This window comes from Lissotriton helveticus, chromosome 5_1 (genome assembly GCF_964261635.1).
Source record: "Lissotriton helveticus chromosome 5_1, aLisHel1.1, whole genome shotgun sequence".
Lineage (NCBI taxonomy): Eukaryota > Metazoa > Chordata > Amphibia > Caudata > Salamandridae > Lissotriton > Lissotriton helveticus.
The window spans coordinates 1,538,709,812-1,538,853,990 of NC_136065.1; the positions used below are offsets into that span (position 1 = coordinate 1,538,709,812).

At 48.0% G+C, this 144,179-nt stretch overlaps 1 protein-coding gene across 2 annotated transcripts; it reads left to right on the forward strand.

The window, feature by feature from the left end:
* The first annotated feature begins 209 nt into the window (after positions 1–209).
* On the forward strand, positions 210–75,064 carry NUCKS1 (nuclear casein kinase and cyclin dependent kinase substrate 1). 2 transcript variants are annotated; one of them, XM_078644599.1, is made up of 8 exons: positions 210–478; positions 34,281–34,324; positions 38,197–38,290; positions 38,428–38,486; positions 39,170–39,322; positions 39,512–39,658; positions 39,896–40,045; positions 72,150–75,064. In XM_078644599.1, the coding sequence occupies exons 1-8, from the start codon at positions 462–464 to the stop codon at positions 72,419–72,421; spliced, it is 936 nt and encodes a 311-aa protein (XP_078500725.1). In that variant the 5' UTR covers positions 210–461; the 3' UTR covers positions 72,422–75,064. The 2 variants fall into 2 exon arrangements, with proteins under 2 accessions (XP_078500725.1, XP_078500726.1); XM_078644600.1 differs by having other exon boundaries at positions 237–478; positions 39,515–39,658.
* Positions 75,065–144,179: the final 69,115 nt, after the last annotated feature.

A 144,179-nucleotide genomic window follows, 5' to 3' on the forward strand; every position in this document is an offset into this window, starting at 1 on the left:
CCCGTGACCCTCCATGTTGGTGTTTCAGTAGCGCTTTCTCAACTTAACTTAGTGTCTATCCGCGCGCTTCTCTGGCCTGCTCCATGGAAAGCGGGAACAACGCGCCCCCTCCTTTCCCACTGATAGACAGCCGGCCGCCCGATCGGAAATTCGAAGCCGCCAATAAGGCGCGGCGCATCTTACTAGACGGCCCAATGATAACTGAGCGCGAGCACTCTGAGGGGCGGGAGTACTGGATGTAGTAGCAAGGTTAGGCTGAGAAGCTGCAGTTTTCTGTTTGTTTTATTTCCTTCCATTTTACCTACGGGGGCTTGTAAGAACAAGAGAAGAGGAAACGCCATCGCCCCCGGTCCTTTCCCAAGGACCCTCCGTCTTATTGGAAACCTTCGAGTTTTGATCAGAGGCCGACCGTCCGTCCAAGGACCAGCAGTATCCGAAACACCGTGAAACAAGCGTGCGCCATGGCGAGGCCCGTCAGGTGAGTCTTCCTCGGGAGTGGAGCCTTTTCCGAGTGCTCCGGTACCAGAAGGCCTGGATGCGCCTGAAACTGTGATGAAGTCAGGGCGTGTGTGCGGTCGAGTCCTTGTAAGACGGTTACTTGTGAGAGATAGAAGCCCTAACATTTGAGGCGCTGAAACCTGTTCGTGTATGTCAGTGTGGTTTGGGGTGCAACTTTGAGAAGGGTCAGGCTGGAGCATGCCATATTGACCTGCTTGAAAGCTTAGCGCATACTTTCTGCAGGAGCCTAGGTGATACATTTGGGTCAAGGTACCTACCTGGATGCGTTTGTAAGATCCGTAAACGCGTGATTGGCAGGTACGCTGTCTATTGCGCAAAGTTCGGGCGCTGCGAAAGGTTGTTCTCTCGCCTTTAAAGCTATGGCTGGATCTTGGAGGGACGCGACACCCTTCCCATTGCATAAGGCTCGTATACCTGCCTTAAAACGTTTTTATCCCCGCATGTTTCACGATGTGTGCAATCGCCTTATCCTAAGCTTACGTCTGCATTACCCTGTCGTGCAATCTGGCCTTTCCGCACCCGCCTGGTGGTGTCTGTATAGCTCACAATCGCACCCGTGTTATCCAGATTGTCCCCCTCAATTGAGAGACATTTTGTAAAGGCCAGGCAGGTCCTTGACCTGAAGACATTTTCTCAATTGCAAATAACAGCGTGAACCAGGGTGGGCGTGGCCATATTAAACCAAAGAGGCGGTACTCCTTTAGTTAGAAGGCGGACGCTTCTGGTAGGCTATCACCATTCGAAAATTTAGGGGCTTATTTACAAGCCCCCATGCGCTGTCACACTGGTCACCTTGTATCACGTAAACAGTGACGCACCGATGGCCCAAGGGGCTTATAAACCAAAATATTTGTAACTGTTATGTAGACTTACCAGTTGAATGTAAAATTATTTCCCATTTAAAATTGTGGTCCATGTACCATTGTTTAGGTGTGTGAAGCAGTTTGTGGTTTTATTCATTTTTTAATTCTATTTTGAAGCTCACCTTCACCCGAAGGCACCTCGGCGATAAATATAGTTCAACTAACAGTTATGACTTGGCTTTAGGCGGAACGGGGTGTGCTGTTCTTCTGTGAGTGGTCTAAATCAGCCAATTAGCTGTTGGTGTACAGTGTCCCATTCATCTTAAGCAAACAGCAGCCTGAGCCACTCGCTGCCTCCAGTCAGTGGGAGGGAAGTTAGAGCTTGGCAACCTCCTTTAAAGGTTTACTCTACATCTGTGCTGCATTTTCTTTGTGTCCACAACACAAGCTACGTGTTTCCATTATTTTGGTACCGCTGTGGAGTTTCAACCTGGATATTCGCAGTTTGGCATGCCATTTATTTGGTACACCCAGCATCACCTTACTGCTTGTCTTTTTCTTAGGGACAAGCATGTACAAGTTTGCCCTTCCACTTGTTCCTCCACGCCATGCTCAATGCAAGATCATAGTGGACACCATTTCCACTTTCCAAAGACTCTCCTGAAAAATCCTATGAAGTCTCTATTCTATTATCCTTATGCCAGAGGAAGCATTTGGCCTTCCAATACCAGTTAGGTCAAGCTAATTCTAGATGACCCCTATGACTACAGCTCCTGCCTATTGACCACATTCCATGCCCCGGTTCATTTACCTACGGTAGCCTCAACAATTCAATCACCCCAAAATTTACCTCCTGGCAATTTGGCTCCAGCACCCTTGATCGTGCCAAGAGAGAACGCCAATCCCAATAAATTTAGCACAAATGGTGACTGGGACTACTCGATAACTGAGTTCTAGATCAAATAAATTTAGCACAAATAGTGACTGGGACTACTCGATAACTGAGTTCTAGATCAATAACAGTTTTGTTATTTTACCAAAGTCTCAAAGTAAACAATACCGGGTCTATATTACGAAAGAGAGGATCTGAGGACCATGGCAGAAATGTGTGATTGCTTATGTAAGAGCATAAGAAGGGACAAGTGGTACTATTTGGCTGCACATGGATGGGAGCGGGAAGAGGGGGTGTATGAGAAGCAGACTTTAAGTTTGGGTGATTTCAAATCTGGTCAAATGTCGAGATGAACTGACGTTGTATGGACTTGTTGCAAATTAAAATATAACAAGATGGAAATTTCAGAAGAATACAATTGCCATGTAGGCACAGATGCAGAGTACAAAGTCAGAGAATGTAGTTTTTTCACAGCCATGGTGGGTTAAAAATCTGGATTTTATAAAAAGAGACACAGGCTATTATTATGTAGTAAATCCTTTGTTGCCACCACTCAGCAAGCAGAACCTATAAAGTCAATAGAATTCATGAACGTTCCAATGTTAATAAAGCTCCTCTGTGACCAGTCCCCTTCCTTTATAAAACCTGAGAAATCCAACTTAAGCATAATGTCCATTAAAACAGTCATAGAATACATTATGAAACCTCTCCAAAACAAAATCTTCTTTCTTTGTCAATGCCATAGCAAAACCAGAACCTTAAACTTGAACTGATAAAGAAACAATCAAATAAGTAGGGATTGGTCCTAACTGGAAGGGGTAATATTAGCCTGTGTGCCATAAATAAGATCTACATTTTCAGCCTACCATAGCTTTGGAAAATGTGTATGTCAAGACGGAGAGGCCCATATTATGCAGGTATAAATCTTAACAACCAAACCACTTTCTGCACTCCCATCAGGTTTAAAATAGGAATGTCTGGACATAGAATCAGAAGACTAATCAGCGCAACACAAAATTTTTGCTAACTACCGCCCATCATATAAGCCTTAAAGGCAGCAGCTCTCCTTACAGAGTGAGATCAAACAAATTTACATCCACACAAGATCTTTGCATTATCTCTTTCACCCATCTTGCTAAAGCTTTTGGAGAAACAGGTTTATGATGGTGTCTTAAAGAAATCTGCAATTGGCCTACCTCAGAAGGTCTACGTAAAGCTGTTCATCCCTCATACTCCTACACACACCGAACCACACAAAGGTTTTCTTTCTTCAAAATAAGGATAGCAAAACAGGGTCTGATTTGATTTCAAGACAAGTAAGGGGTACTAAAGAAGGAGCTGCTCCAAAACGGAAAATATTCAGACAATCTAAGGGGGTGAAAAGGGCAAGAACTGACAAAGCGCCTAACAATCTAGCAGTAACTCCTGATTCAATGGAACGATCCCCTCATTTAACTGCCAATGTTTCTATGTCCCCACTATGTCATACCCAAGTGTCGCTATCAGGGACAGGGGTCCCATTTGTCTTCGGTGAAAACTCAAGGGCAGAAGGGGATCCCTCTATATCACTTATTACTAATGTAATGGAGAGACTTTTAGAACCTCTGAATAGGAGACTTGATTGTATTGATAATCGGCTATTAGCAATTGAGATAATTATTGGGGATATGAAGGATGATTTAAAAGCTCAGGGGACTGACTAGTTCCTGTGTATCAGATCCCCTAGCAATTTCAGTGGCAAACCCTGGGGCCACTCTAGTAATAGGCCCTTCTATCGCACCCACATCAATAACTGCTCCCCCAGCCCATCCCCCCTCCATTCCTATTCATCCTACCTCTGTACCAATCCCACTACCAAGACAAACCCCCCCTGTACCACAAGTGCGGAAATCTAAATTGCCACCACCTCCCCAAGGCGAGGAAGAACTCCGAGCAAGGCAAATGTCCCAAATGTACAAAATGTTCCGCCCCCGATTAGATCACACACAGTTAACCTCCCGCCTGAAGCTGCTGCCTACACTGCAATTCTGGCTGGAGTTCCAGAACTTACCACCAACACGACGGAACCATTTGATTCCCTCAGAAATAAGGGGATTAGTTGGCTGAACATTCATAGACCATTGCCACCAAATCTGAGGGGGGACATCTTAATGGTCAGACGGATGGGGCAAGCTAGCAAGGAGATTAAGGGGGATTGCATCTTGGTTACTTTTAAGAGCTCCCAGATCGTCCAACATATCAACGATTGGCTAGGGGGCTCGGGAACTACTAGTATCCAACTGCTACTGCTTTCCTTTTTCTACCCGCCAAGAAAGAGCAATAATGGGCATTGGGGGGTTGATGAAGGTTGGACCATGGTGGGTTTTGCCATTGATGGGACAAGGTATAGGCCCCCAAGACACCAACTCCTAATGCAAATAAATTACATGCACCCCAATAGGTACACTTGTCTTGAAGAGGTAGACTGACTGAATCAAGACCATGGAAAGGTGAGGGGTTCCGGGGCAGCCCATTCTAATTCTAAAACAATTTTAGAGTCTGAACTGGAGGTGATAAGCACTATAGACCCTCTAGTCATCCCTGTGCCTAACAGTCAGGAGAATACCTTTATACTTCATTCCCCTAAGCCCTTACGTAGGGCGTCAACTGACTGTAAGTTACTTAAAATCCTTTCATGGAACATAGCAGGTCTCTGTAATAAACTAGTTTGCCCAGACTGGGGCGCTTTCATCGACCAGGCCGACATATGTATGTTCCAAGAAACATGGTCGCGGGAGGAGCAACATCGTATGGGATTTGCGTCATTTTCAGTTGCCGCTAAATGGGCAGGAAAAGGCCGCCCTTCGGGGGGGTTAACAATTTGGGTGGCAACGCACTTGGGTTGCAGTGTTAAATCCCTGGAGACACTTTCAGAAGACGTCCAGTGCCTGGTTTTAGAGTGGCCGAATGGTTTTAGACTGGGAGTTATAAATGTTTATTCTAGGCCAGTTAGTGTTTCGGTTAATTCGAAAACAATCGATGAACTGTCCACCTTCTTAACCCACTTTCCGGAGAGAGTTATGTATGTGGTGGGAGGTGACCTCAATTCCCAGTTTGAACCTCTGGCTGGTTTGCTAGACGCAGTAAACCAGGAAGAGGACGATGTCTGGGGAATCCCTCAAGTAGCTGGACCTGTTGCGAGAGTATGGTCCCCATTAGCCCTACAAATCACAACTTTAACATTGACCCACTCGATAAGGGCATGCAATGGGCGTGTGAAGTCAGATGTGCCACCCGCCTTTACTTTTTCCCAGTTAGGAAGGAGGGCACGCCTAGACTACATGTTTATTGAATGTAGGGAGTGGAAAAGAATTGAAGACTTTAAGATCATACAGAGGGAGGAGAGCGATCATGACCCATTGACGTTAGTTCTTAGGATCCCCGGTGCTGGTGAGGTGTTTCTACCTGAACGTGACAATTTAAACACAGCTACACTGTCCAGTAACAGACGCAGGATTAGATGGGACAAGCTGGCCAAAAACTCAATCGAAATGGCCAAAATGTATACCCAAATATTACCAGTACTTGAGGATGTTGCCGCACTTGCCCCGGAGCACCCCCCGGGTGACTTCCATTTAAAACTAGGCAACTTACATAAAGCATTAGTTAGTGCTATAAAAGAAACCCTAAATCCCGTTGGTGTAATAAAGGTTGGGCACTACAGGAAGTCATCCTGGTACAATAAGGCGTGCAGACAGGCAAAAAGGGAGCTCCTGGAGGCGTTAAAACAAAACACTAGCAGGCCCCTAATAAAAATAAGGAGGCAAATATACAGGGACCTTACACGACATGCCAGGGAGGAATGGGAAGCTGACAAATGGGCCGATCTAACTTCAGCTTTGGCGGTCAAAGATGCCCGCAAGTTTTGGCAAATAGTGACACCGAACATCTCACCCGAGGTTTGGGAAGAACATTTTGCCAACCTTTATAAGGAAGCACCCAACGATCACTCGAGGTTTATACCTCCTGAGGCACATTCCCTGGAATGTGATCGGCCTGAGCTCACCTTCTCCTTGATTGAGGTAAGAACAGCTATAGTAAATCTCCCTACGGGCAAGGCGGCAGGCTTGGATAAGGTACCGGGGGATTTATACAAACAGGAACCCGAGATATGGGCCCCCTACCTTCAAAACATTTTTAACCGCATGCGTGCGGCATGATTTCTGCCCGCACGCTGAGAATTTGTAAATCCCTTTATTCAAGACGAGCTGGGCTCGTCATGAGCGTGCGCGGAGGCTACCTCATGACGAGCCCAGCTCGTCATGAACGTCGAAGGGGTTAATGCAATTCTAGGGGGAATGGCTCCTCCCATTACTTGGCTGGGGGCCGACTTGGTGCCAATATTTAAGAAGGGCTCACCTCTCTTACCACTGAATTACAGGCCTATCAGCCTTATAGATGTTTCGCAGAAACTCTTTTCAAGGCTGATCTTGGATCACCTTTTAGAATGGGTAGAAGATTCAAAAATCCTGAGTGTCTACCAGGCAAATTTCCGAAAGAAGGTATCCACCATCGACCAGATCTTCAGACTAAAGATGCTGTTCTGGAAAACGGTCAAAATAAAGGGGGGCTCACTGCATACTGTTTTTGTTGACCTCCGTGCGGCCTTCGACCTGGTCCCACGGGGGAAACTTTGGAGCGTATTAAGGGATTTAGGCATACCCTCACCTCTCTTGAATATCCTAATTCGCCTCCACTCACAGAACTTTGCAAGGGTAAGATGTGGGAGGCAAGGGACCCTGTCGGCAGCCTTCCCCGTTTGCAGAGGGGTAAGGCAGGGTTGTGTGTTAGCACCGACCCTGTTTTGCCTCTTTGTAAACGGGGTGATTGACTGCCTGAACAGGGTCCCAAATAGGGACGCTCCTAGGCTGGCGGGAACAGGTATCTCTGCGATCATGTTCGCAGATGATACCTTGTTGCTCGCAAAGACACCAATGGGTATACAGAGAGTCCTGGACGCCTTTGTTGCCTTCTGCCATGACAGGGGCCTGGAAATAAACAAATCTAAAACAAAGTACATGATTTTCAACCCACCGAGAACGTCTCGTCCTAACCCTATTATAGAAGGTGTCCGCTTGGAGAGAGTCTCAACATTTGAGTACCTGGGCCTTACTCTGAACGAGGACATGACCTGGGCACACCACCAGACCAAATCCCAACTAAAGTTCTCCCAAAAAATAGGTGGGATTTTTAAACTCCTTAAACAAACCACCTTTAAACCAGTATCTCCTCCTCTTGAAATTTTTAAGCTGCAGGCACGGGGTGCGGTGATCTACTGGGGCGAGTTATGGGGACACTGCTGCCACCCAGACATTATCGCCACCGAAAACAGGTTTATTAGGCAGCTGCTATCTCTACCACCTGGCACGCCCCTTCTCCCCATTAGATTAGATTTGGGCCTTAGATCAATAAAGGAGGAACTAGGCCTAAAACCTCTTGCCTTTTGGAGACTACTATGGCCGACTCCCGAATTGGCCAGTTATAGGAGTGAATTGACTGAACTCCTACAGCTGCCAAACATATGGAATATCCCATGGTTCAAACATATTAGGCAAGAGTTCGACAGATTGGGTTATCCCCAAGTTTGGAGGAACCCCGCAGAAGCGTGTAGTGGGCTACCCCGGCGGGAATTGGTGAAAAAATATTACCATAAAAATTTGTCTGATTGCCAATCTAACCCCAAAACAGGGCCATTAACTATGTCATTTCTCGACCAAAAGGATAACTACAAATTTGAGCCTGTCTTGGACATAATTAGCCCGAGCGCATATAGGAAGCTATACCTTCTATGGAGATATGACTCCCTACCGCTCAGAGGTCTAACAACACGATGGTACCATGACGCCCCTGCAAACTGCCCAGTGTGCAATGCTGAAATAGGGTCGGACGTACACGTGGTCTTCTTCTGCCCCTCCTACATGACTCCTAGGAAGAAGTGGATAATTCCCATCTGCAAAAATCTGGGCATCAAATTTCTGGCTTCAATGTGGAATATCAGGAGGAAAAGTCTGGAATAATGAATTACTATGAACGGTGTAACCTGGTAGGGGGTAACTGGTTTATGTTGTATTAAAGGGGTAGTTTACGGGACACGCCTGTTTCAGGATGTTGGAAAATGTGTGTCTTATTTCCTTTTTTAAACTTTTCATAGTAATTGATGTTTTAATATTTTTAAAGCTGTATTTTACTGTGCTTCTTTTATGACATTCATATGTCAAAATAAAGATAATAATTGAAATTGATAACAAAATTGAAGAAGCAGTCGGTTTAGTTCTTTGCTTTAAAGAAAACATACGCCTTCCGGTGTTTATAATCTAAAAGGCACCTCCAGAGCACGCACATCTGACACTCAACAAAAAGATACCGGGCATAACAACATGAGCAACTTGAAGAACAAATCTTTCAAACTAATATTTTGATTTCTGTCCCAACTTTCTAAGAATCTCAAATGCTTTGAAACGTCCGATAAGGAAGTATATCCAGAACCTGGACATTTAGTCATCCTGATGCTCCTCAGCAGCCTTCTCACCATCACATCCTGACCCACAGATAAACCATTCACCAGAACTTGCCCAGTTGCAATAGACAACCTATAAATATTTACAGTCCTGTAAGCCATTCTTTTTGCAAATAATTCTTACAAAAAATTATTCACTTGTACTACATCAACTGAAACAAGATCATGGACCCTTTCCATACACCAGCATACCCATTTACTCCATGCCAATTTAAATGCTTTCCATGTCCCTAGAGCACACTACTCCTCAATAAGTCTAGAAGCCTCTGATGAAAGCCCAGGCTTTCTCCAAACCCACCTGAAAGTTTCCATGCCACTAATATTAACTGATCTGCACTGATCAGATTACGTTTCTCCCTGAGGGCTTTGCAGTATTTCTGGAAAAGTTGGCAGCAACCCTGGAAAGTCTAAAGCCATTTTCAGCATGATTGGATACCACGCCTGAGATCTTCATAACCGAGTTACTATTACCACTTATACCTTCAATCTCTGAATCATTCCTGTCACCCTTCCAATTATTGCAAAAAGGGGAAAGGCATAAGGGTGAAGTACACTCCAATCCTGGAGAAAAGTATCTATCTCTGCAGCTTCCGGGTTCGGACGCCAGCTGAAAAACTTCTGCACACGAGCTTTCAGCCGGTTCGCACGATATTCACCAGAAACTGACCCCATAACCTGTTCCGTTCCCTGAAAACATCTCTGTCCAACATCCATTCGCTCTAACTGGAAATTCGTTGAAAACCAGTCTGTTTGTCAACCCTGAGATATGTTCTGCTTGTACACTCTGACGCCTTTCCATACAATATTCCCAAAATATTTTTGCCAAATCTGACGGTCACTTCAATTGTGGACCGCCCAACCTGTTTACATGCCTCACGGCTGACACATTGTCCATCCTTAACATAACCAAACTTTTTACAGTTTGATCCCCAAAATACTTTATTGCAAAAGATCCCGCTAATTAACTCCAAACAATTTTATATGCAGCACCTCTTCCTGATCCGTCCAGCGACCACCAGTCCTTGACGATCCACATCTTGCACCCCAACCTGCCAAGCTCGCATCTGATTCCACAAGCAAATCTGTATTTTCTCCCAAAATTTCACTCCCATTCCAAATTTTTGTATTTCTCAACCACCATGTCCACTCCTCACTTGCCTCCTGCATAAGACAAACTGACTCGGAGTACTTTAATTTATCTTTTAAGTGTTTCACTTTTAACCTCTGTAAGGCTCAATAATATAATATAATGGTCCTGGGAAAATTGCCTGAATAGTAGAGGACAAAGGACAACTATACGCGCTAACAGTCTCAGAGACCTCGTTCATTATCAGCGTATTCCTTATCTCCTTTCTTAATCTCTTCAACTTCTCCTTTGGTAAGTGCAGCAACCCATCCACTGTATCTATAACAAACCCTGGAAACTGCATTTGCTGTGCTGGTAATACATCTGATGACTTCTTGTTCACTAAACCCCCCAATTCTCCAATAGACTCACTGCCAGTTCTATATGCAACACCAACTGCTCCCTGTCCTGATCCATTATCAAGATGTCATCTAAGTAGATTCATACCTGAACACCTCTCTCTATCGGATACTGTTGGAAAGTGGGTTATTGGTAGGGGCAAATGTAGGTCTGCACTGGCAATAAGGCCACTAACACATGATAGGACTCAGCATAGGTCTTGGAAAATTATTCCTTTGCTCAACCCTTGGTAACGTGGCTGCAAGCAGACCGGCTTAACTTCAAAGACAGGTATGTAAAGCATTTAAAAACACCATTTCAGTAAATAATTAAGACACCACACAAAATAACCAACACCAATTTATAAAAATAGGTAATATTTTTATCTTTTAAATGACACCAAAACGAAAATAATCCACTGTAGGGAACCAGAGATATGAATTTTTAAAGATTAGTCACTTTCTAGTGCTTAGAAACCAACGACGCCCCTTTTAGTCATTTTGTTTTCTCTGTCAGGGACACACCTTTATAAATTGTTCGAAGAAATCTCACCACTGTAGTGGGACACCTTCGGCAAGCGGGGTCCAATTAGAACACCTTCCTGGCGTTCTGCTTGCGGCTCCCAAAGTATCCAACACACAATCCAAGGTTCTGGAATCTCCAAGAGGGTCCTTGAAAGTGTGAAACTTCAATACCACAATCCACTTGAACAAAACCCCTTACAAATCCACTGGTACGCCAGGCTTTGAATTCTTTGTGGGGCTGTCCACGTGAGCTCTGTTAACCTGTAGCTTGCAGGGAGTCTACTCTTAGTCCTTTGGCAGCAAGGTAATCCACAGGACTGTAGTTTCAGATGGTGCAGTCTTCACAGGTCCGGCCTTAGAGTTCCTTGCACAGCAAAAAAACTTTCCAGCAGGGCACTTCTTGCTTCATTCAGTTTCAAGCAGCAGATCTGGAGGGCTCTGCCCCTCTCAGATACGTATTCAAAATTCTCTGGGTGAAGCACCAGGTCACTGCTGACCAATGAGAGCAGGGCAACTCCTCATAGTTATGACCACATCCTGTAGAGTGTGGCATCATTCTTCCAAATCCATAATGGCTGATTTTACAGCAAGGAAGTAAGAACTGACTAAACACATCCCCTGGGATTGCTTATTTCCATGGACTCTTCCCCCTACCATCTGCACATACCTTCCTTAAGCCTAGCCCTGACTCTGGGTCAAGACTGTCCGAGTGGACTGAAACCCAGGCCTCCTCTCTTCCTTTGAAGCGGATGGTTTACGACTCCACCCCCTGGCCTGGCATTCCTATAGACTAGCACACTGCCCTCCCAGCAGAGTCATCAACCCGAGGGGTTCCTTATCAACTCTTCAAATCAGCCTGGCTGATCCACCTAACTCTGACCAATCAGGGCAGACCACTGGAAGGCTGAATTTGGACTTACAAACAAGAAAGTCTTATAACTTCTTGTATGTACACTTTAGGAGAAATTCAACAATATAATATTGTTGGATTTACTACTACCATTCTGGGAAGTCTTTGAATGGTCCAACTAGTCCTCCCCTATTAATATTTATTAATCGATAACTTCCTACCATGTTAATCTATGGGCCACGGGGTTTGCAATGGGGAAAATGACTGGGGCCACTTTTGTAGCGCCAGGGCTTATAAAACCATATTTTGTAAGTATTTCCCTAATTTCTACAGGACCCCCACACCCTGTGCACCTAGGGGAGACTTCAGGGATTCTGAATCTGCAGAAATCATGCAGATTATCCATACCCAATTCTTCTAGCATCAAAGTCGAATTTGAGCAGCTCTTTAAAACAATGTGGGGAGTGAAATGTAAAATTTCACTTTACCAGGAATATAAAAACTCATTTTATAAGGGCGCTCCTTATAGATAACTGACCCCCCACCCAGGGGATACCTAGGGGTGACCCTGGGGGTCCCTAATATGCAAAAACATGGTAGGTTTTTCATTTTTACGGGCTCCTACCCCCAAAGTTTAATTTGGGCACAATTTAAGGTTTAAAAGCTGTCCTGGCCACCAGGGATGCTTTTAAACTGACCCCAGGCTTCAGCACTGCACACATGCTAGTGCAGAAAATCTGCTGGCCTCTAAACTGCCATGCCCCAGGATACTGGAGACTTCTAGGTAGTTTCAATACCCTGCCCTATTGCATACTAGGGGCTTATGGGGTAGGTCATGCCAATTACAAGGGTACCCCACCATACCATAGTGTACCCTAGTGTATGTTGGGTGTCTTAACTGTATTCTAATGTGTTCCTTTTAGCTTGGCACTGGCCCTCGGCCTGTTTAAACAGAGCCCAGGGTCAGTCAGTCAGATAACACCAGTTCAAGTCAGCAAAAAGTTTTGGGGTGCCTAGGGCACAGAATGACTTTGCAACATATACGAAGCCAAGGGCAGAAGGACCTTTGCAAAGCACCAAGATGTTGACAAAAGGCTGAACGGAAGGCACACAAACTTACACAATTTCCTCTTCCAAAGGAACCTCAAATATCTCTGGTGCCCTTCACATATTGGAACTGTTAGATGAGCATCTTCCACCCTAACCTGGCTCTCAAGGCGGCCAACGTGTTTGGCAGGGCTCTGTCAGCACGGTTGTGCGCTTTAGAAGCTGCTGCCATTTTTAATTGTCGTGAATTTTAAAAGAGTTGTCCGTGTTTTTACATTTATGCTTGTTGCTAATATTGCTACCTGCTGCTAAACTTGCTAGTTTGCACTGCCTTACCTCGTGGTGGACCGGAGTGGTCTCCTGGGTGCCTTCCCTGGTCGGGTCCGTCTGTGCGAGCGGACCCGCCATCTTGGGGGTAGTTGAGCCACACTCTAGTGGTCGGGGATGCACGCTCTGGGCTCCACAAAAAGACTGCTGGAGCAAGCGTGCAAACCCTAACCTGGCTCTCAAGGCGGCCGACGTGTTTGGCAGGGCTCTGTCAGCACGGTTGTGCGCTTTAGAAGCTGCTGCCGTTTTTAATTGTTGTGAATTTTAACAGAGTTGTCCGTGTTTTTACATTTACGCTTGCTGCTAATATTGCTACCTGCTGCTAAACTTGCTAGTTTGCACTGCCTTACCTCGTGGTGGACCGGAGTGGTCTCCAGAGGCTCCTGGGTGCCTTCCCCTGGTCGGGTGCGTCCGTGCGAGCGGACCCGCCATCTTGGGGGTAGTTTGGCCACGCTCTAGTGGTCGGGGATGCACGCTCTGGGCTCCATAAAAACAACACTGGAGCGAACGCACAGTGGGCGAGCGCATCGGGCGCGCCGAAGGCAAGCCCGTCTGTGCCAAGGAAGCGCCCAGTGCCAGGTATGCTGCCCGTTTTGACCACATGGAGGATTGTCGACGCCTATCAGGCCCATCATACTCTAGAGAGACTCTTACATATTGGTAAGCTTCATGCAGACAAGGGGACATTCAGGTTACTGCACTCAGCCCACCCTCGTGCAGATTTCCTTGCCGATAATCTTTTGAAGTGCGGGCTTCTAAATGTGAGGTCCCTGCCTAGGCACAGCGTTGAAATTCAGCTGATGATAGAGACATGAGCTCGATGTCCTGTTTATGACGGAAACATGGACTCGTCATGATTGCCTGGTTGACCCCAGCTGGGCGTGCCCGTCTGGGTTCAAATTTTTACATCTCCCTAGGTCTAATGGGAGGGGTGGGGGGGTAGGGGTCATCTATAAAGCAACTTGTAAGATTGGCACCATTGACATGGACCCGGCAGATGGAACGGAGCTGCTGGGTCTATCTATTCTGAGCTGTTCCGGGACCACCTTCACCGGTGTTCTATGTTATAGACCTCCAGGGGCTTTTAGCATTCAGCAGCAACAATCGCTATTAGCTACCCTGACTAATATGGCAGCTTCCCACCATAAGCTGATGATTCTAGAGGATTTCAACCTTTGGTTTAATGGTTCCCTAGACTTGGGTTTATTAAATTTGCTTCACTCTTGTGAAAGCTTTGGCCTTTATCAGCTAGTCACAGAAGCTACTCATAAGGCGGGGCACCTCCTTGATTTGGTGTTCACTGTTTCTGACCTGTTGGTTATGGGGGAAATCCTGCCTATGGACTGGACAGACCATTCCCTTGTCAAATTGTATGTTAATATTAAGGTTTCTCAGACAAAGGATCCACAGGCTACCAAGGAGTTTGTGTGCAGAGACTGGAAGGCTCTTGCACGATTGAAGACCTCCGACTTGGTGTTTAAGGTGGAAGAGTGGTTTGCTTTGGATAAGCAAGTTGAGGAGAACTATGCCTCACTTTGCACAGGGATTACGGCTGTGCTGGATTCTCATGCCCCCCTTAAAACTCGCAGCTGCAAGAGAAAGATTTCTGCCCCTTGGTTTAACGACACACTGAAAAATTTGAAGCGGGGTTGTAAACAAGCGGAGTGAAGTTGGAGGCGCGAATATGAGGAAGCTAGTAGGGTGCAGTGGAAGCGAAAAATCTTGGAATATAAGAGTTTGATTAGAAAATCTAAGGTGGACTATTACTCTTCCCTGATTTGTACTGCTACTAATAGTTCTAGAAGTATTTTCAATATACTAAATAGTCTTACTAGCCCTGAGTGTGCTAACACCATTGTCACGTCTCAGGAACTCTGTGAGAATCTTGCCAAGTTCTACAAGGAGAAAATCGAGCTAATTATTGAGGATTTGGAGGATTCTCCGGAGACCGGCTGTCCCCCGGCCACTGAACATGGGTTTCCGGTGGATGGGATTAACGATCAAGCTTGGTCGCTGGGTGAACCTTTGTTAGAGTTCCCACTTCTTACGGAAGAAGCCTTTAGTGGGCTGGCAGGGGGATCTCTTCGGTTCTCCTTTGAACCCCGTGCCACACAAGATCTGGAAGGAGTATGAGGAGGAATTATTTCCTACTCTCCACCTGGTCTGTAATCAATCTTTAGCCACGGGTACTGTTCCAGCCCAGTGGAAGCAGTCTGTGATATCTCCCCTGTTGAAAAAGCCTTCTTTGGACCCAGAATGTTCCAAGAACTATAGACCCATCTCCCTGCTGCCCTTTCCGGCCAAAATTGTCGAGCGTTTGGTCAGTGTAACCCTCTCCAAACATCTGGAACAGCATCACTTATTAGAGGACCATCAATTTGGCTTTCGCCCGGCTCATGGGACCGATACGGCCTTGGTCACCGCCGTGGAGGAGCTTCAAAGGGGTGCAGACAGGGGACAGGCAGCGTTTTTGATTCTGCTTGACATGTCTGCCGCCTTTGATACGGTTAACCAGGAGATCCTACTGGGCCGTCTAAGTGATGCTGGGGTGAGAGGAAGCGCTCTGATGTGGTTTCTGTCATTTCTGCGGGACAGACAGCAGGCGGTGTCCTTGCCCCCCCTTCAATCAGCGTTCTCTCATGTCCCACACTGGGTGCCACAGGGATCAGCTATCAGCCCCATCCTTTTTAATCTATATCTAAGACCTCTGGTATCGCTCATTAAAGTCTATAAAATAAAGATAATAAATTACGATGATACGCAGTTGATCCTCTCCTTTGAGGGAGAGGAATCGACACCTGTGGAGATATTCCACAATTGTCTGCGGGATATGTCACGGTGGCTAAAAAACAATTCTCTTCATTTTAATGCGGGGAGACGGAGATGCTTTTTAGCACCGGGAATAAGATCTCCCGTCCATTTCCAGAGAATTTTTGGCCTCCTGAGACAGCGACTACAGTGAGGCCAGTGGAATCAGTCCGTAACCATGGGGTTATGCTTGATCAGAAGCTTAGCATGGAAACTCATGTTAAAAAACGACCGCCTGTTGTTTTTCTATTCTGCGGTCTCTGCGGAAGATCCTCCCACTTCTACCATTCCAGGCACGTGCACAAGTGGCAATGTGTACGATCCTTAGTAGGTTGGACTATTGTAATGCCCTACTGCTGGAGTCCCCAGGCTTTTTGCTGGACCGACTCCAAAGAATGCAATCAGCGGCCGATAGGTTGGTCCTGGGGCTTCCTAGGAGAGCACATGGGCCGGCTGCTTTGGCGAAACTGCATTGGCTCCCTCTGAGACAGAGGGTACAATTTAATGCACTTTGTCTCGTTTTTAAGGCCCTCCATGGAACAGGCCCCCTCCCCTTGCAATCGAAATTCGCTTGGTATACACCAACCAGGCTACTCCGTTCTTCAGCGGCTAGGCTAGTGAGGGTGCCTAGATTTAGAAAGGTTAGATCAGGGGGCCAAACTTTGGAATCTGCTCCCGTGCGAGATAAGGCAAACCAGGGAGTTTCTCCTCTTTAGGAAAAAGATTAAAACCTGGTTGTTTCCAAAATAACTAACTTGCTCTCTCCGTCTTGACCTGCCTGACACTCTCCCGCCCTTCTGAGCCACCAGCGCCAGGATGCCTGCAAGGTGATAGTGCGCTTTATAAGTCAAATAAATACATTTTCCAAATGAGTCATCCAATCTCCTTTCTGCAAAACATAGTTTAGTAAATAAATCCCCTCCATTTTGAAATGATGGTAAACCACCCAATCGTTTAACTCACTCAAATTTTATAACGTCTCGAAAAATGTTGCTTATGAATGAGTCTGAATAGTCTTCCAACAGGGGTCGTCAAACTGGGGGCTGGATCCCCCCTAGTGGGGCCTCAAGTGATCCTGGGGGGCAGGCGCTGTCCAAAAGAAGCAGCATGCTGATAACGGTGCTTTGTTTTCAGTAACAAAAAAATTTGCGTCAATAAGCCGCTCTGTAATGTACTATAACAAATGTTGTCATTTATAATCTGGCTGGCAGAAGGTGTCAAAAGGAAAGGGACTCCAAATATTCCAAACCGCCACCCCCATTTCTAATAATCACAATGTGGATACTTTTACACGTCTGAAAGGCCTACCTGACCAGAATGGTATGTTTGACAATCCTAAATTTAATTGGGTTTGTAAAACGGTAACCGCTTAACTGCAATGTTAAAAATAAGTCTAGATGTATTTAAGCATTGACAGTTAAATAGAATAATTGTGAAAAATTAAGAGGGTCCAGTGATTACTCCCCTGGAGGGGCACAGCATAAAGTTTGAAGACCACTGCTCTAATACCACAGCCCCTTTCGAAATTAATTATTGTATTTCCATATCTATCAATCTGATGCATGGAGAAAATTAACCTTCTAGGCATACCTCTCTGTATTGGATTTTCCACAAACTCTCTATGTGAAACCCTATTACTGTCCCCAAAACCCACGGTTCCCCTGTTATCTTCACCGTCTTTGGATAAAACTGAGCAAGTCTGCTGCCCAACTTTAAGGTGATAACCGAAGGGTCTACTCTTACCTGAAGAAAATCTGGGCCTTTGTCACCCTGGGTACTCCTTCCCATGTGCCCTCTGTCTTAGAGGTTAAAATTTGTCACTGTGGTAGGACTGGTGTCCTTGGTAATTCCTGTAATCTTGTGCAAAGGAGCCCCTGGTAATGTCCTGTCCACGGCGGAGGAACCAACTCCTTGTTCTCCCAGCCTTCACAAAGACACTCTCCTGTGAGACCTTTCTTGTATCTTTCTGGGACTTCTGAAGAGAGCACAAAACCCCTACAAATTTCGAAATATCTTTAATGAAAGCATCACCAAAGAGCAGACCATTTGCTGATGGCTCCTCTTCTTTATGCACCAGATCCACTAATTTTGGATCGATTTTTAATAAGATGCGTCTTATCATTAGAGATTGCAGTATTTGCATTGGCTAACAGGCAAGCCGCCCTTTGTGTTCACTGACACAACCCATCTATCTTCTTATGATAATCCTAGGGTTCCTCAGCCATACCAAATATTTTTGTGAGAGGTCCCACAACAGCTAACACTGTCTTAACAAGACTTAATGGCCTTGTCCAAACCCTTCCTAGGGTGTTGATCACCTTTCCCCACAATATACAAATCTTCACATCTAAATCTGGTGTTACTAATAGTCTTTTATCAACCGAGGGTCTGGGGCACTCAGACCTCCGAGTTACTTGTACATCTTTTGGGATCTCTCTTCTCATCCAAAACTGAACATATTCAGCGACATGCTCCAAGGGTGTCCACTATGGTGATAATGTAAGCCTAATGAACAAGGGATCAAATGTATGCAGACCGAAAGGTTGCATAAGAGCCTCCTCCATTTTACCTCTATTACAATATGATGAGATCTCTTCAAAACATCCCTGCTCCATGTCCTCTGAATCAAAATCAGAAGAACTGCTAATCTCCACCTCTGCGCTCCCAGAGGACTAATTACAAGCATTTACAATGCAATGGTCTCGGCAATATTATAGGTAGAGCTATTAGAATTGCTCATTATTTTTTTATCTTTTTTTGTATCACTAAATAAATGGCATTGTCATTTGTATTGGCATTAGCTTTGTTTTTTGCATATGTGATACCTATTGCATTAGCAGAGAGAGAGTGAGGTAGTGAGATAGAGAGAGCGAGTGAGGTATTGAAATAGAGAGAGAGTGAGTTAGTGAGAGAGAGTGAGGTAGTGAGATAGAGAGTGAGGTAGTAAAGAGTGAGGGAGAGGGATGTTGTGAGGTAGTGAGATATAAGCATAGAGTGATGTTGTGATGTAGTGAGATAGAGAAAGAGGTAGTGAAAGAGAGAGTGAAAGTGAGTTAGTGAGATAGAAAGAGTGAGGTAGTGAGATAGAGTGATTGACGTAGTGAGTTAGAGAAAGAGAGTGAGGTTGTGAGCTAGAGAGTGAGGTAGTGAGAGAGTGAGGTAGTGATGTTTTGAGAGAGAGAAGTTGTGAGGTAGTGAGATAGAGTGGAGTAGTGAGGTAGAGAGTTATGTAGTGAGAGATAGGTAGATAGAGAGTGAGGTAGTGAGAGACAGAAAGTGAGGTAGTGAAAGAGTGAGGTAGAGGGATGTTCTGAGGTAGTGAGATAGAAACAGTGAGTGAGTTTGTGAGGTAGTGAAAGAGAGTGAAAGTGACTTAGTGAGATAGAAATAGAGAGAGTGAGGTAGTGAGAGAGAGAGTGAGGTAGTAAAAGAGTGAGTTAGTGATGGAGTGATTTTTGGTGGTAGTGAGATAGAAACAATGAGTGATGTTGTGACATAGTGAGAGAGAAGGATTGAGGTAGTTTAAGAGAGAGTGAAAGTGACTTAGTGAGATAGAAAGAGAGTGAGTTAGTGAGATACAGAGTGACGTAGTGAGTTGGGGAGAGAGAGAGTGAACTTGTGAGCTAGTGAGATAGTGAGTCAGCGAGAGAGTGTTGTAGTTATTTTTTGAGTGAGTGACTTGTGTTATAGTTAGGTAGTGAGAGTGATATCGAAATAGAGTGATGTTATGGAGAGAGTTAGTGAGAGAGAGAGTGAGAGTGTTATAGATTTAACTTGAGTAGTGATGTAGTTATTTTTGTTTAGTGGGAGAGTGAAGTAGATATAGAGTGAGGTAGTGAGAGAGAGTGAGGTAGTGAAAGAATGAGGTAGTGAGGGTGAGAGTTGTTGTGCTGTATTGAGATAGAAACAGAGCGATGTTGTGAAGTAGTGAGGTAGTGTATGGAGAGTAAAAGTGAGTTAGTGTATTTGAGAGAGAGAGAGAGTGCTGTAGTGAGAGAGAGAGAGAGTGAAGTTGTGGGGTAGTGAGAGAGTGATGTAGTGAACTTTAGAGAGAGTGTGTCGTGATATAGTGAGAGAGAGTGAGATAGAAATAGAGTGAGGTAGTATATAGAGAGAGTGTGAGGTAGTGAGAGAGAGTGAAGCAGTGAGTTAGAGAGAGAGAGTGAAGTTGTGAGGTAGTGAGAGAGTGTTGTGAATTTTTGAGAGAGTGTCGTGATATAGTGAGGCAGTGAGAATGAGATAGTGAGATAGTAATAGAGTTAGGTAGTGATGTAGAGAGAGTGAGGTAGTGAGATAGAGAGAGTTAAGTTGTGAAGTAGTGTGTTAGAGAAATAGTTCCTGTGGTAGTGATATTGTGATGCTGTGAGAGAGAGAGTTGAGTAGTGAGGTAGAGATTGAGGTAGAGAGAGAGTGAATGAGAGATAGTGTAGTAGTGTGAGAGATAGTGAGGTAGTGAGAGAGATATTGAGTTAGTGAAAGAGAGAGTGAGGTAGTGAGAGAGAGAGTTCGAAGGGACGGTATAGTGGAGCTGAGGAGAGAGTGAAGGGATGGTGCAGTGAGAGGCTGAGGAGAGTGCATCAGTGAAGGGACGGTCCCATAAGAGGCTGAGGAGAAAGTGCAGCAGTGAGTGAGGGTGCAGTGGAGGAGTGAGGGCTGCAGCCTGGATGGGGGGCGGGGCTGAGCAGAGAGTGCAGCAGTGAAGGGACGATGCAATGGGGGGCTGAGCAGAGAGTGCATCAGTGAAGGGACGGTGCAAGGAGAGGCTGAGGAGAGTGCAGCAGTGAAGGGACAGTGCAGGGAGAGGCTGAGCAGAGAGTGCAGCAGTGAAGGGACGGTGCAGGGAGAAGCTGAGGAGAGTGCAGCAGTGAAGGGACGGTGCAGTGGGACTGAGGAGAGAGTGTAGCAGTGAAGGGATAATGCAGTGAGAGGCTGAGGAGAGTGCAGCAGTGAAGGGACGGTGCAGTGGGGAGGAGGAGTGAGTGCAGCAGTGAAGTGACGGTGCAGTGAGAGGCTGAGGAGAGTGCAGCAGTGAAGGGACGGTGCAAGGAGAGGCTAAGGAGAGAGTGCAGCAATAAAGGGACGGTGCAGGGAGAGGCTGAGGAGAGAGTGCATCAGTAAAGGGATGGTGCAGGGAGAGGCTGAGGAGAGAGTGCAGCAGTGAAGGGATGGTGCAGTGAGAGACTGAGGAGAGTGCACCAGTGAAGGGACGGTGCAGGGAGAGGCTGAAGAGAGTGCAGCAGTGAAGGGACGATGCAATGGGAGGCTGAGCAGAGAGTGCATCAGTGAATGGACGGTGCAGGGAGAGGCTGAGCAGAGAGTGCAGCAGTGAAGGGACGGTGCAGGGAGCGGCTGTGGAGAGAGTGCATCAGTGAAGCGACGGTGCAGGGAGAGGCTGAGGAGAGAGTGCAGCAGTGAAGGGATGGTGCAGTGAGAGACTGGAGAGAGTGCAGCAGTGAAGGGATGGTGCAGTGAGAGGCTGAGGAGAGTGCAGCAGTGAAGGGACAGTACCGTGAGAGGCTCAGAGAGAGTGCAGCAGTGAGTGATGGTGCAGTGGAGGAGTGAGGGCTGCAGCCTGGATGGGGGGGCTGAGCAGAGAGTGAAGCGATGGCGCCGGGAGAGGCTGAGAAAAGTGCAGCAGTGAAGGGACGATGCAATGGGGGGCTGAACAGAGAGTGCATCAGTGAAGGGACGGTGCAGGGAGAGGCTGAGGAGAGTGCAGCAGTGAAGGGACGATGCAATGGGGAGCTGAGCAGAGAGTGCATCAGTGAAGGGACGGTGCAGGGAGAGGCTGAGGAGAGTGCATCAGTGAAGGGACAGTGCAGGGAGAGGCTGAGGAGAGAGTGCAGCAGTTAAAGGATGGTGCAGTGAGAGACTGAGGAGTGCAACAGGGAAGAGACGGTATAGTGGAGCTGAGGAGAGAGTGAAGGGATGGTGCAGTAAGAGGCTGAGGAGAGTGCATCAGTGAAGCGATGCTACCGTGAGAGGCTGAGGAGAGAGTGCAGCAGTGAGTGATGGTGCAGTGGAGGAGTGAGGGCTGCAGCCTGGATGGGGGGGCTGAGCAGAGAGTGCAGCAGTGAAGCGATGTAAATGTAAATGTACAGGAATTTATATAGCGCAAATCACCAAGCGGTTTCTAAGCGCTTTCTTAGGGAACCCGTCCTGGTGTTCCCCTGTGAGATAACCCCGGCAGGGTATCCGCAAGGTGAAAGCCAGGCATCCCGCCGCGAGGGGCCGTTGTGGAGATTAAGCAAGCTATTGCCCAGAGTCGCAGAGTGTGAACCCGTGAATCGAGTAGGCACCGGAGCGAGAATTGTCAAGTCCATGGACATTTTTTTTAGGACTCAAGACCCCGCCGAGCCGGGAATTGAACCCTGGTCCCGGGCTGACCTCTGCTTCCAGGTCTCCCTCCTCTAACCAGTGAGCCACACTTCTCCACAATGCAATGGCGCAGGGAGAGGCTGAGGAGAGAGTGCAGCAGTAAAAGGACAGTGCAGTATAAAAATATGCCTTACCTCTAACATAAACTAAAATCAACATACATACCTGTCTGAACAACTCCGTGCACAGCGGTGCACATCGCTGAAGGGAAACGCCACGGGCCATGTTGAACCTAGAAAAGAGAGAATAAACTTAAGATTAGCAAAAAAAAAATGGCTTACCTCTGAACGAAAATAGAGACAGAGAGTGAGGTAGTGAAAGAGAGTGAAAGTGACTTAGTGAGATAGAAATAGAGAGAGTGAGGTAGTGAGAGAGTGAGGTAGATAGAGTGAGACAGAGAGTGAGGTAGTGAAAGAGTGAGTTAGTGATGGAGAGTGATTTTGGTGGTAGTGAGAGAGAAACAATGAGTGATGTGACATAGTGAGATGGAGAAGGACTGAGGTAGTGTAAGAGAGTGAAAGTGACTTAGTGAGAGAGAAAGAGAGAGAGTGAGTTAGTGAGATAGTGACGTAGTGAGTTGGAGAGAGAGAGTGAACTTGTGAGCTAGTGAGATAGTGAGTCAGCGAGAGAGTGTTGTAGTTATTTTTTGAGTGAGTGACTTGTGTTATAGTTAGGTAGTGAGAGTGATATGGAAATAGATAGTGATGTTATGGAGAGAGTTAGTGAGAGAGAGAGTGAGATAGTGTTATAGATATAATTTGAATAGTGATGTAGTTATTTTTGTTTTGTGGGAGAGTGAAGTAGATATAGAGTGAGGTAGTGAGAGAGAGTGAGGTAGTGAAAGAATGAGGTAGTGAGGGTGAGAGTTGTTGTGCTGTATTGAGATAGAAACAGAGCTGTTGTGAAGTAGTGAGCTAGAGAGAGAGTGAGGTAGTGTATGAGAGAGTGAAAGTGAGTTAGTGTATTTGAGAGAGAGAGAGAGAGAGTGCGGTAGTTAGAGAGGGAGTGAAGTAGTGAGTTAGAGAGGGAGTGAAGTAGTGAGTTAGAGAGGGAGTGAAGTGTGGTAGTGAGAGAGTGATGTAGTGAACTTTAGAGAGAGTGTTGTGATATAGTGAGAGAGAGATAGTGAGATAGAAATAGAGTGAGGTAGTATATAGAGAGAGTGTGAGGTAGTGAGAGAGAGAGTGAAGCAGTGAGTTAGAGAGAGAGTGAAGTTGTGAGGTAGTGAGAGAGTGTTGTAGTGAATTTTTGAGAGTGTCATGATATAGTGAGGCAGTGAGATAGTGAGATAGTAATAGATAGAGTGAGGTAGTGATGTAGAGAGGGTGAGGTAGTGAGATAGAGAGAGTGAAGTTGTGAAGTAGTGTGTTAGAGAGATAGTTACTGTGGTAGTGATATTGTGATGCTGTGAGAAAAGAGAGTTAAGTAGTGAGGTAGAGATTGAGGTAGAGAGAGAGTGAATGACAGATAGTGTAGTAGTGTGAGAGATAGTGAGGCAGTGAGTGAGTTAGTGAAAGAGAGAGTGGGGTAGTGAGAGTGAGGTAGTGAGAGAGAGACTTTGAAGGGACGGTATAGTGGAGCTGAGGAGAGAGTGAAGGGACGGTACCGTAAGAGGCTGAGGTGAGAGTGCAGCAGAGAGTGATGGTGCAGTGGAGGAGTGAGGGCTGCAGCCTGGATGGGGGGCGGGGCTGAGCAGAGAGTGCAGCAATGAAGGGACAATGCAATGGGGGGCTGAGCATGGAGTGCATCAGTGAAGGGACGGTGCAAGGAGAGGCTGAGGAGAGTGCAGCAGTGAAGGGACGGTGCAAGGAGAGGCTAAGGAGAGAGTGCAGCAATAAAGGGACGGTGCAGGGAGAGGCTGAGGAGAGAGTGCATCAGTGAAGGGCCGGTGCAGGGAGAGGCTGAGAGAGTGCATCAGTGAAGGAATGGTGCAGGGAGAGGCTGAGGAGAGAGTGCATCAGTGAAGGGCCGGTGCAGGGAGAGGCTGAGAGAGTGCATCAGTGAAGGAATGGTGCAGGGAGAGGCTGAGAGAGTGCATCAGTGAAGGAATGGTGCAGTGAGAGACTGAGGAGAGTGCTCCAGTGAAGGGACGGTGCAGGGAGAGGCTGAGCAGAGAGTGCAGCAGTGAAGGGAGGGTGCAGAGTGCAACAGTGAAGAGACGGTATAGTGGAGCTGAGGAGAGAGTGAAGGGATGGTGCAGTGAGAGACTGAGGAGAGTGCTCCAGTGAAGGGACGGTGAAGGGAGAGGCTGAGCAGAGAGTGCAGCAGTGAAGGGATGATGCAATGGGAGGCTGAGCAGAGAGTGCATCAGTGAATGGACGGTGCAGGGAGAGGCTGAGCAGAGAGTGCAGCAGTGAAGGGAGGGTGCAGAGTGCAACAGTGAAGGGACGGTATAGTGGAGCTGAGGAGAGAGTGAAGGGATGGTGCATCAGTGAGAGGCTGAGGAGAGTGCATCAGTGAAGGGACGGTACCGTAAGAGGCTGAGGAGAGAGTGCTGCAGTGAGTGATGGTGCAGTGGAGGAGTGAGGGCTGCAGCCTGGATGGGGGGGCTGAGCAGAGAGTGCAGCAATGAAGGGACGATGTAATGGGGGGCTGAGCAGAGCGTGCGTCAGTGAAGGGATGGTGCAGGGAGAGACTGAGGAGAGTGCAACAGTGAAGAGACGGTATAGTGGAGCTGAGGAGAGAGTGAAGGGATGGTGCAGTGAGAGACTGAGGAGAGTGCTCCAGTGAAGGGACGGTGAAGGGAGAGGCTGAGCAGAGAGTGCAGCAGTGAAGGGATGATGCAATGGGAGGCTGAGCAGAGAGTGCATCAGTGAATGGACGGTGCAGGGAGAGGCTGAGCAGAGAGTGCAGCAGTGAAGGGAGGGTGCAGAGTGCAACAGTGAAGGGACGGTATAGTGGAGCTGAGGAGAGAGTGAAGGGATGGTGCATCAGTGAGAGGCTGAGGAGAGTGCATCAGTGAAGGGACGGTACCGTAAGAGGCTGAGGAGAGAGTGCTGCAGTGAGTGATGGTGCAGTGGAGGAGTGAGGGCTGCAGCCTGGATGGGGGGGCTGAGCAGAGAGTGCAGCAATGAAGGGACGATGTAATGGGGGGCTGAGCAGAGCGTGCGTCAGTGAAGGGATGGTGCAGGGAGAGGCTGAGGAGAGTGCAGCAGTGAAGGGACGATGCAATGGGGGCTGAGCAGAGAGTGCATCAGTGAAGGGACGGTGCAAGGAGAGGCTGAGGAGAGTGCAGCAGTGAAGGGACAGTGCAGGGAGAGGCTGAGGAGAGAGTGCATCAGTGAAGGGACAGTGCAGGGAGAGGCTGAGCAGAGAGTGCAGCAGTGAAGGGACGGTGCAGGGAGAGGCTGAGGAGAGTGCAGCATTAAAAGGACGGTGCAGTGGGGGGCTGAGCAGAGAGTGCAGCAGTGAAGGGACTGTACAGTGGGACTGAGGAGAGAGCGTAGCAGTGAAGGGATAATGCAGTGAGAGGCTGAGGAGAGTGCACCAGTGAAGGGACGGTGCAGGGAGAGGCTGAGGAGAGTGCACCAGTGAAGGGAAGATGCAATGGGGGGCTGAGCAGAGAGTGCATGAGTGAAGGGACGGTGCAGGGAGAGGCTGAAGGGAGTGCAGCAGTGAAGGGACGATGCAATGGGAGGCTGAGCAGAGAGTGCGTCAGTGAAGGGACGGTGCAGGGAGAGGCTGAGCAGAGAGTGCATCAGTGAATGGACGGTGCAGGTAGAGGCTGAGCAGAGAGTGCATCAGTGAATGGACGGTGCAGGGAGAGGCTGTGGAGAGAGTGCATCAGTGAAGGGACGGTGCAGGGAGAGGCTGAGGAGAGAGTGCAGCAGTGAAGGGATGGTGCAGTGAGAGACTGAAGAGAGTGCAGCAGTGAAGGGATAGTACCGTGAGAGGCTGAGAGAGAGTGCAGCAGTGAGTGATGGTGCAGTGGAGGAGTGAGGGCTGCAGCCTGGATGGGGGGCTGAGCAGAGAGTGCAGCAGTGAAGCGATGGCGCAGGAAGAGGCTGAGGAGAGAGTGCTGCAGTGAAGGGATGGTGCAGTGAGAGGTTGAGGAGAGTGCAGCAGTGAAGGGATGGTGCAGTGAGAGGCTGAGGAAAGTGCATCAGTGAAGGGACGATGCAATGGGGGGCTGAACAGAGTGCATCAGTGAAGGGACGGTGCAGGGAGAGGCTGAGGAGAGTGCAGCAGTTAAGGCGACAATGCAATGGGGGGCTGAGCAGAGAGTGCATCAGTGAAGGGACGGTGCAGGGAGAGGCTGAGGAGAGTGCATCAGTGAAGGGACAGTGGAGGGAGAGGCTGAGGAGAGAGTGCATAAGTGAAAGGATGGTGCAGGGAGAGGCTGAGGAGAGAGTGCAGCAGTGAAGGGACGGTGCAGGGAGAGGCTGAGGAGAGTGCAGCATTAAAAGGACGGTGCAGTGGGGGGCTGAGCAGAGAGTGCAGCAGTGAAGGGACTGTACAGTGGGACTGAGGAGAGAGCGTAGCAGTGAAGGGATAATGCAGTGAGAGGCTGAGGAGAGTGCACCAGTGAAGGGACGGTGCAGGGAGAGGCTGAGGAGAGTGCACCAGTGAAGGGAAGATGCAATGGGGGGCTGAGCAGAGAGTGCATGAGTGAAGGGACGGTGCAGGGAGAGGCTGAAGGGAGTGCAGCAGTGAAGGGACGATGCAATGGGAGGCTGAGCAGAGAGTGCGTCAGTGAAGGGACGGTGCAGGGAGAGGCTGAGCAGAGAGTGCATCAGTGAATGGACGGTGCAGGTAGAGGCTGAGCAGAGAGTGCATCAGTGAATGGACGGTGCAGGGAGAGGCTGTGGAGAGAGTGCATCAGTGAAGGGACGGTGCAGGGAGAGGCTGAGGAGAGAGTGCAGCAGTGAAGGGATGGTGCAGTGAGAGACTGAAGAGAGTGCAGCAGTGAAGGGATAGTACCGTGAGAGGCTGAGAGAGAGTGCAGCAGTGAGTGATGGTGCAGTGGAGGAGTGAGGGCTGCAGCCTGGATGGGGGGCTGAGCAGAGAGTGCAGCAGTGAAGCGATGGCGCAGGAAGAGGCTGAGGAGAGAGTGCTGCAGTGAAGGGATGGTGCAGTGAGAGGTTGAGGAGAGTGCAGCAGTGAAGGGATGGTGCAGTGAGAGGCTGAGGAAAGTGCATCAGTGAAGGGACGATGCAATGGGGGGCTGAACAGAGTGCATCAGTGAAGGGACGGTGCAGGGAGAGGCTGAGGAGAGTGCAGCAGTTAAGGCGACAATGCAATGGGGGGCTGAGCAGAGAGTGCATCAGTGAAGGGACGGTGCAGGGAGAGGCTGAGGAGAGTGCATCAGTGAAGGGACAGTGGAGGGAGAGGCTGAGGAGAGAGTGCATAAGTGAAAGGATGGTGCAGGGAGAGGCTGAGGAGAGAGTGCAGCAGTGAAAGGATGGTGCAGTGAGAGACTAAGGAGAGTGCAACAGTGAAGAGACGGTATAGTGGAGCTGAGGAGAGAGTGAAGGGACGGTGCAGTAAGAGGCTGAGGAGAGAGTGCAGCAGTGAGTGATAGAAATAAACATAAGATTAGCAAAATAAACCAAATGCCTTACCTTAACTGAAAAACAGCAGCATACATACCTGTCTGAACCACTTCGTGCACAGCAGTGCACACAGCTGCACGGAGACGCCACGGGCCATATTGGACCTGAAAAACAAAGAAATAAACATAAGATTAGCAAAATAAACAAAATGGCCTACCTCTAACAGCAAAACAGCAGCATACATACCTGTCGGAACCACTTCGTGCACAGCAGTGCACACAGCTGCACGGAGACGCCACAGGCCATATTGGACTTGAAAAACAAAGAAATAAACATAAGATTAGCAAAATGAACAAAATGGCTTACCTCTAACAGCAAAACAGCAGCATACATACCTATCTGAACCACTTCGTGCACACAGCTGCACGGAGACGCCACGGGCCATATTGGACCTGAAAAACAAAGAAATAAACATAAGATTAGCAAAATAAACAAAATGGCTTACCTCTAACAGCAAAACAGCAGCATACATACCCGTCGGAACAACTTCGTGCACAGCGGAGCACACAGCTGCACGGAGACGACACGGGCCATGTTAAACCTGAAAAACAAAGCAATAAACATAAGATTAGCAAAATAAACAAAATGGGCCATGTTGGACCTACAAAAGACAAAAAAAACATAAGATTATTGCAAAAGAAAAGATAGCTTACCTCAAACTGCAAAAGAGCCGCGGATCGGAACCACTCCGTGCACATCGCTGCAGGGAGACGCCACGGGCCATGTTGGACCTCTAAAAGACAAAAAACCATAAGATTAGTGCAAAAGAAAAGATAGCTTACCTCAAACTGCAAAAGAGCCGCGGATTGGAACCACTCCGTGCACATCGCTGCAGGGAGACGCCACGGGCCATGTTGGACCTCTAAAAGACAAAAAACCATAAGATTATTGCAAAAGAAAAGATAGCTTACCTCAAACTGCAAAAGAGCCGCGGATCGGAACCACTCCGTGCACATCGCTGCAGGGAGACGCCACGGGCCATGTTGGACCTCTAAAAGACAAAAAACCATAAGATTAGTGCAAAAGAAAAGATAGCTTACCTCAAACTGCAAAAGAGCCGCGGATTGGAACCACTCCGTGCACATCGCTGCAGGGAGACGCCACGGGCCATGTTGGACCTAGAAAAAAGAAAAGAAACATAAGATTAGCCTAAAAAAACAAACATGGCTTACTTTTAGACGAAAACAACAACAACATACATACCCGTCTGAACAGCTTCGTGCACAGCGGTGCACACGGCTGCAGGGAGACGCCACGGGCCATGTTGGACCTCTAAAAGACAAAAAAACCATAAGATTAGTGCAAAAGAAAAGATAGCTTACCTCAAACTGCAAAAGAGCCGCGGATCGGAACCACTCCGTGCACAGCGGTGCACATCGCTGCAGGGAGACGCCACGGGTCATGTTGGACCTAGAAAAAAGAAAAGAAACATAAGATTAGCCTAAAAAAACAAACATGGCTTACATCTAAACGAAAACAACAACATACTTACCCGTTTCAAGAGCTTCGTAACAGCGACTTCTAGCAGAGACGATCAGGGGAAAATGGCATTTAGAATGCTACGGCCATTTTCGGACTTGGGGGCGTGGTTTTGAAGTTCTGAGTGACAGACAACGTCACTGTCTAAAGAACATCAAAAATGACGCCCCCGAAAAGGACGGGGCTGCATCGGAGTGACGGATCTCTCCTCCAATGGCTGGCCTCCTTTTAGGAAGCCAGCCAATGAAGGAGAGACAGGGCAGGGAGGCGGGACCTTCTGCGCTACTAAGAGTCATTAAATCTCCGGCCTAAGACTGCGCAAGCGCAGCCTTTTAGGCCTTCGACCTAAAAATCCTTCTATGCTTACAGCTTTTGGGACCCTTACTCTGACGTTTTTTGGGCCTTTCCCATGCCAGCTTGTGTGCCCTCAGCATCAACATCACTCACCAGACAGCAATCCTCTTTTATCTCAGCAGATTTCCTCTTTTTTTGTCAAACCAAGGTTAACATGTTTCTTTTTTTCGTATTACTTTACCTCCTTTTCAAACATTTAACTCTGCCTCATTGGCGGACCAGAAACATTTTTCCTCACCAGGATTATCCTTACCAATCAAATCCTCCTATTTCTTTTCCATTCTATTTGAAACTTCCATGATCTTTTCTGTTTCCAAAATGTATTTGTCCTTATTGTTCCATTCTTAAAAACTATTAAATGCTCTTTAAACTCTGAAAAAGCAATTTAATGTGTTCTACTACCGTACTGTCTTCATCAAACTTAAAACAGGGACATTCTTTTGCCACTAAAAGCTACCGTAACATTTGATTAACCCTGTCCGTTTCGTTCCCATGAAATGATGTCCACAATAAACAGTGACTCACATCAAAGCCCAAATGTGGCTGCTGAAATGCACTGTTAGTGAAATAAGACAGTGCCTACTCCAATTGCTGAGACGCATTAAACCAAGCAGTTTAACAGTCTAGACTTCCTCAAAGATGGCAGCTGGCTGACTGAGCGTGCCACTGGGAGGCGAGGCGACTGTTGCCTCAACCATTCTCCAACGCTCGCATACAGGTCAACAGAAGCGCACTATTGCGATTTTGTCTTTGTTAAATGAATAGTTGCTTTTCCTCCTGTGTAAAATCAAAAGTCAGTTTAATGCATCTTTCCAGTAGCAGTGTTCTGGACGTTGCTCCTGCACGCTCCCCCACAACCCTGCATACTATGCAGAATGCCTAAATGAAACAGTCCCCTGGGCACCTCACCAAAGAGTCCGTCACACAAACCTGCTAGACAGCTACCTATTCCACTTGAAAAACCTGACCAAATCTTTCTTCATTACAACAACGCTCCGACACTGCTGTACGGCCTGCTGTGTTCACAGTGCGTCCTAATTACCCCAACACCTGAAATTCAGAAAAGCCACACTACAAGGTTTGGTAAAAACCTGTACACACAATTAAATCACAAACCGTTACCAAAACTATCGTAAGGTGATAAACCACCCACAAATATTCCCACGGCTTGGCAGCCTAAAAGGCTACTATAGACTACTTACTCCTCATGGACTCCAACTCATTGCTCAATTGTCACACAATAAATTATAAAATCTGTAAACTGTAGTCATTCCATTTGCAAGAGAAAACAAATATAATAAACTTATCTTAGTTAGCAGCAGCAATAAAAGAAGCAAGAGGACTGGTCACAGAGAAGTTTTGTTAACATTGGAATGTTCTTGAGTTCTGTTGATTTTAAATATGCTACTGAGTGTTGGCAATAAAGGATTTACTGCATAATATTGGTCTCTGGATCTGACAAGATTAGAAATTAAATCCTATCCCAATAAATGGAACAGTCCGCATCTTACGCCGAATGAGAAACCCCTCTGTCACTGTTAGAATCAAAGAAACCAACAACATCTCTTGTAGGAAAGGGAAATCTGCCAATAACAGAAGTCATGTGAGGAAAAGTAATTTCTCTTCCCAACACCAAAGGTTTTTATACACCATTTATCCACAAACAATGAGTGAAACCGCTGATTCATCATAGCATGACTAGCTATAACACACATTAGACAAATCAAAAGCAAGTTCTTTAGTTACATTTTTATAACGTTAAGCCATTTCTAAGGTAGTCGGGAGTCTTCCATTTCTGCAGCAACAGCAGACCGGAAATGTAAAATACAATATGAAATGTTCTCAAAGAGTGACCCCTTTAGTGTGCTAGCAAGCTTGATTCGGAACTTCATACAGAAGTTTCTTTCAGAAAGGTACATCAGGAGCACAATGGTAAGTTTAATCCACGGTATATGCTCTCAAAGGAAACAAACAAATTGTATCCCGTTATGCGGTGCTCTGCGAAAAATGTGGCGAGAGTAGACTCGCACAGGGGCTTTGATTGGGAGGTGTAAATGAGCAGGATGAGCAAAACATCAGAAACTGCATCTATCTAAATTTTTCGCTTCACTGAAATATGACATAACTAAACCGTCAATAATCATACTTCTGAACATTATAATTTGTTTTTAGTGCAACATTTACACATTTGAAAAAACGTTAACAACCCTATCCTCAGTGACCCTTTGGTGGCCCATGTCATCCTTCAGATCAGCCCTCTCCACCAGTTTCATTTTATTGCTGTGTTTGCCTTCATTTTATGTAGAAGCCATCTAAAATGCCAGTGGTCCAGACTCCCTGATTATCGCATGGGCTCTTAACACCACACCTGTCATTTTACTCTACCATGTTAAGTGCCCTTTTTTAGGTCCCACTTGGGCCACTGTAGACCATGTACCCTTAAAACAAATTTTGCAGTATGAAAATGGAGTGTACCCTTTTTTGGCCTGTCCCCCACACCTGAATAACAATCTTGAAAAGTGGGGGCTTTGGACGTTACACATCTCAATTAGTAGACCCGGTGATGAACCTAACCTGTCATTTGTAACTTCCAAGGATGGGTTCAGGATGTGGCCTGATAGATCTTGCCTCCGCAAGTGCATAGTTGCCCTGGAACCTCCTCCCACTATATGAAATTGAAGAGAAATTCTAATTTTGCTTAAAAAATGTTGAGCTGCGTTTGCATTATTTGAGAGTTGTAACTTTAAGCGGCATTTGGGCTGACACTGGTATGCTTTTGGCTTGTTTGGGCATATATTTGGGTAGCTTTGGGCTGGGGACAGGTCTCAAATTATGGCAGCATTGTCTGTCTTTCTGAGGTTCCCACTACTGTTGATGACTGTTCAAGGGGGACCTCTGTTGTATTACACTTGCCACCATTTTCTATCTATGGCGCTGCAGTTGAGTGTGTAAATTAGGGAACAGGAACTCTGAGGGGATACAGTGTTCTGCTTGCCTGGTTTCTCAGGTCAGTTATCTGTCTCCCACTGTCACCTAATTTGTTACAGACACTCAGCCGTTGATTCTTCTGCATGCTATGCTGCCTTGGTCTTCACCAGATTGCTGCTGCCGACCAAAACAAAATAAATTGAGCCCTGTGAGCTTCACTAGAATAACATTTCCAAATTCCACTCTTTAGCATCTTTTAGCCCTTCCTCACTCATCTCTAATCATGCTTGATTCCCCCTACCTCCTCCCTCCCTCATGAGTGTTGCGGCTTCCCCCATATGCCATCCTTCGTTGGTGTTCCATGCTCTCCAACTGCCATTAAAAATGGCTATGATAAGGACATCGTTGGTCGTGTCAAAGTACCCTCCAACCCCCACACTCCCTGCCCTCCGTGTTGCTCCCCACCCTGGTTCTGCCCCCCTGCAATAAAAAAAAAACGCTATGACAAATGACTGAATAAATATTATGTTGGCCTAAGATGTTTGATAAATCCATAATTGCGGTAGGGACTAGCGTCCCCAAAATGTCTGCTGTCTTAACGTTGATATGATTTATCACTGATTTATTCTGTGAAGCATTGGCGGAATATTTAACATTGATAGGTCACCCAGTTTTTGCTCCACTTTTCCATCCAACCCTATATCATTCACTGCGAAGGAGCTATGTCTCCTCCAAGGAAACTAGAGATCCAAATCAATGTGGCTAGAGTGGCTGCAAGATGTACTAGAGAGCGTGAATTTTTTTTATGACTTTGCTTTTAGTCACGTAAATAGGGCACAAACCTATTGACATGCTTTATTTTTTATTATTATTTACAGTTTATAAAACTCATCTAAATAATTTGCACTACGGATACACGATCTGTCCACATTCTACTACTGGGAACACTGCTCAGGTGTGAAGTAGATTAGTTTGATTTGTGTTTTTAGGACACATAGTTATGGAAGAAGTATTCATCTGCCTAAATTTGGAGGACATTTAACGTTCATATAACCCCCATAATAGAACCCGCATCACACTTCAAATTTGTTAGGTCTCAGTTGAGTGTCCATCTAATTCAGCCTGACCATGCCAAATTTACTGTTTTGCTTCTAGTCTTTGTTCTTTACATAGATCTTCTAGTGTGGTATTTTGTCAGGCTACACTTTGCTGCATCTTTTGTTGTCTGAGTTTCTTAATGGTTGCTAGAATCACAACTAGATATTTTAAACCGGGCCTTTAAGGACACCACCTCTTGGGTCCCACTTTCTACATGGAAAACATACACATTCTTTTTGTTGAGATGTGTTTTGAACAATCCAGTCACAATCCAATCGGTATTAGAGTGCCCGTTGGAGACATCTAAATCCGTTCTATTGTATTTTACTGGTGGTTAAGCTTTTAGTTAATTCAAAAGGATATCTCTCCCCATAATTCTCAGCTGTAACAGGCAATATGTCCCATCATCGAAATCTCTTTAGCAATTAACCTTGTATGTCCAGCACTGCTAGTAAATGTGGTGAGATGGTGAGGAAGCATGCTGAAACTGAAAGCAAAGCTGTTGACTTATTGGTCAAGAAATATAAACACACTCCACCTGCTGCTTTTGCATCAATTTCTTTGTATGTCCCACAAGTCCAAATAGCATTTTTGCTTGATCTCTCACCCTGTACCAAAACTAAATCCACGCTAAAATATTGTAGATACAGTAATAGTCTTGTGTGCATGTAAAACTTAAAAACCTTTTTCCACTCAACAGGAACAGGAAGGTGGTTGATTACTCGATGTACCAGGATTCTGATGGTAAGTGTTAATACAAGTCTCATTAGTTGAGGTACATTTATTACTGTATTTTGTCAGTACCTAGAAAAGTTCCCTAGACGCATCTTTTGCTATTTCTCATCAGAATCTTTTTATTCCATATGTATGTAACCGATCAACATAGGTGCATGTTATAGCCAGTCGTTATAGTCCTACCCTGGTCTGTATTTTCCATGTAATATTGTAAGCTTTTGCAGCAAGACAAACTGGGTTCAGTATCTTTGAACGTCACGAGTAATTAATGCTCATGTAATCTATTACATTTAAAACACAATTGAAATCCAAATCGATCAATCATAGCCCTATAAACAGGTTTTCTGTTTTTCTCTAATTCTGTCTGTACCTTGAGGCACAGATTGTGTTTTTCTTTCTTTGTTTAATAACATAGCAGCCATGTCAACATATTAAAAAGAAAAAGTTATTTACTATAAACCATGGGGAAATAAAGATCAAAGAAGGCAAGTCCAACATCCAATGGGCATCAGGAAGTGACATCATCTGCTTGCAAGCTAATTAGAGGGACTCTGATCCCCTTTGTTGCTCCATGTGATTTATTGTGTGGTTTTCAGTGTATTTGCCCCCTTACAGGTTCGGCAGCAAGCTACCGTTCACTTGGTAGCAGACGCTTCGTTGTTCCTTTCACGTCCTCTTCGCAACATTTTTCGGTTTATATAGGCTCGGTGAGCTGCAATACCCTGACCAATAGAGGGTGCGCATCCCTCGTCTCTCGCACCCCGCAAGACTCTCCTGAATAATGCCTCCGGATTGAACATCGCGTTGGACTTCCTCCACTTACTGGGCTCCTCCATCCGCAGTGCTGTTTAGTTGGTTGACCCGATTAATGCCTGAAGCATAACACCCTGAGGTGTAAAACAGAGCTACACAGCCAGCTACAACTCCCATTTCTTCTGGCAGACACTGCCCAGGTGATTTTCTTTACTAGTGAGAGCCCAATGATAACGAAGAGTGAGCAGTGTCTGCTGGGGCCCATAAAGTCTTTAACCTTGAGTGCCTTACTGGGGATTGTAGCTCAGCTACCTCTATATTATCTGGGTCCCCCCAGCTAAAAGTACCCTCTTAACCTATGGGATGCCACTGATAACTCATATTTCCTGTGAAATTGGAGACATTCTTGTCTCACAGGCCCCATGGAGGAATATAATGACTACTCCTATGAAGAGAACTCACACGTTCCCAGTTTGTGATGCAGTAAACACCTCCATACTTAAGGTGGTCTCAAACGCAGGGGCCCACCTGGAGAAGAAACTAAAGGATATGGCTGATGTTTTAACAACCCACCCCACTGAAAGAAGATCTTTGTTGGCCACTACCCACCTGCTCCCTCTCCCTACTGTGAACCTGTTCAAGTGCCCACAGGCTTCAGGGGAGGATCTAGATGTGTTTTTTAGGTTAAAGAAAGGGTTCTTATGCTCCAACCCCCAGCCGATGTCCAATCTAGATGCTCTTATGGGCCCACGGTTCCTGGGGCCACTGCCTCTGATGGATCTCATGCTGGATTCGATGGACTTGGACCACAAAACGAATGGTCCTGGAGACCGATGTCCAATCCCCCTGCAGATCGCAATCCGATCGATTAGACCCTGAGGAACTTATGCATCCTTGCTCTTCTGAAATGTTACCCGGGCGACATCTGTGGCAAGAGAGACTACGCAAACCTCTCAATAAGGAGATAAAGAACCCCTACTCTGGATTGCAAGATGGCCGTCATTCTCGAGATTGACACAGAAATTGGCCAAGTTTATCAGGGATCAAATAAAAAATTATAGATCGCTCCCAGGGGTCATGTCGGCGTAATCTCGACATAGTGGGTCCATTGAGGAAGGTATTAGACAAGATGCTAAGGCTTCAGGGGCACTCATTCCCTAGAGGTGCTATCCAGCTAGGCGCAAGGAGCTATCGCTCTCCTTGGTAATGCCAATTGTGCCATCTCAATGGAGAGGCGCAGGTCATTGCTGATAAAAATAGATCCCAAACTCTGGGAGCTTGAGACGTCTGAGGCCGAACAGGTAGCACAGGGCAGCCTTGATCCATTCGTCGAGGAACTCTGAAAGTTTGCCTACATTTAATTCACTTGATAAGGCCCAATAATCTATCAAGCGGATCTATAATACTTGTGTTTTTCGCCTAGGCCATCTGCAACAGGCGATTCTTAGCGTGACATATACAATCGCCTGCTTCCAACGGGGGCCAGCCTTCTCAAAGAGCAGTGGGAAGATTCCTCTTGCTTCATAAGCCTCTACTCAACTTAAGGGTGTGCAAGACACTTAGGTGCCGCACAACGGATCAAGGGGTGAAGGCACTTCCACCAGCACACACAGGGTTTCTACCCCTCTACTCCCACAGGCGCTTGAGGGGTCGTCTGGCCCATTTCATGGACAATTTGGAGAGCTCTTACATCCGACACCTGGATGCTCCAAACCGTTCGAGTTCCACATAGAATTCTATCTACCTTCTTTCCAACAAGTTTCTGAACGCCCTATTTACTTCTCCCAACAAGAGACCACCCTTATTCAGGTGGAGATTCAGGAGCTCCCCACCCAAGGGGCTGTTATTCCATCCTACCCTCACCCTTCTGGGTTCTTAAGCAATCTGTTCTGGTGGAAAAAACGGGACTGGGTCAATGCCCAGTGATCACCCTCCTGGAATTCAACGAGTAGTTGGTCTTCAGTCACTTCAAAATTAAGGGCATCTATCTTATTCTGGATCTGTGGAGACACAATGACTGGATGTTCAGGCTAGACCTCAAGGACGCTTACCTTTACGGGCTCGTCCGTTCCTCCAGTTTCAGTAGCAGGGCCAAATTTTCAAATTCACCTCTTGTCCCCGACCATCGCAAGATGGGTTCAATGGGTCGTGCAAGAAGCCGGGATTGATATAAAGTGTCTGGGGCACATTCTTTCGTAGGAGCTGTGGTTTCAAAAGCTTTTATCGGAGCGCACTTGCAGAATAGTTTGAATGAAGTGGACCTGTCTTTGGTTTTGACCTTTCAGAAATTTTATTTCAAACCAGTCTCCTCCATTGCAGCTATGTTGGTGGGTACGCTTTAAACTAGCATAATCCTCGCCTCTTGGCATAGAATTAAACATCTCTAGCTAACTTAATGGAAAGTTTCAATTCTATTAAGGACACGGAGACGAGGGTTATCCTGCCCAATGATACATTGTGATGACCCAGAATGATTGGCTCTTGTTATGGATGTAGGAATCATTGATCCATACGTTAATGGCTGTAACATTATTAGTATTTTTACTTGAGCGGTCTACATGAGTTAAAATCGGACTGTTGAATATTGCAGGAACAGAGACTTCTGAAAAGGAGTAGCATCTCTCCTTTCACTGTCTGCATCTGTCTCAGGAAGAAAGAGGGTAAGAGTGTCACAGGGTGAGGTCACTCCCTGATGCCTTTTGGATGCTGGGCTTTACCTTCTTTGATTTTTATTTTCCATGGGTTTATGGGATATTAAGTTTTTCTTATGTTGATATGGCTGTTATGTTAGTAAACGAAGAAAGAAAGCATAATCCTTTCATCCGTGTCCTCACTAAAACTTCAACTTTCCGTTACATTAGCTAGGAAAGTTTTCATTGTGCATAGGAATTGATATACATTTAAGGTTGTTCCATACACTAGTATGCACATCACTACAGTTTGTGGCCATGCTTGCACTTAAGAAAATGAATAGAGGTTTTGCTGTCACTCCTAGAAATGCTAATTGCCTATAGTTTACACAAACACTTTTCTCAATCTTGTTATCTTTAATCTTGACAACAGATGAATTAGACCTGCCAATTCATATTGTGAATGTCCATGGTTTAATATGACTTTTGTTTTGTAAGATGAGGATACAGCACCACCTGCCAAGAAGGTCAGAGCATCTGCCCGGGATTCTAAAAATAAGAAGCGGCCCATTAAGAACTCGAAGGAGGAAAGGTAGGAGCTCACTTCTTTGTATAGTCTTTTTATTTGAATAAAGTTGCGATGGTAAGGAAAGTATGCTGGTAATATGGACAGTGCCACCCATGAGTTGCTTGTGTATGTATAACTGGAAATGTTCTTCTGATTCCCAGTGAAGGTTCAGAGACTGAGGACAAAGATTTGAAGACCAAGGAGGAAGATAACTCAGCAGGTATTTCTTAATTTATCACTCAAACAAGAGACTTTTTTTTGCTGACCTCTTAATCTTTCTTGCTCAATACATAGCTTTGCCTCATTTGGCTTTCACAAGCAAAACTTGTGGAGTTTTAGAATTCCGTGTGTTTTAGTCTGCCAATAACTACTTCAGCTGTTGAGAAACTAGTACGTAGTGAAAAGAGCTACGGTGGTAGGGCTGATTGTGTTGGGCTGAGCTAGATGCTTTAGTGGACGTCTGCTTATGTAGTCTTGGCTCATGGCTACAATGAACATGTATTTGTGACCGGACCTATTGTCTGGTGGAGTCTCTAGTGCATATATTTTAGGCCATGGCTTAATCCCAGAAGATTGAGTTTGGTGGAAGTTAAAATAAACCAAGCAGAGCTCTCTTTGATTCATCTTTTTTTTTTAAGACTAGCATCTTGGTGGTAGCTACCTGCAAAGGTATTCTGCTTTTCTATTGCAAATTGTACTTTTTGAAATTGTTAATTACTTAAATTTTGTGGGAGCAACCAATTTTAGTGAACAAAATGTAATCAACCATTTGTTTTTCTGAACTCGGAACCTCTTAACAAGTAGCATGGTGATTTACAATTAAAATGTGGATTTGTTTTTATATAAAAATGTTACCGGCACCATAAAACTCGCCACTCAAAACCATCTACCTGTCTTTAACAGACGATTTTGGCAGTGATGAGGAAGACTTGGCAGGTGATGGGAAAGGTGACAGCGACTATGGGAGCCCTAAGAAGGTTAAAACAAAAGAAAAGAAAGCCAAGCCTGAAAAAGTAAAGAAACCAGTCTCCAAGCCTAAAAAAAAGGCTGACCCAGGTGAGCACTTCAGGCTTAAGTGGTTCTGTGTAAATAGAGGTCCAGTATAATTTGAACAGCATGTGCCAGAGCAGGGTTTTGCCAGCAGCCTTGGTTTCCTTTACATCTGTAGGGGGTTCTCATTTTTAGATGTAATGGACTCCTCTTGTTCTATATTATTTATTTATTTATTTTTTTTTTTTACCCCAGAAGACAGCGATGAGGAAAAGGACCAGAAAATAGTACGCCAGCAGCGTCAGGCTGCATCCAAAGCAGTGTCCAAGCAGCGGGAGATGCTAATTGAAGATGCAGGAAGTGAAGAGAAGGAAGAGGACGATGAAGCTCAGTTCCTGGACAGTGAGTTAAATGTGCTAAATACCCATTATGAAACAATCTAATGTTGGAGTGCGAGGCAACTTTTGTCCAAGTCATGGGGGCTTACTCTTAATATGAAAGAGTACATTTTGGGCTAGCATCCTATCTAGTATGTTGAAAGACTTCGTTCTTTTCCTGAAAACTTAAGTTCTGTTTTCCTTAACTAGCATTTGTGTGCCCTCTGACCATTGTTTTTCTTGCATCTTTTTTTGATGACAGAGGAGTCTGGCAGTGATGATGACTTCATGATTGAAGATGATGATGACAGCGATTATGGTGGATCTAAGAAGAAGAGTAAGAAAGTGGTGAAGCGACCTAAACCAGAGCGGAAAGAAAAGAAGTTGCCGAAACCTCGGCTAAAAGCCACTGGTAAGAGTGCTTTGGTGAACCAGAGTTTTCCCACTCGGGTAAAAAAGTTAGAGGTGGTTTGTTTGGGGTCCACTAGGGTTCTTCTGCAGAAAGCACTTTAACACCTTATAAAAATATTTGCGCCTTTTGTCAGATTGTTTGAATCTGATGAATCTATGCCAGTTAGTATGCCAACAAATTTTTAGGTCTTACCTAAGCAGCGAGTGCACTCTCCCTGCAAGACATCCTGCATTTACAATGTTGGCTTCAAGCACCTCCCATCTTTTTCATTGGTTCCTGTTACTGCTTTTGTAAAGGCCTGCTTTTGTTTGGTGAATACGCTTATTAGTCCAAATGGAGGGACTAATAACACCAACTTGTTTTGGAACCTTCCATGGAGGCTACCCCTGTTACATATGTTCTTACTCTTTTTTTTATAAGTTACTTATTGTGCACTGCTTTGTTTTTTTTGCCTCTGCTTGTTTTGGATTGTAGTTATTTTGGGCTTGACTCCAGCGCAATCGCTTTTTTTATCAGCACGGTGCCCGCTTCACAGCCGTTGCACTAAACGTTAATTGAAACACAGCGGGTGTGATAAAACAAAGGTGCACAGCTGCTTCGTTGACCAGTGCGGCACGCCGCGTTTTCTTGAAACATGGTGGCTGCCCGCCTTTCTGCTCTATTTATTTACTGTGGCAACATTCATCTTTAACATGGCGGCTGCCTGTGTCTCCTACTCCCCTGGTACAGAAGTGCATTTTGTTTTGTCATCAAACTGAGTCCCGGCGCTATGGCTGCACTGCAGAGCGTGTCCTCTAGACTACCCAAGGGCTTGTCAGTGCTACACAGACTCGCGTTGTCACTAGTATAGTAAAGGTAGCGATGCTACCATAGTCCGTCACTGTCTTCGACATACATTACTCCTTATTGGTATGTGTTATGCATCATCAACCTGTTTCACCCCTCCCCCAATCCCGGCCATCTAGTCAAAGTGGTAGAAGCCGTCCACACGGCACCCGCTGTGCATGGTACTAACCTCACCCACCCAATAAAAGCGTTAGATTAGAAAGGTGATATGGGGTGTTAATGTAATTGGCTCCAGGTGAAATGATGGGGGGTGAAAGAGGTTCAGAGCCTATTGTAGGAGAAACCCATTTAAACACAAGTTAATGTCTCCCACAGTTGAAGTGAATGGCAATTAAATAGCAAAGCGAGTTTAAGTGGTGGAATCCGTGCGGCACAATTATAATCTCAACATACAGATGTTACTGTAGCTCATTAAAGGTCCCTATTTTGTGGGAGCGCGTACCAAATCAAACTTTTTATTTTTATTTTTTTAACTATTTTTGATTCCTGGATATTCATGCCTCCAGAGACGGACAATTAAAATGTAACTACATTTCAGCTTATTTCGTAAGCATACGGTCTTGTGCCCTAATTAAAATGTAATGTATATGGCACCCTATATCAGAAGCAGACTGCCTTGTGTTTAATTGATTGCATGATACAATTGTCTGAGAGGTCAATGGAACTAGAGTGAAGTCCATCACTCACGAGGGATGTCTTTTAAAGGATATCGCAATATGAGGCTGGCAAAGTCCATCGTATTCTGTCTTTGTGAGGACCCAGGGAGTAGGCAGAACAATAAAATACTCCCCACTTTGAGCCATTGTGCAGCAAATGGCAGAGGAAAGCAAGCAATCCTGACCTTTCCTAGGAAGGCCAGTGGGAATCGACTCCTCAAAGAAAATTTGCAAATAGAGCAAAATGGTATTTTTACAGCATGATTTTAAATGCATGTGGCCGAAAACTGCACATGTATTCCTATTATTCTTCTTTCAGTGTTCGTCTTCTTCCTTTCTATTATTACTTATTACTTTTCTTTTCATTCCTCCTTTTCTTCTGTCCTGCTTTCTTTCAGTCCGCAGAATGAATTATAGGATTCAGGCATATCAGCAGGTGATATTTGCTGCTTTATGAATCGGCCAGATTGACTGCAAGCGCTACGTACAAATCAAATTCTTCACTCCTCCTGACTCACTCAGTCACTGTCCTGTCATTTTACACAAGCAGATGTTTCTGCAAGTGGTAGCCATCGCCTGTGATACTCAGGAAGTGAGATTGGGTGTGGGGTGGTTCAGCTGCACTGCCAATGACGGAAATTCCACATCTTTAGTGCCGTGTTCTAAGAAATTTGTCTTTTCTTACTTGTCATTGATTAGTTGTCTCTCTGGCCCGCTGTTTACTTTGCTGGGAAAACTTGTTATAGGACGGCGATTTATCCTCCTTAAAACCAGTTTTTGGGTTCGGTTGCACTGAAGTTGACCATGAAATTCGATGACCACTCTTCAACCCCTTTGGGGCTGATGACGAGCTCAGCTCGTCATGAGCGTAACCTGCCGTGCGCACATGACGAGCTGAGCTCGTCATGTAACGCGGTAATTTTAAAATTGCCGCGTACAGCGAGAAAAGCCGCCGCATTGATGCGGTTAAGAGGAGGCCTGCGATGTAGAGTGAACAACAAGCCCGTCTGCCGCCAGCACCAGACATGCTTCCTCTACAATACGGGCACAAAGGCATTACTATTTTTTATTTTAAAAAATTAATTTAATTGAACAAATGCTCAGCAACACACCACAGATATACAGAATCATCCGGTTATTTCCAGCGAGTATATCAGGTTGATCACTCATGGTTAAAATAATCCTTTCATTACAACACAAGTGATTTCAATCCCGGTGACAGGCCATTGCATCTGAGGTTTTACATGACATCCTCTACCAAAACGCCACTCAGTTGTAGTATTTCAGGTCTCTCTATATTCCACCCAACTGCCCCATACCATGCCCCACTTCCTCTGGTACCCACGGCTTTGGTACAACACTTTTTCAGTTGCACAGCACCAATCGAGGTCCGCCTCCCATTCCTTGACCCCTGGGGGTTGTCGCGCTCCCCACACCCAGGCAATATTCCTTTTGGCTACATAACTGCTATCATTCACCTTATCCTTGTGTATTTCCATGGAGTTTCCCATCACACACCATATATGCCATCCATCACCCCAGACATCACCAGTGTTATCCTATTCCAGTACTGTTGGATTCAGGGGCCGGCCCAAAGTATGTGAAAAAAAGGTGCCCACCTCCCCACAGCCCCTTGTGCAATTGTCAGTGTAGGTACGGCCCATTTGGTGTAGCAGTGCTCTAGAGGTGTATTATCTGTGCAGAATTCGGAGTTGTATATGGTGAAAATGTGCTCTCGTAGCTACCTCTCGTGGACTCTGTATTGCATTTGCCCAGTCGTCCTCTTCTAGGATGCCTACTTCAGCTTCCCAGAGTGCCCCAAGGGGGTCAGGGGTATTGTTGTTTTTCTTTTTTTGTCAGAGGGAAGTGGTCTTCTCCAGGATCGGATATAACACCCTATACTTGAGCGGTGTGTGTTCCGGTATCTGTTAGCCCACCGGGATATGGGTTTGCAATGTATGCTTTAGTTGCAAATATCTGATTCCGAATCGAGCATTTGCTATTTCGCTTGCATGTCAGCGAACCCCACAATTGTTTGTCCTCACCAAACGACTCCTAAGTAGTCAATCCTCTAACAGAAACCCTTCAGTTAATCTGCCCTCCCAGCCCAAGAATTTAGTCTTTTCCCTCCATATGCGCACTGTTGTTTGTGTGTGCGTCTGTAAGCTGTGTTCTATTTTTATACGGTAAAGTGCTTCAGGGTACCCCCTCCGCCCCATTAAGTGGTCAACCCTATAGGTAGGTTTTTCTCGCCCTGCCAACACCCAGTCATTAATTGTGGCCATCTATGCTGCCAAGTAGTACTTCCTGATGTCGGGAATTGCTAGTCCTCCCTCAAACACTCCCCTCTGCAGCTTGTGGAGGGCTACTCTGGAACTTCCCCCATCCCATAGAAGCTGTCTTATTTTGTTGTCAATCTTTAAAAAAAGTCCGACTGTATTGTGCAGAGGGTGTTCTGGAGGATATACACGAGGCGCTGGAGCATCATCATTTTAAACAGGACAGCTCTTCCCATCAATGTGACTGGCAGTGTCCTCCAATGTAACTTTTCTACTAGATGGCAGGGTCAAAGTGGGCCAGGCCAACACAAACAAAAGGGGCTTATCCCAGTTTATCCGATAGTCATAGTAACTGCAGACGAATTGGAATATAGGAAGTATGCAATTAATTGAAGACTAGGGTTTTGTGGCATATAACACCATGCCATCGGCATATAGCAATCTCCCACTCCCCACTCCCCCTGCTGCCCCTGCCCTCCCCTTTTTATTATACTGATCAGTAGTTCTCCCATAACCCACTCCGCCAGGGGATCTAGCGCACCCCGTTCACTCGTACCCTGGCCAGAGGGTTTGTGTACAGTAGCCAAATCCAGGCACAGAACCGTGGGCCAAATCCAAAGCTTTCCAGAACCGCAAACAAGGATGCCCACTCAATGCTACTAAACGTCATACGGGCGTCCAACGACATGAGCACTGCATCTTCATTGGTAATATGTAGTACACCATACAGACTATAATTAAGCCTGACACTTTTATGGGGCATACAACCCGATTGATCGGGCGTGAATTGTGGATGTTATCACTCCGTTAAGTCTGGTTTCTATTACCTTGGCCAGCATATTCAGTAATGAGATTGTCCTATAGGAAGGACAGTAGTCCAGCGGCTTGTCGTGTTTTGGAATGACCAAAAACTAGCTTTTTTACGGCCAAAAGGCCTTACATTCATTGCGTCGGTATTGTTTGCGCACGGTCTCGAGTTCTTCCGTCTCTTTGAGTCGGAATCTACGGAGTCGTATCACTCTTCGGACATCGAGGCCTTCTCATCGCAACACGACCGCTACTTTTCAGCATGGAGCGGAGCCCGTTTAAATACTGTCCCGTCTGTGGGTCGAAATACCCACATATCGATGTGCACCCGGTCTGTAACAAGTGCCTCTCGCCGGACCACAACGAGGACAACTGCATGGCCTGCTCCAGATTCAGGTCAAAGAAGACACTCAAGCTTCGGCGCGCGGTGCGCCTTGAGGCCAGACAAGCGGCCCCGGATCCAGAAAACATCTTCGGCGACCAAGAAGAGGAGGGCCAGAGCCATCATCTTCAAATTTCACCGCCCGCGACGGACATCGAGGCAGATCCGGAAGACGACGATGGAGTCGTGGGTCAAGGCCTTGAATACGTCGACGAGGTAGGGGACGTCGAAGAAGTTTATGGGGCCGCGGAAGATAGCTCAGGTGATGAGCTATGCCCCGAAGGTTATGCGGATCAGGCTCGGGTCACGGGATCGCCAGTCGGCCTTACCCAAGACCCCGTACCGCAAGCCACGGCCCCGCCTTCAGGCCCGGCCACGGACATACTTGCTGTGCTGCCCGTATCGAAACCGAAACTGAAACCAACGGTATTGACTACACCTAAAATGGCCGACCCGAAAACGAAACCGAAACTTACGGATTCGAGCGTCCCTAAGATGGCGGCCGTTCCACCAAAACCTGCTGCCTCATCGACTCCGTCGGCCTCCGGTCCACAGAAGTCGAAGAAAACTGTCGATTCGACAGTGTCGACATCGTCGACAGAAGAGGTTTCCTCTAAGAAGGGAGTTCGGCACGGGTCGACCGGTGCGACACCTTCAAAGCCCGCCAAAGCCAGCGACAAGACTCCGGTTCCGACTGGGACGTCGTTAGTCGGACGCGTGGTGGAGACGGAGCCGGCAAAATCACACGGATCGAAAGCTGGAAGCTCAACACATCGGTCCAAGGACTCTGTCTACGGCTGCAGCATCAACGTCTAAGACTCAGAAGGGCCAACAAGACGTCGGATCCGAAGGCAAGGTGAAGGCCTCCTCGTCGGCGCCAAGTGCCGCTGTGAGTGACGCGTCCCCCATCGCCGCTTCACTACAGAGAATTCGGGAGAAGGCATCTGCGACGTCGGCTCCGATGCCATCGCACCAGAAGCCGATGGACTTGCCGGCGAAGCCTGCTGGTAGACTTCTCTTCCTTCTGCCGCCAAAGGAGGCACCGAAGGCCTTTACGCCAAAAACGGCGCCAAAGACATCGGAATCGTCAACGTCTGGAGCACTAACAGGTCGACTACTCGACTCAGGAGAAGATTCTGAGCGTTTTATCGACGCAGACACGGGCAAATTGACCCTTTACAAAAGAAAGATCACTTCACAACCAGTGGACTCCTATGTTATCCCACTGAAGAAGAAAAAGCTTGCTCAGGACGCTTCAGCCCTGATAGAACCTATACAGCCTCCTCCTAGAAGGAGCCCAACACCTTCCCCAGACCACTCTGAGGGTGAGGGATATGGAGAAGATGACCAATACACTTTCCCCGTCAATGAACCCGATGCACAGCAAGATTCCTATGACGACATAGGTGACCAAGGCACCCAGAATGTGGGGCAGGACCCACAGCCTTTCAGTGCACGTGCATCCCCAACAGAAGATTCTGCAGGTTTTCATGCACTCATTGAACGGGCAGCTGCTAATCATGATGTGGACATGCATGCTGACCCAGTAGAAGAAGACTTTCTATTTGACACTTTTCAGTCTCTGAAAGGACAGTAAAGACACTGCCTATGCTCAAAGGGGTCCTTAAGCATGCTGCGGACATCTTTAAAGAACCAACCAGGGCGAGGGTGGTCAATCCACGCATCGAGAAGAAGTACAGACCAGCCCCTGCAGACCCTGCATACATTCCCTTGTGGTCGCAAATGCCCGCAAAAGGGCGAACTCCCAAACGACGGGTGAAGCTCCTCCCCCGGACAAGGAGTCAAAAGTGCTGGAGGCAGGGGGCAAAAGGGTAGCTGCGCAGGCTGCCAATTTCTGGCGTATTGCCAATACACAGGCACTATTGGCACGTTATGATAGGGCGCATTACGACACCCTCGAGCAAGTTTTACAACACCTGCCTCCGCAGTTTCAAGAGGCTACCAAACTGCTTATAGAGGAGGGCAAACTAATCTCTAACGCAGCCATAAAGTGTGCACTTGATGCCGCAGACACAGCAGCTAGGGCTATTAACACTAGCGTCATGCTGTGGCGACAGGCATGGCTCCGCATATCGGGGTTTAAACCGGACATTCAAACAACCATACTCAATCAGCCCGTCAATCCTGATAGACTGTTTGGTCCTGATGTTGACACCACCCTCAAAGATTAAGAAAGACAACGAAACTGCTAAGTCTATGGGGGCCCTACAATCACAACAGTTCCGGGGCAACACTTTTCGTCGCTCAGGTGCACGTGGAGTCACCAGAGGACAGATGGGTCAACAGTCACAGTTCTCCAGAGGTGGAGCACAGTCCTCGTACCCCAAGCAGAACAAAGGGGGTTATCGAGGAAACAGCACCAGAGGGCGTGGCAGAGGAAACAACAATTCCCGCTCCTCTGCCCCAAACAAACAGTGACTCTGTCACTGCCCCCCGACCATTTAACACCTGTCGGGGGGAGACTCCAGCAGTTCCTGCCAGTCTGGACAAACATCACCACAGACAGGTGGGTACGACAACTTGTCCAGTACGGTTATTGTCTAGAGTTAAAGTCCACTCCACCCAACATTCCACCAAGGCAACGGCCTATGTCCGCAGAGCATTTGCACTTATTGCAGCAGGAAGTAGTGGTGATGCTGCAAAAAGGCGCAATCGAGCTCGTGCCAGTGGAGGAGGAAGGCACGGGGGTGTATTCCCTGTACTTCCTTATTCCAAAGAAGGACGGATCTCTCAGACCCATTCTGGATCTGCGTCCCCTCAACCTGTATATACTGTCAGAACATTTCCATATGCTTACACTGCAACAGATTCTTCCCTTGTTAAACCAAGGGGACTTCTTAGCAACCTTAGACCTCAAGGATGCTTATTTCCACATTCCACTACACCCGTCCCACAGAAAATACCTCAGGTTCACTATCCACGGCAAGCATTATCAGTTCAAGGTCCTACCCTTCGGAGTGACCACAGCCCCAAGAGTGTTTACCAAGTGTCTGGCGACGGTAGCGGCGCACCTCAGGAGGCAGAACATCCATGTCTACCCCTACCTGGACGACTGGCTCGTTCAAGCCAAGTTGGAACAACAGTGCGCCGCGGACATGTCGACTACCATTCACCTCCTTCACGATCTGGGCTTCTCGTTGAACTACCCAAAGTCGCATCTTCAACTGGCACATGTCCGGCAGTTTCTAGGTGCGACGATCAATACCCTGACGGCCATGGCTCAGCCAAACCAAGTCAGGATAGACAGCATGCAGTCTCTAATCCAAAAGTTCAAACCACAACACTCGCTTCCAGCGAGAGTGTTTATGCAGTTGATTGGCATGATGGCCTCCTGCATCTTCATAGTCCCTCACGCACGTTTACATATGCGTCCGCTCCAGGAGTGCTTAGCAAATCAGTGGACACAGGCTCAGGGACAATTGACAGACCTAGTGTTGGTTACCAGTCGGGCATACGACTCTCTGCATTGGTGGACTCCACACAACCTTTGCAAGGGCCGACTGTTCCAGGACCCAGTGCCACAGATTATCCTGACAACGGACGCATCTCTCCAGGGGAGCTCACCTGCTCACTTACACAGTGCAGGGACTATGGACGATGCAGCAACAAAAGATGCACATCAACTATCTGGAACTGATGGCAATCTTCATGGCGCTCAAGTCCTTCAATGTACATCTGTGCAACAAGGTAGTGTTAGTCCGGACGGACAACATGACCGCGATGTACTACATTCAAAAGCAGGGGGGCACACACTCGCCACAGCTGTCTCATCTGGCTCAGAGCATGTGGAAGTGGGCCATTCAGAGGAACATTTTCCTCATGGCAGAACACCTCCCGGGCAAGGACAATCAGATGGCGGATCTGCTCAGCAGATACAGCCATCAAATGCACGACTGGGAGTTACACCCCTCTGTACTCCGACTGTACTTCCAGCAGTGGGGTCATCCGGAGATAGACCTGTTTGCCACAAACGAAAACGCAAAATGCCAACACTTTGCCGCCACTTTGCCGCCAGGTTCCCTCACCCACAGTCGCAGGGGAATGCGATATGGATGAACTGGTCAGGCAGATTTGCGTACGCTTTTCCGCCAGCCCCTCTGATACCGCTGGTGGCAAGAAAACTAAGGCAGCACTCGATGACTCTCATCCTGGTTGCTCCAACGTGGGCGCGCCAAGCATGGTACACCACGTTTCTCGACCTCTCGGTGGTGCCGCATCAAAGGCTGTGCCTCACGCCCAGACTTTTGACGCAGAACCATGGAGACATTCAGCATCCAGATCCGCAACAGCTCAACCTGGCGATCTGGCTCCTGAAGTCCTAGAGTTTGGATACCTTCACCTACCTCCAGAATGCATGGACATCATCAAGGAGGCAAGAAAGCCGACTACCAGAGCATGCTATGCTGCAAAATGGAAGCGTTTTGTCATTTACTGTACGGCCAATAACATCAACCCGCTAGATGCATCTATCCCTAACATCATTTGCTATCTGTTACATCTTTACAAGTGCAATCTAGCGTACACTTCCATTCGGATACATCTATCCGCCATAGCAGCTTATCTTCAGAACAGGCAGCATCTCTCAGTCTTCAGAGTGCCTGCCATTAAAGCTTTTCTTGAAGGCCTGAAACGAGTCATTCCCCCAAGAACACCGCCAGCTCCGGTGTGGAACCTCAATGTGGTCCTCACCAGGCTGATGGGACCACCTTTTGAGCCATTACACTCATGTGAACTCCAGTTCCTAACGTGGAAAGTAGCTTTCCTAATAGCTATTGCGTCACTGAGGCGTGTTAGTGAGCTGCAAGCGCTCACAACCCAAGAGCCATTCATTCAGATTCATCCAAATAGGGTGGTACTGCGTACTAACCCCAAATTCCTTCCAAAGGTGGTGTCACAGTTTCATCTCAACCAAACTATTGACTTGCCTGCATTCTTCCAAAACCCACAAACGGTGGCGGAGAGAATGCTTCATACTTTGGATGTCAGGAGGGCGTTGATGTACTATATTGACAGGACACAACACTTTAGGAAAACAAAACAGCTTTTTGTTGCCTTCTCGCCACAGCACAAGGGCAACCCGATTTCCAAAGCAGGAATAGCCAGGTGGATTGTTGAGTGCATCCAAATCTGTTATCAAAAGGCTAAACGTACCTTAACAATACCCCCAAGGGCGCACTCCACACGCAAATTGGGGGCATCTATGGCTTTCCTGGGGAACATTCCTTTAGAAGACATTTGCAGAGCAGCCACGTGGGTTACACCACATACCTTTACAAAACACTACTGTGTTGATGTGCATTCCAAACAGCAAGCGGCTGTAGGACAGGCTGTTCTCAAAACACTTTTTCAAGTTTCTGCAGCTGGCACGGGCAACCGCCGCTAATGGAGGGACTGCTATATATTCTATGCAAAAGATATGAATTTAGCAGCCCACATGCCTCGAACTGAATATGCTACTTACCAGTATGCATCTGTTCTTGGCATGTAGGGCTGCTAACATTCATATCGCCCACCCTCCTCCCCGGTGCCTGTCGCAGCTGCAGACATATTCTTGCATTCAATCATTAGCATGGACATCCTTTACTCTTTACACTCCATCTCTGCCACAATGGCTAAAAACAATCTGGGGATGGAGCCGATGCCCATGCGCACTGTAGTCCAGGGGAGGAGCCACCTATCTCAGGATACTTCGAAGACTCTTCCAGGACAACAATGTGCGATCATCCGGACCCAACACTAGGCGGCGATCTAATGCAAAAGATATGAATGTTAGCAGCCCTACATGCCAAGAACAGATGCATACTGGTAAGTAGCATATTCAGTACACCATACAGACTATAATTAAGCCTGACACTTTTATGGGGCATACAACCCGATTGATCGGGCGTGAATTGTGGATGTTATCACTCCGTTAAGTCTGGTTTCTATTACCTTGGCCAGCATCTTCAGTAATGAGATTGTCCTATAGGAAGGACAGTAGTCCAGCGACTTGTCGTGTTTTGGAATGACCACAATTGTGGCCTGTTGGTCCACTGGTAGGCTACCCTGCTCCAATGCCTCCTGAGGCTAATCATACGTGAGGCCACCGACGCCACTCCCTTTTACAGTTCAGCCGGCAGGCCGTTGTGTTCAGCTGCCTTTCCAGACTGTAGGTCTCTATTTGCGCTATATATTTCCTTTACTGTTATATCCTTATCCTCCAAAGTAAATATGGGGAGTTGAGCATCGCAGAGAATTTCAGCAGTCTGCCCCATATCTATTCGATGCAGACTTATACAGTTGTTCATTGTAATCCGCAAACGCTGCAGCTATCTACTCGCCTGTCTTATAAATCTCTCTGTGCTGTGCACAGATTTCTAATACCCAGTTCCTTTCTTTTTTTTTTTTTTGCAGAGTTTTATATAGCGTGAACTAGAACCGAACCGAATCAGTTATCAGAGTGCTTTACATAGCACCAGTTACGTTACATGAGGACACACTTTCATTTTAGGCACGGGGAGATTAAGTGATTTGCCCAGAATCACAGGGGGTTTTTGGCATCGTTACCGAGACTCGAACCCAGATCCCGAGGTCGAGCGTCTTAGCCGTTAGGCCAACCCCTCTCCCCCTTTCTTTTGTCCTTTTTTTTTCTTCCAGCCAGGCTATTAATGTGTTGGCTTTATCTTCAACCTTAAAGATTCTTCTCTGAGTTGCCCTGGCCGGTACCCTGGCTTTCTCTACCGCAATATCGTGCATTTCCTGTTCGATACGGATTTGATGACTAACCTGTACGTCTTGTATCTCAGACTGCCTAGCTGTGGTTTCTAGCCGAATGATTTCCCTCTTCAGTGCTTCATATCGAAGTCTTGGCACCTTCTCCCATCCCGCCCCCCCATAGATTTGGGGGTCTTTTGGCAGACCACCAAAGGTACAGGGTCAACCTTTAGTCCTCGGGTCTGGAATACACACTGAGACCAACGCTGGAGCCAGAGAGTAAGGATATTTTTTACACTCTCATAAGATGGAGAGGTGCATCAACATCAGACACCCATAGCTGTCTGAGGAGGCAGTCTGATCAGTGCTTTGGTTCTGCACTTTATATACCCTCTATCCTGCCCCAGGCATGTAAGGGAGTTGTACCAATAATACTTTATTACATTCCTAAACAATAGTCAATCTGGAGAATCAGCAGGTGAGTAGCCTTTGGGTTTTTTCGCAGGACAAGGGCAAAACATTAGAACTACATAGTACACAGAGGTCAATCTGATTAGGTGGTACTGCAGGGCATAGCATGATTACATGTCAAAAAAGGTTAATCTGATAAGCACAGGTAACGGTGAGGCCCCTGCAGGGTGTAGGCAAAGCATGTTTATACAAATAAGTCCACAAATATTATTAGTTTGGACCACTGCAGGGCACAGGCGAGAGGTAGGATTACACCGCAAGCAGGGATAGGCCTGTTGAATGACGCCTGTAGGGCGTAATGTACAGAACATCTGAGAAACTCCCTATCCGACTGTTTGAGCACGGGCTAGTCAGTTTGTAGCAGGCCAAAACACGAACAGGGTGTGAGTGTCCGTGCAGGAATGTGGCAGGTCAAAAGTGGAGCTCCAGAGTGTTTGTGATACAGAGAGAAGGTCCGTTACAAAGGCACAGCACAAAATGGTGGAGTGAATCTCAACATGGCGGAGTGAATGGCAAGACAATAGACACACATTTCCACAGTCCTAGCTGGGAAGAGTTGGGATGGAATGGTGGACAATGTTAAGCCATGGGCGGATTTCCTGGTGGTGGAGATAGTGAGTAAGGTGAGGAACGCTTTTCTCCATTGTGCTCTACGTGTAGTGTAAAAGATGATATCGGTGCTCTTGGCTCCATTGTATAGAGAGAGGTAGGTGTCTACAAAGGGTGGGACTTCAGGAAGTTGTGTTTAAAACGTTTGGCGTTTTTTTTAGAGAGCTCGGGGGGGTAAATTAATTTATGTGTGGTTGCCCGTGCGTTCCATGTTGGGAGTAGAGGTGTAGGTAGGTGTAGGAGGTTGTGTGGGTAGGTGTAAAAAAAAAAAGGGCTATGGTACGTGGTTAGTCTACAAAGTGGGCATGCAAGAGTGACTAGGTTAAAATGGCCACTTCCTTAGGCATGATAAAGTAGAGAGGAATGACTAGTCTAAGATGGCCGCCAAGTAGGGAAGATAAAGCAGATGTTCATTGGGCGTCCAAAGATCACCTCATATGAGGTGTGGGAATGCGGGACATATCTAATTTATAGAAGGGCCAGTGGTAGCGCATCTGGCCATTTTAGCCCTGTAGTTTCTACTATTTTGGCTAGTTTGGATTTGATCGTGGCATTGTATCTTTCCACTAGGCCTGCTGATTGGGGGTGGAAGACTGCATGAAATTTTTGTTGAACCCCTAATCCTGATAGTATATGCTTGACTATTTCTCCAATGAGTGACTCCCACTGTCATTCCATAGGACCCGGCAAAGGCCGTAGCGGGGAAAGAATTCCTTCAGCAATATCTTAGCGGTGATTAGGGCAGTGTTGTCTCTGACCGGGTAAGCCTCCACCCATTTGCTGAACACGCAAACAACCACCAAAACATATTTAAGGTTGTTGCATCATTCCATTTGGTTATAATCCATATGCAGGACTTCTAAAGGTGATGTAGGGATGGCATATCCTGCTCGTGGTACCAGAGTCCCTTTGCCTACATTGTAGCCGAGACAAACCAAACACTGTTGGACCAGCCTGGAGGCAGTACACCGGAGTTGGTTGTTATCCCACACTTCCTGTAATATTTTAGTCATGGTGGCAGCATTGGTGTGTGCTGGCAAATGAGTCATGTTCAACAATGGGAGGGGATAAGCATTTGGTAACTTCCAAAGTTTTGCATCTTTAGATCGCCAACAATTTCATCAAGCATGCCCTCCTTCTCCCAATTTTAAAATTCTTTAGAGGTGGCAGTGGACTGGATGTCCCTGATCTGTTGTCTAACATCATGCCATTTCTCTGCTTGGGATTTTACTATGTACATGGGGGTATGTATTCTTTCCTGTGCATTAGCCCAGGCTGTCTCATCCGCAAAAGCATTTCCTAACCCTATGTCGTCTGTGACCTTCTTGTGTGCGTTGCATTTAACAGTAGCTAATGTTCTGGGTAGTGTCAAGGCTTGGAGCAATGCAGTGACTAATTCACCTTGCTGTATCTGCGTACCATGTGATGTTAGGAACCCTCTCTCTTTCCAAAGGATACCAAAACTGTGGGCTACTCCAAAGGCGTATTGGCTGTCGGTATAAATGGTGACAACGAGATCCTGGCTAAGGATACAAGCGCGGGTTAGACCTAGAAGTTCTGCGGCCTGGGTCGATTTCTGAGGTATGCCTGTAGTCTCAACAATGGTGTTGATAGTGGTGACGGCATAGATAGCAGATGTGGTACCGTTTGATAGTTTAATACAAGACCCGTCCAACCACAATTGCCCATCCTGTTCTGTGAGAGTGGTGTCTTTTAAGTCTACCCGGCCCGTAGTCTATTCTTCTGTTCGAAAGAGGAAGTCCTGTGGAATGTCTGGGATGTCAGAATCTGGTGTGGGCAGGAGTGTGGCAGGGTTGAAGGTCGCACATCTCTTTAGCGTGATATGGGATGCTAACCGCGCAAGTTCGTATCCTGTTAGTCGTGCACTGGTGAGGTGTTGTGTCTTTGTCTGATTCAGTAATATGTCGACTGCGTGTGGGACTAATACCGTCAATCTAGATCCCAACACAATCCCTTCACTTTGTCGGATAGAGACGGCCGCTGCTGGAACTGCTCTAAGACAAGAGGGCAGACCTCTGGCCACAGGGTCAAGGGTGGCTGGAAAGTAAGCACATGGGCGTTGTTTGGTGCCATGGATTTGGGTCAGGACTGAGAGAGCACATCCTGAGCGCTCATGGGTGTAGAGGCAGAGGGTTTAGAGTAGTCAGAGGAAGGGAGTCCTATTAGTGCACGAACATCCCTTTGGGTGGTGGGAGAGGAAAGGTGTAGTATTGTTTGGATGCGGTCAGGTGTGAGAGTACGTCCCTCCTTAGACAGCAGATGGCCGAGGTAGGTCACCTGCTGTCTACAATACTGTAGCTTATTCTTGGATACCTGATGGCCCTTTGATGCCAAAAAGCGTGGTGTAGTAAGAGGCAGTGCGAGCCAGGGCCGGAGTGTCTGCAGCCAACAGAATGTCATTGACATATTGGATGAGAACAGCGCTGGGTGGAAAGAGTGTGAATCAGGATGTATTGGTATGGAGAAGAAGGCGTTCTTGAGGTCCATTACTGTGAAGGTGGTAGCAGTTGAGGGGTTTCATTATCAATATAGTTATGTCAAAGACCACAGGGTAATGTGGGACCACTGTTTTGTTAATTGCGCGGAGGTCAATGACAAAACTGTATATTTTCTGAGAAGTGGACGTACGTTTAAAAACTGGAAAGATGGGGCTATTGCAAATGTTTAGACTGAACTTCCTCAACTACCCCAGCTGCAATCATATCCTGTACTATAGTCATGAGAGCCTTTTTGCCGTCTGCAGAAATTTTATACTGAGGGAGGCGGGGAGGAGGTGCATTCTGTTTTACTGTTATGTGGACCGGATCCATCACAATCTCCCCCACGTCGGTGTCCGTGATGGCCCACAGGGTGTCGGGCAGCTGGGACAAATCCTGCTGTTCGGAATCGGTGAGACAATAAAGGCGGGATTCATAACCAAGGGGTCAATCATTATCAAACAGTATGACTCGGACATTCTGAGGAGAACCGCGAATGGTGGCTCTGAAATGCTTTAAGAGATCAATCCCCATCAAATTGTCTGGGCAGTTTGGGGAGAGCAGAAAAGAGGCCATTACTGCGTCCCCCTGTATGTATAGGGGCACCTCAGTAGAAATGAGGTTGGTGGAGGGCGTGCCGGCAGATCCTACAGATGTGACCGATGAGCCAGACAGGGGCGCCCTAGGAATCCGCTTATGTGAGAGGGCACTTCTAGAGGCCCTGTGTCGACCAAGAATTTTCCCTGAGTTCTAACCACTGAAGCTCTGACATAGGGGCCTGATTGATCAACTGGAAGTTCCACTGGTTCCTTTCCCCGTCCCTGGCTATCTCATGCAAATTCATTGTCGGAAGTGGTCACCAGAAAAATTGTGTGCAAAAGCCTGTCTATTGTTATCGAAGACATTGGAGCGTTGTCCGTTGGAGGGTGGGACTCTTCCTCTACCCAATCCCCTTCCCCGACTCATTGTATTTCGCTGTAAAAGAGGACAATCTGCGTGCCAGTGGCCTGTTTCTTTACAATACGTGCATTGGTCCTGGGCCAGTTGACGTGGGGGTGGGTGTGTTCCAGTAGGCTCGGGCATATAATTATACTGTGGACCTCCACCGTTTCCTCCCCCTCTAATGCTTATTTGGGAAAGCATTACTTTTTCTTTGAGTTGTTTTCTTATCTTTTTATTCCTCTGTCCTATTCTGCACCTTCATAATATTGGGCCATAGTCCAGATCTGTGTGGGTGTTGCAGCAGGTCATGTGCTTTCGCTACTCTGTTACTTTGTGGAAATGGGAGGCAACAATCCTTTAACAAAAGTCTCAATTAGTAAGTGTCGACCTGTCTCGGTCGTCGCGTCCTGTCCACTATAGTCCATAAACACCTGGCTGAGGCGGGAGAAGTAGTCAGTTGTAGTTTCCTCAGATTTTTGTTAACAAGCAGTGATAGCTGTCCCAGCTACCTTCCTAGCTGGAATTGTGGCCTTCAATTTTTTTTACTATATTACCTGGCAGCTCTAAAATAGCTTCTGCAGGCCTTTCACCTGGTTTTCTATCCCTATCCATTGTCATCAAATCTTCCCACTTATGCTTGAACAAGGCCTCATCGTCAACTTTCCTTATGGGTCACCAAATATCTGGGGGCAGAATTAACCCCAAGGAAAAAACACAAGTATTTGAGGGCAGTTTGGCCCATAGGCTGCTTAGGAATTACTGTCCTGAGACAGAAAAGATAACTGGCACCTCGCCTTTATGACTTAAGAGAATCTAGGTACTTTGCCTTTAAGAACCTCAGAGAGCCCTCTGCTCCCAGCATGCACCACAGGTGACAGTTAGGTCAGTTCTTTTTTCCGGCTCCTTCTGTGAGGATCCTGGAGCTTGAGCTCAACAGTTTTTTTTATTTTTATTACTTTTTTAGTCAGAAAATGTTATTTTTCTTGCTGTTTAGCATTTCTCCTGTGCTGGAAGAAGTTTTACCTTCTTTTTCTGACAGAAACTTGTCATCTTTGTCTGTCAAAATGCCAGCTCTCTTCAGAAATTGTCCATCTTGTGGAAAAAAGATGGCTCTCAGATCCACACTCCATGTGTATCGCCTGTCTTCCTTCTTCTCATAAGGTAGAAATCTGTTATCACTGCAAAAGGTTTTCCTCAAGAACACTTTGTGATAGAGGTTTCAGCTTCAGGCGATAATGGAGAGAGGAAAAACACATCCAGAAAGTGGCCTTGGGGATCAAGAGCCCTCCTCTTATCAGAAGCATCGACACCTTCTACAGTCTGCCTCTACAACGTCGAGAAAAAGGCAGATTCCAGATTGTTTGCCGTCGCAGCCACCGTCGAAGAAAAGGCCTGAACAGTCTCAGACGTCGAGACGACGTAAGTCTGTGTCGTCGAAAGGCCTCGACGTCTAATCGTCCTGCTTTGGAACCGAGGTATGGCCAAGATGCGGGCCTATCGACGTCGAAACATGTATCGTCGCCTAGACCCCCATCGACGTCTAGACACTCCGTCACCTCACCGTAGGTAGACGTCGAGAAGCTTGGCGGCGTCTTAGTGACCTGAAGACCGGTCGGCGTCGATAGTGAGGCACCATTCGATGTGGAGATCACCAAAACATCGACACCGTTCGAAGTCACACGACGTCGATCGAAGTCAAAGTCGCCACAACATCATGCAGGGTCGACGTCTAGGTGTCCTGTGAAGACGTCGAAATCTGCACAGCCCTAGACTCCTACAGGGCATCACCATGGTTTGACGTCGAGGGAGAAGCATTTGTCGACGTAGAGGCCTTCGACGTCAAGGGACAAGGAACTTGCTGGGGCCTCGAAGGAGGTTGCTGGTGCATCTCACTCTCCCTCAAGATCTTCGTCTCCTCATCTTCATATTGTACAGGTTTCAGGGGAGGGTCTCCTGAAGTCGGTGAAGAACCTAGGCGGAAGAAAGCTAGGTCTATCAGCAGTCCTGGTTCAGACTTCTCCCGTACCTACTCTCCTTCCCGCCTGTCAAAATCTCCAATTCCAACACCTCTGTGATCTCCACGAAGATCAAGGACACCCACTGTGGTATCTTCAAAAAGAAGAACTCCGACTAGATCATGCTCTCTGCGATCCCGTCATAGGCATTCAAGGGACAGATCTAGGTCTTTTCATTCTTCACCAAGGAGGAGACCACAAAGACCTCGCACTTGGTCTACCTCGCCTACCAAGTCCTCTATGAGAGAGGTGTAGAAGTACAAGTAGGAGAGTAATCTATCACGAGTTTCACCTGTGGACGATCTCACTACCTTCAATGAAGTGTTATGTCGAGGAGTGAGCAAATTAAATAGAACTATGTCGATTCCTACTGTCCACCTCAGTAATCTTTGAGACCTCAGCCAGATCATTGCTACCCCTTGTTTCTGGCATTATTGACCTTGCCACTCACACTTTTCTAACTCCTGCAACAGTGGGGTCTGTGCCTTCACGAATAGCTAAGAAATATAAGGCCCCTGATCAGGATCCATTATTTCTTCTCTCCGATCCGCCTCCAGATTCTATCATTGTGGTAGCGGCTAGGAAGACTCAGCCATCGATGTCTTCATCCTCCGCTCCTCCAGATAGAGACAGCAAAGTGATGGATTCCATGGGCAGAAAAATGTGCAACACTTCGGCCTCTTTCATGAAGGTTTCCAGTGCCTCTGCGCTATTGGGAAGATAGGACCGGTCCTTATGGGATTCCCTGGGTCGTTTTGCGGACAAGCTTCCTAAAGAAGATCAGCAAGATTTTCGTGAAATCTTACAGGAAGGCAGTCTTGTTTCTAACCAAGTTATTAGCGCCTCAGCGAATGCGACTGATTTAGCTGCTCACGGCTGCGCTCATGGGATCTGTTCAAGGCGTTCTGCATGGCTGCGATTAACAGGCCTTAAACCGGAAGTGCAGCGAAAGATAACAAACTTACCGTTTAATGGATATTCTCTCTTCGGTCCTCATGCAGACGAGGAGATGGCAAAAATGAAAGCGTAACTGGACACAGGTAAAGCGGTAGGTCTGGAGAAAAAGAGACTTTCGTAAGCGTTTTCGCTCCAATGAGAAACGCCAGTTCCAACAAAAAGGTCAAACGAACCAGTGGTCGTCGCAAGGTCAACAGCAACCGCAAAGGTCTCATTTTCAACAAAGACAACCAGGGAGGGGAAGAGGCAACAATGAACAGGCCTCTACCTCAAAACACACGAGACAATGAGGAGTTACTTCCTCCTATACGTCTTGTCCACTCCGGTAGGAGGAAGTGTCACTGGTTTTCTAGAGGAGTGGCACAATATAACAAGCGACAAATGGGTGCTAAATATTGTCGAAAATGGATATCTACTACATTTCAAGACTCAATCTCCTTCAATTCCTCCGAGGCAACTCTGTTCATGTCATCCCATCCTACAAAAGGAGGTACGCAGTCTTCTGTTAAAAGAAGCCATAGAACGTGTCCCAGTTAATCAGAGACTCTAGGGGATATACTCTCGTTATTTCCTGGTCCAGAAACAGGGTCCTTCTGTGGAGTACAGGCCTATTCTGGATCTTCACATCTTAAACAGATACATAAGAAAAGAAAAGTTCCGGATGCTGGCTCTACACCAGATCTTCCCCCATTTACATCAAGGAGACTGTATGTGCTCCATAGATTTAAAGGACGCTTATTTCCTCATTCCAGTGTCCAGAAAGCATCCAAGGTTTCTCAGTTTCCAAGTGGCTCGGCATCATAATCAATCAACCGGGTTTGTTAAAGCGCGACTACTCACCCATAAGGGTCTCAAGGCGCTAGGGGTGGGGGGGGTGCAGGTTCCATTCCATCAAGGAGGGGGTCTGTCGAAGAGCCAGGTTTTGAGGTTTCTTGCGAAGATGGGGAGCGATGTCTGTCTGAGGTGGAGCGGAAGGGCGTTCCATGCTTTGGCAGCGAGGAAGGAGAAGGAGCGGCCTCCCGATCTGGTCTTTCTGGTGCGGGGGACCACGGCGTAGGAGAGCTGGGCTGATCGTAGGGTCCTTTGGGGTGCGTGGAATTTGAGTCGGCTGTTTATGCTGGTCCGGTGTCGTGGAGGGCCTTGTGTGCGTGGGTGAGCATCTTAAAGGTGATTCTCGCCTCGACGGGGAGCCAGTGGAGTGTGCGCAGGTGCTGGGAGATGTGGCAGTGTTTTGGCAGGTTGAGGACCAGTCTTGCGGCGGCGTTCTGGATGTTCTGTAGCTTGCGGATGAGGTTTTTGTTTATTCCGGCATAGAGTGCGTTGCCGTAGTCGAGTCTGCTGGTGACCAGGGCGTGAGTGACTGTCTTTCAGTGTTCGAGGGGGATCCATTTGAAGGTCTAACGAAGGAGGCGGAGGGTGTGGAAGCAGGAAGATGAGACGGAGTTGATCTGGCGGTCCATTTTGAGCTCTGAGTCCAGGATGATTCCCAGGTTGCGTGCGTGGTCGGTGGGGGTTGGCGGGTTTCCGAGGGCGGTGGGCCACCAGGTGTCGCTCCAGGCGTCGGGGTTTGGGCCCATGATGAGTACTTCTGTTTTGTTGATGTTTAGTTGTAGGCAGCTGTTTTTCATCCATTTGGCGATGGCTTCCATGCCTTCTTGAAAGTTGCGTCTGGCGGTGTTGGGCTCGTTGGATAGGGAGAGGATGAGCTGGGTGTCGTCTGCGTATGACACGATGTTGAGTCCGTAGGTTCTGACGATGGGGGCAAGTGGAGCCATGTAGACGTTGAAGAGCGTCGGACTGAGGGAGGAGCCCTGGGGGACTCCGCAGGTGGTAGGTGTGGGGTCCGAGAGGAAAGGGGGGAGTCTGACCCGCTGCGTCCTGCCGGAGAGGAAGGAGCAGATCCAGTCGAGGGCCTTGTCCTGGATTCCTGCGTCATAGAGTCTGCATATTAGGGTGCGGTGGGAGACTGTCGAACGCCGCTGATAGGTCGAGGAGGATGAGGGCTACTGTTTCTCCTTTGTCCAGTAGGGTGCGGATGTCGTCTGTTGCGGCGAGGAGGGCGGTTTCCGTACTGTGTTTTTTTTTCTGAAGCCGGATTGGGAGGAGTCGAGGATGTTGTGTTCTTCAATGAATGTGGCGAGTTGGCTGTTGATGGCTTTCTCGATGACTTTCGCTGGGAACGGGAGCAGGGAGATGGGTCTGTAGTTTTTGAGGTCGGTGGGGTCCGCTGAGGGTTTCTTTAGGAGGGGGTTCACCTCTGCGTGTTTCCAGTCGTCGGGGAACGAGGCAGTCGCCAGGAAGCGGTTGATGGTGTGGCGGAGCATGGGTGCGATGGTGTCGGCGGCTCTGTTGAAGATGTGGTGGGGGCAGGGGTCCGTGGGGGCCCCTGAGTGGATTGACTTAATTGTCTTCAGTGTGTCTTCGGTGGTGAGGGCTGTCCAGTCATCAATCGCTGGTTTCCGGGTGTCGGGGGTGGTTGGTGAGGGTTCAGTGTGTTGGTTGTCTTCGTCGAAGTTGTCGTAGATGCTCTTGATTTTGTGGTGGAAAAAGGTGCTGAGTTTGTCGCAGAGGTCTTGTGAGGGAGGGATGACGGTAGACTCGCTGGTGGGTTGGGCGAACTCCTTGATGATGCTGAAGAGTTCCTTACTGTTGTGTGCGTGGGTGGGGATTCTGTCTTCAATCGCTTTTTTCCTCGTTTCTCTGATGAGTTGATGGTGGGCGTTGGTGGCGGCTCTGAAGTTGTTGTGGGCTTCTGTGGATTTGGTGTTTCTCCAGGCCTTTTCGAGGCGGCGGCATATGCGCCTGGATTCTCGAAGTTCGGTGGTAAACCATCTGGCTTTCTTGGCACGGGTGTTGTTGTTTTTCTTGAGGGGGCTATGGTGTTGGTGCTGTCCGAGATCCATCTATGCAGGGTTCGGGCTGCGGTGTTGGGGTCGTCGTTTTCCGCGATGGTTGGGTGGAGTTGTTGAGTGAGGATAGCTGGTCGTCTGTGAATTTGGTCCAGTTTCTTTGTGGAAGCAGGTGCTGGTGTCTGTGGATGGTGGGTGTTCTGAAGGTGAAGTGGACGCAACGATGGTCGGTCCATGGGAGTTCGGTGGTGTGGCTGAAGGTGATGGAGTTTCCTGTAGTGAAGAGGGGGTTGAGGTTGTGTCCTGCTGAGTGCGTGGGCTCGGTCACGATCTGGCAGAGTCCAATGTTGTGGAGGTTGTCCAGGAGGCAAGTGGTGTTGGGGTCCAGTTGATTGTCGAGGTGGAAGTTGAGGTCTCCCAGCAGGGTGTAGTTGGTGGATGTGATGGCCTGCGGGGAGATAATGTCCGTGATGGAGTTGGCGAAGGGTCCGCGGGGTCCAGGGGGTCGGTAGATGAGGGTTCCTCGGAGGGCAGCGGTGGGGCTGGCCAGTATCTTGAAGTGAAGGTGTTCCATCAGTTCTGTGGACTCGTCAGGGAGTGTGCTCAGGCGGAGGCTGGATTTGTGGACGATGGCGATTCCTCCTCCTGGGTGGGTGGGGCGGTCCTTCCTGGAGATCTTGTATCCTTGTGGGAATGGCGATGGCGATGTCAGGTCCCGAGGTGGTGTTGGTCCAGGTTTCGGTGAAGAATGCTACGTCCGGGGTGGTGCTGTCAAGTAGGTCCCAGATTTCTGTGGCGTGTTTGTGGAGGGATCGGACGTTGAGAAGGATGCATTGCAGGGTCTTTGGTTCGGTTGTGTTCTTGTGGGCGGGTTGTGCTGGTTCCGTGTTCTTGGCGGTGCTGCAGGTGTGCCGGCAGCGGTGACAGCGGAAGGGTCCATGGGTGTCGGCTGGTGATGCTAGCTTGCAGTTGTTGTTGCAGCCTGGGTTGAGTACGTGGAGTGCTGCTGGGTCGTAGCGTTGGCGGGTGGAGGTCCAGGGTTCCTGGTGCTGGTCGCGGACGGGCCGCAGACGGGCGCAGACGTGCTTGCCTTTGACGCGCCTTCGGTGCACCAGCGGCGCAGTGGCCGCCATTACGTAGGGGTCGGGGAGAGCAATTTCACTGACAATGAGTCAGTGGTCTTGCTCGCCTGTCCCCGCAGTGGCCACCATTAAGTAGGGGGCGGGGAGGGCTGGACAGCTGGGAGGCGGGAGCGGGGAGGGGAGCTGGATTGGGCCGGTCGCGCTGGGGGGTGAGGGGCCGCGGGGGTGAAAGGTAAAGGGAGGAAAGCAGGGATAAAGAAAAAGGGAAAATAAGCAGAAATAAGGCACAAAAGAGCAGAGGCAGAAAAGAGCAGAAAGGTGAAAGATAGAAAGGGTAGAAAAACGAGTGAAGGAGCAGAGGGAGAGAAAGGGAAAATGGGCAGAAATAAGGCACAAAAGAGGAGAGATACAGAAAGGTGCAGAAAGGTGAAAGATAGAAAGAGTAGAAAACCGAGTGAAGGAGCAGAGTGAGAGAAGGAGACGGAGGTCCACTGGACCACCAGGGATGAGGCGCAGGGTAACCTGCGGGTGGAGGAGGGCCTCGATCACCAACACTCAAGAGTGCAGGGGCACCTCACTTAATGGTGGAGCTGCGAGGGTGGGAGAGCAATTTCACTGACAATGAGTCAGTGGTCTTGCTCGGATTTGAGTTCTGCCATTTGGACTCAAGTCAGCCCCAAGAACGTTTTCAAAGTGCATGGCAGTGGTGGCGGCTTTTCTGCGCAAAAGAGGAATTTTCATTTACCCATACCTCGACGACTGGCTTCTGAAGAGTTCCACTCCATCTCTGCTTCAGTCGCATCTGTCTTAGTCTTCACATTCTGAACAAGCTGGCTCTACAGTCTTCACATTCTGAACAAGCTGGGTCTACAAGTCAATTTCAAGAAATCGATTCTCAACCCCACTCAGAGCATTCACTACCTAGGATCGTCGCTGGACACCGTGGAAGGAAGCGTGTGTCCTTCGGAGGAGAGGTTCGCATCTATCAGTAAGAAGTCTCAGGAGCTTCTACAAACTCTCCTCCCTGCGGTCAGACAAGTGTCTTCTCTCCTGGGGTCCATTGCCTTGTGCATCTTCATTGTCCCCAATGCTGAATTGCACATGCGTCCTCTCCAGCAGGCTCTGGAGGACCTGTGGGCACAGGCTTCAGGGAAGTGGGAGGATCGAATTGCCCTTCCCCAGTCGGCCAAGGACTCCATCAGGTGGTGGACAAAGAGATCGAATCTACCGCAGGGTGTTCCCTTTCACCAAGATACTCCAACGCAAACTATTGTGACAGACGCCTCACTGCAGGGCTGGGGTGCTCATATGGATCACCTCCAAGTGCAAGGTCAGTGGTCGAACACAGAGAAGGGTTATCATATCAACTTCCTGGAACTGAGAGCAGTCCAGCTAGCTCTCAAATCCTAAGGATTAAAAAAGTTGTATCCACCAGTTCGAGCGCCTTCTCCTCCGTGGGAGCTCAATGTGGTACTAACCAAGCTGATGGGAACACCTTTTGAACCAATACACAGGTCTTCTTTGCAGCACTTATCTTGGAAAGTGGCCTTCTTGGTCGCAACTACCTCTGTTCGTAGAGGCGAATTACAAGCTCTGTGCTGTAGGGAACCCACCACAGTATTTAAATAGGGTGGTTCTTAGAACTCATCCTAGTTTTCTGCCAAAGGTGGTGTCAGAGTTCCACATCAATCAGGGAATCTCTTTACCCACTTTTTTTTCCAATCCCTCTATGCCCCCTGAAAGGGCCTTACATTCTTTAGACCTTAAGAGGGTGTTGAAGTTTTATCTAGATATAACTAAAGGTATTAGAAAGACGGACCGGCAATTATGGTCCTATTAATACTGGATCAGCAGCCTCTAAGCGGTCCATATCAAGATGGATAGTCTCCTGTATTTCCTTGGCCTATCAGTTAGCTAATAAATGCTTAGATTCAGATACTCTGGCAGATGCTCAAGTAGGTCAAGCATCTCTGAGGAATCTGTTTGGTTGATTATTGATACCTATTATTTCAGGGTTGGTTTTATTACTAGTGCTACATTGCTAGTCCGCGAAGTGTGGGGTAAGGTCTTGCTATTCTATTCACTGCTTAGGACTATTGATGAGTATCCCCTGGAAGAGAAGGATAAGTTATTTACCTGTAATCCTAGTTCTCTTCCAGGGGTATACTCATCAAAGTCATAAGCACCCCGCCCGCCTCCCCGGTCTAGCAATGTTTAGTACAGGTTTGAAGTGGTTATTTATACGCCTTTACAAAAAGAACTGACCTAACTGTCACCTGTGGTGCATGCTGGGAGCATAGGGCTCTCTGAGGTTCTTAAAGGCAAAGTACCTAGATTCTTGTAAGTCTTAAAGGCGAGGTGCCAGTTATCTTTTCTGTCTCAGGACAGAAATTCCTATGCAGCCTATGGGCCAAACTGCCCTCAAATATTTGTGTTTTTTTCCTTGTTCTGGAAAATAAAGAAATTCTTGTATGACGCCATTTGAGTGTAGGGTCTCTATTACAAGTTTTCTTATGTGATTTATCGCTATACAAGTATTGCTGAGTTGCTTTCTGGCTGTTTGTCCCTTTTTTGTTTGGATTTTATGGGGTCCCGCACATGGGCGGGGATAATTCACTGCTTATGACTTTGAGTATACCCCTGGAAGAGAACTAGGATTACAGGTAAGTAACTTTTCCTAATTACACAGTACACAGAGGTCAATCTGATTAGGTGGTACTGCAGGGCATAGCAACGTTGAGGCCCCTGCAGGGTGTAGGCGAAAAGCATGTTTATATAAATAAGTCCACAAATATTCGTTGTTTGGACCACTGCAGGGCACATGCGAGAGGTATGATTAAACAGCAAGCCGGGATAGGCCTGTTGAGTGACGCCTGCTCCGTTCATTCTCTTAACTTGTCTCGGACATGCTCATCTTTGAGGAGCCATGGGTCCAGTTGGTGCTGCAAAGTGTATGTTCTAGTGGGTCACTGCAGTCGTACCTCGACAGGAGAGTGGTCAGATATACCCGAGCGTTCATGTCCCCACTCAACACCAGGACACCGAATGGGAGCTCCTGTAGTAGTGTGCTAAGCATGGGCAAGGGGTCGGCATGCAGTCTCGTGGCACATACATTTATAAGTCGACCCTCCCAAGTTCCGCCCATCTGATTGTGCCACACCCTGCTAGGTATAAAGGGAAGGGCTGTTTTGGCTAATATCCCTACTCCTCGTGACCCTGTTGTGAACCCCACACGTGCCAGTAGTTTGGACCCAAATCTGTCTGGAGCGTTGCAGGAGTTGCCTTTCAGATGTGTTTCCTGTAGTAGGACTATATGTGGTGCATGTCTGCGAAGACAGGGCTCCAAAAATCCACTCGCATTTGCAAGTCAGATTCAATAAGGACGAGCTAATTTTAGGTCTTACTCGCCATTTCTGGCGAGTAGGAAAACAAACGACACCTGACCTGCCTCTGAAAGCAGAGCAAATATGACTAGATAGCAGGATTTAAAGGCATCTTTATTGCTCACAAAGTGAATGAGCAATAAACATTTTTTTAAATCTTGTTAACTTGTCACATTTGCTCAGAGTTCCGAGGTCAAGTGCATTTCAGTTAGGTCGAATAGCTGTTTCACGTTACTAGACCTGCAGCTCTAGTACAATTATGATTTTTCGAGCCCTGTAGTACCATTGTACGTTCAATTTTATTACTAAGACTCTTTACGTTCCAGGTCATGATTCTCAAATCGGTGTCCCTGTGAAGGAGCGGAGGGTTCTCTCCACTAGCTAAAGGAGTCCTATGGATCGTCATGGTGGAAGTTTGATTGGTGTTTGGCTACGCTGGTGGCAATGGAAGGAGTCACTCCCCACCCCCCTCATGCTAGACCGTCTTGTTCCCCTGTGCGTGCCAAGCAAAACCTCTTACACAACCGTAAAACTGTGCCAGCTTGAATGTGGCTACCCAACCCCTGGGCATAGAACTACTGCCTGCAACCCTGTACTGTGGGCACAAAACCTCCCACCACCCTAATTTGCAGAGTGCCTGTCACCCCATAACAAAACAACCAAAAATTGGGTAGGCTTGAGCTGCTTGCAAGCCCGCTAGACGCCCCCCTCCAATGCAATGGATTGGTGCACCTACAACATTATAAGCCAAAGCAATCTATAAAGAAGTCATGTTTTAGAAATGGTAATCTTAAGCTGTGTCTCCAGTCCCAGTCCATGCCTCTGCCTCGTCGGGGTGATATCCTCATCCCTGCCTCGCGTGTCTGCATGGGTCACCCAATGTTTCGACCGACCATGTCCAATGGTGCTCCAGGTTGCATCCTCATTCCCTTTGAGCTGTAAGGGTATCTGTACTACTAGAAAGTCCTTCTCCATGATCTGCGGATATGTCTATTTCGGCTGTCGCCGAGCTATCTCTACCTTTATTTGTGTATTGCGATCGTCCTTCTGTCCTCATCCATTAAATCCCCTGCCTCCTCCGGAATGGAGAACTGCCCCACCTTGCCATCCGCTGCAATCTGGAGTGTTGCGTGTGAGAGCATAGAGAATTTGACTTCTTTGGCCCTAAGGGCCTTCTTCGCCTCGAAAAACGGTCTTAGTTCCTGTTGCACCTTTTGTCGGGTGACGTCTGGAAAGAAAGTGATAAAAGCGTTTTCATACTTGAGCGCTGAGGCGTTCCGAGCAAACTGCAGAATCACATGTCTGTAAAGATAAGTATTCTTACTATTATGGGGCATGTCGAAGCGCACAGCTGGGTGCCCATGAGCCTATGGGCCTGTTCCACGGAGAAATACTTAGACAGGCCCCAGGGCTGGAACGTGTTAATTGAGATCTTCCACAAATAGGTCCATGGCTGGCCCCTCTGATGATTCTGGTACCCCAATGATTCGAACGTTATTGCGTCTGGAGCAACCCTCCTTGGTCTTCCAACTTGGCCTCCAGCTCATTGGTTGTGACGGACAGTTACAGAACCTGTTCTGGAGAGCCTTTGTCTGATGCTAGGCCAGCTGTGACCACCCTCCACCTGGGCTCACATGTTCCGCAGATCAGCCCTCAGCAGGGAGACCTTCACCATTAGAGTCGATCCTCCTGGCCAGGTCAGACTGAACACCCTGCATAGCTGCCAGTACATCTGGCAATATGGGTTGAAATGCAACTGGGGAGGACGAGACCCCGGAGTCCAGCCCCACCTCCATCATCCCAGATCCTGGGGCCAGCCCCTTTAGGCAGGGCGTACTTGCCCAGTTTTGTTTGAACATGAGGCATTACTATTAATCAGCAGAGTTACACAATGCAAACCTCAAGGTAGCTGCATTAACATGCTTGTGGTGGTCAATTGATCTGACCCTGTTTATTTTAGGGCATAGGTGCTAGTGTACACCGCCCTTTGTGAAAAAATTGTCTTCTCACAGTAAGTTGTTCCTCCTCACTGCCCCCTGGTGGTGGATTGACTGCACTGCAGTGCTTGATCCACTATGTCCATCATCCTGGGAGCACTGAGCCGCTCTGACATGCTGACTTTGTTTTGTTGGACAGAATTCTTGGATGGCTTGGCGCACTCTCTCCATTACAGCTGCCAGTGAGACAAATTGTGGTTATAAGCCTTACTATTCTAGCCTCAAAAGTAATGGAGGCTCTGTGGGCACAGTAGTCTCTGGTACTCACTCCTCCAGTTACTAGGAAGTGGGCTCGGCTCACGGGGTGAACATGCACTGAGAGGCCAGTCTGCCGTTGTTAGGGTGGCTACCCCCTCTCATCTCGCAATTCCACTGCCCCCTCTCATTCCTCCCTTATACTGCCTTGTCACACATGCTACCTTCATGTACCTCCTCATGCTGTGGACTTATCCACCTCTTTCCTCCAATCACCCACCCCAACCCCCTCAGGTGCCCCTTCTACTTGTTCCTCCCTCTCATGTACTCTCTCTCACACTTCTCTCGCGCTCTCACCCATTCTTCCTGCCTCTTTCATATTAGTTCACTTCAGGTCTTCACGCACTGTTTCTTTCCTGTGCCTTTCCAAGATTTCCATCCCTCAACCCCACGCTCTCCTCTTCTTGAGGTGTCTTTTGCAAACCTAGGCACCCTCTTTATGCGTCTGTGGCCTGCTCTCACTTAACTTTCTCACACTTTCTGCTCATCTGTCTGGAGTTTATTCACCACTTTGTGCACAAACAACCTATCCCTCTCTATCGTCCTTTCTGTCTATTCCGTGCAGCTCTCACTAATATCTAATCATCATGCCACATAATTCCACTACACAAATACACTACACAGTTCCACCCCACACAATTCCGCTACTAACAATGCAAATTCAGCCCACATAATTCAACTCCAAACCACATACATCCACTCCAAACCAAAACACATGGGTAAAAGACATTGTCATTTACAATGCCAATATCTCTAACTCTTACAAATGCAAGACTGATTGCATTGCAGATGCTTGTTCTAGATTTATCTTGGCGACAAATAGTCCACTTGCAAATAAGTTCATAATTACTCCAGTAAGTGGAATTCATAAAAGAAATGAAAGCTACAACCAGTAGAAAAGATGCACAGGTTGATATCAGACATCAATACTAAACATTTATGGGGTAGATTTTAAGTTTTCTTCTGAAATTGACTGACAAACTTTATGTAGAATTCAGTTTGTTTTAATTACTTAATATAGTTTGCTTTTTTTTGTACTGAAAATCACTCGTATTTCAAAGAAAACTTAATGTTTTCAGGACACCTAAGGAGGATGCTAAGAAATAATAAAGTCTATGGTTTCAAAATGAGTATAGCTAGTTTTGCCTCAGCCAAGTTTCCCCATGTTTAGATATTTAATCATTTGTCTCTTTCCTAATGTTATTTTAAGGCCGTTCTTTATTGCGTTCCTATATTTTAAGTTAATATACCTTCTCAACTTCCACACCCTTCACAGTGGTTTTTAATGCTTCTTAAGTTTTTCTAGTACGAGTAGGAATACGTCAAGCAGGTATTGGTATGGATTTGTTTTCACCTCTTCTGCTACCATCCTCCCAAATCCACATTTTTCAACTGTGTATTAGTAGGACATAACTGTAAATTGTTGCGAACTAACTGCGTTGTTGAGCATAGTGGGAGTATGATCTTCTTTTTTTTTTTTTTTTCAAGCAAAATAAGAGGAGAGAAATGTTTTGGTAGTGACCGTGGCCTTTGGAGCGAGGACTATGTGCCCCTTCTCTTTTGTCACCAGTTAAGACAGAAATGTAGTAGCTACCTCTTCCGCAATCTCTACTGCTCATTTGTGCTAACCAAACTAAAATCCTGCCCTAGCACCAAACCATGAAACCGGTTAGGATAGTGGAGTTTAATGTTAAATGAGTGGTTTCTGCCGCTGCAGTTTTTATTGCTTCTTATTGAGGGGTCCCAGCATGAGTAGGTTTAAATCAAGCATGTGGATCTATGAGACAGACTGTGGAGTACTGCAGTTAAGGGTAAGGATTGTGTTTTTTGCACCATTCCTCCTGCTCCCATCCTTCCATACCCACATTTTACAACTGTGTATAAATAACTGTAAATTGTTACAAATTAACTGCAGTGTCAAGCGTAAAGCAATGGAGAAAAATATTTTGGTATTGAACGTGTGCCCCTTCACTTTTGTCACCAGTTAAGAACGGAATATAGTATCCAGCCCTTCTGTAAAATCTTCCTCCTGCGTGTGCTAACCAGATTACTATTGTGGTCTGGCACAAACCAACAGCCCAATTTAGTCCTTGATTTTTAAAAAAACAAAACATTGTTTTTAAATTAACACTTACTGGCCCAATATTGACGCTGTCTGTTTAGATCTACATCACCGCTTGTGATCATCTCCCCCAACTTTTAACACTGTGACCATATTACCCCCCCATCCTTGGTCAAGCAACCCCTACTCCATGTCCATCCTGCAGTTAGATCCTATCTAATCTCATTGTAAATAAGTACTAATTATCAATCTTCAATTAGTATTGCAGGGCATTTCTGCTGTCAGGGATATAACTTTCCAAATGTGTCCCTCGAATAATGGAGTTTGATTCGATTTTGGTGTAGTTGAGCATCGACTGTACTTTGTTTATTTTGGAGAGGTAATCCAGAAGGCTGAATTGCTTCCTATATTCTCTGGTGGCATGTGTTGTAAGTAGCTAGTAACCAGCACTGTGTTATTCTTTTAAGAGCCATAAAACTGCACTTCCGGCGTTTTGGGTATGTGTTTAGCGTTCTTAATTGTGCAGTTGTAGTGTGGTGGACAGTGCTGTTGTGAGCACATTGACACGTGACGCGTGGCATCTGTTTGCTGCGTTTGTTGGTAAAACATTTTTTTTTTTTAACAAGACCTTGTTTAGCACTATTGGGGCCCCATGAAAGCCACTCAAAGTATACATGAGATTTGTTTGCTGCTTGTAGTATAAATTCTGTGGAATCTTAAATGATACTGACCATGTAATGAAAAACAAACTGTAAGCAGCAATCCATACATAAAGTTTTGGATTTGTATGTTGGAGAAGCCAAAAAAAACTCACTTGAAGAATCAACCTGTTGGTAGACCCTCTAGGTCTCCTGAAAGGTCTATTTTGCATTGCTCCTAATCCCCAATAGAGCATGAACCAGGTCATTTGAACAGTAAGGTTTAGCTCCAAAATCAAACTGAGATATACCACTAGTTTGCTTCACGTGCATCTTTGCTATCCTTTTTCCTTCTATACCCTTCTTTAATGGCTATAGGAGCATACTTCAGACTACCCTAAATAGGATTCCAAAAGGTTATTTAGATTGTTTTACTGCGTTTACTAACCCACTCTTATAATTTGTTGTCTAATTCTTTTATTGTGGGCATTTTAGATCTTTTTCCTTTGCCTGGTAGAAGTTTGACTGGGTTTGATATGACTTAGATATGCGCCTTCGCCAATTTGCCTTGGCTGTAGTAGAATGGCAATAATTGACAATCTGGGTATGTCGCAACTAGTTTTTAGATTGGGGTCTAATTATTATTATTTTTTAAATCCCAGTTACTCCCAGTCCAGTGAAAAGCAAAGTGAAAGCACGTCCAGCTCCTACTCCCAAGGCTACAAAAGAGAAGTCTCCTCCTCCGAAAGATGAAGAGGAGGATGAACCAGAGGATGAAGAGGAAGAAGAAGATGAAGAACCAGAAAGCCCACAACCAGAAAAGAAGAAATCTGTAAGCCCCTTAGAAAAAAAGAAATCTGTCGACCCTCCAGCAGAGAAATCTGGAGACGAAGAGGAAGGCTCAGACGAAGAGCCACAATCTGCTGAGGATTAAGAAGCCACATTGGGCAATAGATGGGGTTTTTATATAAAAAAAAATAAGAAAAAATATTTGAGGGGAAATGAATTGGCTTTGACTTGACGTTTGGGCTTTAAATGCTGTTTTTTTTTTTTTTTTACATTTTAATAAAAGGACTACGCAAGTATTGGAATGATGCCATTGGTCATTTACTGATGGCTGTCATTGCTTTTCCCAATGGCCAATCAAAGCCTCTTCAATGTCTCGTTTAGGTTGCTTATTTGCTATCTATTTTTGTGCTGAAGATACTTGGGCAGACTATTGGGAGGCTATTATATTCCAGTGTATTTGAAGTGCAGGTTGAGAGGCGTTTTATTGTGAATGAATTGCGGTTTGACTTGTACATTTCAAATTAATTCTTTAGACCTTCATGATAAAGATTCCGTTTGCTTCCCATGGACAAATGGATGATGACTCATGAGATTTTGCCTCATGAGTTCCTGCTTGCTGTTTTTGGCACTTGGCATAGAGTTTGATGGGGTGACCTTAATAAAGGTAACTCTGTATACAATAGTTGGAGAGATGCAGTATTGCTTCAGATCACTCTTAGCTAATCCAGCCTCAGTTGTTAAATTTAATGCCCACTACCCCTCCCTTTGAGCCTGTTCCTGTTTAATTTTTTTTGTTTTTAACACTACTTCAGTTCCAAAGGAAGCCTGCGCTTGTAACAGAACTACCAATGCTCCTGTCCCCCTCCAGGACATTAAAAAGAACTGCGACAGTAACGCATAGCACATAATTCTTTTCTGCAGGCTGTTGAGTATGGGGGTTACTTTTTTTAAGTTAACATACATTTGCTTTTCTTGTATGAAGAACCTGTTTACTTCCGACACCTGTGGACGTAAAACCGAATTGTTATTTAGGCAGTGTACATGGTAAAACGAGAATTTGTGAATAAGGTTGCATTGCTTTGATAATAGTTGGTCAGGTTAGTTTGGACCACCTGTGTGCCCACTTTCTTTTTTTGGGGTTAAGTGTTATGGATTTTTTGATCTCGGCTCAAAATTGTAATTGATCATATCTTGTTTTTGTTGTATTATCTACTTCCTAATTTGTTTGGGATGGGGGACAAGGGCTGGAAATGTGCTTGTAGTTTTACAAGTGCCTATTGGCTAAATGTGAGTAGTTTTTTGGACTTCTTTTGGAAATGGGCCTTAATTCCCAGGCCACAATTTATGGAGTGTGCTCAAACGGAGTTTATTTTTGTAACCAGGTGTGTACATTGGGGGAGGGGAGATTTAGCATGAAGCAAGCACAAGATTAATCATGGAGCGATTATTAAGGATTTCTTTAATCTGTCACTGATCAAGTTATAGTTGCTGCAGATTATTCAAAGCCTTAATTGTTTGTTAGAAGCTAATCTGTATTCTGATTCAAACCTTTTAAAGCAGACCAAGCTAGTTTTAACCTTGCAAATCAGATTCGTCTTGCAGTGCCGACGGTGTTTGTGACATTGTTGTGTTTTTGTGTATGCAGTCACGAGGCAAAGAAAGGCCTGTTCGGAGGAAATAGGCATGTATTATGAATGTGTATTGGCAAATGTAGGATTTTCCGAGGTTATGTAAGAATTCACTTTCTAGCCTACTCTCCACCTCCCCCTTCTCAAAAAACGGACTGCCTCGTTGTTGGTGGCGTGGTCGAATATTTGTACTCGATTTCAGGCATTTGAATATAGGTATGCACTTTCCTCTTCAAAACTGGTTGACGAGACCGAATCAGACTGGCAGTTTTTCAGTTTACCACTAGCCTTTGGGTGGCATCCTGGATCTGTTCTCTAGATGCTCCAAAACTGATGAGCTGTTTTTGTTGTTGTTGTGTTTTAAGTGACTTGCGTTTTTTGTTGTGATGTTGATCTGCACACATGCAAGTCTGTGCTTCCTGGGTATACGTTTAGTTGACTTAGAGAATTGGTTATTTGCCCTCCAACTGTTATCGGTCATCTGAACTTAATACAGTTATTGCTTTATCTTTTGAACAGAGGCATCATTATTGAAGGGATGCAATATTTATTTCTAGAAACTTCTTGATTTCTAGATTGATCCCTCAAATGTTACTCTCTTAGTGTTGAGATTGTGAGGTAGGCTTGAGGCTGGGCCTGTGACCTAGCTGCAACGATTACTAGCCTTGAGATTCCTTGCCCCGCTTCCTGTGAGGGAGTTTCTAGTCATTGGTCTGCTTTCTTCGGTTTAATTTTTTTAACATTATTTGTGCGGGTGGAAGTGTTTGAAGTCTGGGGTGGGGCAGGATAACTTGGGATACCTTGACAGTGCTGAAATCTGACGCATGGTACTAGGAGATCAGTGTCAATGTAATGTTTTTATTTAAAAAAAAAAAACCTATATATACATACAAAAATATCGTGGATGGGGATGAAGTGAACCAGAGCTATGTTGGCCAAGTTTGTAAAATGTTAGATGCAGTCCTTGCGTTTGCTTTGAAATTGTGTGCTAGTCTTTGTGATAGTTTTAATTTTCCCATTCTGTGGTCTGTGTACCTACAAAGAAAATAAAATTGCTTTGCTTTTATTAAAGCGTTTTTAAGGCCATGTACCAGCCCCAGAGCTTCTGTTTTATGTACGTGTACTCTTTGCCTGTATTTTGTATTAAAAAGAAAAGAGAATTGTTTTGTGATGACTCCTAATTTTGCTGTTGCTGACAGCTGTCCTGTCCAACTTGTTTGGTAGCAAATAGCTTTCACTGTATTGCCTTGGGTTTGGCTACGATATGCCATGTTTATTGTTGTAGATCTTTGGTAAGAACCTTTGTGTACATGTAACAGCAGAAATTATGTTAATAGAATCAATGATATATACTCCAGAGGAACCTACCAATGAACTAGAAGTTGGACGTGCTTGTGTTGATGATGGATGCCATATAATAGCCATAAATCCTCATCGGCCACCCATGTAAAGTACCTGATGCTTTCTTTACCATTACTGCTGCATTTGTTGGGGGCATGTATGTTTTGCATAATTGGCAAATATTTTTTGTTTAAGTTTTCCATAAACATTTGAGTCTTTAATTTGGTAGGGATGGCTAGTTACTGTGATTTTCACATTTCCAGACGGAGCTATATGGTGACTGGAAACTCAAGTAAGACTTGCAAAAGTCAAACACAGCAGTAATAGATTTGGCTATCTTAGAGGTCCAAGGCTTCCTATTGTCGAATTTGGTATTACAGCGTCTTTGCACATCTTTTATCAAAGGATCTTCAGTAATACTAATACATTTTGATTCTCGAAACAGTTAAAACAAAGATCACTCCAAATGAAAGGACATGTAAAGGTGATAATTGCTGTGTAAATTACAGTAGAAGGAAGATACCAAATGCCCATTAAAAGTTGGTCTCTAATACAGAATCACTGCTCAATATCCTTTTCTGTTGTCAATGAGAAAATACTACAATGCATACATTTTCTTGTATTATTTTCTCATTGACAACGGAAAAGGATTTTAAGCAGCAAATCTGTGTTAGGTATTAGAAACCAACTTTTAATGGGCATTTGGTATCTTCCTTCTACTGTAATTTACACAGTAATTATCACCTTTACAGGGGTATTTGTCTTTTCATTTGGAGTCTCCTTCGGCTTAAAATGTTGCTGTCATATAATCTCACAATTGACCTCTAGAAATCCAGCAGGCAATACTTAGAATTTATTTCCATTTTTTTCCCAGCCAGTGAAGAATCACTGAACATAGGATTCTGTTAACTACATCCCTGTTTTGTATTTTTCGCACTTTCTTTTCCCAACCCTTGCTCACAGATTCAGTTTTCTGTGAACTGTATATTTTCCTCTCATTTTGATAGTATTGCATGTGTTTTCGATCACGATTTTGTGCTGGGGATTTGGCAGGTAATTTTGAAGGCAATTGGTCACTGTTAATAGGGCTCGCAAGCAAAGCGAAAAGCCCTGTTGTAGGGGTTTTAAAAATGGACCTGGAAATTCCACACAGCTCGTGCGTGTTATTTCCTAGGTCCATTTTTATTGGGTTGTGCGTGCTGTTTTTTAACAGAACACGCAATAGGTGGTCTCGTAGCTCCGCCTATTGGTGTCTGTTACACGCACCAAAGCCCATATATCTTCAATTATCGCTGCCAGGCACTGCCCCGATAATTGAAGACATATGCTGGCAGTGGCCCGCGCGCACCACAGCTGGCTTTTTCGGATCCATTTCACGGCGAAGCAAAAAAAAAAAACAACCGCTGTCTTGTTCTCCTTTGAAGTGGCCATGAGGGTAGGGAATGTTTTAATTTCTTGTCTCTGAACACACACACACACACAGGTAGTTTCCCGCTTTTAAAGTGCCTTAGAATTCCAGCCTGACCCAAGACCATGGCTTGGGTCTTGCCAAGCCATGGTCACGGTGGAAAGGTAAGCTTCGTGCTCCGGCAGGCAGCGTCTGGTGGGCACCCTGTCTGAACAGAAGTGAGACCACATCCTAGCATGTGTCAATCCTCGGTTACTGCCGCCTGGTTACTTTATGCGCGCCCTTCGCATCTCTTCTGAAAAAACATAGCACCCTTCCTCAAAAAAACATCATTATCTGGGACCCTAATAACTATGAAATTATCCAATATATTTCAAGGGACTAATAAGGCTGCAGCCGCATGTAATGCTCTGGGGTTCGCTTTCATCTGTAACACCATGAGAACAGAATCCTTTCCACAATTCTGTGGGGTCAGAATTTGTAGCAGGAACCGGCATGCTCAATAAACACACAACCTTTGTGCATGTTTGCTGACCTTTTGATGTTTACATTCTACAAAAGCACACACATCTTCCTTTGACAGATATAAACTACTAACTAGACAGCCTGAAAAGGAATGACCTGGTGACGGTGCTGGGTTACTGCTGCTAGTCTATGGGTTTTTTAATCTCAGTGTAATCGCGCAGGGCTGACTCAGCCTTTCACCCTGACTGGACCAAGAAACTGAGACACTGAATTGGCAACGATAACAGCTGCTATTAAGAATGCTAGAACTGGCAAACAATGCTGTAGTACAATCATATAAAAAACGCCTTATAATGAATCCATGCAAAAATGGAACAGGTCAGAAAAAGAAAAACATTTTATTTTATTATTCCTTGATATGGCTTTTATTTACATGCTCAAGACAGTGCGCAAAGCGCCAGATGCTGCCGCTTTTCATGTCACCGTGACACTGCCACTGGTCGGTAGAACCACTAATAGGTGGTGAGGAGAGCCTGGATTGTATGCTTTGTTGCAGATATTTGGGGACAGAAAGATGGCCTTTCTACGGCTCAAAGTCCAGATGCGTGCACAGACATATCAAGGCAAGGGGGAGAAAGTTTGACTTGCAAACCTGATCTCCTCTTTCGCCGAGCAATGTAAAGATGTTCTGAGCACAAGGGGTGGCTAGAAGGAGTGACCTGAAGGGGCTACACAACGCGGCTGGAAACTCTAGAACTGGACAGATGGAGGGCCTCTCTTTCTCACATTACACCACCCTCACACCTCCCTGCCCCTCATCTGCCGCTAGACAGAGTCCAGGTGAGACCTGCAACTTCAGGAAGTTTTTAACCTTCATTTATTGCCATGGGAAGGCTCAAACTGACATTATTCACAATATGGCAGCGATGTGAAGATTGTCAACGTTCGCAGTAAGCCTGCACGTGCAACCTTCAGAGGAGCAGCCCAACCCAATGGGATCTCACAGTTCTAGCTAACAAAGTGCTTGAGAACCACGATTGTTCTATAACGGAATGAATTTTTAAAAAATATTTCATTATCAGAATGAAAGTATTATTAGTGAAATCGGTCTAGTAAAGGCAATGAGCCAGGTTGTGTTTTTAATGTTTTCTCGGGGTTTGCATCGTTACGCAATGCTGTAAGTTTCAGGTGTCAACTTTAAATATGTATACACACCTTGTCACGGGTAGCAAGCGCTATATAAATGGTATTTACAGTCCAATACACAGCAAAATAATAAAAATTTTAGGTCGAGCCTGGGCAGCGGATGCACTGTTGCGAGGAATGCAGCAGTGGAGTATGGCTTTGAAGTTCCGCCCACTCTCGGGCCATATTTTTAATTGGCTTGTTTTTTCCTTTTTGCAGTTTTACATAGTACGAACTCTGCTCAAGGGCACTGGAGTGCTTCACACGAGCATGAGTTACATTACACCAGGCTAGATTCTTTTTTAGGCACAGGGGAGTAAGTGATTTGCCTAAAATCACAGGACTTGGACTCTAGTTCCAAAGTCGGCAGTTCTGGCCATAACAGCACACACTCTAAAGTAACAAGCATTTGCAATGCAATAGATCTCGTATTATTAAAGTTTTAGCTATTGGTGTTGCATTATTATTCGCAGTGCCAATAGCTAAAACTTTAATAATGCAAGACCTATTCCATTGCAAATGCTTGTTTATTTTTGCTTCTTATCTGCTGTGATCACTGGAAGCCCGAGGCACCAAACATTGAACAAGCATTTGCAATGCAATAGGTTTCGCATTTACGCGAGTTTAAGCTATTGGCATCGTAAATGACAGAGTTTTATTTACGTTTCAAAAAACAAAACATACATAAAAGGCATTGTCATTTACAATGCCATTAGCTCAAACTCATGTAAATGCGAGACCTGTTGCATTGCAAATGCTTGTTAAAGATGTGTTAGTAGCCTATGAATATGGTCAAATCCCTCAAAACAGGTTTGCTGCAATGTTATGAGCTGCATTCAGTGTGTTTAAAATGCTGAATTATCACTATTTTCTGGTATTGGCCCCATAGTTTGAATTTAAAGCGACACCTCCATTAGTTGGACTGAGCCCCCTCCTCCAAAAAGTTCTGGCCTATTTGCCGACTTGCAATAACAACCCCCCCTCCCTCCCTCTTCCCGCCACACACACAGTACCCACCACAGACTCGGGGAAATGGTCTGATAGAGAAGCTGAGATGGAGAGAGGCGCAGAGAGGGTGAAAGGGGGAGCAATCAAAAGAGGTGACAATCAACTAGGAGATGGAAATAGGCTGAGATGTGAGTGGGCTGAGAAGAAAGGAGGTGGCATTTTAATGCAGATACATATAAATGGGGGATAAAGGAAAGAGGGATGTGTGAGCGAAGGGATGGATAAAGAAAAGACACGGAATAGAGAAACGAGTCAGGAGACACAGTAAAGGAGGGAGGCGCATATGGCATAGATACAGGGGTGAGAAGAAAGAAGAGGGGGGTCGAAAGGGAAAGCAGCAAAACAGAGAAGATGGGAGCCTAGAAGAGGGAGAGTATGAGGTGAAGAGAAGACGTGAGAGGAAAGAAAGGGCAAAAGAGACGCAATGTGGTGATGGGCCCCTGAGTCTGCCCTAGCTCACTTAGATCCATTGGACTAGGGCTGAACGTGGGGCCTGTATTGCTACGGGGAGCGCCAGTGAATGACTGCAGAGAGACGGAGGAGAAGCGCTACATAGAGAGAAGCGAGGCGGGTGGGAGGTCGCTGCCTGATTGGGCTAAACCTGGGCATGCAGCGGGTGCCAGGCCTACCAGGGAGAGAGGGGGTCACCCCAACAGGGGATTCCCAGCGGCATCGCCCCCTCATGATCATATATGACATCCCCGCGGGGGCGGGAACTTCTTAAACCTATACCCAAGTGGGGGCGCTGCGAGCTCAGACAGCAGCTCACGAGCCGGAATTGCGGGGCGCCTCTCGTCGCACCCCAAAGGCTCGCAAGCTTCGCGCCGAGCCAGATCGCAGCTCCCTGGAGGTGCAGGCAGAGGGACCGCGTAAGCACCGCGCAGGAGCAGCGCAGCCACTGCGCCCGGAGCAGGCACCTTCAAAGTGTGAGGGAAGAGAGAAGGCTCTGAACACGCCGGGCTGAAGGAAGCGGCGAGCTGTCACCGGGCGCTATCTACCGCCCTTGGACTGATGGGAGCAAAAGAACCGCCTACTTTGGTATAGAGAGGAGCGGCTGTCTGTCTGTCTGTCGCCAGCATAGGAGACTGTTCAGCGTGCCCGTAGTCTCAAGCTGACGCTTTAAAAACAATTGCTTAATATGTGAGGGCAGAAAATGGGCAGCGCGCTAGTGTCGAGGAGGGATCAGTCTGCGCATCACCATAGTGCCCACTTGATTAATTAAGTGCCGGGTGGTTATCAACCCCTAACCTACCTGTCAGAGGCACACACAAGCATACATACTTGCAGACGCACACAGATACACATACACAGCACAAAGGCGGCCGCGTGCAGCTGAGAGCAGCAACAGGTGCCAGACCAGGGAGACGGCGCTGCTCCGAGGACCGACGCCGCTCACAACACCGGACAGAGTGACAGCAGGAAAGAATCACTCGGGCAAAGGAGGGCGGCCGGGCTACGGGCGGTGCACCCCAAACCTGCAGGCTCATCCCGAGCGACCTCACGCTTGGATTGGAGACCGTCGGTGTGCACAAGTGAGAGGCCCTGGAGGCTCTGATTGTTTTAGGACTCGTGGCGCTACCTATAGAGAAAGCGACTGCACAAGAGAAGACGTGAGGTCTCAGTGGGAAGAAACTCGATCGAGGGAACAGCCGGTGCGTCCGCAGACCTGCAGATCTTCGTCCTGGACTGTGCGCACAAGCAGGCAGACAACAGAAAGCTACCCCAAGACACCAGGGAAGCGGGTAGAAGCTGACCGGGCGCTAGGGCGGCGCTTCAGGTGCTTCTACACCACCTGCTACGGGTGGCGCCTTGAAGCCGCTGATCAGCCTAGTGGAATCTTGACACCGCCAGCAGACACAACAGTGCCCACCACCTTGTCACCCACCGACAACGGAGACATGGAGGCGAAATTGGCTAATAGGTATGGAGGGGGGCGGGGCGCCGCGGGTTGGGGTGGCGGTTTTAACGTGCTCTGTAATTAAAATGGGTCGATCCCAGAATTATGCTCGAATTAATGCAGAAACGTTGTGAATTGATTAATGTATTGCTCTAAAAAAGAGGGGGATTTTTTTCGGGGGTGGGGTTTGTTCTCTTAATTGTGCGTGCCTTCCTCTCCAGCCCTTGCTTTCCTCTCACAACGAGGGCCGGACTGGCCATACTGCCACCTGACATTTCCCAGTAGGCTGCGGACTGAGGGCTGCTTTCAGAGCAGGGCGGGACGCCGTGACCCCCAGGACACCCCAGGGCCTTTGCCTGACTGCGGCCTCCGGCCTTGCGTGCTCGATTTTAAGTTTCCGGTCCGGCTGCTTGCAAGTTACAAATCATTGTATCCAGGTGCCTTAGGTTTATTGGTTCGATTGAAAGGAGTCGGCTTCTCAGCTCAGAAAACGCACCGGTCTGTCGCTTCAAATCACAGGGCAGGACACCGCGCGCTCTCCTTAAAGATGCTGCTTTCAGCTGGTGAGCATGAATGCCTCGGGTGGGCCCTACGAGGTTTAGGCGGGGGGGGCTGGCCTGGCCATGAGTGGAATCCCCCAGACCATGCTAACGCTGCTCCAAGGGGCTAACGCGCTAGCAGCGTTCAAAAGCAACATTTTCATCAATTTACCGTGGATGGGGTAGGGCAGGTTAAATTAATTGCTCCCGGTAAGGGGATTATTCAAAGACTGTTCTTCCTGCTCAATGTTTTTTTCCCTTTAATTTATAATAGCGAAGATTTCGCCGGATGTGTTTAATTTAGAGCATGTGTATAAGCCTTTCGCCCCCCTGGCATGGTCTCAATGGCCGTCCCAGGCCTCAACCCCTCACTAGGTCAGTTGCATCCAATTTATCAAACCGCGCTAATCCCATAATCTGGCCGTGTCATTTCAATTAGAGGTGAGGGGCACGCAGGGATTATCTAGTCCTAAACCGAATTAGCGAATCTGAAGCTCCCTGAGTTGAAGTGCGTGCTACACAGATCTGTCTGGAACCAAAAAACCACGGGTTTGAATGCAGAGCGCGCCATCTGCTGAATACGAATGAGATCTGTGCAAAACCCGCAGGTTATGGGGTGGGAAACTTTTGACAATGATAAAATTAGCGGTACCGTTCTGCAGGATGCCCGGACAATTCTTAAGTAGGGCATTTATCTGCGCCGAGCTCTTACCACTACAGTTCTCGGGCCCAGCACAAGGCCGCCTCCCTAAAGAGGAAAGAAAGTGTTTCAGCCCAGATTAGCGAGTCTAAGGTCAGCCGAAGGGTCGTGCGTGAGCCGGGTTAGAATGATAGTGGGCGGGGTATTGGTAATTGAATCGGATGAGATCACACGGTGAGTCGGCAAAGTAAGAGCTGGGCTCCAGGAGGAGGCGGGATTCAGCTCTGTACCGTCAACTATAGATTCACGACTCTCTCAGAGTTCTGAAAACATTAGAAGGATCCCAGCAGGTAAATGTAGTCCTTTTTTAATTCTTCTAAGTTTGTTAGATTGGTTTTGTAGCTAAGACTGAAGGAAATAGATTCCCAATGAACCGACAAAAGCTAAACAAGCGGCAAACTCCCGATTTTTGAAGGCACAAAAGTTTTCACAGTCAAGCAGGGAAAAAAGCTAACTTCTGTGGCTCAACTTGGCATGTCCCAAATAGCTTGTAAATGCGGCGTGCGCGTCCCGAAAACGATAAAAACAAGCGGCAATCTCCCGATTTTTGAAGCCACAAATTGGAGAGGCAGTCAGGTCCCGGGCCGGCCAGCCAATCTCAGCGCGGCCCGGGGAATGATGTCACGGGGGTGTCCCGGGCCGGCAGCCAATCACAGCGCGGCCCAGGACAAAGGGGCGGGACTTAAAAAAAGTCTGAGAAACGCCCCCGAATCGCGTTTTATGGGGAAAGCGTGATTGACAGCCTCTGTCTCCCAATGGCTAGCCTCCATTTATGGAGCTAGCCAATGGGAGACAGTGGCGGAACCAAAGCCCCATATGCATTTACATTTACATATGTAGGATCATGAGATTTCGCCATTGGCGGAGCAACTGCTACGCAGTTGCAACGCCCAGGGCGAAACCTGAAAATCAAAGGAGGTTTTTATGGCTTTCCTGGACCTGCTGGGTGCCCACTTTATTTTCTTTATACGTTTCTTTATTCAGACCCCCCAGGATATAGCGGCATGGGTTAGCAGATTTAGCGGCACAAATATGGAAGTTTAGCGGCATTTTTGCGGCACTTTATTTTACTCGTAATCAATTATTTTCAGCTTTAAAACAATGGAAACTGTTTTACAAGAGTATTCCACTTTGAGATAGGCCCTGATGTGATGATGAGCGAGGGGTTTTTGGTGGGCTGCGAATCGGGAGCTGTAGCTCACAGGGGCAGTCTATAATACTAGTGCAGAGTTACATCTTTAAGCACCCATAGTGTGGTGTCGGAGATAAAGAGCTGTACCATAGGGATGGGGCGCATTTGTCATCCAGGGGCCACGGGCTCTTCATTCACACAGTCTTAGGGGCCATCACTGAAGCAATCCGGCGGAGGTAGGGTTTGTTGCCAATGAACTCTTTCCCCTGATGTGGAATTTCAAGCAAGCGAAAAAGGGCGCTGCCCAAAAAATGTGGGATGATTTCCTGGATTCTGGAGAGGTTGCACTGCAATAGAAAAGACAGATAACTGTTTGTGCTGTACAATTTTTGCACTGGTTCTTGCGTCCTGTAACCTCATAACCAATTTCTACTTACCTAAAGTTTTTTAATTTCTCGCTGGAACTGTGTGAAAAAAGGCTACGTCTTTGTGTAAGTTCTCTCTCTCCCTGGGATACAGTTTCAGTGGGGGCAGCGACTGGCAGGTTGTGAGCGCACTATATAAAGGAAGATCTTTTTACAATGCTGTGAAAGGTACAACGTAATGCTAAAAATAAAGGTGCAGCATAATGGATGGAACTGTGAAATTTGCAGCCTACAAATAGTGAGTATTCATCTGCACTTTTCATAGATTTGGGAAGTTAATTTTAACTACAGAATGTTCCGGATAGAGCATTCAAAACTGATAAATCTATCCCCCTCGCATGCTACAGAGCCCACTTCATAGGCAGCAACATAATACTTAATTTAACAGCATATACAGATTCAAGTATTTAATCTTGTGAAAAAAATAAACACTCTTATCGACCCAGTACAAACCATATTTTCTGGAGAAATGAATAAAATAGGTGTCATAATGTGATGCAGGCACTTATGTAAAAATTGCTGCATTTTTACAAAAGTGGCGATTTCGCGGCAAACCGCGAAATCCTGGAGGGTCTGTTTATTGGCATTATTATTATACATGAAAATCAACTGTAATGAAATCCCAAGTACTCCACTCTCAAATATTATACTAAATAGGATCCCAAAAAGGAACAATCAAAAATGTAGCAAAGAATGAAAGAAAATCGGAAAATAAAAACCAATAAGTAACAAAATAACCATCTTGCTTTTTCAAATATAGTTTAAGCAATGCCTGAGGTAACCTTTCCCCACATATAACACAACCCACAAAGAAATGAATTGTCACCAGCCTCAAACATTTAATCACGGATTCAGATTACAGATGAAAGCACTCCAATTGCCATCACGTATAAGCGGATAAAAGTAATATACCCCCCCCCCTGTAAGCGAGAGGGAGAGTTCAACTAGGCTCAGCAATAGACCCCAAACCTTGTGAGTATCTGGATTTGAACTTGAACCTTGTTAAATTAGGCGTTCATATGTAGCTAACCGGTAAGGTTTGACAAGTCATTCTTGATGTGAGGGCACCAGTAATGTACAACAATGCCACAATATGCGGATCTTAGCCACCATAAGGGCCACCGATATCCATCTGAGTCAATGAAAAGTCATATTAACCAAAGCAAGAGAATCCTGTAACAAGGCCAGCAGGTCCGACTCTTCAAACTGAATAAAACTAGTTGAGCGTAGCATCTACCATACATGGTGCCAATAGAGCTCCAATTCAGGGCATGACCAATGAATGTGGCACAAATCATATGCAACATCTGGACACCTCAAACATACCGCACTAGGAAGCAGACGATCCTTATTACTTGGAAAGAGACTGATACCAAGCGAGGATTTCGAAATAGGCTATTTTCCTGGCGGCCTCCTACCTGTTAATTCTGCAGCATTTAATGCCTGCTTGTGACACCACACAGTGTGGGACCACACCCCGCCAGTGAGCCTTGGGGCTGAATTGTTGCAGGAGCTTTGAAAGTGGCACTCGCTTCTCGCAGGGCGAGGTATTTTCCTGGCGGCATCCTGCTCATGAATTCTGCTGCCTTCTACACCTGCTTGTTACACTGCACTAGGGTTGGACTATATCACTCAGTGAGCATTGGGGCTGAATCGCCTCAGGAGGTTTAAAAGCAGCGCCTGCATCCCGCAGCGCGGGACGTGCCGGTCGTGTACCTAGGCCAAGACAGGCTTGTCATGCCCGGAAGAGGCTGGGCCGCTCCTCTAGGATTTGCCATCCAGTATTGCGCCACATTCTCTTGAGGGTCCCTGTCTGAACTTTAAGGTACTGGTTTACTTGAATATTATTGTGAACTTCGCCTCCCCTGCTTAGCCCTTTGCTTATATTTGTGGTCTTGAGTTTTCAACTTGCTCAATGGGGAAAGCGAAAAGCTACGTAGCCTATTACACATCACTGAGGAGCTGTCCACTAACTCCAGACTAGGTTGCTCCGAAAAGAGTGGGTGTACCTTGCTCCCCCCCCCTACTCTGAGGTCTCATCACACACCCCATAGGTGGGCTTTTGCTCTGCACCCTAATGACCATTCTCACCCCTCCAGATATAGAGAATCCCTGTCTGATAGAGCTATTCATTCTCTCCTACTTTCAAAAGATCCGGCACATCACTCCACCATATCAAACTTGCAACAAATTGAATCCATCCCCACTGATCCCTTAAGGCAGTGGTTCCCAAACTTTTTTGACCTGTGGCTCCCTTGACCTAATTTGGCAGTTGGCCGTGGCTCCCCACCATTTCTTTTTTTACTGGTGGGCAGGAGGGGGGATGTAAGCACGACCTCTGGAGTACTTACTGTCGGCTTCCTAAAGTAATTGCGATGCAATGAAGGTATTATAATCATTCATTTTTGAACAGCACTGGTGAGATTAAGTATTTGCCTAGCTTAGAATCTATGCAGTCATTAGCGGAAAGTGGTTACTTTACTAATTGTCGCTCTTCTGCAAAAGTACGATTTGTACTTTGAAACTTTTACTCGCTCCGTGGAGCCCGCCTTTACACAGTAAAATTATTAATCAAGCACCATGCTGATCTTCGGCCCAACCTCTGTTTTACACCTGTATCACCAGCATTATTTTTCCTGTAAAATTTACTGTAAAAGTAATGCTGGTGATACAAGTGTAAAACGGAGGTTAGGCCGAAGATCGGCATGGTGATTGATTAATAATTTTGTAAAAAGGTGGGCTCCACGGAGCGGGTTAAAGCAGTCAAAGGAGTCCAAAACAAAACGGACCACACAGGAATCCCTCCCATGGCAATTTCCACATCAACTGCCCTAGTAGTACTGTAACAACTAACTTTTGTGGCTCGGTTTGCAGGTATAATGATCCCTGTTTGGGCCCAGATACAGCACTACTTTTGAACCCGCCTGGTACCTAATTTAGAGCACTGGGAGTTTGCTGTATAGCAGTCTGTAATCAAATTTAGAGCAACCTTTGGCTTTGATTTACAATAACAGTAGAGCTGTTGTCCAGATTCAGAGCAGCTTGGACTTGGGTTTTTAGAGTCACCGATGTTCACATTTAGGAACATTTGGAGAATGCTCACGTTTAGAGTTGTTTATGCCCAGAGTCACAGAATCTTCTAGGCTTAAATTGGAGCCTCAGTGTGTCTTTTGTTAGAATAATTGGTGGATCCAGTGCTTATGACCCGGTGGTTGCTGGTGGTTCCTGCCGCCATGCATTTTTGGGGACCACAGCGTGCTTTTCCTCAACAGACATTCATCCAAAGCAATTGAGAAAACATCTAAGGGGGAAAAAGTATGAAGAGAGACTGAAAAACATATGACAATGGCAGAAAGCAGGGATGAAAAAGAACCTGCAGAGGTCACATCAAGGGGCGGGAGTGTCTGCTGGTGGAGTAAAGATGCATAGGGTGAAATCCAGACTACACTGCCTTTCTATTCGGTACCCTGACTTTCAGTAGCACCAGCCGTGGACTTCTAAGCACATGGGCCCTGGCACTGCATATTTTACAAATTAAGCACAGGATGGTTCTTTGCATTAGCATAGCTCACCTGGTTAGGAGTGGATGCTGGGTTTCCATATTGCCTGAACTAGATCCAGAAACAAGAACTGGGGCTGTTCTAAGTTGGAGGGGGGAGGGATTGACTGCAATTACACGTTTACTAGTCAGCATGCTCCCCTTCCACACATACCAAGAACGTGTTTTTCTTTCACCACTGGCAATAATAATCGGTGAGGAAGTGTACATTTCGCGGTGATAATATATTCCTGTGTCTTCGTAACACAACAAAAGGATCGCTTACAAAGAGTGCTCTCTATAAAAAAGAAACTTGGGCCTGTAATCTAAGATGCAAGAGACACTGGTGGGTCCCGAGATGAGCGTCTCCCGAGATGATGGTCTTGTGAGATAACCTGACACTTTGTTCTCAGCAGTTGGGATAAAGTGTCATCGGTGGGCCTTCCTACCTCATGGCAACTGCATTTCATTAAGCATTTTTTTTTTTAACCATTGCCCTGTTCGACAGTTATTTGATGCAAACTCTGCCACTGTCAGGCAGACCTGGTTCGAGGCATGTGGGCTGCTAAATTCATATCTGTGCATAGATCGCCGCCTAGTGTTGGGTCCGGATGATTGCACATTGTTGTCCTGGAAGAGTCTTCGAAGTATCACGAGATAGGTGGCTCCTCCCCTGGACTACGGTGCGCATGGGCATCCTCTCCATCCTCAGATTGGTTTTTTCCGCCATTGGGTTCGGATGTATATTTGTTAACTCAAGTTCGGAATCGATAGAAAACTTTATTTGGCCAAAAGGCCTATAGGTATCGTCTGTATTGTTTTTGCGATCTGTGCCGAGTACTTGTTCCAGCTTGATTTCCAGCCGGACGTCGTGTACAAGCCGCGTGGCTATTCAACTCCAAAGGCCCGGTCGTTGCCAAAGGCCTTATCGATGCACGAACATGGAACAGAGCCCATTCAAGAGATGTCCCGTTTGTAACTCCAAGTGTCCTCACATCGACGTCCACCCGGTGTGCAACAAGTGGCTGTCTCCGGATCACGAGGAAGCCAGCTGTATGGCTTGTTCTCGGTTCCGGTCCAAGAAAACACTTCGCCTTCGACGCGCAGCGCAGAAGGAAGCCCAGCACACAGCGCCTGACCCGGTGAACATCTTCGATGCTGAGGACGATGAAGGGGTCGAGCAGTAAGCTCATGAGATCCAGTCGGATCCTGCGTCAGAGGTTGACTCCCGTTATGACGCGGAAAATGATGTCATCGACGAGGTAGGAGACGACGATGAGGCCTTTGGGGCCGGAGAAGATAGCTCCAGCGAGGAGCAAGACCCGCCCGCTGGTATGGGGGCCGACACTAACACACTCAATAAGGCTCAGGTTGAGGGATCGCCACAAGGCTTTACCTAAGATCAAACGCATAGTTCTACAGCCTCGCTTCAAGGCCCGGCTACAGACATTACTAAAGAGCCATCGGTTGACCGATTACAATCGAAACCAAAAACATCGGTGGCCACATAACCGAAAGCACCAGATACTAAATCGAAACCGAAAGTAAGTTACTTTGGTCGGTTCCAAGGCTTCCGGACCGTCGGCTCCGACAAAAGAAAAAGGTGCAATCGACCCAGAGAGGTCGCTAAAGGGTGTCGAGCTGAAATCCGGGGCACCGAAGAAACAGGTCAAGGACATCGACCCAAAAAAGTTGGCACCGTAAACACAAATAAAGGACTCGAAGCGCAGGACGCTACCGATCCTAAGCGTCGAATCAACAAAGCAAAAGTCAGCAAGGACCTTGAGCACAAAACACACAGTGGCTCTAAAGCTCCCGTCGAGGCGACACAACCATCCGCCTCTTTCTCCAAGCAAGTGTCGGACTTGCTGCAGCGCATTAAGGAAAAGGCTATAGCTGTCGGACCGAAGCCCGCTCCGCCCCCAAAGACAGTCGGTAAAACTCCGAAAGCGTCGGCACCGATAAAGTTTATACTGCCGCCGCCAGTGACACCTAAGGCGTTCGCCCCACACACGGCCATTGAAGCGGCCAAGAAGGTGTCCATGGGGCAGAAGCCTACATCTACTGAAGAGGCCATGAAGCATCGACAGCCTCTCCAGGAAGAACAACCGAGGCAATTCATCGACGCCGAAACTGGGAGGCTTTCAATTTACAAGCAAAAGATCGTCCCAGAACAGCCAATGGAGTCTTATAAAATTCCATTAAAGAAAAAAAGAGATTCAGCAACATCACCCCTTCTTTCTGAACCTCTGCAAACATATGGGCATGACTTTGCTCCTTCTTCACCCACACATTTGGATGTGGATGTAGGGGATGCTTACGATGAGGAATACGGTTATCCTGTCGACACTGATACAGAAGACAACACTGACCAGTGGACGGACGCTGTTGACACAGGGGAACCACAAAGTGCCCCTGACAGCAATGTCTATGCTGTTAAACCATCACCTACAGAAGACACGGCTGCGTTCAACGCACTTATTGAGAGGGCAGCAAAAAAGCATGATGTATAACTCCATGCTGACCCTATTGAAGTGGACTTATAATTTGACACCTTCTCAGCCTCCGAAAAAACTGTCAAAACGCTACCCCTGCTAAAAGGTGTCCTAAAACACGCTGGGGACATCTTTAAGGAGACCACAAGGGCCAGAGTGGTAAACCCCAGGATTGAAAGAAATACAAACCAGCACCTGGGGACCCTACCTATATCAAGAGACAGTTACCATTGGACTTGCTAGTTGTTTCCAATGCTCGTAAAAGAGCGAACTCGCAAACCACGGGTGATGCTCCTCCCCCTGACAAGGAATCAAAAGTGCTAGAAGCCTCAGGGAAAAGGGTGGCAGCTCAAGCGGCCAATGTCTGGCGAATCTCCAACACACAGGCACTCTTAGCCAGATACGACAGGGCTCATTATGATACGCTTGAAACCCTGTTACAACACTTGCCAGATGAGTACAAGGAGGCGGCAGAAATGCTAGTTCAAGAAGGAAAACTTATTTCGAACGCATCTATTAAGTGTGCACTAGACGCAGCAGACACTGCAGCCAGGGCGATTAATACAAGCGTTATGTTACGTAGACACGCCTGGCTGAGAATCTCAGGCTTCAAGCCTGAGATACAAACCACCATACTCAACCAGCCAGTTAACCCTGATTACTTATTTGGCCCAGAAGTGGACACCACCTTGGAAAAAATGAAAAAGGACACAGAGACTGCGAAGTCTATGGGGGCTCCACAGTCCCAGCAGTTCAGGGGTGGTTCTTTTCGTCGCTCCAGCAATAGAGGAGCTTCCAGAGGCCAAGTGTCCCAGCAGACACAATATAGTAAAGGAGGCACGCAGACCAGCTACACCAAGAACAATACGGGTGGCTATCGTGGAAACAGCACCAAGGGCAGGGGTCGTGGAAACAACAACTCCCGATCCTTCGCCACCAACAAGCAGTGACGTCTTGTCACTACCCCCGACCATATAACACTGGTCGGGGGGAGACTACAACAGTTCCTGCCAGCCTGGAAAACCATCACCACAGACAGGTGGGTAAGGCAGCTTATCCAGTACGGTTATTGTCTGGAGTTAACATCCACTCCACCCAACATACCCCCAAAACGCCGTCCTATGTCCGCAGAGCATATACAGTTATTACAGCAAGAGGTAGTCAGCATGCTGCAAAAAGGAGCCATAGAGCTCATGCCTGTGGAACAAAAGGGTACAGGGGTGTACTCGCTGTACTTCTTAATCCCAAAAAAGGACGGCTCCCTCAGACCCATACTGGACCTCAGGCCCCTAAACCAGTACATACTGTCAGAACATTTTCACATGCTCACGTTACAGCAGGTTCTACCGTTACTCAGTCAGGGAGATTTCCTCGCAACACTAGATCTAAAGGATGCATATTTCCATATACCGGTACACCTGTCACACAGAAAATATCTCAGATTTACCATTCAGGATCAACATTATCAGTTCAAAGTCCTCCCTTTCGGAGTGACTACAGCACCCAGGGTGTTTACCAAGTGCCTAGCGACAGTGGCTGCACACCTACGGAGACAAAATATCCACGTCTACCCATATCTAGACGACTGGCTTATCCAAGCAAAGTCGGCCCAGCAATGTGCCGCCCACATGTCCCACACCATTCACCTACTTCACAATCTGGGGTTTTCACTGAATTATCCGAAGTCCCACCTTCAGCCCGCCCACGTACGACAGTACTTGGGCGCAACAATAGACACTCTGGCAGCCAAAGCACAGCCAAATTCAGTGAGGATCAACAGCATTCAATTGCTGATACAGAAATTCAGACCACAACACTCACTTCCAGCACGAGTGTTCATGCAGTTGATAGGCATGATGGCCTCCTGCATCTTCATAGTCCCGCACGCGAGACTACACATGCGTCCGCTTCAGGAGTGCTTAGCACCTCAGTGGAACCAGGCTCACGGACAATTGAAAGACCTAGTGTTGGTGACCGGTCGCGCATACAGCTCTCTGCATTGGTGGAACCCACAAGGGCCGACCGTTCCAAGAGCCTGTACCACAGATAATACTGACAACGGACGCATCTCTCCAGGGATGGGGAGCTCATGTACTCCACTACACAGTGCAGCGACTATTGACAGTACAGCAGAAAAAGATGCACATCAACCTTCTAGTACCGATGGCAATCTTCATGGCACTAAAAGCATTCAAAGTACATTTGTGCAACAAAGTAGTGTTGATCCGGACGGACAACATGACTGCCATGTACTACATACAGAAGCAAGGAGGTACACACTCTCCACAGTTGTCTCATCTAGCTCAGAGCATGTGGAAGTGGGCCATTCAGAGAAACATCTTCCTCATGGCAGAACACCTCCCAGGCAAGGACAATCAGATGGCGGGCCTGCTCAGCAGGCACAGCCACCAAATACACGAGTGCGAGATACATCCATCAGTACTCCAACCGTACGTCCAGCAGTGGGGTCATCCAAAGATAGACCTATTCGCCACAAGGGAAAACGCAAAATGCCAAAGCTTTGCCGCCAGGTTCCCACACCCACAGTCGCAGGGAAATGCGATATGGATGAACTGGTCAGGCATATTTGCGTACGCTTTTCCCCCAGCACCGCTAGTGGCACGCAAACTAAGGCAACACTCGATGACTATCATCCTGGTTGCTCCAACGTGGGCACGCCAACCATGGTACACCACGTTTCTAGAACTCTCTGTGATACCGCATCAAAGGCTGCAACTCACACCCAGACTCTTGACGCAGAACCATGGCGACATTCAGCATCCAGATCCGCAACAGCTCAACCTGGCGATCTGGCTCCTGAGGTCTTAGAATTCGGCTACCTCAACCTGCCTCCCGACTGTATGGATATCATAAAGGAGGCGAGGAGGCCCACAACTAGAGCATGTTATGCGACCAAATGGAAGCGATTCGTCATTTATTGTGCCAATAATGACATTAATCCTCTAGATGCATCTACTCAAAACATCATCTGTTATCTATTACATCTATACAAATGCAATCTAGCCTACGCTTCCATACGTATACATTTATCCGCAATAGCAGCTTATCTCCAAAACAGGAGGCATCTCTCACTTTTCAGAGTGCCTGCCATCAAAGCTTTTCTGGAAGGACTCTTAACGAGTTATTCCTCCCAGTCACCCACCAGCACCTGTATGGAACCTAAATGTGGTCCATACCAGACTGATGGGTCCACCTTTTGAGCCTCTCCACTCATGCGAGATACAATTCTCAACGTGGAAAGTGGCTTTCCTAATAGCAATCACATCGTTACGACGAGTTGGTGAACTTCAAGCACTAACTATCCAAGAGCCGTTCATACAGATTCACTCCAACAGGGTGGTGCTACGCACTAACCCTAAGTTTCTACCTAAGGTGGTTTCACAGTTCGATATGAATCAAACTATAGAACTGCCAGTGTTCTTCCAGAATCCAGATTCAGTGGCAGAAAGAATGCTCCACACACTAGATGTCAAAAGAGCTCTCATGTACTACATAGATAGAACAAAAGATTTCAGGAAGACAAAACAACTGTTTGTTGCCTTTTCACCACAACACAAAGGCAACCCCATTTCAAAAGCAGGTATAGCCAGATAGATCGTTAAGTGCATACAGATTTGCTATCAAAAGGCTAAGCGCACATTAACAATTCCCCCAAGAGCCCACTCAACACGAAAGTTAGGGGCATCCATGGCTTTCCTGGGAAACATTCCCTTAGAGGAAATCTGTAAAGCAGCCACATGGTCTACCATACACACATTTACCAAACACTACTGCGTAGATGTGCATTCCAAACAGCAGGCAGCTGTAGGACAGGCTGTTCTAAAAACACTTTTTCAGACTGCTGCAGCTGGCACAGGCAGCCGCCGCTAATGGAGGTACTGCTATGTATTCTATGCACAGATATGAATTCAGCAGCCCACATGCCTCGAACCGAATATGCCACTTACCAGTATGCATCTGTTCTTGGCATGTAGGGCTGCTGACATTCATATCGCCCGCCCTCCTCCTCGGCGCCTGTAGCGGCTGCATCACTCGGAATTACTCCTAGCATGGTCATCACTTACTGTACTACACTCCATCTCTGCCACAATGGCGAAAAACAATCTGAGGATGGAGAGGATGCCCATGCGCACTGTAGTCCAGGGGAGGAGCCACCTATCTCGTGATACTTCGAAGACTCTTCCAGGACAACAATGTGCAATCAACGGGACCCAACACTAGGCGGCGATCTATGCCCCTGGCACCTCATAGCGCCGCACCGGGGTGCTGCGGTGCACAGTTTGGGAACCATGGCCTTAAGGGAACATAGGCCAAACACAAGAACTTTAAATGAGAACAACCTCACGAAAGTCACCACCACTCTATCTGCACCAATGGACACCAACATAAGACTCAAATGTGTGCTCCTAAACTGTACATCGTGTTTTCTTTTCTCAGAAAACCTTTATTGAATAGTTCTGCATCAAAGCGTCATACATGTATGCATCAGTAACATGGCACAACACCAGAAGGAAGAAATCAAACAAATATAGGCATTATCCTGGACCGTACTAGAATCACATCGAAAAGCTAAATAGAGCAGGGATACTGTAAAAGCGGCACCGCAGAGGAATGAGCAGGACTGACTCCAGAGCAGTGGGAATGGAAGAAAGCTACTGACCAGCACCGGCAGCTGCTATGGGCGAAGTGCCGCTGGGGGGTGTGGGAGAGGCAGACTGGCTTGGAGGAGAATGAAGGTATGTCACCAGGGGGCCCCCCATATATCAGGAGGATAAGATCTGACAGGCATAAGGTCCCAGAATTCCGATAGTAGGGTCTGACACCTAGAGGCGTCCTTGAGCCACTGGGCAAATTTAGGTGCCAATCTGCACCACAACACATTACCACCCTATGCCGCGTGAGAACAAGCAGCATTGCAGTCAGATGGTGAGTGGTGTCCGAGCAGAATTTTACTAAGCTTAATGGGCATAACGGCTGGTCAGGCCGAACTGGTGAGGAGGTGATCTCAGATAGCTGCGCAGACCTCCCGCCAGACATCAGACACTAGGGCATAGCCAGGCCAAATGGGCGAAGTCAGCAGCAGGGGCAGAGCAGCGCAGGCATCTATCATCTGGATGAGTCCCAGTTTGTGTAGCTGAGCGGGGGTGCGGTAAACCCTGTGTAAATATTTGAATTATATTAGACCAAGGCGGTAATTGGGTAATAGCTTTTTAGTCTGGTTGCAACAGTAGAGCCAGTCCGCTTGGGGAATGTCCTCACCCCACGCCAAACGGGCACGATCGGTGGAGATGGAGGCAGGCGACAAAGTGATTGCATATCATTTGGGCATCGACTGAGGAGGTTGGGGAGCGAGGGATGTAACTCCCTGTAGATAGCCCACAGCTGATAAAAGAGCAAAGTATCCAGAGGGCCTGAGGAGGCTGGAAGAGAGTATAAAGAATTACCAGGATGTAGAGCTGCCAGTGTCACAAGACCAAGACGGGCAGCATGCCTGGACATGCCAGATGGTTGGAGAGGAGGGAATGTAGGGTGACCTGCAATCTGCATGGTGTTGGTAGATAGCATGGTGGAATTAGATAGGCGACGCAGACCCTAGCAGGCCCAGCAAAGTGTCTCAACCGTGTCAACCTCAGCCCGTGGGTGGGAGGCTGGGGCGAACAGAGCAGTATTCAATGGCCAAGGGGCGGTGAGGTCCGTCTCGACTGTGACATGTGGCTGAAACGGAGAGGGGTGAATCCAGAAGTGAAGAAAGGTGGCCTGAGCACATAAGGTGTAGAGTTTGAAATGGGGAACGCCAATCCCGCCAACTGACATGGGCAGTGTAAGGATGTTGTAGGCAATCCTGGGTTGCTTGCCGGCCCAGACTAAAGAGATGATCAGGGAGTGGAGTCTATGAAAAAATTGTGAAGTCAGTAGTAGGGTGATATTCAAAAAGAGGTAAAGAAACTTCAGGAGGACCACCATCTTTGGTGATCTGATCAGTCAGGGATAACGGTAGTCTGTTCCAGTGAGATATTTTAGACTCTAGCCAATCTACTCTGCGCCCAAAATTGGCACACCATAGATCATCCAGGTTTCTACTCAGCCAAATTCCCAGATAGCGTGTGGGGCCAGAGGCCCACACGAATGGAAAGTCCGGGGCAAAAGGCTTAGTAACATATGTAAGAGGCAACAGACTGACTTGTTCCAGATCGCCGAACCGTATTATCTCACGCACCCAGAGGGCTGAGATTGTCTTGGGGGTGGCGGACGTATAGTGTAATGTCATCCACATACATAGAAACCAAAAGGGCAAGGGTAGAAAAGCCAATACTCCTCTGAGTGTGGTGTTGCCGGGCAGCCACTGGCTCCATCGCAATGGCGATAGCATAGGGGAAAGTAGGGACTCCTGCCGAGTACCCCGCCCAACCGGAATGGGATCGGAGATCTGACCATTGACCCAAAGACGGTCAGAGGGGCTGGTGTAGAGGAGTGATATCTTACGAATAAAAATGTCACTAAAGCGGAAGGCGGGGTAAAAGAAAGAATAAAAAGGGCCACTCAAGGGTATCAAAAGCCTTTGTGGCATCGAGAAGAGCAGTGACAGCTGGAAGGCTGGGGTTAATGTGATGGAGGATAGAGAAAATAGCCTTACTAATAAGAAACCGGCGAACAGTTTTTGGAGGACATCAATTAAGCTGATCGGGCGATAATTCGCCGGGTCTAGAGGGGAGCCCTTTTTGAATATGGGTATGATTTGATTGAGAAGTGGCGCGACCGGGAATGAAGCCGGACTGGTCCGGAAGCACGATAGTGGATATAAGGAGGAGAAGTCGGGAGGCCAGTTACTTAGTAAAGATTTTGTTGTCTATGTCAGTCAGTCAAGAAAACTTTATTATCGGCCTTACGGCCATAAAAGCAATACAAAAACTTCAATAAAAGACAAAATTCTAGGTATTCCATGACCAACAGGGATAAAAAGCGACATTAAATACAAAAAAATCCCAATTGAATCTCAAACAAATTAATTATAAAATTTAAAACCATCAGATAAAATGTGCTAAAATGAAGTGAGAACCTACAAGCAGTACATATAAATAGTCAGGCGATTAAAATATTATGGGCTTAGACTTTAACCAACAGGTAAAACCGATAGACGTCCCACGTTTCAGGTCTGTAAGGGGGAGACAGGTTCAACGCATCTCCCTTTTCCTGTTGATTTGATCTTTTCACTCCTAGTACACCACATAGAGTATAGAAACCTGGAAGTGACAAATGCCATCAAAAAGGATGTATCATATTTTAAAAGTCTAAACACCTCGAGATAGTGCCTAAGGCCCAGGTTCTTACATAATTGGACAATCCATTTAACTCTGGCCTTTTTATATAAAGGGCAGAATAACAAAACATGCAAATCAGACTCTATACTGGCGTCGCACCCTGGACAACCCTGCACAGGGGTGAGTGCGTCTATCCACTTGTTAGTGTAGGCCCTAAGTGGGAGTGTTCCATATCTGAATTGCAGATATAATTTCTTCGCCAAAAGAGGTTGTATTTGGTCAAATAACTGTTCAAAGTGATAAACAGACTTTACCTCCAGGAATCTAGAACTCAAAACACCTAATGTGCCATTTCGTAATAGGCAAGCCAAGCGATATTCCTTAAGAGCAGATGCAAGGTATTTTTTTGAGATTGAGGATCATGTCTTTTCTGGTAGAAGCCAGATATCCGGCCTCCCTATTGCATAGCAAAGGTTTCTGAAATGCGTGATCCAAGCGATCTTCCCCACCCCCAAAATAGATAACAGGTCTTTGAATTCCTCTCTATAGCTGGAGAGCTCGGGCATGCTCCAAAGCCGTCTCCAGAAAAAAAAGGGGGCGATTAGCAGATATATCCAAAATAGGGACCGTGCCCAGGTCAAGTCGCAAGGGGAGGATAGGGGTGTTCTGGGGGAGTCTTAAAAGGCATCTGAAGAAATCATTCTCGGTCAAAGCGAGAGAATTAGCGCTGGCATGTCCCCAGAGTTCAACCCCGTAAAGTGCTCCTCCTCTGGCTTGGGTCTTATAAATTTCTAACGGGGGACCTAGGGTTTTCTGGGAGCAATTGTTGTAAACCTTAAGAATACCCCCCAATGCTTGGGCCAGCTTCAGGTTGGCTTTGGCCACGTGTGTCCCCCAATCTATCTGGTCATTCAGGGTCACCCCTAGATAGTCAAATGTTGGAGTTCTCTCAAGGGCCATACCATCTAAATGGGGTGAGGGCAGTTTGCTGTACTGGCTCCAAAAACCATGTACTTAGTTTTAGAACGATTAATCTCCAAATTTCTATTTTTGCAAAATTGACAGAATGCTTCCAATGTTCGCTGAATGCGTAAATCTGGTCTTAATTTCCTCCGGAGAGGTGGTTCTTGAAGGGACGCCGTCCCTGAGAGCAGTAATATAAGATGTGGCCGGAGAGGGACGGAGAAGGCTGGCCAGGGTCTTACCAGGCTGGTCACCCTCACCAAAACGGTGAGCCCGGGCCTCCCTATCAAAGAAAGAGTTCCCGACCAGCCTCCTCCGTGAACTCTGTATGTTTTCCGCGCTGAACCGCTAGATTCTCGGGGCTTGGATGGGTTACCTGAACAGCGTCCAGGGCCTTAATCTCTGCCTCGAGCCTGTTTAAAGAGGAACGGATGCAGCGAAGGACTCCAGATTGTTTGGAGATACACTCGCCTCTGATGACAGTATTGAAACCTTCCCACAGGGTGGATGCCGAATCTACGGAGTCGACGTTCAAGTCGAAATAGTTAGAAATAGTGGTTTGGATTTCAGCACAGAAAACTGTCTCGGAGAGTGCTCGGAGGGAGCCTCCAGGAGAAAGCACGCTGAGAGGAGTGGGGAAGGTGGAGACCGAGCAGGACTGGCGCATGATCAGAGAGAGTATGAGCCATGTTAGTAGCGGAGGTGAGCCAAGTGAGGACAACCGGGGACTTGGTCCAAAGATCTATGCGAGACCAACAGCCGCGTGCGCTTGTGACGCAAGTACCCTCCCGGGCCTCGGGCCATAAGTGATGCCAGGCATCTAATAGTTGGTTGTCGATAAGGATTGTTTGATTCGAGAGCAGAGGAGCGGGGGTGGGATAAGTGTGGGCCAGAGCGATCCAAGGCAGCAGAAAGCGTGACATTAAAATCTCCCCCACCCTCCCCCAGAGAAGCCCTGCGGCACCCAAGGACGAAATAAGATGCCATATGTGAGCGAAGAAGTCAGGGTCGTCCGAATTAGGGCCGTACACTGCAGCGATCATCATGGTCTGGGACAATAGGGAGCCATATAGTATGACATAATGCCCGTTGGGATCTGTGATAACCTACGTCGTGCTCCATGGTAGCCCCTTTCGTATCAAAATTGACACCCCGCGAGAATAAGAGGAGTAAAAGGAGGAGTGGGATTCCCCCCTGTGGCGCGATTGAAGTTGGATGGAGGACGTTGGCAACAGATGGGTTCTTGTAATAGGCAAATGTCCACTTTATGGCGGATTAAATGGAAGTGAATTAACCTTGCGATGGTCATTGAGACCGCAAATGTTCCAGGTCCAGCATATATAGTCAATCATTAAACGCTATTCAAGGGAGGCGTGGAATGGCAAGTTACTTCTGTGACCTAGATCTGGTTTTTGTAGCAATAGTAGGTGTATCTACATAAACAGTGTGCTGAGCAGTCACAGTGAAGTGCAATTAAGCCAGCGCCTACATATGTAGAGTCTGTCCATGAGGAGCGTCGCTGAAATGGGAACCAGGAGGTGCGAGCCTACAAAATAGTGAGGTGCATCGTACAGGCTTATAACCATAAACAAACATAAAAGTACAGTGTTGTGTGCTGAAGAGAAACACAAAATGAGAACAGGAAAACTTAAGCAACCCACAAACGTGGCAACTTAAGCAACCCACTACCTTCTCCCACGAACCCAAGAAGATGCAATAAAATAGTCCAAAAAGGGGAAGACAATTTACCCCAGTATTGGAACTTTCACAGATTCCCATGCTTTGTATCATTCCCCGTCGTCTGAATGGGAGCCTCGGTAAATAAAAATATATCATAACCATAGGTACATAAGAGAAAATAAGGCCTAGGCCTCATCTCATTTTGTAGCATATCAACCTCTTTGTGTAAAAGAGCCCAAACTTTCGGCAACAACCAATCAGAACAGCCTCACCCCATAGAACCTTCCTGAGAGAGCCTCAGCGCCTCAGATGTTTCTACCGCACGTTGTGCTAGGGAGTCTCCACTGAGCTCTGCTCAGTTTCTTTCTTTACTACTTGATTCTTCTACAATTTTTCTTCAAACTACGATGTCCGACAAGGAGAAGAAGGCTTTGTTCAGGGCCTCTGCTACCTGTGCCAAAAAGATACTTTTTGTGACAAGCATGATGACTGTATCTGTTGCCTGTATCCAGACCACAAGGCCACTGATTGCAAGTTCTGTAGAACTTTTTCTACAAAAACATTGAGAGACAGGGAGGGCCGATTATTGACTTGGCTACAGAAAATGAAGTCACGGAAGGAGGTGCTGTCTTCGGATGAGGAGGACTCTTCATCAGCTACATCCTCCAGAAAATCCAGAAAGAAGGGTAGGTCTCCTCCCTCTACTTCTTCTGGGGCCCCTGTCCAAGCCCATCATAAGATCTCTGATAGGTCTGAGAGGGCTAGTCCCATTAAATCCCCTCACTGAGGTTAAAAGGAGAGGCTGGGACAGGCTGCTGAGGTGGACACAGCCAAGAAGGTGAAAAAGGATACTTCTGTTCCTTCTCAACCATCCCAAAAGGCTAAGGAGAGCAAGACACTGGCTGTTGTCTCTCAGGATGGAAAGCCTGACAAAAAGCAGCGTCCGTCGACGACAAAATCAGCAGGTACTTCGACGACTTCTCAGAAAAGCCTGTCTTCTCAGGTGACTCCGTCGACGGGACCATGTCGACGATGATGACTTCGCCGATGGCTGTCATCTCGACGTCGACGATGATGACGACGAGGTTGGTGTCGACGGCTGCTTCGACGACGAGGACTACGACAATGACAACGTCGACGGCGTCTGCTGCAATGCTGATGACGACGAGTTTGTTGACGATGCCGTCGACGATCAATCCACCGTCGACGATGAAAACTTCGTCGACGAGATCAATCCCTCCGTCGCCGGTTCTGTCGACGATTCCATCGACGATTCCGTCGACGATGACTCAGTCGACGAGGTCGTCGACGATTCAAAAAATCCACATTTCCATGAAAAAGCAGCAAATAACGCCGGAGATGACTTCTCCTAGGCGAGTAGCACCTTTGCCTCCTACTATGCTGTTGGATGAGGAGTCTGATGACGAAGAGGATGATAATCCTTATGGGGATGCCTACAGTCCCTCAGACTTAAATGTGTAGTGTCAGGATACAGACACTGAAGAATATTACGAACACCAATATGTCCAGCAAGGTAGACCTCCTCAGACCTTCGGACAGGACATGGTGGCCATGCCATCCTCTCTAGAATCGGATTTGTAGTTGATGTTGCAAGATTATAGAAATAGGTTTCCATCTCAACCTACAATACAGCAGGAGCGGCCTCCTTCTGTTAAACCTCTTGCTCCTGCAATCATTGTAACAATGGTGACCCCACGGATGGTGGAACCGGAACCCAGACAGGAAACCCAAGACGTTGTGGATAATGTTTCTTCTGATGAAGATGTTCAGGAAGATCCTACGCATGATCCAGATGTGGATAATGATGATGGTGGTCCTCAAGATCCGGATGTGGCAGGACATGATTGGGCTACCTCTCCGCCTGCTGACATTGGGGTTTCCATAACCTCATGGAGAGGGCATCTAAAAGATTTGGTCTGCCAATCACGACGGTGCAGACAGACTGCTTCCTCTATGATTTTAAAGAACCATACAAGAGGTCGGTCCGTTCTATACCTATAATAGAACACGTATGGTCCGAGGGGGTTAAAATAATGCAAAATCCGGCGACAGTCATTCCTGTTGTTCCCCGGCTGGAGAAGAAATATAAGGCGCCCGAGGGCAGTCCAGCATGTCTTCTAGGACAGTCTAAACCGGATTCTGTCATATCTCAAGCGGCACAAAGCAAATTGAAAAATGCTTCTACGCCTCTTACTACGCCTCCGGACAAGGAAGGCGCTTGGACAATATAGGGAAGAGATTCTCCTCTATGGCCAGCCTCCTGGTTCGTGCTGCCAATGTTCTGGCCATCCTGGGCAGGTATGATCGCCAGATGTGGTGCGATCTCTCACCGTTTGTGGAACAGCTTCCAGACTCAACAAAGGAGGAAGCCAGGAAGGTGTTGATAGAAGGTGAAAGATCCTCGTCAGAGGTGATAGATTGTGCTATGGCTGGATCAGCCGTGCTACGACATCAGGGCTGGTTGCGGGCGACCTGGTTTCGCCAGGAAGTCCAGAACAAGATCTTCGACTTGCCATTCGATGGGGAAATGCTTTTCGGAAAGCATGTAGATGACGCCCTTCAAAGCATTAAGAAGGATACGGACACGGCAAAATCCTTGGGATCGTTGAATTATCGTAACGTGTCGTTTAGAGGTGCGAGGGGCAGAGGTTTCTCCTCTTATAGAGGTGGCAACCAGCAGAGATATTCATCCCAATCCTCCCAATCATACAAACAACAGTATTCCAGTCAACGTCAGGGCCAGTCGGCGTCTTTCTCTCGTTAACCGCAGAGAGGACGTCACACTCGTCAAGGAAGAGACAATTCCAAGAGGCAATAGTGGCCTCGCGGCTCTTAATACTGTTCCTGCCCCACCGATACCAACAGTGGGGGGCAGGATTTCACATTGTCTAGACAGCTGGAGAATTATATCATCGGACCAGTGGGTCTTGAATATTGTTCAGAGTGGCCATACGTTGGAGTTTCAAAATCTACCTCCAACCAGAGCTCCAGGCGCCAGTCAAACGAAACATCTGAAATTGCTACATCTCGAATCCCACCAGCTTTTTATCAAGGGGGCGATAGAGCCTGTACCTCTCTCGCAGAGCGGGAAAGGGTTTTATTCCAGGTTCTTCCTGGTTCGCAAGACGACCGAAACATGGCGCCCCATATTAGATCTACGAGAGCTCAACACTTATGTCATCAAACTATCTTTCAGGATGGTCACTCTCCAGGATATTCTTCGCCTCCTAGATCCAGGGGACTATATGGCGACTCTGGATTTAGAGGATGCTTATTTCCACGTGCCGATTCACCCAGCTCACAGGCAATACTTGCGATTCACAGTAGGCAAGAGACATTTCCAATTCAAAGTACTTTCTTTTGGTCTCCGGTCTGCTCCGAGGATATTCACCAAAGTATTGGCTCCAGTAGCAGGTTTCCTCAGGAAGCAATTTCTGGAGTTTTTTCCCTACCTGGACGACTGGCTAGTTAAAGCTCCATCTTTCCAGGAAACTTCCAAGGCCATTGCAACATGCATTCAATTGTTCGATCACCTGGGCCTTCAGCTCAACAAGAACAAGTCAGTTCTTCAACCGTCAAGGACCACAAGGTTTCTAGGGGCAATTTTGGACAGGACACTCTGCAAGGCGTATCCAACAGACAAACTTCAAAACAAATTGATGCGTTCGGCTCGCCTCTTGCTAAAAAAGAAATCCATAACAGTTCGGCTCTACAAGTCCCTGCTGGGATCGATTTCATCCTGCATACCATTAATTCCACATTGCAGGCTGCGGATGCGGCCTCTGCAAGAACAGCTCGACAAACAATGGTACCAAGCAGAGGGCTCTTTCGACGACAAGATTACTGTGACGCCAGAGATAAAAGAGGCATGCAAATGGTGGTTAGTGAGAAGCAACATCGCGGAGGGTTTGACTTTCATGCTTCCTCCGACCCCCATGGTTCTCACCACGGACGCCTCATTGGAAGGCTGGGGAGCGGTGCTCCAGGACCTCCAAGTCCGTGGGCATTGGGATCCAGGTCAGCGCCAGTGCCACATCAACCTGTTGGAGCTCAAGGCCATCCGATTAGCCTTGCAGGCTTTTCTGCCACAGATTCGGAATCATTCAGTGCTGGTTCGGACGGACAACACGACGGCCATGCACTATATCAACAAGCATGGGGGTACAAGATCTCAGACTCTATCCAAAGAAGCTCAACTAATTTGGGAATGGGCGATTCTTCACAAGATTGCTCTGACTGCAGAACACCTTGCAGGTTCGCTCAATGTAAGAGCGGATGCGCTAAGTCGTCAGAAATCGATCAACCACGAATGGGAGTTAGACCAAACAATTCTGGAGGAGGTGTTTTCAATCTGGGGGACCCTGAGCATAGACCTGTTTGCGACTCCGGAGAACACCAAATGCCGGTTCTATGCAAGCAGGGATCACCATCCGGGGTCCTTGGGGAACTCGCTTTCGATTGCCTGGTACGGCGCATTCTTTTACGCTTTTCCTCCGATACCTTTAATCCCGAGATTGATCAGGAAGATCAAGGCGGAACCGTGCAGAATGATCTTGATTGCACCAGCGTGGCCCAGGCAGTTTTGGTACACGGAGCTCCTCTTGCTCTCTCAGGATCATCCCATTCGCCTGCGACAGATTCCTTCCCTGTTGTCGAGGTCTCAGGGTCAAGTACTCCATCGGACCCGAGCTCGCTTCACTTGGCAGCGTGGCTCCTGAATACAGGGAGTTCCGAGATCTGAACCTCACCAAAGAGTGTAGGGACATCTTGTCTCAGGCTCGAGCTCCAAGTACGAACAAGACGTATAAAGCAAAATGGAAAAGATTCTGCATATGGTGTCGGACACAACATCTTCACCCTTGTACTTCAGCTCCACATCAGGTGTTACCATACTTCCTGTTGCTGGCTAAATCTGGATTGGCTCATTCTTCTGTGAAAGTTCATCTGGCGGCCATCTCCAGATTCAGGCGGACATCTTCAGGTCCTTCTCTTTGGTCCGCTAGGATTGTCAAGCAGTTCTTAAAAGGCCTGTTTCGGATGTATCCTCCAGTTCGTCCTCCGCCACCCATTTGGCAGCTTAATTTGATGTTAGCTCAGCTAATGAAAGCTCCGTTTGAACCCATCCACAAAACGGACCTTAAATTCCAATCTTGGAAACTAGCTCTTCTGTTGGCATTGACATCTGCCAAGAGGGTTAGTGAGCTTCAGGCGCTGTCTATAGTGGAACCTTTCCTTCAGTTCAAGCGGGATGTCATGATCCTTCGAACAAATCCAAGGTTCATCCCAAAGGTGCCGTCTGAATTCCATCTGAATGAACCATTAATTTTAAAGTCATTCTTTCCGCGACCTTCTCCAGCAGAAAGTTCCTTGCATTCTTTGGACATTCAACGGTGTTTAAAATTCTATTTAGAGCGCACAAAATCTTTTAGGAAATCCTCACAACTGTTCGTGTCTTACAGCGCTCCGCGGAAGGGATTTTCGCTAACCAAAGCCAGCATTTCCCGCTGGATCTCCAGTGCTATTCAGTTCTGCCATCAAGGAGCAGGCAAACCACTTGAAAGGAAAGTCCGAGCCCATTCAACAAGATCAGTGGCATGTTCGGTGGCTCTATTTTCTGGAGTCCCTATAAAGGACATCTGCAGGGCAGCAACGTGGAGCAGTACACATACCTTCACAAGACACTACTGCCTTGAGTCTACAGTGAAGGATGACGCTGCTGTTGGTCAAGCAGTCCTCCGGAATCTTTTTCAATAAGAGGTGAGCTTTCCCTCCTTCCTGTATATCACATTTTGTATCAGCTATTATGTTCTTTTTATGGTAACATTTTATGATTTGTTTCCTAGGAGCATAGCTCTATTGTCATGTCATGAGATTCATATAACAAAATGTGCTTTTATGGCTTACTGCTAGCTACTCTGATACAAAGCATGGGAATCTATGAAAGTTCCAATACTGGGGTAAGAAAACAAGTTACTTACCTGTAACTTTGGTTCCCCAGTATTGGTAACTTTCATAAATTCCCATGCGTCCACCCGCCTCCCCTGGGAAAGCTCAGCCTTTTTACAAGGATAGTGGCTGTTTGCACAACGGCTACGAAAATCTGAGGCTCTGAGGCTCTCTCAGGAAGGTTCTATGGGGTGAGGCTGTTCTGATTGGTTGTTGCAGAAAGTTTGGGCTCTTTTACACAAAGAGGTTGATATGCTACAAAATGAGATGAGGCCTAGGCCTTATTTTCTCTTTTGTACCTATGGTTATGATATATTTTTATTTACCGAGGCTCCCATTCCGACGACGGGGAATGATACAAAGCATGGGAATCTATGAAAGTTACCAATACTGGGGAACCAAAGTTACAGGTAAGTAACTTGTTTTCTTCCTAACGGACCCTCAATCCCAACCTTCCCACCCCCACAACCAAAGAACATTACCAAGAGACCCTCCACTCCCGCACCCACTACAACCCCCCAATCAGGCTGAGACTCCACCCATTCCCACCCCAGGAACCCACAACTTGGAAAAAGTGAAACCATGGTGAATAAGGGAAGCATCCTGTGAAGGCCTGGCAGGGCTCTGCAAACTCCCCCGCAGGAGAGCAGGGTGGCCAAGCTACCGGAGCTTCAGACAACGTAGTGAAATAGAAAGCCAAAGGAGCAAAACCAGTTAATCATTGTCACAAAGGTGGTCAGGTGCAGCAATTTGGGAGCTAGAAGGTGAGGTGTGATGAGTTTTATCGAGTTTCTTGGCAAAAACTAGACCGTCGCTGGGATCTGTAAAATCATGTGTCTTTGCACCCTGCCGGACCCTCAACTTTGCTGGGTACGCCAATGAGTAGGTGACTTTGTGGTTTTAAAGAATTCTCTTGGCTGGGAGGAATTCACTTCTGGCCGCTTGTACTGCAATGGTGTAGTCTGGATAGAATGAGAGCGAATTGCCCTGGTGACTTATTTTGCCCTTGTCCCGGGCCGCACGTAAAATAGCATTGCAGTCTCTGAAATTCAAAATCTTTGCAATTATGGGGCGAGCAGCTAATCCGGGGCCAGGATTGGGCCAAGGGAGTGAAGCGCCCTTTCAACAATAAAGACGGGGAGAGAACGTCACCAAAGAGTTCCCAGAGGAGCTGCTCCACAAAGTCGTCCATGCGGGAGATATTGGTGGACTCGGGCACTCCCGTGATTCGGAGGTTGCTTTGCCGGGAGCACGCCTCCAAATCCTCATTTTTATTCCAAAGAATGTCAAGGATTTTGTCCCTTTGCAGCAGCTTTTGGCGATCCTGGGTTGTGGCGTCCTCAGCGTCTGACACCCGGGACTCAACATGTTGGAGGCGGGAATCGTGAGAGTCCACCCGGGCCTTGACAGAGTGCGGACAGTTGGTCCAGTTGAGCCGCTATTCTAGTGACCGTGGACTTGACATGGAGCATGATTGCCTTCAGGTAGTCGTCACGAGCCAGCTGGGCCTCCATGTTGACCGCGGGATCACAGCAATCCGATCCCGCATCGTCTTGGCGCGTAGATCTGCGCTGCTCGAAGGAGATTTTGGGTTGCTTTGGGTCAGACCTCCCCATGGCAGGTTAGGACAAAAAAAAAAGTCAAACCCGGGAATAGGAGAGGAGAGGAGTGCCAAGGTGTGCAGGCGTAGTTAGCACGGATTGTGAGGGGAGTCGCCCAGCAGACACTAACAGTAAGGGTGGCAGGATCTCTGTCCCTGGGGGGGGGGCAGCAGTCAGTTCAGGCCACTAGAAGACGATGTTTAATGGCAGAGCGGTGTGGCAGGAGTCGCAGGATCCGAAACGACAGCCCGCCAAGATAGCACAGGTAGATTAGATATGTGACATGGGGACCCACTGAACAACCAGCGGGTAAAGCAACAGATCACTGAGAAAGAGGGAGCAAATTTGATTAGCATAGAAAGCTCAAAAGGGTGCCCCACAATCCCAGCTTCCATAGACACCAGCCAAGGGTATAGGCCTCAGTACCACAGCAGCTTGAAACAGGCAGTGCCAAAGAGGTGTCACTACAAGCAGAAGGCAAGGCAGGCCCTAGAATTCCAGGCTGACAGAGCACCCCCCGTAAATAGCCACACACTAGCAGATGCCAGCTGCGAAGAGGAGGGGCTGGCCCCGGGTTATGTGTGACGGTGAAAGGAGCTCAGGGCAAGGCCCAAGGCAGAGCCGGCGCCAGATCTCCAGGCAGCAGGCATGGTGAAATTGTGTTGAGGGCCTCCGAGGTGAGGCACAGAGTTCCAGACCCAGGCTCAGCTGTGCGGCCCACCGTCTGATTACTAATCACAGCGCCGAGGCCGGCAGGGACTCCAGCGATGAGAAACAAATCAGGTGCAGGGGGGAGTCACAGCAGGAAGGCCCCTGATGAACGGGGATGACGCCAGTAAGTGTGTGCCCTGGGCGGCACCATGACGGCGTGGCAGGCCTCAAAAATTGTCAGCCAGGGTGGATGCGTGGCATAGCTTTGCTGGGCCGCAGAGCTGGGACGCTGCCAGGGTACATGACAGGCAGGGGCAGGTGCAGAGGGGTCAAGGGGGGCACCCTGCATATGTCGTGATGCCCGTAGCCAGTGGCGCTGGAGCAAGAGGAAGTGTAACTGGGCGTTAGATCAGCACAGCGCCCGGGCCAAGCGGTACTACGTGTGGGCCCCCTACCCTGCCACAAACTGCCCCAGTCACAGTGGCACTCACCGGGGGGCAGTCAGGAATCTTCCAGATCCTCCACAGGCAGCTTGAGGTATCTGGCCACACAGCAGGCCGCAGCAGGAGGAGAACCGGCTCGCCCAGTGCCGCGATTAGACTGCCGTACACGGCCCCCGCAGGCCAAAGCAGCACCGGACTGTGCCTCAGGCACCAACGGAGCAGGAGATGTTGGTTGTGAGTAAAATAAATGCCGTCATCTGAAGGATTTTAAAGGATTATGTGCTTGGCCGGCACAGCCCACTCAGAGTGCGGCCATCTTGCAGCCGGCCAAGCCACGCCCCCAACTGTAGATCATTACATCAGATAATTGATGGACTGAATGCTGACAATGTGAGCATTCTCCCCCAGTCAAAAGATCTAGGTTAAATCAATCGTTCTTTTGCCCACTACGCCACTCCAGTTTGGACCCAGCCATATGCAAATCAGTCTTGACCCTGTGCCCCATGGGAACAGTCCAGACTGAACAGCCAGGCCAGGTCCTCCCTGGACCGGAAACAAGCATCCTGGTACCGGTTTCAGGGTATGTCACCCTTCTTCAGCCAGGCTAGCTTGAATCCAGTGGCACAGTGAGCAAGGGACCCATGTCTGGGCATACCCATTCCACTTGGGGCGAAAAGTGTTACAGCAGATAATTGATGGACGGAATGCTGACAATGCAAACATTCTCCCCAGTCAAAAAATCTGGGTTAAATCCATCGCTTTTTTGTCCACTACGCCACCCAAATCAGTCTTGACCCTGTGCCCCATGGGAACAGTCCAGACCGAACTCCCATGCCAGGTCCTCCCTAGACCGGAAACAAGAATCCTGGAACCGGTTTCAGGGTATGCCGCCCTTCTTTAGCCAGGCTAGCTAGAATCCAGTGGCATAGTCAGTCAACTGTTGTTTTGCATTTGTCTCGCCGAGTTGGACGCTTATGCCCAGATGTGGGTCCCGTGGCCCCATGCCACTGGAATCAAGTTATCCTGGCGGAAGAGGGGTGAAACCCCGAAACTGGTCCTTGGATGCTTGTTTTCAGTCCAGGGAGGACCTGGCTTGGCAGTTCAGGCTGGACTGTTCCCATGAGGCACAGGATCAAGACTAATTTGCATATGACTGGGTTCAAACTGGAACGGCATGGTGAGCAAAAATAAAAGATGGATTTATGCCCAGATCTCTGTACTGGGGTGAATGTATGACACTGTTCTGCATTATGTCCATCAACTGTTTTTGCATTTGTCACCCCGAGTGGGAGGGGTATGCCCAGATGTGGGTCCCGTGCTCTCCATGTCACTGGAATCCAGCTATCCTGGCTGAAGAGGGGTGAAACCCCGAAGCCGGTCCTAGGATGCTTGATTCCAGTCCAGGGAGGACCTGGCTTGGCAGTTTGGGCTGGACTGTTCCCTTGAGGCACAGGGTCAATACTGATTTGCATAAGCTGAGTTCAAACTGGAATGGCATGGTGAGCAAAAAACGATGGGTTTAGGCCCAGATCTCTGTACTGGGGTGAATGTATGACATGTTTCTGCATTGTGTCCATCAACTATTGTTTTTGCATTTGCCCTAAACTGTAGATCGGCTGTTAAACACTCTGCTGACATTGCCGACCTCATCCATGCTCAGGATCTGGATCTTGTAATGTTGACGGAAACCTGGCTAAATGACTCAGCTGCTCACATCCTGGACTTTTTAATGCCTCCAAATTATATCATTCGGTTGGGCAGAACAAGTGGTCAAGTGGGAGGCATTATATGTTTACATCATAGCAATCTAACGGTGAAAGTACTTCATGCCGACCTCCTGCCGTCTTGTGAGTACCTATGCATTGAAGTGACTGGTTGCAACAATCACACATGCAAACTGCACATGTTTTACCACCCCCTCGCGACAACCTCCCCTTCACAGAACAGATCATGGACATTCATGGCGAGCGCAGATTTTCCTGGGAGATTTCAACCTCCACTGGAATGATGTAAATGATGTGGTGGTCAACTGCCTTAAAGCCTTCCTACTTGACCTCAAACTAATCCAAATCTGTGACAGACCTACTTGTTTCAAAGGAGCTACCTTAGATCTTGTCATTGGTAAGCCCAACTCCATCCTCCTGGATTCGATCCTCTCATGTGATTGGGAAATCTACTATTGCATCATCTTCCTTATCCTGTAATCGGTAAGAGCAAGTAGCCCCAGCCTAAGAACCCAAAACGGCTCTCTAATAACATCCTGCCTCCCCATTGAACATGTCGGATGTCCACGACCTTACGGCCCACTATAACTACTCAATGCTTAATCTACTAGGCTCTGTTGCACCACTACAGCTTAAAGGAATTTTCTCTAAACTCTCCAAACCATGGTTTAAAGATAGTCTTAATTCCAAAAGAAGAAATCGAAGATTTACAGAAAGGCCGTGGCGGCCCTATCCCTTCCTTGAGCACCTCTACCACTCGAGATCCTTGAGAAGCGTATACAATAAACACATCAGATGCTCGAAGGCCACCTTTTTCAGAACTCAACTTGACCAAGCAAAAAACCGTCCCAAAAAACAGTTCGAACTCATCAAGTTCCAAGCTAAGTTATCCTAACCTCTCATCACTGGGTCATGGGACACTGCCGGACTGTAAAGAATGCGCTGATCTCCTCACAGATAAGACTATTAAGATTGAAACTGAATTGCGCCCTGCCCGTGATCACCTGTCAATCAGTCCACTGCTCACCCTCAGTCCCCCAGGCTTGGATATCACAACCCTCGCCTTCTAACATTTTCCCAGAAGTTGGATCCTCCTTACTAACATTGTGGACCACGATCGTCCGTGCATCACTGCGGCAAGGTGCTATTCTGGATTGCCTAAAATCGGGTCAAGTTACCCCGATTCTAAAGAAACCAACTGCTGATCCCACGGACCTTCATAACTTTCGCCAAATCTCTAACATCCCCACCATGGCAAATCTCCTGGAGAAATGTGTCCTTGCCCAACCTTGTAATCACATCGACCATTTCCAACTCCTGGACCAATGCTAATAGTACAGAGTCTGCGCTAACCCACATTGTTAATGATGCGCTAAGAATGTTGGGCCATAATGAGTCGTGCCTATTGATCCTTCTTGACCTTTCGTCCGCTTTCGATACTGTCAAACACAATAACCTAATTGACCTCCTGGAACACAGGATGGGGCTGTCTGGGCCTGTACTAAACTGGTTCGCTTCGTTCTTTCAGAACAGATGCCAAAGCTTCAAGGTGAACCAATGCCAGTCCCATCCTGCACCGGTCACTCTAGGGGTTCCCCAAGGTTCAGCACTCTCCTATGCTTTTTAGCTTGTTCATGGAGCCTCTGACAGAAATTCTGAAATCATCCAGAATTCACTATCACATGTACGTGGACGATACCAAACTATACTTGAAGATCGCCTCCCCCGAGGACATACAGTCCCTCAACTCAGTCCTGCTGGAAACACAAAGCTGGCTGACACGTAACAAGCTGAAGCTAAATGCTCTAAAAACGGAATTCCTCCTAATCTCTCCCCATAAACAATCTCCGGTCATTGAACAATGGCTGAATCAGCTTACTGCTCCTAACTGTAGACCTCACCTCGTGGATTTGGCATCCTCTCTGGGTATTATATTAGACAAAAGTCTGAACATGCAGAAACACATCACTTCCCTCACCAAAGGAGCGAACTTCCTACTCAGCATCTCAAGGAAGCTCAAACCCTTTCTCCCTGCTCATTACCTAAAGGTTACAGTGCAAGCATTAGTGATCTCGAAGCTTGACTATGGTAGTGCTGCAACGCTTTGAGGCCTGCCCAGAGTGAAGACTGCTCCTCTTAGGGTGGCCCTCAATACTGCTGCTAGGCTCATGAGGCAAGAAAATTGAAATCAAAATTACATGAAAGAGGTTATCCTAATAAACTCCTAAAAAGATCATTAAAACGGGCATGGTACAATAACAGGGAAGCCCTACTGCAGGTAAGACAGAAAACGAGCCAATCACGGTTGGTATGTGTAACAACGTTTGGCACTGCCACCAACCAGATTAAGAAAACAAGAAATAAGCACTGGCCTTTACTTTCATCACTACCAGAACTATGTACCAGAACTATGTTTGCATTCAAACGAGGTTCTAATATCAAAGATCGGCTAATACATGCCTATAATACACAAGAGACTAATGTAGTTGACAACATGAGACAATTAACACCTGTGATAGGTCACTACAGTTGTAATCGCTGTACTGCCTGTGCTTCCACAACCACTAAGAAATTCTTTGAACTCAATGGCATGACTACAACAATCAAACATTTTACTAACTGCAATACCACTAATGTGGTTTATTGCATAGTCTGCCCTTATGGTCTACCTTATATTGGTGGGACAACTCAAATGGTGAAAAAACGGATCCTACAACACCAGTCAAGGATCCGCTGTAAAACTGAAAATGCCCCCTTGGCAAAACATTTCCATCAAGCAAAACATACAGAAAAGGAAATGACCTGGTGGGTACTTGAGGTAGTGAAGCCCACCATTAGACAATATAATGTAGATAAAATTCTTACATTAAAAGAGAATCGATGGATCTGCAGGGCTGATAGCATCAAACAGGGCTTGAACTCTACTACCAAATGGCATACTTTAGCCTGTATCATTTAGAATATGAAGATGTCATAATTGCTGTCAAATTGTATCCTTTACAGATGATGTCATACTATGAAAAAGGAAAACAATGTGATGTTGAGATAAAAAGCAACATATGCTATCTTATATCTCTTTGAACATGTATATAACATGATCATTATTACATAATGATACCAAAGGGGATGATGGACGGAGCGTTTGAACAAATCAAACACTCACCCCCAGTCAACTGATCTGGGTTTAATCCATCACCATTCTTTAGCTCACTCTGCCACCCCAGTTCAGGCATGGCCATCTGCAAATCAGTCTGACCCTGTGCCTCATGGGAACAGTCCAACCCGAACTGCCAAGCCATGTCTTCCCTGGACCGGAAACAAGCATCCTGGGACCGGTTTCGGATTCATAATCCTCATCAGCCAGGCTATCTTGAATCCAGTGGTAGAGTGAGCAAGGAACCCTCGTCTGGGCATACCCTGCCAACTCAGGGCGAACAAAGCGATACCAAAGGGGATGATGGATGGATCATTTGAACAAATCAAAAACTCGCCCCCAGTCAACTGATCTGGGTTTAATCCATCACCATTCTTTAGCTCACTCTACCACCCCAGTTCAGACATGGCCATATGCAAATCAGTCTGACCCTGTGCCTCATGGGAACAGTCCAGCCCGAACTGCCAAGCCATGTCTTCCCTGGACCGGAAACAAGCATCCTGGGGCCGGTTTCGGATTAATAATCCTCATCAGCCAGGCTATCATGAATCCAGTGGAAGAGTGAGCAAGGGACCAACGTTCGGTCCTAGGTAAACAACGTTTACCGCAAATTTTTCTCCATGCAGGGAATCACAACGCGGTTGTTACAACAACCGCGTTGTGATTCCGCATACCATTACTCCGCAAGTCGGAAGAACGACTTGCGAAGGGGGGGGGGAAGGTGTTGGATTTAAAATCCAACACCTTCCCTAGAGTCCACAATGACTGGAGTTGGAATAGTAAATTATACTATTCCAACATCCAGCGCCCCCCTCCGCAAGTCGTTCTTCCGACTTGCGGAGTAATGGTATGCGGAATCACAACGCGTTGTGATTCCCTGCGGGGAGAAATACCGCGGCATTACGTCACACGTTCCCGGTCCTAGGATGCTTGATTCTGTAGTAGGGGATCTCTGTGTATAGTCATAATCTAGTGAATAGTCCCGCCCATGTGCGTGGACCCCGGAGCAATCAAAAATAATCTCTTACAGTGTCAAAAAATGCAGAAAATGCATAGACACTTAAGAGAGAATTTAAAGACAGATAATGCAGCCAAAAGGCTACACTGTCCAGTACTTCAACTAGAAATTCCACCACAAAATCCACAAAACAGCAAAGCCTGTACAGATTTCCCTTGCTTAACAGCAAAATCCCTCAGGAATGATAGAGAGAAGAACCTGGACAGACAAGCCCCATAGGCTGCCATTATGTGGCTTAATTAGGATACTGTGCCTTTAAGGAACCTTCCAGAACCTTCTCTCAGTATCCCAGAATGCATAGCAGGTCCAACTTAGCCTCAGTTCTTTTTGCCGGCTCCTGCAAGCAGGACCCTGGAGCATTGAGCTCTCCCTTTTCAAGGGTTTTTGTTAGTGTTTTACACTGATTTCGATTTTTGGTGCTTTTAAAGTACTTTGGTGACTTTCTTTCTGTGTTTCTGCACTCCTTTTTGTCCATAATGCCTGCATTATTCGACAAATGCCCTGAGTGCTCGAGAAAGAAGGCCAGGACAGACTCCCATGAGGTCTGTATTCTCTGCCTTCCCTCTTCCCACATTCCTGAGGAGTGTAGGATCTGCAGAAGCTTCTCTGGAAGGACCCTGAAGGAGAGGAAGAAGATCAGGCTTCAGGGACTTGAGGAGAGAAAGCTGAAGGCACGAGGTGGGTCAGGAGGGGCTCCTTCTACCCATGCTGAGGCCTCTGGGGGGCTCCCCAGGGGCAGGAAGACCAGCCCTCGCCCAAGGTCTCCGTCTGGGTCAGTTGCGCTGACCACGACGTCGAGGGGACGGTCAACGGCCAGTTCCAGGTCTCCCCAGGGCTCTGGGTCGAGAAAACGTCGCCCGTCGACGTCGAGGAACGTGTTCCGGCCGCCGTCGAAGCCGGTGTCGATATCCTCGTCGTCGCTGTCGGCGTCGAGTGGTCGACATCGGAGGGCCCGGCGTCGGCGCTCGCCGTCGAGGCGACACCGCCGTTCGCCATCGAGGACATCGTCGTCGAGGGGATCCTCGTCGTCGAGGTCGCCGTCGAGACGGAAGGCGTCTCCGGCGCCGAAGAGGTCGACGTCGAAGCATTCCAAAAGACCGACGTCGAGACGGTCTAGGAGATCGACGTCGAGAAGGTCAGAGAGATCGACGTCGAGAAGGTCCAAAGTGTCGACGGCGAAGCGATCCGAGAAGTCGACGTCGAGGCCGGCGAAGAGGTCGAGGTCGCCGTCGAGGCACCATCGCCCGTCGTCGAGGTTTCGTGGCTCGTCGATCTGGTCGGGGTCGACGTCGAGACGGAGACACGGTTCGACGTCGAGAAGTGTGATTCGGTCGACGCCGAAGGTCCGTTCGACGTCGAGGGGACATCGGTCGTCGTCTGGACACCGGTCTTCAGCGTCTGGAGGTCCTAAGGACAGGCCCAGGACTGTGGGGGGCTCCCCACGCTCTGAAAGAGGTGATGGCTCGCCGGGACCGGCGCATTCCAGGGTGGATACTCCGATGAAGCCGTCTACACCTCCTCCGCGGCCTGCTGTGCCGAAGGGTCCTCCTCCGAAGGCCCCTACCCCGCCTCCGAAGCCGGCTCCGCGGGACCCGCGTCCGGTTGCTCCTCCACCCCCGATCCCACCGAGGGCGGTGTCGATGCCTAAGTTTCCGACGCCCCCGAAGAAGACTCCTAAGAAGCCTGGAGCTCCTGACCCTGGGAGACCGAAGGAGCGTCCGAGGCCCAAGAGGTCGAGGTCTCGCTCGGGGAGACGGGACAAATCAAGGAGTGGCCGTGGATCTTCCTCACGATCCAGGCATCGTCACAAGAGACGTCGGTCCAGGTCACGTTCTCCATCTGGGACCCGTTCCTATTCGCCCACGCTGTCCGATTCGCCGGAGACTAGGGTGTCTCCTATAGACGATATAAGCACATTTCAGGAGGTTCTCCTGCGTGGTGCGGCGAAGTTGGGCATTGAGGTTGAAGCGCCTACGGCTTCTACCTCGGTGATATTTGAGACTTTACACAAAAGGCACTTGTCTCGCCCCCTGTTACCTCTGGTGCCGGGGCTCCTTGAGCCCGCCGAACAGCTATTCCTGACGCCGGCAACGGTGAAATCTGTGCCTTCCAGGATCCTAAAAAAGTACAGGGCTCCGGACTCAGACCCAGCCTTCTTGAGGAAGGACCCGGTACCGGATTCGGTCATCGTGACTGCTGCTCGGAAGCTTCATGCAACCTCCCCTGCGTCCACGGTGCCTCCGGACAAGGAGAGCCGGTGGATCGATTCTGCTGGTCGCAAGGCGTGTGGGACATCCGCCTCGTCCATGAAGGCCGCCAGTGACTCGGCGTTGCTGGGACGTTACGACCGGTCCCTGTGGGACTCGATGGAGCAGTTCGCGGACCTCGTCCCTCGAGACCGCAAGGAGGACTTTGTGGAGATCGTCAAGGAGGGGATGCTGGTCTCTAATCAGGCCATCGGCGCCGCAGTGGACATATCATTGCTGTCCGCGCACGGATATTGCCACGGGAAACCGGAAGCACAACAACGCGTGGCGAATCTCCCGTTTTCCGGAGATACCCTCTTCGGGAAACACGCGGATGACGAGATGGCCAGGATGAAGGCCGAAGCGGAGACCCTGACGGCAGTGGGCTTGGAGAAGCCCAAGGAAAAGAAACCCTTCCGACAGTACCAACGTCGGTTTGGGTCGCAGGGTCGTGGAAGGGGGCAGTCTGCTGGACAACATCAACAGCAGCAGCAGCAGCAGCCGTACAGGCGGCCCTTCCAGAAGCGACAGGGTGGTAGAGGTCGTCAACAGTCCTCTACCGCGACCAAGGGCCCGGCCGGGTCCCGTCCCTGAGCTGTTACTTCCCCCTCGTCCGTTACCCGCTCCGGTGGGGGGAAGCGTTCAATTTTTTCTGGCAGAGTGGTGAAAAATTACTCAGGACAAGTGGGTGCTGAATATTGTTTGCAATGGATACAGTCTACGTTTCACCAGCCCTCCTCCATCGATTCCTCCCGTCAGCTCGCAGTATCAACTGCACGAGCTTCAGGCGGAGGCGGACGTTCTGCTAAGGAAAAGGGCGATCGAAGACGTACCTCTGTCTCAAAGAGGAAGAGGTCTGTACTCTCGGTTCTTTCTTGTCCGCAAGAAGGACAAAAACGAGTTCAGGCCCATTCTGGATTTGCGGCAGGCAAACAAGTGGATTCGCAGAGAAAAGTTTCGCATGCTGTCGTTGCATCAGATCTACCCTCAGCTGCAACGAGGAGACTGGATGTGTGCCATAGATCTACAGGACGCATACTTCCACGTGCCCATTGCATGCAAACACAGAAAATTTCTGCGCTTTCAAGTCGGCACCAATCACTATCAGTACACGGTGCTACCCTTCGGACTGAAGTCTGCACCCAGGACATTCTCAAAATGTATGGCAGTGGTAGCGGCACACCTGAGGAAGAACAAGGTGTTTGTCTACCCGTACCTGGACGATTGGTTGATCAAAGCCTCCTCCTTCTCGGAAGCTCAAGCACACTTCCAGAAGACGTGCGTTCTCTTGAACAAGCTGGGGTTGCACATCAACATGTCCAAGTCGGTCCCGATTCCGGTACAGTGCATCCAGTACTTGGGGGCCTCCATCAACACGCTGTCAGCAAGCGTGTCTCCTTCGGAAGAGCGACGTTTATCACTCGTTCGGAAGGCTCAGGCTCTCATGAAAACTCCGTCTACGACTGTGAGGACGGTGTCTTCTCTACTGGGATCGATGGCCTCTTGCATCTTTCTCACTCCTCACGCACGGCTACAGATGAGACCTCTGCAGGAGTGCTTGGAGGATCAGTGGGACCAGAGGAGAGGTTCTTGGGACGACAGGATACGACTGTCTCTACATGCTCTTCAGTCTCTGAAGTGGTGGTGCTCGAAGGAGAATCTCCTCAGAGGCGTTCCCTTCCACAAGGACATTCCCACACAGACCATCGTGACGGATGCGTCTCTCCAAGGTTGGGGGGCGCATTCCGGAGACCTGCAAATTCAAGGGACGTGGTCCCCGACGGAGTCCACGTACCACATCAATTTCCTGGAACTGAGAGCGGTTCACTTGGCACTGAAGGCCTTTCATCCGTCCTTTCAGACCAACTCTCTGCTTGTTCAGACGGACAACACGACAACGATGTATTACCTCAACAAGCAGGGGGGCTCGAGATCGCGCACTTTGTCGCAGGAGGCGCAGGCGATCTGGCACTGGCTTCTGGCTCGAGGACTGTCGATAACGGCCACCCATCTGCCGGGTGTGCAGAATGTTCAGGCAGACGAACTGAGCAGAATCGTGCAGGAAAACCACAAATGGGTCATAAACGACGAAGTACTAGGAGAAGTCTTCGCAAGGTGGGGAACTCCAGACGTAGATCTGTTTGCCACCGCCGAAAACAGCAAATGCCGAGGCTTCGCCTCCAGGTACTACCAGCCAGGGACGCTGGGGAACGCGTTATGGATCAACTGGTCGAACAGCTTTCTGTACGCTTTTCCACCAATTCCCCTGATTCCGGCGGTTCTCATCAAGCTGTCTCAATCCAGGGCGAGGATGATTCTGATTGCCCCGGAATGGCCCAGACAGTGGTGGTTCACGGACCTACTTCACCGATCTCTCCTTCCTCACATGAAGCTGCCGTGCAGGCCGGACCTTCTCACGAAGTTCGGGGGGCGGATGGTGCACCCCAGCCTCTCGTCTTTGAGTTTGGCGGCATGGCTCCTGAAATAGTGCAATATGGCCATCTGAATCTCCCAGAGGATTGTATGGGCATACTGAAGGAGGCTAAGCGACCTTCCACTAGGACTTCCTATGCTTACAAGTGGAAGAGGTTTTGCATCTGGTGCAAGTCTAAGGACTATGACCCTACGTCATGCAAGGAAGATGTCATCCTTCCATATCTGCTTCATCTGGCGCAGTCGGGCCTTAATGTCCATTCCATTAAGGTTCATCTGGCTGCTTTGACTGCCTACAGGAAAGGCCCTTCACAGACTTCCTTTTTCCAGATCCCTGTGATCAAAGATTTTTTGGAAGGCTTGAAGAAAGTGTTCCCTCCTGTCAGGCTTCCTTCGCCTTCATGGGACTTGAATGTGGTGCTGTCCAGATTGATGAAGGAGCCTTTTGAACCCATTCATAAGGCTTCGTTGCAGCACCTGTCCTGGAAGGCGGCGTTCCTCGTGGCCATTACATCGGCCCGCAGGGTGAGTGAGATTCAGGCATTGTGTTGCCAAGAACCTTATACTGTATTTCATAATGCTAAAGTTGTTATGCGTACTCACCCTAAGTTTCTTCCCAAGGTTGTTTCTGATTTTCATATCAATCAGACTATCACTTTGCCTACGTTCTTTCAGAACCCTTCATCTCCAGCGGAAAGGTCTTTGCATTCCCTGGATGTGCGGAGGGTGCTGAAGTTTTATCTTGATAAGACTAAAGATATTCGTAGGTCAGACCAATTGTTCATCAATTATGGCTCAGTCAGGACTGGTCTTGCTACCTCTAAACAGTCCATCTCGAGGTGGATTGTGTCCTGCATACAGTTGTGTTACTACAAAGCTAATAAGACCTTAGGGGGCAAACCTAAGGCTCATTCCACCAGGGGCAAGGCTGCTACGACAGCTATGCTCCGTAATGTTCCCATTGCAGAGATCTGCAAGGCGGCCACTTGGAAGTCGGTCCATACCTTTGCTAAGCATTACTGCCTGGACTCTGATGCCAGGGCAGACGCTCAGGTTGGGCAGGCTTCGCTGCGGAATCTGTTCGCACAGTAGTGGCGTTATTTTACTCTCCACCGCCGCTTGGTGTGGGGATGGGCTTGCCATTCTATTCACTAGATTATGACTATACACAGAGATCCCCTACTACAGAAGGAGTAGTTTCTGTCCTGTAACTCCAGTTCTGTAGTAGGGGTATCTCTGTTATAGTCATAAGCGCCCTCCCGCCTCCCCGGTGGAGTGTTGTTCATGATCATAATGCTACAGGTCTGGCGTTTTCTACGCCTTCGAAAAGAACTGAGGCTAAGTTGGACCTGCTATGCATTCTGGGATACTGAGAGAAGGTTCTGGAAGGTTCCTTAAAGGCACAGTATCCTAATTAAGCCACATAATGGCAGCCTATGGGGCTTGTCTGTCCAGGTTCTTCTCTCTATCATTCCTGAGGGATTTTGCTGTTAAGCAAGGGAAATCTGTACAGGCTTTGCTGTTTTGTGGATTTTGTGGTGGAATTTCTAGTTGAAGTACTGGACAGTGTAGCCTTTTGGCTGCATTATCTGTCTTTAAATTCTCTCTTAAGTGTCTATGCATTTTCTGCATTTTTTGACACTGTAAGAGATTATTTTTGATTGCTCCGGGGTCCACGCACATGGGCGGGACTATTCACTAGATTATGACTATAACAGAGATACCCCTACTACAGAACTGGAGTTACAGGACAGAAACTACTCCTTCCGGTCCAGGGAAGACATGGCTTGGCAATTCGGGCTGGACTGTTCCCATGAGGCACAGGGTCAAGACTGATTTGCATATGGCCATGCCTGAACCTGGGGTGGCCTGGTGAGCAAAATAACGATGGATTTAACCCAGATCTGTGACTGGGGGTGAATGTTTTGCCATTGTGCAACATTCTGTCCATCATCTGGTGTGTTTTGCCATTATTACATAATGTCATTATTGCACAATTCAGTCTTTTGACAATGACACAACAAAGAAAAATGGTGTTGAAGTGATGTCACTTTGTTACTATTCGTAATCTATAGATTTTATTGTATGCACTATTTGCTAAGTAATGTAGTTGTTTTGACACATTGATGCATCTACCAAGATTGTGAGCGCTCGGTATATGGAGAAGCGATGGCACACTACTATAAATTAAATGTAATTCAATTGAGTGAAAGGATAGATTGATTTAACTCCATAAATCGGTCCATAAAACAATCCAGATGTAATACATAATTTTATGGTCAACCGTAGATATCGTCTAATAAATAGATTGCTCGAAAAACACTTATTACATCCATGATAGACATCGGAAAATATATAGGAGCAGACGTTAAAACAACGTTTCATCAAGAATATCGCTTGTATGCTCCTGCAATACTTGAGCACAGCAGAGGATGATTCAAAACAAATAACGATAGGGGGCGATTTAGACACTCCAAGATGGGGGAGTATAACGTTCATGTAGCTGCGGCCAGGATGTGACGTAAACACCATCGAATAAAGAACTATATATATATATGTGTATATATATATATCGTATAATTGACATCATGGATAATATTATGACATCCTGACTTAAACTCGTTTTATTGCAAAAACATTCCATATTTATTAACATACACTAAGAATTGGTATGATTAAGATGGCCGACACTCTGTATGTTGTTCATGGGAGTTTTTACTTCCGGGTCACATGACTTAAATAACCATTCCCGTTCACGTTTCACATCGAGGCTACCGCTGATGTGATGCACAGAGGCTCCGACAGACCATGCCGGTGTTCTGTCGTTTCCTGCTCCCCGTCTGTATGCGCTCCCCCCTTGTGTGTGCGCATGCGCAGTATCCTACGCAACCGCACTATGTACTTTTGGCTTCATACAGGTATTTTTAAGCTCCCCGGTGTTCTGCCGTTTTAGTGCGCATACGTGTCCTTGCGTGCATGCGCACTATATAATATGCCATTCGATTTGAAACGCCCCGCAGCAGCGGTTGAAGTCCCAAGAACAGCGGGGGGCGTCCCCCTCCCCCTCCACAGCCTGACCTCCCAAAACACAAGCCAAGTGCACACGGCACGTGCTGGTCGTGCACTAAACACAACCACATGCTAGCCAGGCCAGGCGTGCAACGCCCATTGGGCTCAAAGTGCTTCAGCCCGAACCCCGAGAAACTTCTGCAACCAAATGTCTGACACTTGGAGCTTTTCCCTCGTTTAAGGACGCCTGGGTAGGGGATGTGATACCTGGGCAGGTCGGCGGGGAGCTGAATAGGTGGATATATGTGAGAAGAAATAGAAACTGTAGCCATGTCTGAGCGAGTGTGTGAGTAGATGAATGAATGAACAGAGACATGGGGAGTTTGATAGATAGGTGAGGGGGCGAGTCAATGGAACTGTGGTGGATCAAGGAATGGAAGCACGGGCAGATATCCTCTTAGTTAAAGCCATCAATGAGTTGGCAAAGGGATGAAGAAGACACAGAAGAGGCTGGGTGGACAGTGGGTGCATCCTTGAGTCAATGGGTGCATGGATTTGGAGGTGGTTTGAAGATGATCCTGTTGAGGGACCCATGAGAAGACACAGAAGAGGCTGGGTGGACAGTGGGTGCATCCAGTGCTTTAAGTGGGATAAAAAAACAGGGGTCTCTAAAAGGGTCGTGGTCAATGTAATTAAGGGCGTGGCTTAAAAACACACAAGCGAAAAATCTGTGTTTAGCACAGTGTGCTCCCCGACTTGTATTTTGCTGTTGTCATATCGTCCAGATATATGATACAAGTCGCATCATACCTACAAGTCAGGACTATTGGCTTTGTCAATGGTTGTTACTTGCTTAAGATAAATAAGAAGCAACTATGGCTTGTATATAATATTGGAAAAACTTCCACTTAAAGCCCTGGTGACACCACGACAATGTTGCTTCTCCTGAGTTTCAAAAAGAGAAGGGAAATCCAGAGAGAAAATGACTCTCTTTAAAATATTTCCCTTCCCCCTGCAAGGCTCACCACACGCACATTAAGTGACTGCTGTCACTGCAGTCTGGAAAGAAATGCACCGCCTGTGCCAGGGCACAAAACAGAGCTCGATAGATACCCGTTTTTAAGGTGCCCTTAAAAAAACTGCTGTTGCTCAGACCCGGTGAGACCCGGCCCACTTAAAGCCCTGGGTGCATCCTTGAATCGGTGGATGCATGGGTGGAGGAGGGCCTTCTAGTTAAAAGTGACAGAATATTTGAGGGGTTGGAGTGGCGGTTGGTGATTCTATGCGTGGTGGATGGAACGGTGGTTGTGTGGATGAAAGGATGAGTGGAGTGGTGGTGGATGAATGGGTGGATGTCTATCTGGCTTGAAAACTAGGAGGATCTGAATGGAGAGGCAGGCGGTGAAAGGGCAGGTTGCAGAGATCTCTGGCGTTCAGAGTTTTTAAATATCATTGACATCACTAATCTATAGTGTGAAATCACATCCGGTGGAGAAGAGGATAACTACAGTTTCAGGGGAGTGACTGGCCCTCGCCTGTGTGACCCACTCTCATACATCTCTATGGTGCCCAGGGAGGTGACCTTATATTCCTAAGTCACAGGGAAACGAGGATTTAATTCATAAGCATTAATTTCAACAGTAAATACAATCTGAGGCAAGAGTCTTGGTTTACTTCCAATAAACCGACTAAATGCCAAATACAGAAAATACAGCACCTTTAATAGCAACGGGTCACCTTGTTGCAAACACACAGAGGCCTCAAGCCAGCGTGAATGGCGAATAAGCCCCACTTCAGGCCTTGGGGGCCATTAGGCCTCTGGCCTCAGTTTATTCAGTTACCCATCCAGCAGTGCACAAAAGCGCCTCCCCACGAATTCATCCATCAATCCATGCTCCAAGCACCCACAGTCAACCATCCACCCCTCACACATCTATCCATCTCCAACCCAGCATCCACCCACCCACCAATCACACATCCATCCACCCCTCACACATCCATCCATCTCCAACCCAGCATCCATCCCCACCCCAGCTTTCATCCATCTCCAACCCAGCATCCATTCATCCACCTCTCACTCATCCATCCACCCCACTCCATTCATCTCCAACTCAGCATCCATCCATCCACAACCCAGCATCCATCCATCTCCAACCCAGCATCCACCCAACTCCAACCCAGCATCCATCCATCTCCAACCCAGCATCCATCCATCTCCAACCCAGCATCAATCCATCCCTAACCCAGCATCCATCCATCTCCAACCCAGCATCCATCCATCTCCAACCCAGCATCAATCCATCCATCCCTAACCCAGCATCCACCCAACTCCAACCCAGCATGCATCCATACATCTCCAACCCAGCATCAATCCATCCATCCCTAACCCAGCATCCATCCCCAACCCAGCAGCCATCCATCTCCAACCCAGCATCTATCCATCCCTAACCAAGTATCAATCCATGCCCAATCCATCACCCATCCATCCCTAACCCAGCATCCATCTATCCAGCACCCAGCATCCATCCAGCCACAACCCACCATCCATCCATGCCCAACCCAGCACCCATCCATCTCCAACCCAGCATCCATCCCCAACCCAACATCCATCCATCTCCAACCCAGCATCTATCCATCTCTAACCCAGCATCCATCCATCTCCAACCCAGCATCCATCCATCCCCAACCCAGCATCCATCCATCCCCAACCCAGCATCCATCCATCTCCAACCCAGCATCCAATTATCTCCAACCCAGCATCCATCCATCCCCAACCCAGCATCCATCCATCCACAGCCCAGCATCCATCCATCCACAACCCAGCATCCTTCTATCTCCAACCCAGCATCCATCCATCCACAACCCATCATACATCCATCTCCAACCCAGCATCTCTCCATCTCCAACCCAGCATCCATCCATCCATCTCCAACCCAGCATCCAACCATCTCCAACACAGAATCCATCCATCCCCAACCCTATATCAATCCATCTCCAACCCAGGATCTATCTATCCCCAGCCCAGCATCCATCCATCCACCCCCAGCCTAGCATCCATCCATCCCCAGTCCAGCATCCATCCATCTCCAATCCAGCATCCCTCAATCTCTAACCCAGCATCCACCCATCTCCAACCCAACATCCATCCATCCCCAGCCCAGCATCCATCCATCTCCAGCATCCATCCATCCCCAACCCAGCATCCACCCATCTCCAAGCCAACATCCATCCATCCATCCCCAGCCCAGCATTCATCCATCCCCAACCCAGCATCCACCCATCTCCAACACAGCATTCATCCATCCCCAACCCAGCATTCATCCATCTCCAACCCAGCATTCATCCATCTCCAACCCAGCATTCATCCATCTCCAACCCAGCATTCATCCATCTCCAACCCAGCATTCATCCATCTCCAACCCAACATCCATCCATCCATCCCCAACCCAGCATCCACCCATCTCCAACCCAACATCCATCCCCAGCCCAGCAGCCATCCATCTCCAACCCAGCATCCATCCATCCCCAACCCAGCATCCACCCATCTCCAACCCAGCATTCATCCATCCCCAACCCAGCATTCATCCATCTCCAACCCAGCATTCATCCATCTCCAACCCACCATCCATCCCCAACTCAGTATCTATCCATCTCTAACCCAGCATCCATCCATCTCCAACCCAGCATCCATCCATCCCCAACCCAGCATCCATCCATCCCCAACCCAGCATCCATCCATCCCCAACCCAGCATCCATCCATCTCCAACCCAGCATCCAATTATCTCCAACCCAGCATCCATCCATCCCTAACCCAGCATCCATCCATCCACAACCCAGCATCCATCCATCCACAACGCAGCATCCATCCATCCACAACCCAGCATCCTTCTATCTCCAACCCAGCATCCATCCATCCACAACCCATCATCCATCCATCTCCAACCCAGCATCTATCCATCTCCAACCCAGCATCCATCCATCCATCTCCAACCCAGCATCCAACCATCTCCAACAAAGAATCCATCCATCCCCAACCCTATATCCATCCATCTCCAACCCAGCATCTATCTATCCCCAGCCCAGCATCCATCCATCCATCCCCAGCCCAGCAACCATCCATCTCCAATCCAGCATCCCTCAATCTCTAACCCAGCATCCACCCATCTCTAACCCAACATCCATCCATCCCCAGCCCAGTATCCATCCATCTCCAACCCAGCATCCATCCATCTCCAACCCAGCATCCACCCATCTCCAAGCCAGCATCCATCCATCCATCCATCCCCAGCCCAGCATCCATCCATCCCCAACCCAGCATCCACCCATCTCCAACACAGCATTCATCCATCCCCAACCCAGCATTCATCCATCTCCAACCCAGCATTCATCCATCTCCAACCCAGCATCCATCCATCTCCAACCCAACATCCATCCATCCATCCCCAACCCAGCATCCACCCATCTCCAACCCAACATCCATCCCCAGCCCAGCAGCCATCCATCTCCAACCCAGCATCCATCCATCCCCAACCCAGCATCCACCCATCTCCAACCCAGCATCCACCCATCTCCAACCCAGCATTCATCCATCCCCAACCCAGCATTCATCCATCTCCAACCCAGCATCCATCCATCTCAAACCCAGCATCCACCCATCTCCAACCCAGCATTCATCCATCCCCAACCCAGCCTTTATCCATCCCCAACCCAGCATTCATCCATCTCCAACCCAGCATCCATCCATCTCCAACCCAGCATCCATCCATCCCCAACCCAGCATCCATCCATCTCCAACCCAGCATTCATACATCCCCAACCCAGCATTCATCCATCTCCAACCCAGCATTCATCCATCTCCAACCCAGCATCCATCCATCTCCAACCCAGCATCCATCCATCTCCAACCCAACATTCATCCATCTCCAACCCAGCATCCATCCATCTCCAACCCAACATCCATCATCCATCCGCAACCCAACATCCATCTATCCATCCCCCACCCAGCATCCACCCATCCCCAACCCAGCATCCACCCATCTCCAACCCAGCATTCATCCATCGCCAACCCAGCATTCATCCATCTCCAACCCAGCATTCATCCATCTCCAACCCAGCATCCATCCATCTCCAACCCAGCATCCATCCATCTCCAACCCAGCATCCATCCATCTCCAACCCAGCATCCATCCATCCCCAACCCAGCATCCATCCATCTCCAACCCAGCATTCATCCATCCCCAACCCAGCATTCATCCATCTCCAACCCAGAATTCATCCATCTCCAACCCAGCATCCATCCATCTCCAAACCAACATCCATCCATCCATCCGCAACCCAACATCCATCCATCCATCCATCCCCCACCCAGCATCCACCCATCCCCAACCCAGCATCCACCCATTTCCAACCCAGCATTCATCCATCTCCAACCCAGCATTCATCCATCTCCAACCCAGCATCCATCCATCTCCAACCCAGCATCCATCCATCTCCAACCCAACATCCATCCATCCATCCCCAACCCAGCATCCACCCATCTCCAACCCAACATCCATCTATCCATCCCCAGCCCAGCATCCATCCATCTTCAACCCAGCATCCATCCATCCCCAACCCAGCATCCACCCATCCCCAACCCAGCATCCACCCATCCCCAACCCAGCATCCATCTATCTCCAACCCAGCATCCATCCATCTCCAGCCCAGCATCCATCCATCCCCAACCGAGCATCCTTCCATCTCCAACCCAGCATCCACCCATCTCCAACCCAGCATCCCTCCCCAGCCCAGCATCCACCCATCTCGAACCCAGCATCCACCCATCTCGAACCCAGCATCCACCCATCCCCAACCCAGAATCCATCCATCTCCAACTCAACATCCATCCATCCCTAACCCAGCATCCATCCATCCCCAACCCAGCTTCCATCCATCTCTAACCCTGCATCCATCCATCTCAAACCCAGCATCCATCCATCCCTAACCCAGCATCCATCCATCCCTAACCCAGCATCCATCCATCCACAACCCAGCATCCATCCATCTCCAACCCAGCGTCATTCAATACCCAATGACACTCACACCCCACAAGCAGAAGTCATGCTGTCTCAGGCCATGAATGGGTTCACAGCACGTGTGTGTGAACCCCATAACACTCACACCCCACAATGAAAAGTCATGCTGTCTCAGGCCGTGAATGGTGGCACAGCACATGCATGTGAACTGCATGACACTCACACCCCACAAATAGGCGTCATGCTGTCTCAGACCGTGAATGGAGCCACATCATGTGCGTGTGAACTGCATGACACTCACATCCCACAAACAGAAGGCTAGTCCTGGCTAGTGGCCATCTTGAACGTGCCTCCTGCCTCTGCCTGCAGCGCTCTAGTTGCTGCACGCCGTACGCATCTTCAGCCAGTCCCTACTTAATAGCCTTTGCTCGGACGCGCAGCGGACGCGCCGATGGCGCGCCAAAGGCGTGCCAAAGGTAAGCCCATCTGCACCCATCCGCGCCAAGTCAGCGCCCAGGGCTAGAAATGCTGTCCAAGAGGAGTCGGTTGGCAGAAAGCTAATTTGTCTGGATGGTGAGTTCCTGATAAGTTGCAGACCACCTCCTTGCCTTCACACAATGGTTATTCCCCACTGTCGAACAGGATGTTTGTCTGTCCGGGTTGCGGGTTTAGGCCCACATGTGTTTTTCCTCGGAGCACTGTGCTTATGAATAAATCTCCTAGGTCTTTGCCCAGCAAGGCCGCTTTGATTAATGCCAGATCTATGAGGAAGCACCATGTGGATATTTTTGATCTGGTTGTGGATCACTCACTGGACTTCCTCTTCATCACTGAAACGTGGCTGGGTGCCTCATCTAATCCCATTATCTCATTAGCTACTCCGGCTGGCTATAAAATACATCGGGCCGATCGCTCTGTCCGCAAGGGAGGTGGCCTTGCCATTATGTATAGAGCAAATTGGGCTCTTTACAGTAAAATTGCTAGCCTTTGACTTTAGAGTGGAGCTTTCTACCCACTTTACATTCGGTGAGTAGCTTATTTATCGCCCCCCTGGTAATCCTAAGGGCTTTCTTAAAGCTTTTGGGGACGCCATGGCCGAGCAAGCTTTGTGTTTTTCCCATTATATGATTCTTGGGGATGTTAATTTGCATCTGGACCCTCAGGAGGCCTTGGATTCGGCCGAATTTCTTGATATGCTTCCATCAGTGCAATTAAGGCAATGGGTCACATTTCCGAACCATGAAGCAGGTCATACTCTTGACCCCATCTGTTAAAATTTCACGATTCAGGTGGACAAACCTGTGCCTGTCTCCTGGTCGCACCACTTCCCAAATTTTTTCTCTTGGGAGCTGACCTGGCCGGCGCAGGTTACCGCCTGGCATCGGCCTCCGGCCTTTAGCAAAATTGATCCCCATCAATTTTCCAACTCACTGGTTGTCTCCAGACCGCATCTCCAAGATAATCTTGAGGGATATGTTAAGGGGTTTAAGTCCTGGATCTCAGACTCAGTGTCAGCTTTGGCTGCGCCCTGTCGATCCAAGTTGGCAAGAGAATCGCACCCTCTAAGCCATGATTCTCCCAAGAATTAAGGGACCTCAAACATGAATGTAAAGTCTTGGAGTGGGCCTGGCGCTCTACGGGCTACAGTCCGTCAGCCAAACTGGCTCTTAGGGCTAAACAAAGAAGTTATTATACTTCTATTGTCGCCGCTAAAAGCCTCCACTAAGCCACACGGATTGCTCAGGCTAATAACAATTCTAAGGAGATTTTTGCTATTGTCCAAAATGTCATGTCCCCCAGTGCATTGCTTGGAGCAATGCCTGTCTCAACCATCTGGTGTGACATGCTTTCTCAGTTTTTGGTGGACAAAATTCGTAACATCCAAGCCTCCTTTTCCGTATTGGAGGGAGGGCTTATAGCCGTTACTTCGGTTCTTCCGACAGCTGTCACCATCAACAAAGGGTAACAATGTGGCTGGATTGAGCGTAGTGCAGCGGCGGATGGTGATATGACTGGCTAAGAGAGTCAATTCATATCCGGACAAACGTGCACTAGTAAGATGTTGAGTTTTTGTCCTATTTGATAAAGTATAATCTGCGTGAGGAACCATAACTGTAAGTGCAGTATCAAAGACCAGGCCAGCAGATTGGCGAATGGATATGGCAGCTGCAGCTGCTGCTCTCAAGCAACTGGGTAGTGCGCGGGCCTTGGGGTCTAGAACTGCAGAAAAATATGCACAGGGGCGTTGTCTGTCACCAAAACACTGTGTTAGCACTGACAATGCGCAACCATTATGCTTGTGTACAAAAAGAGTGAAGGGCTTCTGATAACTGGGGGTGCCTAGCACCGGGGCCGAACACAAGACTGTTTTCAGTTCTTCAAATGCATGCTGGCACTCATTTGTCCAAGGGAGTGGGTGGGGAACATCTTTAAGTGTGAGGGTCAATAAAGGTTTAATGAGTAAAGAAAAATTGGGTTTCCACTGGCGGCAGTAGGAGGTGATACCAATAAAAGCACGGACCTCTTTCTGCCTTTTTGGTAGGGGCATTTTACTGATTGTTTGTATTCGTTCAGGGGTGAGGCGGCGTCCCTCCTTCGACAGGAGATGACCTAAGTAGGTCACCTCATGTCGACAATATTGGAGTTTGGAGAGGGAAACTTTGTGATTGAACTGTGCCAGGTGCAGGAGCAATTTCATTGTACAGACCCTCCAGGATATCGCGATTTCGCGATTTGCCGCGAAATCGGCCCTTTTGTAAAAATGCTGCGATTTTTACAATAGTGCCCGCGAAATCGGCACTTTTGTAGAAATCGCTGCATTTTTACAAAGGCGCTATATCCTGGGGGCCCACTTACGTTGTTTATTGGGGCGGGCGGGAAGGACACAGAAAAACAAAAGAATAACTTTCCAGGCTTAATGGGGCATTAGCAGCTCACTGTGACGGGCTTTGAAGTGCCCCTCCCGCGTCTGGCTCCCCGCTGGAGACCCTCCCGGTGACTGGGGCGAGGCCCCGCCCTCTCCCCTGGAGCCGAGGGTCAATATGGGAAAGAAAAGGCAATTGTTCGCTGACCTGTGTGAGGAAGGCCCGACGGGAATACAACATGTGCAGCCAATGCTAACACAGGGCTTTTTTTTTTTTTTTAAATAGCGACATCTATCTTCGGCTGTCTATCTGTGTCTATATTTGTCTCTCGCTGCCTACCTGGCTGTCTTTTTATCTCCTCACTGTCTGCTTCGGTCTGTATAATTCTTGGCAAAGAAATGAGGCAAACGTGATCTTTTTTTGCACGTCTGCCATCTGCCCGGGCCCGTCTGGACTGTCCAGAAAGCCCCAGGCTAAAACATCAAAATTCCAGTGAGCATTCTTTCTGGCACGCATAATGAAGAACTTTAATCCACAAAAGCAATGCGTTTTTTTAAACCGTATCCTCGTGAGAGCAGGTTGTAAGAATGACCTCTGCAGACACAAACACTAGCTCAAACCGAAGGTTTCTTAGTGACTGGACCAAACTTTTTCTTCACTGGCAGGATGCAGCAACAGCTTGGAGTGGGCAATCATGGACAGATGAACCTCTGGGAGCCGGTGGATTTGTGCTTTCTTTGGCAGGCAAAATACACCAAAGGGAAGAGCAAAATAATAGTCAAAGTTGATAATCCCAAAAACAGAAAATGTAAAAAAATAATTTCTTGAAAAAAACGCATCTTGTTCAGTTAATTCTGTCGTTTATCGTCTTCCAAAAATTCCCAATATATGCAAGTAGGAGTTCAGGAGGTTTTAACAAAAAGTAACCCCTACACCAGAGCTTTACCACTACATTGTGGACATTCATTTTGTGTAACTGTCAAGCTGTAGGAGAAGGGAATCACTTAAACCCACAATCAAGAGTGTTTCTAGGGAGGAATGCTTACATTAGTATACATACATAGCTTCATGTTGTTAAATAACTAAAAAAACTAAGATATCTCTGTTTGTTGTAGGAAAAATGGCCAAATAAAATGCCGCAAAATTGCCGCAAAATTTCCATATTTGTGCCGCTAAATTTCCATTTTTGTGCCGCTAAATTTGCTAATCCATGCCGCTATATCCTGGGGGGTCTGATTGTAGCTTCTTTACATAATGCCTCGGTGTCTGCCGCTATAAGCAAATCATCAACGTACTGGAGTAATGCGGTACCTTGGGGTAGGCACAGGGAATCAAGTTGGCCCTTGAGGGCCTGACTATAAATTGAAGGGCTCTCTGTATATCCTTGTGGAGCTCTGCAGCACCGAAAACTTCGTCCTGCCAATGAGAATCCAAAAAGGTCCCTACTCTGTTCATCGACTGGTATACTAAAAAGGCATTTTTTAAGTCGATGACAGAGAAAAAACATGCAGACGGGGGAACCATAGTAAGTAGGGTGGTGATATCTGGGACCACAGGAAACTGGGGAACTACTATTTTGTTTATCTCGCGCAAATCAATGACAAAACAATAAACAGGGGGCTTGGAAGGATCGGTGCGTTTTAGGACAGGCAAAATTGGGCTATTGAACACATTTCCTCTTGTCTCTTCAACCACACCCTTGTCGACGAGTTCAGAAATGATCTGGAGTAATGCCCTTTCTCCTTCTTTGGGTATTTTGTATTGGGGAAGTCGGGGAGGGCAAGCAATTTCCTTCAGGGTAACAGAAAAGGGGGGTATGGACAAAAGGCCGACATCAGTATCACCTTGGGCCCAAAGAGCAGGACGGACATTCTGAAGTTCCTGGGGAATTGGATCTGAGGAAGCTAAATATACTGGATGTGTGGTAGGGGGACCCATAGTGATGTAAACCCCATCAGGAGAACAGTATATGGAGAACAGTATATGGTGGCATGTAATCTTTTTAATAGATCTAAACCCAACACATTTTTAGTCTTTTTATCCGTTCTATCTCGCTCTTCATTCTCCCTATTCTCATAGTACTGGGTCATTGTCAAAATGCCAGACGGGGTGGAGATGGGCCATGCACTTTGACATTTTTAGCTTAGTCCCAAGCTCTGGTAACAGATTGAATACAAATGTATCCACAAACAATCTCTGTCCCCCTTCTGAAGTCATGTCCTGTCCACTATAGTCGGTGAATGTGCTTTTGAATCATGTGAAAAAGTCAGAGACACTTTCATCTTTCTTTTGCCTGCAAGCAGCTAATCTGGCCCAATTAATACGGTGAGGTGTCAACATCTTTTTCATGGCGGTAAGTATCTGGACCGGAATGGCTAAAATCATGGGATCAGGTTTCTCACCGCCAGCTCGAGCTCTATCAGCTTCCTCAAATTCTTTCCACGTATGGCCAAATTCTGCCTGATCATTATGGCGTATTTTAGACCATACTTCAGTCGGTACTACCTGTCCCATTAACATATCTATATCTGCTAAAGTCATCATTTGTGGCATCCATTTCTATTTAAAATAATGAAAAACTGTGACAAAAGTTAATCGAACATCATAGATATAAGTTCCCAAGTTTCCTTATTCACATTTGTCTTAACTAGACATACCTTTCTTGATTTCAGTTCAAACAATGTGCTTTGCAACACTGAAATAGACTGGGAGGATGTTTTCAAGTTTGGCGGCCGCTAAACGGATGCCATGCAACTGACCCAGGACCACTAAACTGCCATGCCACCCACCGTACAGATTATGAATAATTTTATGGCCTGACGTGCAGCGTATCAGTGCTCCAGAGTGGCGGTGTAAAGGCTCATATGTGAGCCTTTAACTGCAAGCAACAGGGCAACTAGTGCATGTTCCTGCACATCAATCTAATTGCAGATCACCCCATTTCATACTGCTGCTGACTCATCCAGACTCTTGGAGCCAGCGCCAGCCCCTCACATGACCTCAGCCAGCCAATCCACAGACAATGCACTCAGGAAGGTTGAACAAGAGAATGGCTACTTTCTAAAAGGGCCATTCTTGAACATAGAGTTTAAAAATCATCTGTCCTAAAAGATAGGTTATTAAATTCTGAGCTCAGGGATACCAGACTTGAATTTTCTATCATGCTCCTATGGGAAGATAGGCAGGTACCCAGGGGACACCGCCTTCCCCATTCTGTCCAATGGGCAATATAGCCTTACAATAGTGAAAAACCAATTTGGCAGTATTTCACTACTAGAACATGCCTTCCTCATAAGTACATGTTCTACCCTTCACCTATACTGCACCCTGCCCAGGGGGGTACCTTGGGCCTTCCATAGGTGTGACCAATGTATAAGGAAAGGGAAGGATCAGGCCTGGTAGTGGGTACACTCACTATGCCAACATGGCAGATGTCAAACTGCCCACAGGCCACGCTGGGGCAGGCCTGAGACACCAGTTTAGGGCTACTCAGGTGGGTGGTGCAATCAGCACTGCAGGCCCACTCGTAGCATTTGGATTACCAGCCCTGGCGCACAGTGACATTTACTAGGGACCTACTGGTAAAGCAAATATGTCAAATATAGCCAATTACTGTAGCAATATTAACCAGGGGGCACTTGCACTTTGGCACTGATCATCAGTGGCAAAGTACCCAAAACATCTAAACCAGCAAAACATAATCCAGCACGGAGTCAACCAGATGGGAGGCAGAGATCAAAAAGTCAGGGAGAACCATGCAAGGATGACAGGTCTAACAGGGACTTATACGAAGACAGAACTATGCTCCCGTTTGAGTGGCTACAAGACAGGTTTGAAATGGAGCAGGGAGATTTCCTCCTTCATAGATCACTAATGGCGGCGATTCGCACGCATTGGAAGACAGGACCGAGCGAATCTCCCACTTCTATGGCATTGCAGTATGCAGTGATGGCGGCGGTCACCTTTAGTATTAAATCTTTTTATTGAAAAATCAGCTCGCATATAGAAGGTAGAACTTCCCACGAACCGAAAAACATGTCATACATAGGAAATCGGCATAGAAACACTGTAACAAGAGCGAGTAATGAGAAGATCTACGAAGCCCTCCCCCTCTTGACGAGCCTGCAATAATAATAAGAAACTAAAACAAGATCCAACCCCCCTTCCCCCACCCCCACTCCACCCCCCCACCTACCCTCCCACCTCCCCCGTTCCAGGTCCAGAGTCTCCCAACATCCACACATCCATCCACTCCAGAGCATCTCAAGAATCGACCTGCGACAAGCATAACAGACGCAGATATCGGGGGCATGTCACCTCTCTGAATTCTGTAGCCAACAGGGACAGGAATGGCTGCCACAGTTCCGCATACCTAAGTTACCCCTCCCCTGCTTTGATTAGTGACAACTTTTCCATGCCTAGAACCAACCAGAGGCGATGCAGCCAACCCTGGAATGTGGGCATATGTGGAGTGCGTCAAAAGGCCAGCACGTTCTGAACTGCGGAGCCCAGGGCAATAGCAGTCAATCTGCCCCTGCGCGATTTCAGCGGGTAGGTGATAGCATTAGGTAAACCTAATAGGGCATAGGCAGGGAACCTAGGGATTTCTGTGTCAAAGTGTGCTCTACCTCGTCAAGGACCGTCTTCCAGTACCCCTGAATCGGGCGCAGTCCCACAACAGATGGACTAACGTACCCTTCTCGCCACATCCCTGCCAACAGGAGGCGTCCCTCGTGTGGTCCATTTCGTGCAACCTCTCGGGCGTATAGTACCAGTATGTCACTAATTTAGTGAAGGTGTCTGTCAACCCCATATGATAAGCTGAATGCCTTGCTCGTTAGTAAATACCCTCCCATTCATTGTTACTTAACCCCCGTCCCAGCTCCCTCTCCCAGCGGGCCCTACCCGAGTTATACACGCGGGAGATCCGATCTAGTAGCATGCGGTATAAGTCCGAAATGAGCCGCTTGTCCACCGTCCGCGTAATTAGCCAATACTCATAAGGACTGAGCTTCCGATTCGCTCCTTCCCTAACCTTGAGCGCCCAGTGACGCACTTGCAAATAACGAAGCCGTTCCGTCTCCGGCAGGCCATATTCCCGTCTCAAAGTCTCGAAGGGAGCTATCCCCTCCCCTGTATATAGGTGGAACAGAAATCTATACACCGCAGGGCGCCACCGGGCGAAAGCCTGGGTGTCTCGACCCGGGCCGAAGTCCGGGTTCTCTATCAATGGCGTAAGTGGCGATGGAAATGTTGTCAGATCGTGCTTCGTGCTGGTCTGGTCCCAAACTTCCAAGGGGACTCTCATGATAAACGAGCCATATAAGTTGGGGGGTCGGTGCTGTTTGCGGAGGAAGGGGACCTCCTGCAACAGGAGGCCCGCTACTGCCTGGTCGTGAAAGAGACAGTGTTTTTTTGACTCCCACCTGCTCCACTCCACCAAAGTCCGGAGTTGAACCGCTTGATAATACAGCGTCAGATCCGGGAGACCCAAGCCACCCTTCTCCGGTGGCAACATGGCTAGCCTAAGCTTCATTCTTGGACGTTTACCGTTCCATATGAATTGGGCGAGCTCCGACTGTGTTTGGCAAAATATGTACAGGATTTGCGAAAGAATGGGCAGGACAGCGGGTGATGCCGCCATCTGCCCAATTCCGTACAAAGTGTCTGACGAAGCCTGGCGTAATTCATACGCACCGTATCCTGCAGTGTGGCCGCCAACTGAATTCCCAGGTACGGGATAGCTCTGACGCTCATCGGAAGGGAAAGTGCTCCTGCAGGTAGGCCTGTGTTTACCCCTCAAGCGAAAGGTCCACACACTTCGTCATATTAACCTTAAAGCCAGCAGCACCCGCGTACGTTTCTAGGATCTCCGTACAAGCCGGCAGGGATGCGCTGGGGGAGGCTAGGGAGAGAAGGACATCGTCTGCGTATAAGCCAATCGTGTGCACATACACACCAAACTTGATCCCCTTTACCCTCAGATCTGTTCTCATTGCCTGAGCCAACAGCTCCATATAAAGCGCAAATAGCAGGGGCAATAGCGGGCACCCCTGCCGCGTCCCCCGTTCAATGGGAAAATGGGCAAGGAGCATCCGTTGACTCTTACTGTCGCCGTGGGAAAAGTGTAACAATTCAGGACCCAGGTTCGAAACTTCACTCCTTTCCCCGCTTTTATCAGGACTTGTTCCAGATATGGCCAGTGGACCCGGTCGAACGCCTTTTCGGCTTCAATCGCGAGCATCATGTATTCCCCCGACGTCCGCATGGCCTTCTCTATCAGGTGTAGAGCTCTCTTAGTGTTGTCCACCGTTTGTCGCTCCGGGATAAACCCCGCCTGATCCGGCTCGATCAGTCCCTGCATGAGCGGTGCCAGCCGCGCAGCTAGGATGCTAGTGTAGATCTTGAGATCGACGTTAAGGAGAGATATGGGGCGGTAGGCTCCGCATTGTGTGCGATCCTTCCCTGGTTTAGGTATGACCGATATAGTGGCGTCTAATACGTCACGCGGGATTGCGCCGGACTCCTCGAATGAGTTAAAGAGGGCATTCAATAGCGGTGCTATCTGAGGACAGAATGTTTTGTAGAAAATTGCCGTAAAACCGTCCGGCCCCGGAGCCGTGGCCAATTTAAGGCGCGAGATCGCCGAAATCACCTCCTCGGGACGAATCCTGCTATCCAGGTGCTCTGCTTGTTCTTTCGACAAGGCAGGAAGAGGAAGGGACTCTAGAAAAGCCTCGGCGTCGGCGGGATCAAGCCGCGCCCCTGCATAAAGGGAAGTATAAAAGTCTCTAAAGGCCTTTGCTATGTCGCCATCGTCAGTAACCCGCTCCCCGTCCCGTGTAGCAATCTCTTGCACCATGTGTCGCTGTTGAGTTTCCTGGAGTGCACGCCCCAGCAGGCGCCTGCACCTGTCCCCCCCAGTGTAGTACATGTGCCGTATCCTCAGGGCAGTGAATTCTGCCCTATCTTGATCTAAGGCGGCTAGCTGCTGTCTTGTTTGGCGAAGCTGCCGCCACACCCGAGGGGCGCCAGTCCTTTGGTGCATCTATTCTAACTCTCTTGTCCGCAACGTGAGTTCCTCACGTTTGCGTGCCCTCTTCGAGTTGTCCGCCGCCGAGACCGTGATAAACACTCCGCGCAATACCGCCTTAAGTGCCGCCCATTGTGTAGCTAGAGAGGTGTCCGAGGTGTGGTTATGTGATAGGTAGTCTGTACTGACCCCTTTGATTTTCTCTACAGTATCCTTACGGTGAAGCAATGTGTCGCGCAACCTCCAGCAACGCGCAGCTCCAGTCACAGGTGGGAAGGAGAATACCACCGACTATGGTGCATGGTCAGAGAGTGCCGCAGCACCTATCTCCACCTCTGTCGCAAGCGCCTTAAGGGATGTGGAGGATACAAAGTAGTCCAGCCTCGCATAGGTTTTATGGGCATTAGAGTAATAGGAATATTCCCTGACTCCTGGATGAAAGCTGCGCCAGAGATCCACCATCCCCATCTCCTTCAATCTAGCTAACCCGCCCCCCCGGATAAGGTTCCTGCCTGTGTGGAGCGCTGCCCTGATCTGTCCAATAGGTTGTCAAATACTAAGTTCAGGTCTCCCCCCACCAAGACATGCCTATCCGGTGTCGCAGCCACCTCACTAAGCGCCTGGTGGGAAAATCTCTCCTGACCCTCGTTAGGTGCATAGACTGTGCTGACTGTAAAGGTAGTGTCGCCTAGGGAAATGCTCTGGGAGAGCAATCTCCCTCGTATTTCTGCCACTTTCCGCCCCACCCTCCCCCTGAAGTGCTGGGCCACCAATATCGCCACCCCCGCCGTCTTAGTGGGGCCCGAGGAGAAGAACTGAAGCGGGAAGCTGCGCGATTTCATCCTAAGGCATTCCTTGGTCAACAGATGCGTTTCCTGAAGAAGACAAATATCCGCCTTTGAGTTCTCCAGGAACGAAAGGACTGCCCTCCGCTTCACGGGATTGTTTAGGCCTCGGACATTCAAGGTGAGTAAACGTAATTCAGTCGCCGGCATAATTAACCACTAACCCTGAACCCTCTGTGTCCCAGCGCAGTAACGCTCCTATGACGCACCTAGCTCCAAGGGATTGATCACTCTGCCAAAGGACACCCCACCCACACCATCGGTCATACATCAGGAACCTCATCTCTCCACACACACACAAGCATTCGTGGACCTGGAACACCCCCCCTTACCGAAACAAATCTACCTCAAACAAATCGTGGCAAAGAAAGAATAATTTCCCCCCCAACTGTAAAGACATAAGCAACAACATTGTCCATCATCCTAAGGTGATTGGTAGAAAGCAGCACTGGGGTAGTCCGTCAGATCGGAGAATACCCTCCCTCCCGCTGACAGCATGCTACATAGTGGAGTTAAGACCCAGCCATGATTACTGTTCTCGAAATTGAGCTAGGGTGGGACGCCTCGGCGCCCGATGACACTGCCTCCACTGCTGCCCGCTGGCCATCTTTGATCTCTGCTGCTGGTGGTTTCCAGACCCGACGTCTTCAAATCTGTTGCCGCCAATGAGGTCTACCGTCATCCGTCTTCATTGTGGGTCCCTCCAACTCTTCTGACTCAGCAGGCGGGTCCAGGCCCAATAGCCGGCACGTCTCTGTCAAGGACCGAAGTTGGTGCAGTGTATTGTCCTTTTTGAAGATCAAACGGAAGGGATGACCCCAACTGTAGGAGATGTTTTGTTGCGTAAGAAAATTTGTGACGGGCCTGAAACAACGCAGTTTCTGCAGGGTGAGAGCAGACAGATCTTGGTATAAAACCGGGGCTTGCCCCTGAATGGATAGGGGATGCTTCTGCCGCGCCTTCAGTAAAATCTCTTCATTAGTGCGAAAGTCCTGCACACATGCAAGGATGTCGGGTGGAGGAGCCGAGGAAGGGCGCTGAGGACCCACTCTGTGTACGCGGTCTATCCGTATGTCCATGTCTGTTGGGCATCCTAGGATGTGGCGAAACAGAGCGCTGGTGAAGCCGAATAGGTCCCTGGTGTCTTCAGACATCGTAACACTCCGAATGCGGACGTTATGGCGACGGGAACGGTTCTCCAAGTCTTCCATATGTGATTGTAGGTCTACCTGCTGATCATGAATCCGGACTATCTCCTAGCGTAGCACCTCCAACTCCGTGTCCCGGAATCGCTCTTGGTCTCCAGGTCAGCCATTCGTTCCCCTATGCCATCCACGTCCCTGTGGACGTCTTTGATCTCATCCGCAAACTCCTTTTGGAGGGCGTGAATGTCTTCAAGCAGAGAGGTGAAAAGCGACACAAGGAACGCTTTAGTGATCGGTTCCGTACCATCCGCCCGTTCCGCCGCTGCTGGAGACGTGTTCGCCGCCATACCCTTGGCCTGTTGATTCGATTGGGCCTTAGCAAAAAGGTCCTTGACCGTCTTTTCTTTCTTCACCCTCGTGGTAGACATCTCCGGACACCGCTGGGACTGTGCACGGTGAGGGCCCCCCCCGCCGCTCAGGCTCACTAGCTACGGCAGTCTGCCTCCTCTGCCTCGTCAGTCACAATCTTGCCGAAAGGACCCTCGCTACCAATCGCCCGGCAGGCTCCTACGGTGTTCCACCAAGCTCAGATGGGAACGATCCCGCTGTTAAGCCGCTCTGCTACAGCTAAATAGTGCCCAGTTTTAAGTTCTCACTTCACACTGCTCAGTCCGCAAGGGATGACACCCTCTTCTCTGTCCCACTGCCGCTCCCTTGGGGCCCCTCGCTCACCCACGCCAGCTCAGAGCACCCGCACGTCCATACTCCACAGCCCTGGTCGGCCGATGCTCTATTCAGCCACCACTGTCTCCTGGCAGCCCAAATCCCTCGCGTTTAGGCCCCGTTGTCTGCGCCTTCCACCACACTTCGAGGGGGACTGCCCCCGCTCACCTCGCTCTCAATGGGGCTTCCTCGTTGCAGCCGCGTTGCGGGGTGCCTCTGGAGGGCAGCCGCCAGGGGATCCGGCTCGGGGGTCACAGCGCTGCGGGTAGATCCCTCCGCCAGCCGTCAGGACTCCTACCGCCCCCGATGCCTGCCAGTCGATCTCAGCTGCCGGGGAACCACGAGGACCGGCAATCTGGGCCCCTCCGGTGTCCACACCAGCCCTCCTGAATTGGTAGTCCGCCGCACTTGGAGGCTGTCGCTGCCGTGACCTCACAGGCCCAGTCCCAAAATGGCGGCTCACCTCGAATCTGCCCCTGGCTGGCCCGGACCTATATCTGACGTCCTCTGGCTTTCAGGGCAACCGCCGTCACCAGCCGCCAAATTAGAGGTCTATTTCTGCGCGTTGCTTCTGCAACTGCTCCGATGTACTCCTCAGGGCCTTATGTCTCTCGCCTCTCTCGCTGCAGCCGCCAACACACCCAAGATGGCGGGCGGCCGGGGTGCTGCCTCCTCCTCCGCAGCGGCCGAACGGGATGCCACTCGCCGCTCCTCCGTTTGCCTTCGAGTGGTTCACCGCTCCCGCTGCCTCTGCTGGTCCGTCCCCCGGTCGGGTGCCAGACTGCTCGCCCCTCTCTGCACCCCGTCCGCTGTGCTTTCCACTGGTGTCGGCCTCCGCTCCGAGCCGGCCACCAGCCCGAGGCACCAACCCCCGCTGGCTCGGTATCTACCGGCCGTCTGCTGTTCCTCGTGTCCTCGGGGGTACTCCCCACCAGTACCGGAAGCCGACTGCTGCTATTTTGGCCGTGGGCCTGTGCTGAAGAAAACTGTTGGCGGGAGCTCAGGTAAGATGCGTCCGATCACGCCACCATCTTGGCCACGCCCCCGGCGGTCACCTTTGAAGCGGTTACTTGCTTATACAAACACACTGTACTGCGATATAAAATATCATGCTCAATGTTCTTCACGCCAACAGGGTAGGGTGGGATAGGGGGGACTTGGGGGTGGAGTGGATTGTGCTAAGAAATATTTGGGCTGTTGTGATTCATGATTCTAAAAATGGATAAAAGAGATGGAGCCAAAGATGGACGTGGAAATGTAGTTACTGTTTGATTTACGATCTGCATTGTTAGATATGTCAATCCAGAGAAAATAGGAAATGTTAATTTTATTTGACAGTGTATAATTGGCCGCAGGGATGAGAAGCTTGTTTGTGATGAAAAATCAATAAAATATGCATTTTTTTAGTTTTTTAAATGGACTGCTACGTCCGTGCTGTGCGAGAATGAGGTGCATGCTTACTCACTGTCCATTGGTTCTATTTAACAGCTTGAAAGCATAAAGGCAAGAAAGTTCAACAGTATTTCAAAATCAGTTCAAGAGACGACTCAATGTATTACAAAGCCAGAAGTAACTGAACATAAACACACCTCAAAATGAAAGTGTAGAAAAACATTGGAATCAGCAAAAAAAAACAATGTGCACACCCAGCGCAATCTATGCAGCCGAACAAGGACAATTACTTTAATAAATAGATTGGAAATTACTAAGATGTGGGTGGAAAACAGAAGTAGATAGGCACTTGATGTCCTGAAAATGACCTTAGAGGAAGGAGAGCTGGGAGAGGCATCCCCAAGATGGCGGCCTGAGCAGAGCACGACGGCGCGGCGGAAGGACTGAGGAGAATGCTCGGTGTGGATGGCTGGGGACTGGCTCGGGGCCCCGCTGTGGGACTGGGGGTGGCTGAGGACGTCCAGTGGACACGATCCACTCCTGTGGACCTGTCTGAGTGGGCTTGCAGCAGAGGTGCCGGGTCGGAGTCGGATCCCTCGCCCGGCCGTGAACGCTGCCCCGGTGGAAGAGTCATGAGATGAGACGGCGGAGTGGACCCCGGTTCAGCATGGGGTCTGCCGCGTGGTGTGGAACTGCAGCTGGGCCGAGCAGTGGGTGGCGCTGAGCCCGGCATCGCCCTGGGGGGGGCCATAGAAATTCCAGGTCTGTGACCGGCTCCACTGGGTTGGCCCTGAAGGTGTCTGGGCAAATGGAGGAACTCTGGTGATGCCACTGACGAGCAGCGAGTCAGCAGGAGACAGAGTGATGGCCACATGGATTCACTCCCACTCTGGACCTGCTGGTAGACCCCCGGGAGTGCTGGTAGACCCCCGGGAGTCCCACGGATTCGCAGAACCACCACCGGAGGAATATCATTCTCCTACCTGGCTGCCAAGACGTGGAACTACCTCCCCGCCAACCTACTGTTGTGAATCTATCTAGGACCCTAATTAGATATCCCCGATTCATGCCCTTATTTGGTTATAACAAAACACATCCTTATAAAGGCATAAGAATCATGTCCATATTTAGGCATAGCCAATGCAGTCCAAATACGGCTAGGCTACTCCCATAGACTCCTAGAAAGCACAACGTGTTCTTTAAACAAACCAAGCCTCCAGCAGCCCGGGAATTCCCCCTGCTTTTGTTTTGATTTGCACAAGAACTCCTGGAGTCCAGAAAGAACTGTTAGTTCCTAGTGACGTCTTATGTCCAACCTTACGTCAAACACGGCACCTTTCAGGTATAAATATACCAACGTTGCCTTAAGCAAACACACAGTGCTTTGGAGCAGAGCAGCTATCTACTTGCCCGATGCCCAGCTGATGCGAGTGCTGAAGGAAGCCGACCCTCCCATTTGACGCACTGAGAGAGACGCTGTCTTTTCTCCTGCTGAGAAATCCAGCTCCGGTGTTTCCAGTCAACCTTGCGGGTTGCTGGGAGATCGAGTCCTGAGACACGAGATACAAGACCTCCTTCATTCTATAACCAAGGTACGGAGCTGACTAAAACCTTAAGAGATTTCTTGATTCAGATTCTTGGCAAACAACCAACTTAACTTAAACTGCAACTTACTTACTCCTTCCCACGTATTAGGCTTAGGTCAGGTACACCGGGGTAGGCGTATATTAAAAGCACCAGTTGAGTACGTTAGTCAATGTTTTTATGTATGTATATATTTTATCCATTTTAAAGTATCAAATGGCTAAGAAACCATATCAATGCTTTTACAGTATTATTTCATAATACTCCTTTTACTGTACGCACTTTACTTCATGTTAGGTATTTCAATTGTGGCAATTCATTTCTCTTGCATGCGAAAGAAGACTGCTCAATAAATAACAACTTTTATTGAAA

Excerpts from the sequence above, each read along its gene's own strand:
- NUCKS1 (XM_078644599.1), top strand. Across the intron at positions 34,325-38,196 it reads GATGTACCAGGATTCTGATG|ATGAGGATACAGCACCACCT; the intron begins GTAAGTGTTAAT and ends TTGTTTTGTAAG. Across the intron at positions 38,487-39,169 it reads GGAGGAAGATAACTCAGCAG|ACGATTTTGGCAGTGATGAG; the intron begins GTATTTCTTAAT and ends TGTCTTTAACAG.